The sequence below is a fragment of the Pleurodeles waltl genome, chromosome 7, assembly GCF_031143425.1.
Source record: "Pleurodeles waltl isolate 20211129_DDA chromosome 7, aPleWal1.hap1.20221129, whole genome shotgun sequence".
In the NCBI taxonomy this organism is placed as follows: domain Eukaryota; kingdom Metazoa; phylum Chordata; class Amphibia; order Caudata; family Salamandridae; genus Pleurodeles; species Pleurodeles waltl.
The window spans coordinates 271620740-271764918 of record NC_090446.1 but is presented as its reverse complement, the minus strand read 5'-3'; positions in this window follow the sequence as shown (position 1 = coordinate 271764918).

Genomic DNA, 144179 nt, shown 5'->3' with positions numbered 1-144179 from the left:
CGGTTGGATCTCAACTGCAAGCTTACCAGTCCGAGTACCACCAAATTCGCAATGAGGCCCATAGTCATTAATAAAACCATGTTGTGCTGCTTTGAAAGTGTCCCATAATAGAGGAGGAGGGGTGGAGGGAGAGTCATTAATGCAGAAGAATTCAGAAGCAAATGAGACAAAGAAAGTGGAGAATCCTTTAACAATAAATTATTAAATCTCCATCTGGGAGATATTGAGTGAGTGGGAACAAAATTCAAATCCGCGATAACTATGGCATGATCGGAGAGTACTATGGGACTGATTGACGATTGAACTATTTGTTATGATAAAGACTTAGAGACAAAATGTGATCTATTCTTGTAAGTGAACCATGTGTAGAGGAATGAAAAGTATAGTCTTTGGTAGTAGGGGTAGACAACCTCCAAGAATCAACCAAAGTACCATGAAAGACTGTGTTTCAGAATTGTTTATGCATTCTATGAGGGACGAATTGGACCTGGGTCTGTCCAAAAAGAGATCCATAATCTTGTCACTGTCACTTTCAGGATAAAGTATGTGTCATTATAATGCATACATTTAAGAGCAATAGTAGACCAAAAAGTATAATCAGGTTGTGTTGGGGCATGAAAAACAGTTACAGGAACTTTGTTGATTAAACGTTGAATAATAATCCATGTCCCCTTATTATCTTTTTCTTATGCGACAATTACAAGGCCTAAGGATTTTTTACATAGAATAATGACACCATTCTTTTTATTTATTTATTTAAAGTGAGAGATAGGAACACAAAGCCCACCAACCCCCCTTGGTTTTAAGGATTCAGATTTGTTTAGACGAGTTTATTGAAGTAAGACTAAATCTGGACACAACTTGGCCATATGGGATAAAACTCTCTGCCATTTCAAAGCATTAACAAATTATTTTATATTTCATGATATAACTATGAATTTTACAGTAAAATTAAATTAAATATACATTGAGGACTAAGCAATAGTGAACAATTCTGCAATAACGATATGAACAAATATATAAAAACAAGAAAAGATTAAAGATGGTATTTGAAAATGGAGGAGGGATAAGGAGAGAAGGGAAGCAGAGTGGTAAAAGGAGAAGGTAAGGATATAAAAATAGCCAAAGGAGACGGTACAAGCAAAAAAATAATGACGGAAAGCACATACCCGAAATTGATCAAAAATAAGTATGGGGTGATGACAACACATGTAGTGAAGGCACATCTAACAAAGCGAAGGATTGCAGCCACAACAGAAACATTGATAAATGCTTAAAGGATGAACTAGCCAAACAAACATCACAAATCTGTAGGGAAAGGAAGGAACAACAGCTTTAACAAATTTGTAATATATCTGTAAAAAACACTTTATCTAAGAGAAAGTGTTAAGGGAAAAACAAAGCACTGTGACTATTGCAGGAAAAAGAGGCAACAACAATACTAACAAATCCATAACATATCTAGGAAAAAACAACAGTGAAGACTTTTTGAAACCAATTAACATGTAGATGTTCCAGCTGTGTCCATAGAATCTGCCAGATAACAGTTTATAAACTTTCTGAGTTCAGTCGGCTCTTCATATGAGGTAGTCTTATTTTGGTAGGTGACCTTGAATAGACAGGGATGGAAAAGACAATTAAGACCACCCAAATTATGAAGCGTAGGTCGAAGGAAATTCATACCTCCTGGTGGCCGTAGCTTTAGAAACATCATGTGAAATTATAATCTTGCTGGACCACATGTCTTGCTTTTTGGATTTTGCAGCATTGAGGACCTTCAAAAGATCTGTAAACTCTAGAAATTAGAGAATGACTCCTCTTGGTTTAGTAGAATGCATGGAGGAGCAGAGCCAGAGACCAGGTCTATAAGCTCATGGCATATTTAGTGGTGGAAGGTGGCAAGTCCAATAATTGTGGAAGAAAGGAAACAAAAAAAGGATTTAGGATTATCCCCATCTGATCTTTCATGAAGTCCATGCATATACGGATTCCTGCATCTATTCTTGTTTTCCAAGGCTTCTGAGTGTATTTTAAATTGAAGGACCTCTTTCTCCAATATGGCAATCTTATTAATTTCACCGTGTAAATTACTGAGCTGTTGTTCCACTAAAGACATACGTGTCTCCATAAGGGAACATTTGTCATCAAGACTCTGAATACATGTTAGTTTCCTCAACAAAGGGACAAAGTGCACACATTTCTTCTAACAAGAGCTCCTTCAATATAGGAGATGATGTTTTTTCAGATTAAGGAGGATCTTGTTTAAGCCTTTTATTTGTAGAAGATTGAGACTGAGCCTTCATAGAAGAAGTAGAAGTAGATGCAGCATGAGGAGCAACAGATTGTGCCACGTCAATGAATGTAACCAGCTTATTCATTACAGAGCTCTTCGGAGAGAGTAGCGTGGGAGACTTAGAGGTTATAGAACTACTATGAATAAGCAGTTTCTTTAATCTACCCATCTACTAGCTGAGCAAAGAGTATTTAGTAACAGTGGACGTTAGTTAAAAGTATTTGCAGTCTTAGTGAGAGAGTACAAAATGTACACTTTTTGACAGTGTTTTATGCTCAGAGAGGAAATAGCATACAAGAAGAGCAGGGAAAATGACTGGCAATGCTGAATGATGTACTTCTCATATTATAGGCAGAAGAGTTAATTAATGAAGCACCTCCATAGGTGAGTAAAGACCAGTAACACAGCCTGTTAGAAATGGGGTCTTTGATTGGCAGTCAGGTTACCCCCTGTCCAAGCAAGGACCCTCACTCTAGTCAGGGTAAAAGAGAATCACCCTCAGCTAACCCCCGCTGACCCCCTTGGTAGCTTGGTATGCGCAGGCAGGCTTAACTTCAGGGTGCTTGGTGTGAAGTATTTGTACCAACACACACAGTAACTCAATGAAAACACTACAAAATGACACCACACAAGTTTAGAAAAATAGAAAATATTTAACTAAATAAAACAAGTTAGCGTGAAAATGTACCTGGGTCACGCAAAATAACCTGCACAGGTGAGTGTGCATTGAAAAAGGTAAGCAGTACGTTGATTACTCACCAGCAAGCCAGGTCGTGCTTCGTTTCTCCTTCTCTGGTCCAATCGTCATGCGTCGTTTCTTTCCCCGCGGGAGAGAGATGCATCAATCTGGACAACACACCTTGGGTCCGGGCAGGCTTGCATCGATTTTCCACACCCTGTGATGTTGCATCGTTGCAGCCTCCGTCAGCGATGCCAAGCATCATTTATCCAGCCGCTGGTGTCAATTTCACAGCCGTGCTGCAAGCCCTGCATCTATTTCAGCCACGGAGCTGGCGGCGTGTCGTTTCTTTAGCCGCTCGCGGAGGTTGCGTCAAAAATTTCCATGCACAGAGATTTGTCCATGGATTTCTAACCCTGGTCCACCAGCTTCACCTGTCAAGGCCCCAGGAACTGGATAGGGCACCACTTAGCAGGGCAGGTGTCTCAGCAGCAGCTCAAGGTGCTGGCAGAGAGAAGTCTTTGCTGTCCCTTAGACTTCGATAACAGGAGGCAAACTCAGTTTTAAGCCCTTGGAGAGCTCTTCACAAGCAGGAAGGCACACACAGTCCAGTCTTTGTCCTCTTGCACAGGCAGAAGCAGCAACTGCAGGATAGCTCCACAAAGCACAGTCACAGGCAGAGCAGCTCTTCTTCATCATCCCTTCAGCTCTTCTCCAGGCAGAGGTTCCTCTTTGTTTCAAGAAGTGATCTAAAGTCTGTGGTTTGGGGTGCCCTTCTTATACCATTTTTCCCTTTGAAGAAGGCTTACTTCAAAAAAATTCTCCCTTGTTTGTGAAATCCTGCATTGCCCAGGCCAAGCACCAGACACACACCAGGGGTTTGGTGACTGCATTGTGTGAGGGCAGGCACAGCCCTTTCAGGTGTGAGTGACCACTTCTCCCCTCCCTCCTAGCACTGATGGCTCATCAGGATATGCAGGCCACACCCCATCTCCCTTTGTGTCACTGTCTAGAGAGCGGTGCAAACAGCCCAACTGTCACACTGACCCAGACAGGGAATCCACAAACAGGCAGAGTCACAGAACGGTTTAAGCAAGAAAATCCTCACTTTCTAAAAGTGGCATTTTCAAACACACAATCTTAAAATCAACTTTACTAAAAGATGTATTTTTAAATTGTGAGCTCAGAGACCCCCAAACTCCACATGACTATCCGCTCGCAAAGGGAATCTATACTTTAATCATATTTAAAGGCAGCCCCCATGTTAACCTATGAGAAGGATAGGCTTTGCAACATTGAAAAACGAATTTAGAAGTATTTCACTGTTAGGACATGTAAAACACATTAGCATATGTCCTACCTTAAACATACACTGCACCCTGCCCATGGGGCTACCTTGAGCCTACCCTAGGGGTGCCTTACATGTCAGAATAGGGAAGGTTTAGGCCTGGCAAGTGGGTACACTTGCCAAGTTGAATTTGGCAGTTTAAAATTGCACCCACAGACACTCCAGTGGCAGGTCTGAGACATGATTATAGGGCTACTAATGTGGGTGGCACAACCAGTGCTCCAGGCCCACTAGTAGCATTTGACCTACAGGTCTTGGGCGCCTCTAGTGCACTGTACTAAGGACTTACCAGTAAATCAAATATGCCAATCATGAATGAACCAATCACATACACATTTTGCATAGGAGCACTTGCACTTTAACACTGGTTAGCAGAGGTAAAGTGACCAGAGTAACAAAAACAGCAAAAACAGAGTCCAGCACACATCAACAACCTGGAAACAGAGGCAAAAGTTAGTGGAGACCACGCCAAGAATGAAAAGTCTAACACAGCCAAACAGTTCTTAATTTATTTATAAGGAGCATCAATACTAGCAAGTGTGAGGAAATCACCAAAATGTAAAGAGCACTGGATATTTGGCATTCATATGATGAGTGCTCCACTTAAGGCAGCCCATGAGGGGTGCAAACAGTAGAAGATTCAAAGAATAATGCTTATGCAGTGGACCATAAGGGAAGAGCATTTCAAACATAAGTAGTGCAGAATAACAAACGACTTGTCTTACAGCCACGGCGCACAGCGGGAGTCGGATGAAGTGCAGGGGTACAAGATGGCGGCACAAATACCTCGGAGCAATCTGCTCACCGGAACAATGAAGCGAAGGTTCACCTGGGCATCCTAGGCAATAGGAATAGTCCCCTGGTGTTCAGACAGGTTTGAAGAGGGTCACCAATGGCATCGAAACCACGCTACCAGGATGCTATTTTTTTATGCAAAAACCTGTCTACATTTTTGTTAGTAAATATGGTTTTGCATCAAAAACCTTGGGTGGTTGTATGGGAATGCCCGTGCACCACCCACGGAAAGTCCCATTGGCACTAAGTAGTGCCAAATTGAGGTGTGCTCTGCTTTGCGTTACTTTTCAGTGATTTTCCAGCACAAAACAAGTTCTGAACTGGAAAGAAAATAGGTAAAAAAAGATTTTGCATCAATTTGTGTCACTTTTGAGGTGCAAACATGGAGCAAAATCTTAGTACATATACCCCTTAATGACTGACGCTGTAATTTGTACATGTTGAACTAATGTATGTTTGTGTGCTACAATATATGTCTGCACCTATCTTGATTTTAAAGAACCAAGATGGACCCTGAAAGCCAAATAAAATCAAATAATCTGTATTTGGATTATTCGAAAAAATCCATAAAAACATATGAGCAGGAATATAGTACATCACACAAAAGTAAAATTCAAATAGGTCTCCAAATAGAAAAAATTGTAAAGTGCCTAAAGTGCAAAATATAGAAAGTACAAATTGATTATATATACTAGCAAGTTTAGCATTTCAGATACGAGACAAAAGCTGTAGTCTTAATATAGCACTGAGGCCGAGATACCATTTTGTAAGTTCATATAGGACTCTGAAAGCTTATGGTAGGGTGGCAGACTACTTTAGTGATTTATTGATATATAATTAATATCTGATAATGCCTGTTAAGTCATAACGATATGTATTCAAATGACTCATTAAATGGGCATCTTTCAGTTTCTGTTTTTAACATTTTATCACTCCATTCGTGCAGCTAAATGCAGGTATTAATTGGGTAAAACACTTGCTAATGGACAGATTCTTTCTCAAATGTATGAAGACAATTTAATATATTTTTAAAGGAGTTAATAAGAATGCACATGTAATTCATAAGGCAGGAGGGTGGATCTACACCGTAATCATCATTACCCTTTTTATTTTCTCCCTTGCCTCAACACTTCAGTGGTTTACAGTAGGAGCTCTTTTGAGAGAGTAGTTCCAAAGCACTGCCACATTATTTCTTCAGCTATTTGCAACAGTGCACGCTGTGTTTAAATGTCAGGACATTCAGTTTATTGTTGAGGAGTGCCAGAAATGTTTGTGTGGCAAAGTACCAGTAATAATTTGTCACAGTTTCCAGTGTTGCATTATTTTATGTATGTTTTTTCTCCCACTGTGACAAATTACAGTATTTATGAGTTCCGCGGCTTACACATCTACAAACCGTAGTATTGTATGTAAGAATGCTCATAAACCAATACTTGCTTTCCTAACCCACCCACTGCATGTTATGTTTTTATTTGATTTTTAGGGCATGTCCTGAAACATTACACAGACACAGTATTTCTGAAGTGGAGTTAGACAGTAGACAGAAGCATTTGATAGAAATTGTTGTTGGTGGTGGTGGGGGTGGTGATATGTTTTTTTCCACGCTGTATTCTAGTATTCAGTGGCAGGGAACAGTAAAACACAGGAAACATCAAATGGGCTGTAAGGCAGAGCTAGAGTTTAAACACCTTGGCGTACACCAGGCAGCGCCGGCGTAGGGGAATATGGAGCTTGGGCGCCAAAAAATGGGGCAGGCTGAGGCAAAATTATCGCCTCAACCCGATTTGCGCCATTTTTTCCGACTCCCAACCCCCATTGAAATGACTCCTGTCTTAGCAAAGACAGGAGTCATGCCCCCTTGCCCAATGGCCATGCCCAGGGGACTTCTGTCCCCTGGGCATGGTCATTGGGCATAGTGGCATGTAGGGGGGCACAAATCAGGCCCACCTATGCCACAAAAAAAAAAAATTAATACTTGCCTGAACTTACCTTATGTTCCCTGGGATGGGTCCCTCCATCCTTGGGCGTCCTCCTGGGGTGGGCAAGGGTGACAGGGGGGGTCCCTGGGGGCATGGGAGGGCACCTCTGGGCTCCTTCCGAGCCCACAGGTCCCTTAACGCCTGCCCTGACCAGGCGCTAAAAAACGGTGCAAAAGCGGCTGGACGTCATTTTTTTTGACCCGCCCACTCCCGGGCGTGATTTTTGCCCGGGAGTGTAAATACAGCGCACATGCCTCGGAGTAAATTTTTTAGACGGGAACGCCTACCTTGCATATCATTAACGCAAAGTAGGTGTCCCCGCTAAACTCCATGGACTTTGGCGCTAGACGCGTCTAACGCCAAAGTATAAATATGGAGTTAGTTTTGCGTCGAATTTGCGTCACAAAAACGACGCAAATCCGGCGCAAACGGAGTATAAATATGGCCCCAAGTTATAAAGTCTCTATTTGCGGCACCTGAGCATGCGATCTCACATGGATACATTTTTTGTATCATAGGAATTCACAAACCTTTTCAACTTTGCCTCTAAAAATGTGACAGGCACATCTTTCTAGGAATGCTCCTGGAAAAGTTTGGTTAGTCTGTCAGGAGATGTACTTTAGAGATGTGCAAGAGCAAACTGATGGTAGAAATGTAAAATTATTTACAGGTAGTATTACATTATAGGAAATAAATATTTTACTAACTGAATCAAATTAAATCAATTTACCAAATCGTGTTTGAAACTTTAGCGTGTTCCCATCTGATGTTTCTTAAGACTAAATTTATAACCGTTTACAGGCAGGGAATGTGTCTAGAAATCGTGTTTATACTTACAAACTGAATGGTTGTCGGTGAAGGGCAGACTAGCGCTGGTGGTGCGACAAGAATTCCAATACCACCCTCCAACAGTGCCCCTCATCTCTTCATAGCTCCTCTTTCACATGCATTTCATCTGTTTTCTAGCTCTACTCTTACGAGTGTAGGGTCGCAGAACACTTAACATCACATACACATTACTCAGAGACAATGAATCAAACGTGTAAATCAGTCTATGGGAAATGTTACAAAGGGAATTACAAGATGTAGGAATCAAATTTCATCCATACGAGTAGGCATGATATTTTCAAAGTGATTGGTCTGGAGAAGCGCAAACTCTACATCTAAAACTTACCGCAGTGGTTGGAGTTGGCTTTACTACTAGGAGTGTATTTTTACACAAACTAACGATTTTGAGAAACATTAGGGTAATAAAGGAGTGGGGAAAACATAAGGTTCTAACCCTGCTCCTTGCAGCTTCCATGCAACTCTTGGATGGCAGTTCCTAGTTCACAATACTACATTAGGATTGTAACTATTGAACTTCAAGTAACAAAAAAGTCCCTGTGACAAAAGCAATAACCCAAGGATTTATCCATAATCCACTTGAAGTCAGTTATTTGATCTGTATGATATGTTCTTTGCAGCATGCATATTAACTTTCTGCACTACTTTATGATGAATCAGAACTGCCATTCCACAAGACTGATGTCTCTCCAGCAGGGAAAATAATCACCAGAGTTATCTTGACATTTTTATTGTTGCTAAAAAACTGTCCCACACGCAAAGACCTCTGCAGCAGGTGCTTTTAAACCCATAAGTTATTTCTAAAACAGGAGCCCCTTAGGTCAGCGCCAGGTGAGGCTACACAGATCGCAACTCCCTAGAGCCGGCCAAGTGTAGGTGTGCACAAACTTCCACAAGCATCTCTGCCTTGGAACACCCAAACCCCACTCTTGGAACTTCATTTTCACACACTTACCCTTGCATCGGTGTCAGGTAAGATCGCGCATGTGCAAATTCGTTTATAAGTGTGACTTCAGGTGTGGTGAATACCAAATCTATTGTGTTCGCTATTATTCCAAAACGTATGAACCTGGCCATCTGTGCTTTAAGTGTCGAACCTAAAACTAAAATTCATCCATCAGTTTATGCACAAACCTGCAACATCTGATCTGGCATCTGTCACTCTTAGTATAAGTAAAAAATGTAAACAAATACATTTCCATCTCATTAAAAAAAGAACTGATTTATACCTTGAAGAAAAAGTAGGTTCCTGAATTATACATGTAATAAGCCAATACATTGAAATACACACTTTGCATACTTAGGAAAGATAGAAAAGATTGTAGATGCTCATTTGGAAGAGAACGACTTGAGACTCTGACACACATTAATGCACTTCCATTGATTTGTTCCTATAGCAACTTTAATTTTAAGAGAAGCTGACAAAAGGCTACTAGTCTCTATGGAAACACACATTCTTCATCTAGCCATGTTTATTTGTACAAAACGTCTAATAATAGACTTTTAATGTTTCTAAATAACAATTCTGAATTAAATCCACCCTCAAACATATACAAGCTGCGAAAGAACAATCAGTGAAGCAACTTGTTCAAGAGCAAGCACATGCTTCAGCTGTGCTCGAGCCACGCACACATGTTGGCTATTATAAAATAATTTTGATGAAAATGTTTTAGCCTGAAATGGAGGGGATTGAGATGCTAAGGATTAAGTGAATGGGGTCCTCCATTGTGCTATAACAGAATAAGACCGTGCTGTGCTTATACTCTTAACATTGTTTGAGTACTGCAAAATATATATGTAAAGCTTTAAGGTGATGCCTTGCATATTATGGTTGTATTGTTTGTAATGTTCTCAGAAGTATTTATTAGTTGGCATTGGTGAGGACTGAACCTGCTTATATGCCCTGTTTCTGTTGTACTGAAAATGAACTCTGTTAGAAATGGGGTTTTTGGTTGGCAGTTAGGTTGCCCTCTGTCCAAGCAAGAACCCTCACTCTAGTCAGGGTAAGTCACACACAATCCAAAATCAGCCTGTGCTCACCCTCCGGTAGCTTGGCACGAGCAGTCAGGCTTAACTTAGAAGGCAATGTGTAAAGCATTTGTGCAATAAATCATACAACACCATAGTATAACACCACAAAAATACACCACACAGTGTTTAGAAAAATATAGAATATTTATTTGGGTACTTGTAGGTCAAAACGATCAAAGTTGCAATACGAATTTGTAAAGATATCACTGAAAAGTGATATTAAGTGTCTTTAAGTCTTTTAAAAAGCAATAAAGTGTCTTTCAAGCACAGAGTACCTGGTTTCTGGTGGGAAATCTCCTCAGAGGGCCACAGGAGAAGAGATGCGTGGAAAAAGGGGTGTGTGCGTCGATTTCTCCTCAGCACACACAGACTTGCGTCGTTCTTTTCCACGCGGGGAAGTCGGGCGTCGTTTTCCGGCGCGCAGACAGTCTCTTTTTGTGGATCGCGGGGATTACCAGATGTCCCGGGTCTGTGCGTGGATTCTCCTGCTTATTTTCCGGCTGCGCGTCGTTCTGCGGGGCTGCGCGTCGAAGTTTCGATCTTACGGTAGGCGTCGCGTCGATTTCTCCTTGGAAGTCGGGCGGCGTTGTCCTTGCGAGGCCGTGCGTCGAAATTTTGGTCTCACGGCAGGCGTCGCGTCGATTTCTCCTTGGAAGTCGGGCGGCGTTGTCCTTGCGAGGCCGTGCGTCAAAGTTTCGCACTCACGGTAGGCGTCGCGTCGATTTCTCCTTGGAAGTCGGGCGGCTTTGTCCTTGCGAGGTTGTGCGTCGAAGTCTCGATCGTCCCGAGGGCGTCGCGTTGATCAGCGTCGGTGTGCGGCGTTTTTCTCGCCGCGAAACAAGCTGTGCGTCGAAATTTTTGGCGCACGGAGCGTCCACGTGAAAGGCAGAAGTCTTTTTGGTCCTGAGACTTCAAGGAACAGGAGGCAAGCTCTATCCAAGCCCTTGGAGAGCACTTTCACAGCCAGACAAGAGTTCAGCAAGGCAGCAGGGCAACAGCAAGACAGCAGTCCTTTGGAGAAAGCAGACAGGTGAGTCCTTTGAGCAGCCAGGCAGTTCTTCTTGGCAGGATGTAGTTTCTGGTTCAGGTTTCTTCTCCAGCAAGTGTCTGATGAGGTAGGGCAGAGGCCCTGTTTTATACTAAGTTGTGCCTTTGAAGTGGGGGTGATTTCAAAGAGTCTCTAAGAAATGCACCAAGTTCCCTTTCAGCTCAATCCTGTCTGCCAGAGTCCCAGTAGGGGGTGTGGCAGTCCTTTGTGTGAGGGCAGGCCCTCCACCCTCCCAGCCCAGGAAGACCCATTCAAAATGCAGATGTATGCAAGTGAGGCTGAGTACCCTGTGTTTGGGGTGTGTCTGAGTGAATGCACAAGGAGCTGTCAACTAAACCTAGCCAGACGTGGATTGAAGGGCACAACAAGATTTTAGTGCAAAGAAATGCTCACTTTCTAAAAGTGGCATTTCTAGAATAGTAATATTAAATCCGACTTCACCAGTCAGCAGGATTTTATATTACCATTCTGGCCATACCAAATATGACCTTCCTGCTCCTTTCAGATCAGCAGCTGCCACTTCAACAGTGTATGAGGGCAGCCCCAATGTTAGCCTATGAGGGGAGCAGGCCTCACAGTAGTGTAAAAACGAATTTAGGAGTTTTACACTACCAGGACATATAACTACACAGGTACATGTCCTGCCTTTTACCTACACAGCACTCTGCTCTAGGGGTTACCTAGGGCACACATTAGGGATGACTTATATGTAGAAAAAGGGGAGTTCTAGGCTTGGCAAGTACTTTTAAATGCCAAGTCGAAGTGGCAGTGAAACTGCACACACAGGCCTGGCAATGGCAGGCCTGAGACAAGGTTAAGGGGCTACTGAGGTGGGTGGCACAACCAGTGCTGCAGGCCCACTAGTAGCATTTAATCTACATGCCCTAGGCACATGTAGTGCACTCTAATAGGGACTTACAGGTAAATTAAATAGTCAATCATGGATAAACCAATCAATAGTACAATTTACACAGAGAGCATATGCACTTTAGCACTGGTTAGCAGTGGTAAAGTGCTCAGAGGTCAAAAGCCAACAACAACAGGTCAGAAAAAAATAGGAGGAAGGAGGCAAAAAGTTTGGGGATGTCCCTGTCAAAAAGCCAGGTCCAACAAACTCCCTGTATTAATTTCTGTCATAGACCATGCCTCACTCATCTGTGTGCTTAATGATTGCTGAGCTGTTGGCACACTGGGCGAACCAGCTGATACCAGAAGGAAACACAATTTAAAGTGGGTTTTGACCTAAAATGCATGTAATTTGTCTTTGTGCTATTAAAGATCTTTGGTTACAGTACACCGTAAATGAAAGTAAATCCAGAGTTGAAAAAAATCATACAATTGCAGAAGTGACTGTTTAGCAAGAGCTATTGCAGAAGTATGTGCTTTAGTAATTAAGCTACTATCGAAACAGCTGTATCTCCCAGCTGAGGGAAGTCACAAACATATTGTAGGATGCCACAGAGGAAAACGTACAAAGAACAATTCCCACCCTGGGAGTGCTGTCAATTCATGCAATGAGGACACTCAGATAATAAAGGTCACGGTCAAAGTGACATGACAGAAAATAAATATATTGACGTTTATGAGAAAATGATGCCCTTACTGGGAATTCTGGCCATGTCAGCATGCACTTACAATTCCCAGTGAAGTCTGAGGAAGGACCAGGGCTCTCCTTACAAGTTGCCCGATGTTGGTGCTCATTGTAACGGACATCATACAATCTGACTCTGCTTGTTTGGAATTTATCGAGTGAGATAAAATGCTTACTCCTGAAAACGCTGGATAACGTGTAATTTGGTACTTACCACTCCAAAATATGTATTTCCTGGTAAATGGAGAGCATTATTCCACCAATAAATTCCTGTTTGGCCTGCTGAAGTTTATCCAGGGAAACTGTTTTGGTGTGCAGCATTCCTGTCCCCTTAATTTAAAGACATTTGTTCACAAAAACCCAGCATTTAGCGGTTGCAAACGGGTTTGTGAATCGCTAATTATATGTTCCTAGGGCCCATGCTCTCACATATCTAGAAACTCAACTTTGGACCTATTGCATCCTGATCTGATGAAATGCAGCAGTGTGAAGCTGCTTGACATTTAATTGAAAATATGTTTATATTCTGAGCCATTTGAAGACTATAGATACATAGGTATGCAACTTGCAGAAGAACATCTGTTTTTGGTAAAACAATATTCATTTGAATATTAAATGTATTGTGCCCGCAGAAAGTTTGCTGTTATAATCTGCTAAACTTGTAATGAATTCTGTGGACACCTCAATTGATCTCTGCTCTGCTCAGCCAGTGTATGATGTCATGGAAAGTTGGTGAGTAAATGGAGGAGTGTGACAGTTGAAAAGAGTGGGCTGAGTGGCTACCTGACTTCTACTATCAAAAGAAAGATCATTGATTACAACACTAGTGATGATCTGGAAACAAACATACACTTAAGGAAACTCATGAAACAAAGGAGTGAGGGAACATCGAAGGATCAGAAGAAAAGGGATGCAAGAAGACGAAAAGTAATGCCTGGAACCAAGCTGAGTCCAAACTGAGGTGGCTTGGTGGGCAAAAAACAATGGATTAAACCCAGATCTTTTTGACTGAGGGTGAATGTTTGCATTGTTCAGCATTCTGTTCATCATCTGTTCTCTATGCTTTTGTTGCCTCAAGTGGGAATGGTATGCCCAGACATGGGTCCCATGGTCTCTGCGCCAGTGGATTCAAGCTAATCTGGCTGATAAGGGGTAATACCATGACCCCGGTCCCAGGATGCATGTTTCCAGTCTATGGAGGACCTTGCCTGGCAGTTCGGGCTGGACTGTTCCTATGGGGAGCAGGGTCAAGACTAATTTGCATGTGGCTGAGTCCAAACTGGTGTGGAGTGGTGGGTAAAAGAACTATGGATTAAACTCATATCTTTGTGACTGGGGTGAATGTTTGCATTGTTCAGCATTTTGTCCATCATTTGTTCTTTTTGCTTTTGTCGCCCTTCATGGGAATGGTATGCCCAGACTGGTTCCATTCTCACTTTGCTACTGGATTCAAGCTAGCCTGGCTGAAGAGAGGTAATACTCTGAAACCATCCCCAGGATGCTTGTTTCCGGTCCAGGGAGAACCTAGCCTGGCAGTTCGGGCTGGGAAGTTCCTATGGGGAGCAGGGTCAAGATTGATTTGTATATGGCTAGGTCCAAACTGTGGTGGTGTGGTGGGCAAAAAAATGATGAATTAAACCCTGATCTATGTGACTGAGATTGAATGTTTGCATTGTTAAGCATTCCAGCCATCATCTGTTCTTTTTGCTTTTGTCACCCTTCGTGGGAAGAGTATGGCAGACTTGGGTCCCGTGCTCACTGCACCACTGGATTCCCGCTAGCCTGACCGATGAGTGATAATACCCTGCAACCAGTCCGAGAATGCTTGTTTCTGGTCCAGGAAGGACCTGGTCTGGCAGTTCTGGGCTGGACTGTTTCCATGGGGAGCAGGGTCAAGGCTGTTTTGCAAATGGCTAGGTCCAAACTGGCTTGGTGTGGTGCGCAAAAAAATATAGATTAAGCCCAGATCATTGTGACTGGGGGTGAATGTTTGCATTGTTCAGCATTCCGTCCATCATCTGCCTCCCTGAACCCCTTCAGTGTCTTAACCCATCCGACAGCCTGCAGAGTGAGACAATCGTGTACTTAACTGTACAAAGATGAGGAAAGATGCTGTTAAGCAGGCACTTTTTTTTTAGCCAGCCTGTTGTGCCTGTTAGGAACTGTTTTGTTTGTTATTAAACAGCTATGAGTACCAAAGAAGTGGCCTGCTGAACTTTGTATGCACACAGTTGGACAAAATACACAGTTGATCTAATCAATGGAGTTGAGTGGTTTGCAGTCAGCATTTCTGCTGGAATGGATGATCTAATCATCTGTGCCGTTCAACTGAGCACTTAAGGAACTGCAATCTTGCTTTAAGTATTGGATCTCAATACACTGTATTGTGTATAGTTCAGGTGAGATGTCGCTGACCAGAGTGGAGAACTTTGTGTTACCTGCCATGGTCATTTTTTGTTTCATGCTGATTTCGGTGCCACATAAACTGTTATGGGTTCTGTGTGGCATATTCGGGTGAGATATCGCCCTCCATTGTAGAGGACTTTGGGTTTGCCATTTTGTTTCTAAAACAAATGTCACTCTGATTTTACTGCCACAGTATATGTTTTCATTTGTGCGACTTTAAGAGGCGTTGTTAGGAGGATATTTTAAATATGTGTGGAATGCAATGTAATGCTGAATGATTACATATTAAGTTTAGTCGTATTCTGACAATTTTGTGGAATGATATGCTGAAGTTGTACTGATGATGTCAGTTGCCAAAACTATTTTTTAGTTTTGCGTTTGTGCTCCTGTAACATTGTGCAGGAGTTTTGGTAAGTGGAAGTAACTCTGGTTGAGTCCGTGTTTTGTGTCCCTGGTTCTGTGGATGGTTACATAGTAGAGGGTGAATGTCTGAAATGTGACCTTGGTCCTGCGGGAGTGTGCAGTAGAAGGTGTCCATGTTTTAAATGCGTATGACAAATGTATTTTATATTTTCTGGTTCTGTGAGAGTATGCAGTAAAGGGTGAGTGTTCCTAAGCCTGCAAGAATAGACAGTTTAGCGTGAATGTGTAGTGCTAGTCCATTGTCAAGTTCACAAGATGTCCTGTTGTTTTGTCAATGAGTGTGAGTTGAAAGAGACCCGTTGTTAAATTCATAAGATGTCCTGTTGTTTTGTGATGAGTGTGGGTGGAAAGAGACCCGTTGCTAAGTTCAGAAGATACTCACTGTTCTGGGTTGAGTGTGGGTTGAAAGAGACCCGTTCCTAAGTTCACAATATGCCCTTTTGGTTGGGATGAGTGTGGGTTGAAAAAGACTTGTTAATAAGGTCACAAGGTGCCCCCTGTTCTGGGTTGAGTGTAGGTTGAAGGAGACCCATTTGCTATATTCATGAGGTTCTCTATTGCCACAGATTGGATGAGGGTTGAAAGATACCCATTGCAAATTTCTAAGTTTCTGGTTAAAATACACTATTGTCTCCTACTACAGTGAGGTTTGAAGGACACCCATTGTGTTATGCACAATTTGTCCTCTTCTGAGTGAGTTAGTGTTTAAAGGTACCCATTTTCTGGTTTCGTGTTTCATTTGCTTTTTTCTGCTTCATTGAGTAATAGGTGGTGTTTTATGTGTCGAGTGGTCCTATATATAGATGTGCTTTTCGTTTTGTATGGATGGGGTAGGATGCAGCTACTGTGTGAATAATATTATAGGGCTAGATAATTTATAGGACTTCTCAAAGCTAGAGTCTCTTATGTTTTCTTCTTGTATTTGATTATTGTCTATGTAATGTTTCCTGTTTGCAATTTATTATTTTCCAAAGGAAGGAGAAGTGTTATAATCTGCTAAGCTTCTAATGCTTTCTGTGAGAGTCGGCTGAGCAGAGAGGCTGCTGCTCCTGGTGGAATTTCCTTAGTGACTTGTGACTTATCTTGTAACCTTTCCAATACATTTACTACCTCCTTCCAACATGAACTGGCAACCTGACTCCTGCTTACAAAGGAAGGATCACTGATTACAACATTAGCTCATGGTGAGGTTCTCCTGCTTGCAATGCCAGAGGACAGGGGTCTTTGAAGTCATTATAGAGTCAAGTTAATTCACCCTTCAGAGCTGTCCATCTATGCAAATTGTCAAAAAATTATAACTTGGAAAGGGTATGCACGTTGAAGGTAACCTGTGTGAAATACATATATAAATTGTCTGTGTTGACATTTGTTTGAGAATGAATGTCTAACTCATCTATTTTACATTTCGTGGAAGTAAATACATGGTTGCGGCTGTGCTGCTGCGGGGAACCCCTTGTGTGCGCGGGGCGTGGTGGCGGGCCGGCTTTGGGGCATCCTGTCTGGTGTGTCCAATTCCCGTCTCTGCGGCCCGTGTTGCGGGCCAGCGCCCGCTGCAGGTTCAGTGAGTGCGACATGGCTACGGAGTAGCGGCTAACCGCTCCGCGGACGTGGTCCTCCCTGCCTGCAGATTCCACTCCCCCTAGCTCGGAGGGTGCAGGGCCCCCAGCTGTCCCGTTGCTCGTAAATCTGCTGCTGTTTTTGGAGCTTCGCTGGTTTCCTCTTGCCCCCTGGGTGCCTGCTGCCAGCACACATGGGGAGCGGGGTTTGCTGTTTGCTCTGGGTTTGCAAGAGTGGGTGACTGAGGTCCAGCCAGACTGCCAGCAAGAAGCCATACAAAACACTGCCAACTCACCTTAGCACAAAACTGAACAGAATTGGAATTTTGCATTAAAAAGCTGTTCAGCACAGGTAACAAGCATTGGCCAAGTCAAAAGATCATCCAAATCCTTTCAAAGAAAAGAGCTGCTGAAAGCGCTGCGCAGCAAGCAGCTCGAGCTCGGCCGGCCCCGGAGAGCGGGGGAGACCCGGGGGAGCCCGGTGAGGAGAGCCCGACACACGGGGTGCTTGAGGAGCGGAGAGCCAGGCAGGAACAGTGAAAGGAACGGAGCCGTGAGAGGACAGACGGAGAGCAGGACTAGCACAGAAAGGAGAAATCGGTGGTGTGCATTCAAGGCAGGAATCGGGAGCCGAGTGGAGTCGAGGAGAAGTGCAGAGCAGCGTGGGACCATTTTGATCTGTGGAAGCCGAGTCGGCTACAACTACTGTGAGGAGTGATGACGCGCAACAGCCGGCCGTGTTCCAGGAGGAGCGCGGCCTTGCCGGTAGGTGCGAGCAGCGGAGTCGAGTGAGAACAAACCTGGGGAAGCGGTGGGACTTGGGGTGGGAAAGCGGGCAGTGAGTGGGTTAAAAAGCGCACTGGGGATCACCGTATTACTGCATATTATCATTGCCGTCACTTACTCACTTGACATAGTTCACAGCCATCCCCTCCTTGCATAACCAATCCTATTTAACCATAAGTACGGGAAGAGGAAAGAAGGAATAGAGAAAGACAGGGAATTAACCTTGTACGGCGGACTAAAAGAGGAAAAAAACCACCAAGAGTGATACAGAGACAGAGAGGAAACAGTTAAATTCATTTTTTTTTTAAAAAGGAATACTTACTAAAATCTGCCTTTTTCTCTGTTTTCTCCTCCCCCTCCATTGGACGAGTATGGTCGCGAGGAACCCCTGAAAGAAAAAGAGGAAAAGAGAGTAAATCTCCACTACTGATGAAGAGAGGACATATTCCATACATCCGCAATCCTGGGAAAATTAGATAAAGAAAGATATTCTAACTGACTATAAAATACCCTGACTTCAAGGAGGACTACAAGTCCCAGACTTGCTCTTGCTGCCTGCTGGTGGGGGCCGCCTTCGTATGGCGGGCGCTACAAAGCGCACTGCGCACCGCTGCTCATTGTTGCCCTGATTTAGAGGAGGAACCCCTGAAAGAAAAAGAGGAAACAAGAGTAAATCTCCGCTACTGATGAAGAGAGGACATATTCCATACATCCGCAATCCTGGGAAAATTAGAAAAAGAAAGATATTCTAACTGACTATAAAATACCCTGACTTCAAGGAGGACTACAAGTCCCAGACTTGCTCTTGCTGCCTGCTGGTGGGGGCCGCCTTCGTATCGCGTGCGCTACAAAGCGCACTGCGCACCGCTGCTCATTGTTGCCCTGATTTAGAGGTGGGACTACACGTCACAGGATTCTCTTTTGCTGCCTGCTGGTGGGGGGCCGCCTTCGTATCACGGGCATTACAAAGCGCGGGCCCGTCTGCGCCCGTCAGCGACTGTAAGAGGTCAGGCCGGGCCACCCCTCTTTAATTCGTGCCCAGAACCCCAGTGACTCGGGCCAACTAGCGAAGCTGTGCAGGGCGAAGACTTGAGATCATTGAAGGTGAAAATTAGAAAAAGAAAGATATTCTAACTGACTATAAAATACCCTGACTTCAAGGAGGACTACAAGTCCCAGACTTGCTCTTGCTGCCTGCTGGTGGGGGCCGCCTTCGTATCGCGTGCGCTACAAAGCGCACTGCGCACCGCTGCTCATTGTTGCCCTGATTTAGAGGTGGGACTACACGTCACAGGATTCTCTTTTGCTGCCTGCTGGTGGGGGGCCGCCTTCGTATCACGGGCATTACAAAGCGCGGGCCCGTCTGCGCCCGTCAGCGACTGTAAGAGGTCAGGCCGGGCCACCCCTCTTTAATTCGTGCCCAGAACCCCAGTGACTCGGGCCAACTAGCGAAGCTGTGCAGGGCGAAGACTTGAGATCATTGAAGGTGAGAAAAGTGCCTCTGTGAGCCCCTTGCATACACCCTAGAGGAGGCAGTTGAGTAGGGGAAGAGCAATCAGTGAGGAAAGTACACAGAAGGGAGAAGAGAAAAGGTAGTACATAAGGGTGAGAGATGGGCAGACGCAAGGGGGTGGTAACACAAGATAATTCTAGAATTAATAAAACTTTAGATGGTTTCCTACAAAAGGCAGTTGGTGCCTTGGACAAAGTGATAGAGCTGGTCAAGCGCTGCCTATCCATCTCAACATCTCCAGTCTCCACCCCCCAGCCTCCACTTTTATCACAAACTCATTCACAGTCCCCGCACCTCCAGCAGTCCTAAGATACGCATCCAGTTATGGCATCCCCTTCAGCTTCTCATATAAAAAATGTTCGGGAGACTACCTCAGTGAACATGGATAAGGCTATTATAGCAGAATCTGCCCAGTTGACTCTGGCTCTTTTAGCTGGAGCACCAGTATTCGATTCAGAGCCTAACCCAAAAGGGAAAAGAAAGCGGGTGAGGTCAATCTGAGGAACAAACGAGCCTGTACTATGAGTACCAACAATCCGCGTTCTGAAGTTGGGAATGACAGGTTTACAACATCACAAGAAAGTGGCGCCGGCCAATTGGCACTTGATCATATAATGGAGCACATAAGAGAGGAACTCATCAAGAGATTGTATCCTATTGAAATCCATCTCCAACCTATCGAGGAGGAATTAGGAGAGCTTACTAAGCTCCATATGCCTGATTCCTCTCTGCAAGGCGACACACAACCCCACTGTCATCCCCTTACTTTGGGTCACTCCTCTGGTGCTAACGACAGGACCTCTGTAAATTTAGGTGAGGGTTTTCTGTCACTCAAGGACCGTTGTGACTACCCTCACCGATTAGAGATGGGTTGGATTGCCAGGTCGCATACCAACTCAGATGATAATTGCATTAAGGCAACAGCTAACATTTCTAGGGGAAATGCAGGAGTAGCTCCAACTACTAATATAGTGACTAATTCCAGCCACGTTTTTAATCCTTGTGAGCATCATCAATACAGCGCCACAGAAATGGACTTGGAGCCTAGCGGGATCAGTATAGACAATCATGGGGGCCAGTCTAGAGTCTTACATCTGCCCCCAGAATCCTGTCCATATGTTCTTATAATCACTAATGTTCTCAGATCTTGATCAAATAGCGTGGAAACTTATATTGAATTGAAAAACAAGGTTACACACTGGTTGCATGTTACTGCTAATTTTGCCTTTAGTATGGTACCCTCTATATTAATGGTGTGGAGGGTGGGATGGGTGGGCCCGTTGAATAAGAATGGTACAGGGGATTGTATTGTTGTTAACTTTGACTCACCCGCCCTGGTCCAACAACGTTTTGCAAATTCATGTAGAACTGGCCGTTCAGTAGGAGGCGCCTCCTTATGTAGACTTACAGCCTTTTATCCCCCAGTAGCCAAACGTGCTCTAAGTGGGTCAATACCCGAACCTAGAGGCCCCCCTCACCCGCAAATGCAACATGCTCACCAGTTCGAACGTAGGCCTCTACCATCTATCCTTTCAGATGTCGACTGACATAAAGCCAATGTTATACAGGACACTTCAGAGATCCCGAGGTTAGGACCAACTATTAGGAAATGTACCATCTCCAGTGTCATTGAGCATGAAAGAAACAGAGTAGGAAACCTAGATCGAACTTTGACCTTAAATGCGGATTCTAGGGGCCCTACCCAAACCATAATGCTAACCCAGAATGACACAAGGTCTCTAGTAACTAGATGCAATACAACAGACCCTGAACTTACAGGGGCGAGGGATACTACTGGAGACAAAGATGCAGGGGGACGTATTGAGAGTTGTTCATCAACAGTTGCAAAGTGTAACACGAACCCTATGAGCAACCCATCTATCACTCCTCAAACTTCGACTGACACATTACAAGTCCGAGATGGTATTTAAAAAAAATATATTTGCTGGAATATAGCCGGGCTTGAGTATAAAATGTGAATCCCTGACTGGGGCCATTTTATAGATGAACACAAGATATGCTTATTTCAAGAGACATGGGCCTTGGAGCCCAAGTATAGATGTGGTTTTAAAAGTTATTGGGTCCCAGCCTGTAAGGTGACTTCTGGGAGACCTTTGGGTGGCTTACTTATATGGGTTAATTGTTCCCTTAAGTGCTGGGACGAAGAAATAGATATGGGCAGTGTAGATCTGCAAGGCTTAATACTATCGACCCATAAGGAAAAAACCCTATTATTAGTAAACAAATATAGCAGGAGTATGGATAGCAATTGTGAGTCTGATGTCTTGACTGTATTAGACAATACTTTAGCCAGCAAATCAACCACTCATCATATCATAATTGCAGGGGATTTTAATGTGACTTTCGAGCCTTACCCAGTGGCCCAAGAACTTTACGTAGAAGCGGATATTTATTGGGGTATTCCGCAATTAACACTGAATAAAAGTATTAGAATGAGCAGAACAGCCTACCAAATTGTTGACATCACACTTGCATACAGTCTTCGTGCCTGTAATGGCCGCTCTTGCTCAGATGTCAAACCCTGCCCCACTTTTAGGCGAGGAGTTTATAGGAGCCATATCGACTATTTTTTATTGGATATCTGTTTGTGGGGACATATGGCCGATATCCTGTTTTTTTGGCCCCTATATAAGAGTCCTAGGGGGAAATGGATTATTCCATTGTGTAAATCTTTGCTATTATATGACCGAGCTAACGCCTATAGAATTTGTAAATATGACTTGTCTACATTGGTTGTAAGCACGGTCACAAAATGTTTGACAGCAGCTTGGTCTATTCGTTATAGGGCCACTCTCAGTGTTAAACTTCCAATGTTGAGCTTTATAGCAGGTATAGCGGGGAACATTAGATGGTTATGATTTTTGGATGGTTTATCCCCTTTCTCCGGTTTCTGTTTAATGGGTTTAGAGATGACATTTTCTCATTAAATCTTATTATAACTTATAGTGACAATATTATGATAACAACAGCATTTGTTTTTACTATTTTTAGTTTTCATGGTCAATGGCTGAGATAAAGCACGTATCTGTCAATCTATTTACTGTATTATAGCACACTGCACTTTAGATTGTTACGATCAAAACAGTCTTTATGACTTACAGCTGAGATATTGCATCTATTCATAAATCTATTTACCGTATGCTAGTACATTGCACTTTTGACTGTTAGTATCTGAATTATTTTAATAAGAGTAGTTTTGGCTACAAAATGTGTTTTTCCTTATTAGGCTAATGGTATACAGAACCTTATATTAGTAGTCTCGAAATTATTTTTATACTGAAGTCTTGATTCTATGCATTTATACATGTATTAACAGTTAAAAGCACATCTCATTTCAAATAGCTGTGAATGGGAATCCAATATTTTCTAGCAGGAGTTGCTGAAACATGCTGACAATCGGTTTTTAAGTGGGCAAGGAGGTTTCCTGTTATTTATTTCTCTTAGACTATGAAGAAACCAAAGGTTGTTCCTGTTTTTAGTATTTATTAAGAGCTGTTTAATTATTTGTTCTTATTTTTCCTTTTTTATGTACTTATGTATGGTTGATTGTACTCTAATGATCTAAATTTTGACAGAATAAAGAGAATTGAATTGAAATTGAATCTATGACTATGCACTGACAACTCCAACCAAGATTATGAAATGCATGTAGGGATACTCTTTCAACATGATAACGTCTCATACATGTAGTTGTGTTACTTGATTGAACTAAGGTGCTGCTGAGCATTTCCATGTCCTGTGCTTTTTGGTGCTTGCACTAACACACTGAACTGAGTGGGCTCCCATGGTGGACTGATGTTACGTGTAGTTCACATGGAGCCAATGCACATGCAGAGGACACATGGAACAGTCCTGATCTGCAGCCCTTGTGACAGCGTAGGACTCTACAGGACAGAGCAAGCCGAGGGAGAAGCAAAGGGGCCACCTTGCAAGGGTGATGAACATTGTGGGAAGTGGCCAGCACTTTCTTCTGCCATGCCACACATTACAGAAAGTGCTGTAGACTACATTGGAGTCTACAGCCATACACTGACTGTGAAGTTGGAACAAAGAAGGGCAGGTTAATATTGCCAGCATTATGGAAAGCAAGCAGATGTGCTTATGACTGTTGCATCTTGGAAGTCCTGACCTTTGGAGGACCATTTAGGGAACATGCGTAAGTCTAAAGATAACTCAGTCAATTCACAGAAGGCTGAAAATCCTCCAGAGAAACTAGGATTTGATCTGGAACCATACTCAATGCATAGAGTGAGATTGAAAGATGGGATAGGAACGTGTCCCTGATCATGCTGGAGAAGATCTCCACCCCCCAGAGAGGCCCCTGACCTGAAAATCAAAGATATGGGTCACATGAGAGAAGATCAGAAAAAACTTTAAGAGCATGCAACACAAACTGAATGTGCACTCTCACTACATGCAACATACTACAGAAGTTTTGAAGAAGCAAGTTCAGGTTTTTAGAGAATGACTGCTCTTATTGAAGTACAGAGTGGAGGACTCCAAAGGCTGATCTTGATGTAACACTAAGGCCCAGATTTAAGAGGGCCCAGCGCCTTCTTGCACCACATTAGTGTAATTTATTTTATGCTAATATGGCCCAACGAGGCCAAAATTGCCACGCCAGATTTACAAAGTGGTGCAATGCATGCATTGTGCCACTTTGTAATCACTTGTCCCACATTGTGCCTGCGACAGGCATAATGTATGAAAGAGGGGCATTCCCCCAATAGGAGGGCTGGAAAAATGGTGCAAAGAAATCGAAAAGATTTCATTGCGCCATTTTTTGCTGCATTTGTAACGCCTGCACAGAGCAGGCATTAAAATGAGGCACGCCATTTTTTATAATGGACCACAATGTGCTTTGTAGGATTAGAGTCAACATTTTTTATCTAATCCTTCAAAGTGCCAAACTAGCATAAAAAATGTTGACGCTAGTTCCCTAACTATTGCCATGGTGCACCGTATCTTAAATACAGTGCATACATGGTAGCATTAGGGGGTGCTAAGGGGTGCAAGAAAAGTGGTGCCGAATTGGATGCAGAGACACTTTTCTTAATATATTGTGAGTCGCTCTAAATGGGCTGAGGGGTTGAATATGATACAGTACATTGGATATTTCATATTGTGGTCAAAGGTTCTATCCACATTTTACACAATCGAATGAGCTCATAGTGTACCTGTCAGGTTACCATCACATGACTCTGCTCCGAGGACAGTTTTGACAAGAATGCTTCCCTGCCAAGACCAGAACATAATTCCAAGAGGAAGCAGGATTAGTCAGACACTACACATTAGCTGTTCAACATCATGGCTCTTTTCTCAGCACTTCTTTTCCCAGTGAAACTACACGTCATGATAGAAGGCAAGATCCTCTTTATTGAGCTCGGTCTGTTGTTGTCTTCCATGCTGACCAATGGTTGGTGAATTCAGAAGATATTGTAAAGGATTATTCTAGATATCTGTCCACTTTGAATCCATTCAGGAATGAAAAGGAAGAACTGCAAAAGAGTATGCATTAAACTACTGATAAGTTAATATGACAGAACTGAAGAAGCTCCCTTAAAGCAGGGACCCCATGTGGAACATCAGATGACACATTGTTTATTTAGTCCTCTACACTAGGGTTTTGCGCTATGGTTATATGTCCTTATCATAATAAAGTTGTGACCAGAGAGGAAGCTGTCATAAGTGCTCTACCCACTTTTAAGTTTTCTAGCTAGTAGTTGAGGCTTTTGGAATATTTCATTCATGTTTCATTGAAGGCAGCCAGTTGCTTCTCAGTTTTGGGATGAAGAAGCTGGTTTCTGTACACTGTGGGCCAAAGATGGTCGACACTTAAGGAGCAGGAGTAATAGAGATGGGTCTGTTCCCCATTGCAAGGCAGCAAGGGTGATCCCCAACCATTTGCTGATGCCAAGATGCCAGTCAGTTTTAAGACATCCATATAACAACTCAATACCCATTTCTCATATGGAATGATCAGGATATTAGCACTATCACTAAGTGATTTAAAATTCACATGGTGATGCCTTGTCACTATTTTGTGTTTTGCATAATGTTTACATTAATATTCATTGCATACATTTATATATAAAGTGTGAATTGCATGATTGAAGTTGACCATTGTTAATGTAGGCCTCAGTTTAAATGATTTACATTAACATGAAGTGTTATTTTTTGCTGTTAGGCCCTTTTTTATCTCTCATTTCAGGAGCCACGCCTTAACTGCCAACTTTTAATGAAACGTATTCTCTTGTTTAAAGTTTTTATGGGAATGTTTATTTGTTTGGTTCAATGAAGAGTTGAATAATAAATTACTGCGCCTGTGCTGGGAACACGCCCACTGTAATGAATCTTCCTACTATGAGGTATCACTTAAAGGTCAAGCAGCAGAACTTTCCATTGTATGATAGCTGGGAAGAGGGCCATTGCCAAGATGCTGTTAAATGTTATTTCTTATTTCCTAGTTTTGAATCGATTTGAATTATGTAACTGCCATATTTGTGTACTGACCACTGACTTTTGGTAACCTTAAATGTTTTAAAATTGCAACTTTGCTAATCTGCTTATAAACCTTCATGGTTTGCAAATCTACCACATGGTTGCTTGAGTTTCCTTGTGTCGCCTTTCTTAGCCATGGGAAACGCAAATTGTAGGATTGAAGAATGTTACAAACAAATAATAGAACAAATGTGTTACAATATGTCTTTCTGTCCTGACTGGCTCTCCTAAATATGACTGAACAAGAATAAACAACAGCGGAAACAACACAATCCTATCTTAGACTGGCTCTTGACTAATGTGCCATGAGTTGTATGACAGAATGTCAAAAATATTGCCTACAAAAATATAGTTTGCAAACTTTCCATGTAAATTACAAAATAGTGTGTCATGAATATCATGAAACAGAATATCAGCAACAAAATGTAAGATTATACTTTATTATTACATATCCCATTATAAGTAGGCCTGAGCAGAAAACTCTGCTCCCCTCATGGAGTTTTCAGAATTTGGGGTACTCTGCGCTATGTGGAGTAGAGCAAAGTTCCCGAGTTTTGCCATCTGGCACAAAGCTGGGTTTTTCTATTTGCACATGCAATATATGATTTTGCCATGATATTCTCATGCCGCAAGCGAGAACGCACAAGATTTTGTGCCTGCTCGCATGGCTTCTGGCTGTGATGATGCCAATAGACTGCCACTTGCCAATGCAAATTGAGTAGGTTTTTTACTCGTGAAGCAGCTAAATCTACTCAAAAATACATTTCTTCAACGGACCATTCAAGTTGTTTTTTACTGTGAGAAGACTTTTTAAAAACTTTTTTTCCAACTGGAAGGATTGCCAAGACACTCCAACTTTCTGTTCCTTTCCAGCAGGCTCCTCCCAGTGCTTTGGCTTGGTCACTTTTCACTTTGAGTTCAAGGTAGACTGATCATTCTCTCTGTCTGCCTGCTGGATATATACCTTTGGATTTAAGGACTTTGTGCTGAATTTAAGGAAAGTGGCACTGCATTCAATGCAGTGCCACTTTTCTTGCAGCCCCTGATCCCTCCTAACACCACAATGTGTGCACTGTAGTTATGATATGACACACCATAATGGTATTAGGAATAATAGCATCAACATTTTTGATGCTTTTGTGGCGCTTTGCTGCACTAGCTTCAAAAATGTTGACACTGGTGGAACAAAGTGCAAGGAGGCCCATTGATTTCAATCAGTGCACCCTTTTAATGCCTGCTTTAAGCAGGTGTTAAAAATGACTACAAAATGGTGCAATGACATCTTGTAGATGTCATTGCACCATTTTTGCGGCCCTCCGTGTGCCGGGATGCCCCCTTTGCATACATTGGAGCAAAGGGTTACAAAGTGGCGCAATGCATACAGTGGGAAAAGGCCACCCTAGTGCTGCCGTAGCATTAAAAAAATGATGCTAAGGCAGCCCTTTTATTTCTGTGATATCACACAAGTGAGTTCAAAAACTATTGTGTAAGTGTGTTGTTTGTTTGATAGGGCATGAACCTGTATTCCTTTGTACTTTCATTTGATTTTTAAGTTTCACAGTGGTGGGTGGCCTGTAGTTTAAGTATGGGACTAGTTATTTTTTTGCATTTCATTTGTCATCTTTAGTAAAGGCTAAATGTACACAGTTCAATACCCTTTCTTCATGTTTGTTACATTTGCAATATATTTATTTATTTTACTATATGGCCCAGACTCCCAATGAGCCATCTAGCCAGTAAACCCAGTACTTGTGGTAGTTATCAGTGCATGAAAGAAATGTTTCTGTGGAATATGTTTTTAAAACTTAATTTAGGGCAGGGATGGCATTGGATTTAAATGGAAAGGTAGGCTATTGTTTGCATTTCATTTTTGTCTGCAAGAAGTATATATGTGGAGTATTATTTGATGCCATAGGAGGATGTGTGTTGTTGTAAAATGTTTGAGCTCAGTTTATTTTAGTGTTTTGCATTGCTGCAATAATGGTAGTATTTTTTTCAGTGTTACCACCATGCCTACTTTTTCTGGCCAGTGTCTGTATGTCATCGACCACCATTTGTCTTTGTTCTCCATGCCATATGGCCAGGGGCCATTTTTTTATAGTATGTGTCCATAAGCTTGCATGTGCTCTTTGTTCCCCATATCTCCTTGCTCACTATTGTTGTTTGACCATGTGGCTGGCAGCCATTTGGTGCATCCAGCCAGTGTGTCTTTGCTACAGGCTTACATGTGTTATTTGTTCACATGTCGCCTTGCTCACTGTTGTTCTTTGACCATATGGCTGGCAGCCATTTTGTACATTCAAACAGTGTGCATTTGCCACAGGCTTGCATGTGTCCCTTGTTTCCCATGGCTCCTTTCTCAATGTGACTGGCAGACATTTTCAGCATCCAGCCAGTGTGCCTTTGCCATAGGCTTACATGTGTTCTTTGTTTCCCATGCCTCTTTGATTGCTGTTGTTGTTTGACCATGTGATTGACAGCCATTTTTTGCATCCAGCCAGTGTGCCTTTGCCATGGGCTTGCATGTGTTCTTTCTGTCCCATGCCTCCTTGCTCACTGTTGTTGTTTGACCATGTGGCTAGCGGCCATTTTGTGCATCCAGTCTGTGTGCCTTTGCCATAGGCTTGCATGTTTTCTTTGTTCCCCATGTCTCCTTGCTCTCTGTTGTCGTTTGACCATGTGGCTGATGGCCATTTTGTCCATCGCGCCAGTGTGTCTTGGCCATAGGCTTGCATGGATGGATATGATATCAGTTTAATAAAAAGCTTGAGAATCATTGTAGTATATGTACTCTGTGAATATGATTTTGATGAACAGTGCTTATATAATGTGCATTTTTGTGAATTTTTTATTTTGCACCCTCTTGCATCAGTATAGTTTTCTTCACATTCTTCCATGCAAACATTATTTAGCATTTTTTTATTTTAATTTTCAATTTGCAGTTTTTTTTATTTTAATTTATTTTCATTTTTATTTCAGATGTTTAATTTGTTTTTATTTTTATTTTCTTTAATTTCTTTTGCATTTTGCCTTACACCGTTCATTCATCTATTCACCATAGGTGCACAGCTTCGTGGCAGCATTCCGTTTTTTTTTATCTACAATTCCATTTCCACCTGGACACCTTGGCTGCAGTGCACATCTTTTTAATGATCATTTCTTTCATTTTCCCCATGACCACATTGCTTGCTGTAGGCACACACTAACCTTAATTTTTTTTAGATTATTCCATTTACCCATGCACTTCCCTGGCTGCCACAGATGTCTCCTTTAGAATAGTTGTACTTACACCAAAGTGCTATATCTGTTTGTTGTGTTATCATGAATGGCAGTTACATTTTATGGTATGGAGGTGTAGTGTGACATTACATTGGTTGATTTATTATACCTAAGTAACCAACCACGGGAAACACCCACACTAATATTGCCTTTGTCTGTACTAATCAAAGCTGCAACAATGCCACATTTCACTAAATGTTTTTCTTGCTTTTTTGCTTTTAGGTGCACAGGAGAAGTAGAGACATCAACTGCAGGCCTGTACAATGATGTCAGTCCTTCAGTCTCTTCTGATTTGTAATGCCACTGCCAACTAAGAGCTTTAAGATGCCCCCAAAGCAAGTTGCCTCTAAGAAAGTGGTTAGTGAGAAGAAGCAGCTTTCCGCCAGTGGTGTACTAACCCAGCACTTTTTTGGGAGATGTGTGACTGCAGCACCGGAATCTTTGGAGGAACCTGGAAGCACCACTCCCTCATCAACAGCGCCACCTCAACCAATGGCAAGGACTATTCTGTCAGTGAGGCAGCCACTGCAGTCATGGCAATGGAATTGGATTTGTCCCTTACACAAAGTAGTACCAAATCATTTCAGTAAACAGCGTAAAGTGGACGGGGATGCCCAGCCAAAAGTACTAGATTTACCTGAATTTGGAGCAGAACAGGAAGTCGACATTCTGGTAAAGCAGGAACCTCCTCTTTTAGAATCATTGGCTCCCAGATCTCCAGCAAGGAAAAGGAAGGGTAGTACTTCACCATCTTCTCCAAGCACCTTTTCTGATGATGATGATAAAGACATGGAGTGGACCCCGGTGGTGTTTGGGATATGCCAGGAGAGGCAAAGGAAAATAAAAGTTCCTAAAAGCCTTAGAGTTATGGAAGGGGATCATGAGGAGGATAATGACAACAATTGAGTCACTGTGGCAAACTGGTGCAGAGGAGTCAGACATTACTATTCAACCTGCTCAGAGGGATGTGGAACAGGTAGCACTGCGCTTGCTCCCATATTTGTAAGCTCACAGCTGAGACCTGCACCAGCAGCTACCTCAGTAAAAGTAAGCACTGCAGAGAGGCAATCAACGACACACTCACCTACCACCTGTTCTTATTAAGGCATTGGCAGTTGCCCACTAAGTAAATACTCCTCCACAGTTTGGGATGTTTAGGAAACAGGAGGAGAACATTGCAATTTGCTCTGTTTGCCACTCAAGTGTTCATTGAGGTAAGACTGGTTCACATTATGGTACTTGATGTCAAACAACCCATATGAAAAAACACTATGCAATCCGGTGGGAGGAGCACCTTAAAAAAACGTAATGAATTTGGTTGTAGTGATGAAGGTGAGGAGAGCTGGGAAACATCAGGTACAAGTTCAAACACTGTGGGAGGTGATGATGAGGAAGAAGAGGGTGACAACATCATGCAAAGCAGTCCTGTCCACCAGAATCTGCACACTCCAACTCTTTTGCGGGGGTAAAGCAAAAGCTACCTACAGGTCTTATCCTGAAGAAAGTTTTGAGAGCCTTCCCTATCATGCAACAGTAGCCATGTTTGCCATGGAGAAATCACATGCAGCTACAAACATCTTGGACAAATTTAACAGCAATGGCAGTAACAAATCTAAGGCCATGGCATATAGTGGCTATTTCAGGGTCCTGTGTTTGGCGGACTGCATCAAGCTGGTTGTGCAAGACTTTCTTTTCTGTATTTAACTGAACTGTGTTACACTCATTCCTTAATTTCCTTCCACAACAGATTAATGATGATGATGTGCAGCTCATCACCCTGATGAGTATTGTTATTGTGTTGTGTTTGTCCTTGTCACACTTTTCCCCAAATTACCTTACCCATTCATTCATCAAACCCCTAACCCTCTTACCCAGGGATGTATTAATTTGTTTGGAGGTGTGTCTTAATTTACACCAAAAAAATTACACACTTGCAGAGGCTGATGTGGTTAAGTGTGATACCAACGCACTGTGGCATCTTCTATAACCTGAGGAATAGCCCACACCAGCTCCATTTATAAGAAAGTACGTCATTCCTCAACATCATCATTCAGGCATAGGTTATGTGCACATAAAATGCTTAAACTTGTTGGCTACAGAGTACAGACTGTGAGTACATTTTTCCTGACTTGAGAATTTGTTTGGTTTTCAAATTCCATGCTCACCATTGCTCAAAATAATTTACTGTTGATAGCTTCTGTAATAACATGTGATAATCTTTGATGTTTGATGGTGGTAGTAGTCTATACTCAGCTTCTCTAAAGCTATCGTATAAATGTATAGTTATAAGCTACTAAGGCGGTCATTCTGACCGCGGCGGTCGCCGCCCGCCATGCCGTCACCGCCGAATGACCTCACCGAGGTCATAAGACCGCGGTGGCCATTTCAACTTTGCCGCTGGGCCGGCGGGCGCCCTTCAAAAGAGCGCCCGCCGGCCCAGCGGGAAAGCCCCTGCAACAATGAAGCCGGCTCCGAATGGAGCCGGCGGAGTTGCAGGGGTGCGACGGGTGCAGTGGCACCCGTCGCGATTTTCACTGTCTGCTAAGCAGACAGTGAAAATCTTTGTGGGGCCCTGTTAGGGGGCCCCTGCCCATGCCAGTGGCATGGGCAGTGCAAGGGCCCCCAGGGGCCCCACGACACCCGTTCCCACCATCCTGGTTCTGGCGGTGAAAACCGCCAGAAACAGGGTGGCGGGAAGGGGGTCGGAATCCCCATGGCGGCGCTGCAAGCAGCGCCGCCATGGATGATTCCCTGGGCCAGGGGAAAACCGGCGGGAAACCGCTGGTTCCCCTTTTCTGACCGCGGTGGTCAGAATAGCCCTGGAAGCACCGCCAGCCTGTTGGCGGTGCTTCCGTGGTCCCCGGCCCTGGCGGTTTGAAACCGCCAGGGTCGGAATGACCACCTAAGTCTTGGTTTTTCTTTCAACTTAGTTGCCTGTGATTCTTTCGATTAATCCTGAAATACATCTAGGTGGTAGTGGAATCTCGTGATGCCTTATCTGCACACTACCACTACCATAAAGAAGGCACCTTGGGATACCCTCCAATGAGATGTTGGAAGATTGACAGAGGGAGAAGCTGCCAGTCATCAGTTGATCTATTCAGGTAAAAGTACTATGGGATAAAGTGAACTAGAGTACTTAGTACATAACGATTTTCTACTGCAGATGAGAATAAGATAAGTACTTGTTTATCTATGTTTCTGTAGGCAGTACAGTGAATTGCAGGGTACCTTCATAACTGGTATACACTTAGAGAAATAGTTTAAAAAAGACAGTCTGCATGAAAAGGCATCAGTGCAAGGTTAAAGTTAAACACAAAAATAATTCAGACATGAAATTAATTATAAAGATTTTCCCTTTGTTAGCATATAAATAATAAAATATAAAACCCACCGTCTCCACCAACAACAGGCCCTCCGATCTTCCACATCTTTCACGATCCCCAAACAATGTCTAAAACAAATATATGAATGCCCATATCCAAATTGTCCGGAAGGAATTAAATTGCCCATCCCAAATGCCCATCCTCTCCACCCACAACAACTCCCTCCCACCAAAAAATACATTTTAAAGGGCTAATGGAGGGCAAGATCTCTGAAGGTCTCCAAGTGTTGAATCTGGCCTCAAGGTGTGCCATTCTATGGCCAAAATGTGCCAGCTAACGCAGCATGCGGGGATCGTGAAGCCGGTCTGAAAGGGGGGGCAGTACAATGATGGGCTTGGCCTGGAGGCTGGAGGTGGAGGTGCTTGGCTGGACGAACTGGACCCAGGAGAAGGGGCATGTGCCGGGCCCTTCCCATCCACCAGCCACTCTGTGCTCTGGTGGCCCCAGGCCTCTGCCATTGGAGCTGGGCCAGGATCTGGTGGGCCAGAAGGAGTAGCTATCAAGAAAAAAAAAAGAAAAAAGACAAATTGTAAAGATTGCTCTGTGCAAACACTTGTGTTTTTTAAAATTGCATAGTGGCATGGTATAAGTACATTGCTGGTTCCCTAGGGTAATTGGAACTTTTGATGCGATTAGGAAAGTCAGTCACAGGGAAAAACATGATTTGAACAACTTGTGCCTCACATAAATCCACTGACTGGCAGAAATGAGGCAGCATAAGATTTAAAAAAGAGTGATTTTTATTCTGGTAAAGGATTTCCTAAAAAAGTTAAACTGCACAGACACTGTGTGGAAAAAAAATAACTCTACATAATAAATAAGACATTATCCACAATAGAGTACAAGTATTCCATTCTTGCTATGTTAAATGACTGTAAGAGTGCCAGCTAGCCTAATGCGTAGACATTTACAGTCTGTAATTTGGGTAGGTGTCATGAACAAAAAATATCTTTGATTCCAATGCGCTGCTCTTCTCCAAATGCCTTTCAATTCTACCTTGACTTCAAAGAGGCAGATGCGGATTGATATATCACGCAGATCATGTACATGTGGATAATAGATATCCTGTCTGCCAACACTAGGATAAATGGTGCACTGCAGTAGAGGGAGAGGAACAGGATAAATAGATGTCATTGGGTATGTTTGTCAGAGTGTATCCTATTCACAAAACAAAAAATCACAGACACTCTGTCTCACTGTACTTCCTGGCCTCACCCTCAAACATTTTTTTTTTTTTTATCAAAATCATTTGCTTGGCAGTAAGGGAAGGAAACCCAATTAGGAATTGATTTAGAGTTTGTTGGAGGGGTTCCTCCATCACAGGCATGACAGATATCCCATCCACCATACTCCGATTCATAATAAAAGCAGATGGGCTATCCGTCACTTTGTGATGGAGTAACCCCATCCCCCAAACTCTAAATCAGGCCCTTAGTCTGCTGCAAAAAAGTAAGGTACTGGGAAAAGGCTGGTTAGGTAAGGTAGAGGTTTGGCTATAGAATAGTGGGGGAGGGGCGGGTGGTTCATTGATGAGGTAGCTTAGGCTTAGTCAGTCCCTGTAGTTGGATCTGAAAGTTGATGAATGTCAAATCTGAACAGCCATAAATCCGTTATTGAGCCATTTGAACCACTTGTCCAGGTCGTAACATGTTATTTTTTCAATGTGGACAGAACTTAGGAACAAAAGAGGAGTTCGATACTAAGGGGTGACTGAGCGGGCACTGTCAGGGAAGAGAAAGACACCATGTTTTTATTATGGTTTACAATCCATTGAAGGATAGGTAAATGCTACATTAACAGAAGTGGATGCACATTGCACAGCCATTACTGCTGTGACGGATTGAACCATTCTGCAGTTGTGTGGGGTCATGGCTAATGGGTCACAACTCGCGAACTGCCATGGGCAGCTAGGTCATGGATGACGATGGGTGGGGTCTGCCTTACTTAGAAAAGACAGTGGGTATGCTAGTAATTGTCAATAACTGAGCAATGCAGCTTAGAATCTCCTGTTGTTGCCACCACAGACTCCTCCTTCAGGTGCTGCTGTGTCATCTGACACACTTATGCTGGCCCATTTAAAAAAATACAACCACAACACATGTCTACAGTTCAGTTTGCAGTATCTACTCTCCCATCCTATCATTTTGGGCATTTTGCTGGTTGACAATGTTAGAAAAGTCAGTAGTCAAGCCAGTCATAATAGAGGGGCAGAGATATGATGATGACTGTGAGTCATTTGAAGTGCAAGAAAGGGGTTGATTAAATTTGTCAAAGAAAGACACCTGGTTTAGGTTGGCAAATGCAATGGGACCATCCTCATGCTAGTTTTCTGCCATGATGCACTTTCATTGAAACTGCTGAGACATTAAATAATAATGCATACCCCACAGCATTGGTGGGGTGTCACCATAACCATGGCTATTATCTTGTCATTTGAGGATGAGCAAGGAATAGAATGCCCTATAAAAAAAAGTGCAGAAGAGCTTGCTTGGATCTGCAATGTTTGCAATCTGCACAGTAAACTACCTAATCTAAGCCCTGATTTATACTTTTTTTGCACCGCATAACCATCATTTTTGATGCAAAAGCGGCACAAAATTACAAAATCCAATTGTACTTTGTAAGTTTGAGCCGCTTCCTCGTCAATAAATGATGGTAATGCAGCGCAAAAAAAGTATAAATCAGGGCCCTAGTGTCTTAGTCTTACAGTACCAGTCCACAGGGTATAAAGATAGGGAAAAAGGATAGCATACCCGAGCAGAAGAAAGCTTAAGCTACAGATTAGTACAAACACAGGAGGAAATCAGCTACAGAAACAAGAAATATAGAAAAAATGATAATGCAGGGAGGAATAAAAAGAATAAACAATAAATAGAATGAAGTACATTTGGAAAAAGGTCACAGTATAAGAGAAAGGAGGAAAAATTAATTTAAGGGGAGTGGGGGAATTTCACCAGCTGTGGCACTGGTCGTGGCACCCTCTTCGGCCTGACCTTGTAATGCCCTTTTCTTGCCCTTGTGTGCTGATGTAAGAAATAAAGAGGATAACAAAAATAGATTAGTTATACAGTTCACCTCCTAAATAATATTTTGACAGGCAAACACAGTAACATATTGATATTGTACCTTTCTAAATCCGATTGCCAGTATTTTTAATTAGACCTATTCCTAATTTATTCCTAACTTCTGAAACCTTACCTAAACCCTATCCCAAATTTTCTAAACTACATTTGGAAATACTAATGCATTGCAACAGATGATCTTTGCTTCTCAAATCGCAACCCCCTTTGATGGGTCAGCTCAGTCATTTTTCCTTTTCAATGTATAGATGCATACTACACATCACTGGAAGATTGCTTGTCACTGTATGAGCTACGTAAAAAGATAGACACAGAGAATGCTAACTCAATGATATTACTGAAGCTATCACAGTAATACCACTATCTTAGTGACAGGAGGATGGAGGAGTCAGCATGACTTCTTAAATAATCAGCCCAAGCGACTGACTACAACAATGAGGAGAACTATGAAGCACTGAGCACCTGGCGTACACAAATTGGATCACAAAATATTCACAGCATGCTATTTGAAAAAAATAGTATTATAGGATAGGACACACCAAAATTAGTAATAGTTAATTCCTAGTGCTCACCAAGCCCCGCAACCAGGGTGCCCAGCAGGTCGAGTGAGTCCCTCTTCCAGTCCAGGATATCGATCGATTGGTGCAACAGCTGCTGCTGAGTGTGTCAAACCCCAGTACATCGGCAGACGCATTGGTGCTCTCTCCCCACCAGCAGCCAACTCTCCCACAGGCTGTACCCAACCCCTGACCTGCTGCTAGGATGGAGGAGAGGTTGCAATGCACACAACAAGTGCACCCACCTCCTCCTCGCTACAAATGGTACAAGTATAGATCCTCTGGCGGGGCTGGTGTCCACAAGGTGTGCTGTGGACTGCACTGGCACCACCTCATCTCCCACGTTCTGCCACACCACTGGGTGGAATATTAAAAAAAGCCAGAAGCAAGAGAAGGAATGGAGAGGGAGAAATTAAGAAGTTGGAGGAAGTTAGGGAAAACTAATAAAGGGACAAAAAAGTCAGAGAAATTTGTAAAAGACCCAAAATTGTAAAATATACCAACACAATACACTAAGGAAATAAATGTAAAAGAGGAGAGAATAAGTTGGATAACATAAGGATGGCTAAGATATAGTAGGGATTGAAAAGTAGGCTTAGCACCATGCACAGAATGGAAAAAACAAGATGGCAACACGCGCAGGCAACCACATGGTGCCGTCGTGCTCGCTTTGCAACACAGAGTTCGCTACTTGCAAAAATCAGCGTGAACAGGTGGCTTGAATAACTCAGCCCCAGTCACATGGAGTTAGGCGGAGTTCACACAGTTCTTTTCATTCAGTGAAATTCCGAGTGGAGAACTCCACGAATTCTGCCCTCCCCTAATTATAAGTCATATATTTAAAATATTGAAATAGTAAAAATATTACATAAATTCCATTGTTTAATAACCAATTTTAAAATGCTTATAAATAAATGTATAATTGTATATATATATATCACTTTAAAAAAACAAAGGTTACAGGGACATTATAGCTAGGCACACATTTTAAACATACAAAGCGTAGAAATTAATCTGTTATTGTTAGAGGTATTTCAAGTAAATATAACTCGGGCCCTAAGGTAACTAGAGCTCGTGGCCCTACCATGCACAGTTTTTTATGAATAATTTTACAACAAATGTTTCAGTGATATTAATGATGTTATAAAAGAGTCATGAGTGTTGTAATATCTGGGGTACTTAGCAGTGCATGGCAAGTTATAGTTACTTAGGGCATAGGTTATAGTGAATTTCTATAGTTCTGTATATTAAAATGTGAGCCTAACTATAACATCCCTGAATCCTTTGTTTTTTTCTGAGAATTTCTCTGTTTTCACATAAGGTAATTTTAGTTACTGTATGTTAATCCAACCACTGTGGCACATGCCTTTGTCCCTGAGGCTAATCCCCTTATACCTCACCCCCTCGCCACTCACGACCTTAGGCCATGTAGGGTGGAGGTTGTCTGCATGGCCTAGGCTGCCATGGCCTGTGGCCAACTCCCCATTACCACACCAGCCCTGTGCCACATACAACATTTGGCTGCGCATGGTGGAGGTTGGCCACAGGGCCTGACCTGAGGCCAGACCCTGTAGTCAACCCTTTTTAAGATTTCAAACAATACCACACATGGCCAAAGGGGTTCGGAGCTTAAAGGAGGCAACACTGTGTATACATATGGGGGGGGGTGCATGGTCCCCGCTGGGAGTCAGGGACAACCACCTCCCTGGGCCTACATAATAAAAACAATGGGGTGGGCTGCACAGACTACCCTGGACCCTTGGGACCACCACCTCCCCAGAGCTACATAATAAAAAAGCTTAGGGGTACCAGGGAACGTGACCTCCGTTAGAAAACATAAAATAATATATATGGGGAGCCACGTGGACACCCCTGGGTCTCGGAGACCATAACCTCCCTGGAACCACATAAAAAAAATATGGGGGGCTGTACAAACCCTCCCTATGCCCCAAGAACCACCACATCACCAGGGCAACATTTTTAAAATTATGTGGAGAGCTGTGAGACATCCCCTGCCACAAGACCACAAGGTCCCCTCAGAGGCCACCACCTCCCCAGGACAACATACAAAATATATGGGGTAATACACAGACCCCCCATGCCCCAGAGACCACCACCCCCCCCGGGCTACATTTTAAACAACATTCTGCAGCACAAAAGTAAAATGCCATTAATGACTGTTTATGTGCAGGAAGGTGTCTCTTCCTGCACATAAGCAATCATGCGTGCAATGCAGGCACCTTTGCACCATTGTGCAAGGGTGCCTGCATTGGCACTAGGCACCCATTGAAATTGGTGAATAATAACGCCATGAATAAAGAACATGCTTTTTAGTCATGGGGCGTCCTGGGCAACTCTGGATCAAGGATAGGAGGTTAGGGTAACAGAATCCTGCCCCTTTTCTTTTTTTGTTTTTGTTTTCAGTTGGCTGAAGCCAAGCCTCAAAATGTCTGCCAACACTTCCTGGTTGAAGTGTTGACAGCCAATCAGACCTCTGCACGAGATCTGCAGTATTTGTGAAATATACTGAACAGATTTGCACAAAATAAAAAAAGGTTCATATGTGAACCAAAAACTACCTTTCTTGCTAAATTTTGTGTAATCCCATCCGGCGGTTCAGGCTGCAGGTGTGTCTAAAGTGTCTATGGGAATTAACATAGGAAACACATTTATTTTGACCCCCCCCCCCTTTTTCTCAGCCCCTCTTGATGGACCACCACAAGACTTACCATGTACAACATGACCCTAGAGCAGTGGACTTCAAACTTTTTAATGCTGCGCCCACCAAGAGAAAAACAATCATCACCCCCCCCCCGAATTTTCACACTTATTGTATTAAATTGGCATTGCTTAAATATGTCTACCACTTATTTAAACATTGCATGGTAGCTCTGTTACTGTTTTAAAAATGCAATCAAATACATGATGCTAAACATACTATTCTGGTCTGCAAGCCTTACTACCATGTAAAAGTATCCACAATGTGATTATTAGAAATGGAGGTGGGAGGGTTTGAAACGTATTTGGAGTCTCTTCCCTTTTGACACATACCCACGACTTCAATACAAATGACAAAACATGTTAGTGATGGCCAGTTACTGATGCTCATTTTGGTCAGCATAAAAAAGCCCTGTTATTAGCATAATGCTTGTTTTGGCCAGACCCTGGCGCCATACCCCCCCCACCCCTCAGGAGAATCACCTGAGGCCCACCTTGGGGGGGCTTACCCTTTGAAGTCCACTACACTAGAGAGCACGTTTTTGGGAACATTTTGTGAAGATTCATTATATATATATATATATAATTATGTTCATATTTGAGTGTGTGTATGTGTATGCATGTATATGAATATATATATATATATAGCATATTAAAATATTTAAAAATGTAAACAATTTATTAGTATTTTTAACAGTAACTAATAAAGGTAAAATATACATTAAAAGCATATATTACAAATATTTAAATAAATAAATAAAAGTAACAGAAAAAATTACATTTGAAAGCAATAAAATAAAAATTGAAAAAATACAAAGTTTTATAAAAGTGACAAGAAGGAATAATGGAAGGAAGTCCTATGAAACTTCTCCTCTGAGTAAATGGAAGATGTCTGTATTGAAATGGAACAAATGTTTAGCATTGTGCTGAGAGTCAAAAAATGGTTTTAAGGAGATGAAAAAATCTGTATTTATGAGATGAGTTAAATCAATACGTTATTACACAAAAGAACAACAATGACATGTGAATAATTGGAATACTTGATGTCCTAGATCTAAGTGACATATTCTGACCTCAAAGGTCAACTAAGTGGTTGGAGGAAAACAGCAGCAGCAGATGCCAGACCAGAATGTGAGCTGGGTGACTAAACTAATCTTCAAAGGAGTGAAAGACAACTGGGGCAGAAACCGGACCTTCCTCATTTCAAGTACCCCGAACCAGATGGGAGCCCCTTTAATTAGCAGCCCCGGGGACATTGTGAATGCGGAGGGCTGCATGAGCCAACCCAGCTCGGAGACCGCCACTCCCCGGGATAACTCATGCCCTAAGGTAACTATACCATGCGCTCTTGCCATGCAGTGCTAATTACCCCACAAATTACAACATTCATGACATCTTTGATAGCATCATTGTTTATATCAATGTAATATTTGCAGTAACATTTTCAACAAAAAAGCATGCATGGCAGGGGCGCCATTTATAGTTACCTTAGGGCATGAGTTATGGTTACTTGAGATAACTGTAACTATAACAGGTGAATTTCTATGGTTTTGTATGTTAAAAACCGGCGGCTATCTATAAAGTCCCTATAACCTTTGATTTTCAAGTGAATTTCTATGTTTTTGTGTATTCAATTTCCTAGCTGTAATATCCCTGTAACGTTTGGTATGAATGTATATTGATATATAGATACTAGTAGATGAAGGATCACAAAAAAAGAACAGCCAGCCAGGGCAAATATCTGGATCCCAAAGTATACAACGAGTCACAAAAATATATATATATATATATATATGCCTTTCTCTCCTATCACTGAAGAGAATCACGTGAAACACACTCAAGGTGGTGTGCGGGGTAAATTTTATTTCATCAAAGAACAAAAGAAAACACAATGCATTTTGGCATTACAAACAGATGAGACAGTAGAAATTAAACCAGCAGACAAGGGGAGTAACATGGTTGTTCTATATACAACTGATTATGAGAAGGAAGCATGGAAACAACTGTTGGATACCACATGCTATAAAAATTGGAATCCAATCCTATTGAATCACATAAAGAATTTCAGCTTCTAGGTTAAGTGTGGAAGCAGACCTGATCAGTGTAGATGAAATTAAACAAATGGTGTTTGGGAAACCAAAAATTCCCACAATTTACTTTTTGTCAAAAATACATAAACATCTTTAAAACCTACCAAGAAGACCAATAATTTTGGCAAATGGAACCTTTTTCAAACCAGACTTCAATTATGTGGATATTTTTCTGCCACTATTAGTAAGGGACCTAAGGTCCTTTTTAAAACACACAGGAGATATGCGTCAACATCTACATAACATTCAATGGCAGGACACATTCAAAATGATAACTATGGATATAGGGGGTCATTCTTACTTTGGCGGGCGGCGGAGGCCGCCCGCCAAAGTAACCCCGTCAGAACACCGCACCGCGGTCGAAAGACCGCTGCGGTGATTCTGAGATTTGCCCTGGGCTGGCGGGCGGCCGCCAAAAGGCCGCCCGCCAGCCCAGGGCAAATCAACCTTCCCACGAGGACGCCGGCTCAGAATTGAGCCGCGTAGTGGGAAGGTGCGACGGGTGCAGTGGCACCCGTCGCGTATTTCAGTGTCTGCATAGCAGACACTGAAATACTTTGCGGGGCACTCTTACGGGGGCCCCTGCGGCACCCCCTACCGCCATCCTGTTCATGGCGGGTTTCCCGCCATGAACAGGATGGCGGTAGGGGGTGTCTGAATCCCGATGGCGGCGGAGCGCGCTCCGCCGCCATGGAGGATTCAGAAGGGCAGAGGTAAACCGGCGGGTGCCGCCGGTTTACCCATTCTGACCGCGGCTGAACCGCCGCGGTCAGAATGCCCTTCGGAGCACCGCCGGTCTGTCGGCGGTGCTCCCGTGGCCGGTGACCCTGGCGATCACCGGCCGCCAGGGTCAGAATCAGGCCCATAGTCTCGCTTTACAACAGTATTGAACATCAAGTGGGATTAGAAGCTTGTTGATACTTCCTGATGAAAAGAAACATACAATTCTATGATCTCACAAACATGTTATTAAAAATTATTCAACTTTGGTTAGAAAATAATATCTTTTTGTTCAACAAACAGATATTCCAACAAACTAAAGGAACCACCATGGGTTTTTCATTTTCTCCAAATTTTGCCAACCTTAAAACGGCATGGTGAGAACGCCATCATGCTTGGTCACCCAGGAATGATGGATATGTAACCAAAATAGTGATATGGTTAAGTTCTATTGATGATCTATTTATACTGAGGGATGGCACAAAGGAAGAGTTTGGTGAATATTTTGTAATCTTGACTCACAGCTCAGCAAAATTGAAATTGACATATGAAATCAGTGAGACGCAAGTGACATTTCAGGAATATAAAGATTTATATAGAAGATGGAATGATACAAACAACACAGCATAGAAAGGATATGGCAACAAATGCAGTTCTACAATGAAAAAGTTTCCATCAGCCATGTTTAAAGCAGAGTATCCTGTATGGTAAACTTGTAAGAATTAGGAGAAATTCATCTCATGATAAGGAAGAACTAAAACATTCAAACCATTCAGTAGAATGCTTCAGAAGCCAGAGGTACCCCAGTAAAGTAATAAAAATATATTTTTGAGAAAGCAAAAAACAAAAACATGACACATCTTTTGCTGGAAAAAAACAGAAAAATCCTGGGCATTCTATCAAATAGACAGGAAAGCAGTGAAGTATGTAAAATTCTTGAGAAGCATTGGGGTTATTAAAAATGGGCACAAAATTGAATGCCATGATTTGAGATCATCATGCAATAACATACAGGCAAGCCCCTAATATACAGGAAAGATTAGTGCGTAGTCACTGCACTGCAAACAAAAAACATTGGCTTCAGAAACCTGGGTTTTATAAATGCCACCAATGCAAAGTCTATAAAATAGCAATTAACAAACAGGAATTTGACACCACCAATGGTCACAAAAGAAAAATCATGCCACATCTCACATGCAAGAGTAGATTTACCATCTACATAATTGAATGTCTTTGTTCATTAAAATATGTGGGAAGTACCATTTACGTAACTAAAAAAATAATTTTGGAACACATAATGACCACAAATTAGAAAGATCACAGTAATGCAGTAGCTAAACACATGGAAGAGATGCATGACAGTGACTGGATGAGATTGCAATATTATTCTATAGATCAGGTGGAAAAATCAGTAAGAGGTGGCGACAGAGAAAAACACTTAGGGGGTGATTCTGACTTTGGCGGGCGGCGGAGGCCGCACACCAAAGTCCCGCCACGGTAATTCTGAGTTTCCCACTGGGCTGGCAGGCAACAGCCAGAAGGCCGCCCGCCAGCCCAGCAGGAAACACCCTTCCATGAGGATGCCGGCTCCGAATGGAGCCGGCGGAGTGGAAGGGGTGCGACGGGTGCAGTTGCACCTGTCGCGATTTTCAGTGTCTGCTTGGCAGACACTGAAAATCTTGGTGGGGCCCTGTTAGGGGGCCCCTGCAGTGCCCATGCCATTAGCATGGGCACTGCAAGGGCCCCCAGGGGCCCCACGACACCCGTTACCGCCAGCCAGGTTCTGGCGGTCAAAACCACCAGAACCAGGCTGGCGGTAAGGGGGTCGGAATCCCAGCGCCGCCATGGAGGATTCCCCTGGGCAGCGGGAAACTGGCGGGACACCGCCGGTTTCCCGTATCTGACCGCGGCTGTACCGCCGCGGTCAGAATGCCCATGGGAGCACCGCCAGCCTGTTGCCGGTGCTCCCGCGGTCGTTGGCCCTGGCGGTAGTCTACCGCCAGGGTCAGAATGACCCCCTAAGACAAAAGGAATCCAGAGTTATACTATCACTTTGAACATTAAATCCTGGAGGATTGCATCAGGATGAAGATTTACACATACATCTGCGACTCTATAGAAATAGGGTTCCATTGAGGGCTAAGAAAGATCTTGGTAACCTCCAAAATTAAAAAAGATGTGTTAAGTTATTGGAACTAATGCATGCTACTCTTGGAAACAATCAAGCATACTTGAAGTGCTGGCCCCGAATGATCACTAATTCAAATAAAATTTAAAAGACAAAGGTGATCATTATGAGTTTGGCAGTACTGGACCACCCCGCTGACCGTGGAGATGCAACCGCCGACAGGGACCGCTGTATTATGATTCAGGTGAAAAATGTGAGCAGACCAGCCACTTCACCGCTGTTACCGCCAGAGTGGGAGAGCCACTGGCGACGGCAGGGGCCATTTTCAGGCAGCAAAAAGGCCCTTCCGACCACCGTATTACAAAACACCACACAGCCAAGATATCCGGGGTGGAACCACCACCACACAGAGCCTGGCAGAAGTGAGCCATACATAAGGAAACACTCACCGTAGGGACACAGACGACGCCGACATGGAGCGTGAACTGGAAATCTTCCCAGTGCTGAGCCTTGCAACATTCCTCCAGGACTGTGACTGCTGACAAAGCCGACAATGGTGAGTACAGCCACCTAGCACATAAGGGAGGGAAAGGGATATTATACACCCACACGCCACACGTATCCCTCACACACACCACCATGCCCACACACATGCACACCGACACCCTTAAACACCCTCACCACCAACACCCTAACGGACACCGTCCCCCAAACTAGGTACACAGTCTGTACAGGTAGACACGTACCTGACACATGCACAGAAAGAAAATAAGAAGCACATACCTGTGTACACGACCCTCCCACATTAAAACGCAGGACTACGGAAGAACATTGCATCAACATGTCTGTTGGCCAGATATATTGGTCCAGAGACTAGAGGCAGAAAAATAAGTACAGACAAGGCCATGGGCCAGCCCACTCAAATAGTCCCATTAGGCCTACAAGGCCTGACTCCTGCCACTACCATGGCCTCCACAGGGAAGGGGCATCAATAGGGGCAGGCAGGCACCTCAGGGAGCAGGGGTAGGTGGTGGCAGGGTGGGGACTCAGGCTTGGGAGTAGGTTTTCCTGGCTTAGAGTTCAGAGTGGGTGGGGTTTTGGGCTTTCTCTGTGAAGGAGTGGGAATGGGCTCGAACCGGGGAGAGTGAGTGGAATCATACCTCCTACATGTTAATTTCCTCCCTGGGGAAGGGGCACGGGACTGCGAAGGGAGGACTGGGGAGGATTCTGACGAGGAAGGAGTGGATTTGGTGAGGTCAAGGGAGCGTTTAGGGATGGGGTGGGTTTGAAAAGGTTGACACGGGAAAGGAAAAACTTCTTAGGTGCAGATGGAGGGGTTTTGGAGGCAGGTTTGTGAGTGGAGGTTAAGGAAGTGGAGGTATGTGGTGTAGGCGTACTGTCAGTGGATGCAGGTGCTTGCTTCGTCTGCTCATGTTTGGTGGATGGCTGTTGCGTGGACATGTGGGTACGTCTGCGTGTACTGGGAGGAGAGGCAGAAACAGTGGGAGTAGAAAGGTAGCAAGTGTAGATGGACTTTGAGCAGGTGTCTGCAGGTCTGCTGACTGTGCAGCAAGTGTCTGTGACAGTTGCCGTGGTGAGTGCGGGTGTGGTGCCGGGGGTGCACGAGTGGATTTCAGCAGCTGTGACTGTGAGAATGGTGGCTAGACAAGTGACTGAAGTTGCAAAGAATGTGGGTGTCCAATGTGAGGTGACAGACAGGGAAGAGGGGGTGGGCGACACAGTGGGGGAAGTGGCGGTTGTGGTGTGTGCACTTGGATGTTGGGTTTGTGCCTCCCAGTGGTAGGACGTGTGGTGCCTGTGTTCCTCTTTGAGTTTCTTGTGTTTTGTCTTGGGTGCATGCTTGTCTGTATGTGTGCTTGGGATGGGTGAAGTGAGTGGGACACTGGATAGGGAAGAGAAGGTGGGAGGGGTGACGGAAGAGCCAGGGACACTGGCTGTCATCAAAGAGGTGGCCAGAACCTGAAAAGATCTCTGTAGGCCAAACATGGCACAGTGAATGCCTTCCAGGTAGACATTGCATTGCTGCATCTTGGATGCCAGCCCCTTGATGACATTCATGATGGTTGTCTGCCCTACAGAGATGGTTCTCAGGAGGCCAATAGCCTTCTCATTGAGGGCAGCAGGACTGACCGGGGCAGGGTCAGACATGTCTGTGGCGAAGGAGACGCCCACCCTTCTGGGTGATCGGACATGAGCAACTCGGAGGGTAGCTACTGGGAGGGCGGTGCTGGTACAGGGGGTGGTGGAAGATGTTGTAGATCCAATGGTCCCAGAAGTGTCCGCCACCACCAGGGAGCTGCCATCGAAGGAGCTGTCAGAGTCACTACCTGCAGTGGTAGTTGCCTCCCCCATGGTGCTACCCTCGCCCTCCATCCCACTTGTCCCCTCTGCATCAGTGGTTTGATCCTCCCGGGTCCTGTGGGCAGCAGCATCCCCACTCACTGGTGCCTCTGCTCCTAATGCACACATGAACCCAAGAACACAGAGAGGGACGGTTGGGAACAAGAGGGATGTAGGCTGTCAATACCTGATTGAATGGCATGTTGGACAAATGCACTCCCACCCATCCCATCCCATCCCAGACACTATCCCTCAACATCACCCACTACATCAAGGTAGGTACCTCTGATTGGTGCTACCTACACTTCTCTGGCCAAATATATCACCATCCATTCTCCACATTTCCAAATAGGTTGAGTTTGAACAAGGGAGAGAAATGATGTCCCACCACAATGTGTCCAGTCTCAGAAGACATACATCAGACCCACTAGCCCACCCCTGGGACCTGTTACATGGCAAAATACCCACCCCTTATAAGCAGAAATCACAATCCCACTGAAGGAAAGGGGGATGCCAGCATGGACATACCTGAGTACAATCCTGCCACTACTTGCTAACCACCCTCTTGCACCCAACTATACTTCGCAATGAGCAATCTGAACAGTGGTGGTACTCACCCACTTGTGGCTGCTGTGTTGCCCTCAAGTGCCCATCCAACTCAGGATTGGTCACTGCCAGATTGGGAGCCATTAGGGGGATCATGGTCCGATGGGAACCCCGTCCTCGTTGGGAAGCCGTCCCCAGCTGGGCCTCTTTGGTCTTCTATGCCCAGCGTCTCAGGTCCATCCCACTGCTTCCTGCAGTGGGTGCTCCTCCGGCTGTATACCCCCAGGGTCAGCACTACTTTGACAATGGCTTGCCAGTATCCCTTCTTCTGATAGACACTAACTTGCATGTAACACACAGAGGAAAACGTACCGGTGAGTGGAGGTGCACATGGGATACAAAAACACCTACAAATTTACCATTCAAACTTATTGTCATTCATGAGCCAACACACATACGCCCTTGCACCTGCAGCTATCCATGCCCACATTCTCCAGTCACACGCACAAACCTCCCATGCATTGGCACACATTCCTAGGACACATAAATACCACTCACCTGGTCCTCTGGTCTCCCATACAGCTTTGCATACAGTGGTAGGACCCTCTCCACCAGCTTCTTCAACTCTAACGATGTGAAGGCCGGGGCCCGTTCCCCTGTAGCCCGCACCATTTCCAGGACCGGAGTCAGGACACAGGAGCACGCGCAGTGGAGTAGTGGCCGTCTTGAGGTGCAGGAGTCAAGTGGCATAGGAAATCAAATTGGTGGTGTGGACCGCGGCGGTGAGCACCGTCACCGCCGACTGTGATCTTGATTGTCCCCTGTTTCCCATAGACAACAATGTTAACCAATGACCATTTGCATGGCGGTGAACACTGCCTACCACCATGACAACATACGCCAGCGGTATGATGTTACTTCCTACACTCCACAACCTGTATGACTGGAGGTTGCCATTTTATGAAAAAAACGTGTACCCAAATAGGACAGGGGCAGTGTATACTGCACCATTTCGTCTACCGTCAGGGAGCTAGAGGCGACATGACAAATGCCTATACCCATATCATGGTTGCAAGTATCCCTACACTGTTGAATGTCTCTTCCATAGCAATCACAACACATTGCCCATTCAGGGTTTGATCCTGCTTCGGAACTGTGACTGTGTAGTGTGTGTGAAATACACATGCAATGAATGTGAGAGGTGAATGGAGAGTAATTAGTCCTACACAACATCTACCTACCATTTTTTTCCAATAGCTTCCAACCCATGTCGAGAGAGAGGGCTCCATCTATCTACAGTCCCCTAGTGGATCTTGCTACCATGGAGGAGCTCCACATAATCATCACTTATCGCTTGAACTGTAACACAATCTGTGAGCTGTGTTCCCAACTGGAGCAAGAACTCGTGCCTGCAAAATGAAACCCATATGCCATCTCTCCAACATTGCAGGTATTATCAGTCCTACATTTCTTAGCAACTGGGTCATTTCAGGTGACAGTGGGCATGGCATCCGGTGTGCCAATGTTCAGCAACATCCTTACTAAATTCCTGCGTGGCTTCATACGACACATGCAGAGCTACATCCATTTCCCCCAAAGCCCTGTTCTCACTACTGCCAAATCTAATTTTTATGCCATTGCCAACATACCACATGTGCTTGGTGCCATAGATGGCACCCACATACCCCAAATTCCCCCCCGAGCCTATGAGCAGGTGTACAGGAATCACAAAAACTACCACTCACTGAATGTGCAGTTGGTCTGTCTTGCAGATCAGTATAGCTCCCATGTGGCTGCACAACTCCTTGGATCTTTCCATGATGCCTACATACTGAGGAACAGCAGTGTGCCACACATGATGACACTACTACAGGTGGAGAGAGCCTAGCTAATAGGTGGGTGTGTGTGACACAGATATGCAGTCATACATTCCTGTCAGCTTGTTTGCATTGCCGCAAAGTGTGTTTTTGAAGTAACTTTTAGCTCTCTTCCCAGGTGATCCAGGATATCCAAACATGCAGTGTCTCCTGACACCTGTGAGAAATCCTAGGACAGATGCAGAAAACCGTACAATGATGCCCATGGTTGCACAAGAAGGGTGATTAAGAGGACCATTGGGCTCCTGAAGGCCAAGTTCCACTGCCTGCACATGTCCGGTGGATCTCTGCGCTATGCCCCTGTCAAGGTGTGTCAGATTGTAGTGGCCTGCTGCATGCTCCATAATTTGGCTCTGAGGAAACATGTTCCACTACTGGAAGAGGAGGATGTTGCACTGCCACCTGTGGGATCTCTTGGGATGGATGATAGTGATGGAGAAGATGCTTGGGATGAAGTTGACTCCAGGACCCATCTAATAAAGCTCTACTTCCAGTGACTCTCAGGTATATGTTGCACTATGGTGTTAGCGAGACTGGGCTGGATGTCAGTAGCAGATGGTGACTGTACCTCTACAGTGCCTTGTGGTTAGGAGTATGTGCTTGTGTGGATGTTTGGGGGTCCACTTTTAGCCACCTGCAGAGCGTTGAACAGAGTGGTCACAGTAGTTTTACACATCATCATTACCTGCATGGCACTGTGATGGTATTTTTCTCCACATACCTCTACAAAGGGCTGTTGTCTGGAGCTCATCTGGATAATTTTCATGGATGTGACACTTGTGGTGGTGCAAGGGCTGATAGTTGTCCTGGCAGGGTGGCATTCCTAGACACTATGGTGGGTGATGTAATGTTCTGTTTTCATCTGCCACTCTACATACATATCCATATACAAAGGTGTTTTTACACATGTCTGAGCAGTGCATAGGCCACATTTGTTAGATGTGCTACCTTTAACCTAGTTCCCTATGCTGTAATGTGGAGGGTGCATGTCTGGCAATAAATGCAGCTACGGTTGTATTGGTACAGAAGAGTTAAAATTGGGTTACATTTCTCTTGCTGACAGATGCTGCTATGGTGTCCTACCCTTGAACTATGGCTACATCATGGATGTTGAATGGATGTATTTAACACTCCTGGAGTGTACAGTGTCACGTACTTACCATCCACCTCTCTGTACAATGTGTTCCTGTAGGATGTGTGTACTTGGGTTCATGTTTGATGATGTTGGTTACATTTAAATCTGAAACATTGGTATGAAATAATTACAATATTTGGTGTGATCAGTTACTGTTTATTGATGTTGTGCATGACAATAGGGATGGGAATGTGAAAGGGATTGGGCACATGGTGAACAAAATACTCTGTTAAATTTCCACACCACAGGGGCAGAATCAATGGGGCCAATGTGAAATGACCAAATAGCAGTGGATAGTGAACAAGAGGGCTCAGTGGCACACAAGGGAGTCAGTTCAGGGCACAGTCACTTCTTGGCGGTGGGATTGGTCTTGGATACAGAGTCACTGGGTTGTCTGGCTCTCCGGCCACATTTGAGAGGCACTTCCTGGGCTACAGGGGAAGTGGTACTTGTGTCCTGTGAGTCCTCTGGCAGGGCCATCATCCACTGGCTACTGCAGATGTTGATGACTGAGCTGTGTCCTGGGTAGTAGAAGGGGCCCGCTGGTGGGTGGTGGACTTTGGAAAGATGTAAGGCAACCTCTGCAGCACCCCTGCAATGGAGGCCATGGTATCATTTAGTTGTTTCCATTGCTCCATGGCCTCTTGGTGGTGTGACACATACAGCCTCTAGTTGTTCTGCAATGTAGCAAGGATCTGGCACATCCTGTCCTGGGAATGTTGATATCTTGGGTTTGGTATCAGAATAATTGTTATAATAAATCCCACATCTTATCATTGTTGGATTTAATATAACTAGTTCAGGAAAATAGTTTTAAAACTCTATCTGAAAGTTGCCATCTTCAGCTCTGTAGCACCCTTCTCTGATTGGCCAGCCTCTGCCCTGATGAGGTCTGAAGTGGCCTGGGCTGAACACAAAGGATATGCCTGGGGGAGGAGATCTGCCTCAGCAGATGATGAAACAGGATAGGGGGAGAGCATCCAAACTGGTATTCAAAGGCAAGGGAGAACATTTGGAGCAGCTCAGGACCTCCCCCATTTCCTGCAACCCCAGCCAATTAGGTGCCCTCTTCATTAGATTAGGAGAGGGAGTGCAGGAGAGGGGTGTGTTTAGGAGTTTTAGCCACACCAGTGGGTGGGCTCAGCTATATCTAATCTCCTAAAATTAGTTTCAGCCATGTTGGATTTTTGAGGAATGTTGCTCCCTGTGATTGATTTTTGCCACACTCCCCAGAACCATCCAAGGGGGAAGTGGCTTGTCTGTAAATTCACAGACAGGCCCCCCTGCTTTTCAACCCAGGAGAAAGGATAACTGCAACAGAGCTGCACCCATACCTCAGATCCCTGCTGGAAGAAGATACTAGAGAATAAGGACTGCCCTGCTAGACCCCTGGCCTGCACCTGGATACTGCACTCACAAGGACTGCACCAGCTGTACACTTTGGGGTTCAACAAGAAAAAGACTTTGCCTTGATTCTTCAACTCCAGGAGTGGACACCCTCTAAGCTACAGGTACAAAGGAGCTGCCCAGAGTCCCCTAAATCAAGTCCTGGAAGAAGAGCCCAGCTGACCAGCTTCCAGTGGCAATTTGAGGATTCTGACCAGGTGCATTCTGGTCATCGTAGTCCCAACTACCAAGAAGCAACTCAGAGCTTCTGGAAACTTGGATCAAGTTGTGGACACTTCAAGGACTCAAAATGGACCTCTGGAAGAAGATCCAGAAGTTTGGAGACATTTGGAACAACTGCTCCATAAGGTGAAGATGTGCATTGTGGGAGTTGTAGTCCCAGACCCTAAGAGGTAAACCAGAGACTCTTTACCCTTGGATGATGAAGTGGACCACTTTCCTGTATCAAGAAACACTTCTGAAAGTAAGTGTAACAGTATTACATTGTGGGCGGACTGAACATTGAACTTTGTCCCTGTACCTGTGCTTTTTTAACCCTTTGAGCGCTATTTGCTTCTAAGTGCTAGAATTACTTGTAATCTTTAAAAAAATCACATCTCTGGGTCCCTACATTGGATTTTTGTCATATTAGTATCATTCAAAGATAAAAATATAATCTAGTTTTATAAATTAGTGTTGGAATTTTATTGTGTTTTGTGTTTTACTTATTTACCGTTTTGTGATATTTTAATGCTTTACACACTTGTCTCCTATGTTAAGCCTTGTCGCTCATTGCCAAGCTACCAAGGGTTGAGCGAGGATTAATTTATTGAGACCTGACTGGACCTAGTGGGGGTTAGTGGCTGATTGCTAAGTGTAGGTACTTACCTGTCCTTACCAGTAATCCACTCTTTAACAAGTACATTGTGCTCAAGTGGGCTGAACTGAAACTCAAGATACCGTAGTTGTTTTGCTGACTCCTTGGACAGGCGATTGGGAAATCGTGATTGATTGCCTAATAGACCAAGAATGCCAGTGCTTACTCGAACCACATCTGCCTGCACTGTAGTGGAAACATAAAACACACATTTATATGAAATTTAAAATCTTAGAGAATGAAGCCAGACTACTGAGTGGATTAAGTGTAGAAACCATGATTATCACATGTGATCAAAGTTACAACATATGACAACCTGCATCAATGTGCCAAACCCTGTTCTGCAAATTACACGGCTGGCACCACTGGGTTCTGTTATTCTCCTAAATTAATGTGCATTTCCTCATCTACATTGAGTCCCTTAGGTGCTGTCCCACTCCAAATTGTACCTTGATGTTAGCTGTCTTAATCTGCACACTCAATCTATGCCCCTGGCAAGGATAGGTACCCTGTCCAAAGCAAAGTAACATAACAAATCCCTATTACCATCATGTATTTTCTCATATGCCTTGCCACCGGGTACTGTCTGTTTTTGTTTTGTATGACACACAAATGCTCCAGTATTCCCTTTCTACAGGGAAAGTTATTCTCTCTATGTAACGTTTTTTACAGAGGCACACTAAAGCAGATATGCAGAAATCAGAGTGACATGTGAAATGTTTGTCAATGCATTTTCCTTTATCATTCAAGGGGGATCAATAATGTCTAACATTATGGCAACTAGACGTTCACTGAGAAAACCAAAGGTTACAGGTATAATATAGTTAGGTTGATGTTTTAACTATAAAAAAAAAAACATTGAAATACAACAGCTGTAGTAATATTTATACTTATCTGAAGAAACTGTATTTCATGCTGTTAAGTAACTTTAGGCTATGAGTTATAGTTTCTTAACATATGTAAAACTATGACTATAACTGCTGAATTTCTATGGTTTTGTGTGGGTAAAAAGTCAAACTAACTTCACTGGTTTTGTCAGTGAATATATATATATGTGTGCGTGTGTGTCTGATTTTACTGTTGTTAGTGTAAAGATATGATGTTGTTTACTATTGATTTTCTTCCTCCGTGTTGCTTTGTATTGTATTTATTGTGTTGTTCAGTGCGGTTGTCTGTTATGGAGTTGTGTTGTATGAATGTGTTGTGTTTTTATGCTGTTGTTTTACTCTGCTGTTATGTTGCTGTGATGTTTCCTTTTGTGTTGATGTTGGTTGGATTCAAATGTGTTTCTGTTGCCATTACTAAATATGTATATGTACGGCATTTAGGGCCTGATTAAAAGTTTGGAAAGCTTGTCTGTCAAACTCCCCATAGGGTGGCTGCCATTTTTGTGGCGACCACCCTGTTGGAGGTATTAAGAGCTTCCCGCTAGGTCGGCGGGCAGAAACTTCAGTTTCCGCCCACCATCCTAGCAGGAAACAGGCTACACCATTGTCTCCGGCTTGTAATCAAGCCGGCGGCAATGCTGCTGGGCGGGGGGGGGGCCTGCACTGCCCATACCCAGTGTACCATTAAAAGGCTAGTGGAGAACAATGTCCTAATCCGCAGGGCAGAGCTGCATGCAGTGCTGCCCTGATGGACTACAATCTCCGCCACCGCCAGGCTGCCAGGATCATGGATCCTGGCAGTGCAGGCAGTTACCTAGTGGTCTGACTGTCAGGGTTTTAATGTGGTGATTGGAACTCACCAACTGCGTTGGTCTTGACCACCACCACAAGTGTGGCGGTCTTTAGACCACCACAGTCATAATGAGGGCCATAGTGTATGTTTTTGGTGCCTTGGTGAGATACAGGGGGTCATTATGACCCCGGCGGTGAGCATTATTGTGGCTGTATTACCGCCAACAGGTTGGCAGTACATGCCCCCACATTATGAGAATGGCGGGTTGGCTGCAGCCAAACCGACACTTCTCTACTCATATCACCAAGGCGGTATCAGCCGCAGGGCCGGAGCTATCAATCTCCTACCGAAAACCATAGTGGGAGGCCCTACTGATGAGAGGGTGACCTGTCACTGGTAGGTGGCTCCCCAACACACACCTGACACCTCCCTCCAACCAAAGCCCCCCATTGCCCATACACACACTAACCCCCACCCGGACTCAAACACACACACTCCCACCCCCTCCAATCATCACACACCCCCCCACCCCCTCTGATCATCACATATACCCCCAATACATGCACAAACCCGTAGACACACACCACTCATACACCCAATAACTCACACTGGCATACTTCCAGATATGCTCACACACATTCTTACACACAATCACACTGACATGCAGACACACACTCACTTCACCATTCTAAAGCGCATTCATTCACAGGCATACAACCACGCAAACAACACAACACACGCAGATGCATTCATACAATCACTCACATATTCATGCACATTCTCAGAAACACACACACAACACCCCCCACACTCCCACCCCGTCCTCTGTCGGAAGCCCGACTTACCTTAAGCGAGGAGGTCTTCCTGCAGGAAACAAGAAGGGGTGCTGCTTCTGCCAGCTGTGTTACTTGTCATAATATGGCTGGCGGCGTTCTACTGGCGTGGCGGTGCTGGTGTTAGCAGTGCCACCTCACCACTGTCTGCCACCATGAACACTGCCGGATTTCCGCCCTTCTTGTGCCGGAAGTCTGGAAGTGCTCATAATATGGAGGACGGATAGTAGCCACTGTGGTGGTATTTCAGCGGCCGTCACAGCAGCGGTAGACATTTTTTACAGCAAATGTGAAAATGACCATCATAATGTTTTTATGGCCTGTGGTTGCAGGCAATGGTATATAGGAAAATTGTGACTTCTATAGGACTCTATGGGAGTGCACTATGTATCAGAAAAGTGATGGTGATGTCTTAATATGTGAAACCTCAAAATGTATACATTTTAAGTAAAAAATATCTCCCTGTACATACTGTAATGAAGGCTTAGCAGGGTAAAAATCTAGTCGGTGGTTGAGTGGATTAATGGTATTTTGGACAGGTGTGCTTAGGAATTAATACACAACCTGATATGCTCTTTGGATGCAGACAAGTAGGAATGACCATGTGAAAACAGCAGAAACACATACATCAAATTCAATACAATTATAATGCAATTAAATTGATAACTATCACTAATTCACTGGATGGTGGCATCATTGTAAAAGCATAGGTGATCTTCCATAATAGTCACATGAATTTAAAGTATTAACATGACAGTAAAGACAGTACAATTAACGTTTTTTATTTCCCTCTGAACCAACGCTGGAGATAGCTCACTGGCTTTCAAAGACCAGTATAGCAGAAGAAAGAGAGTTCGAGGCACTTGCAGAAGTATGCACTAAACTGTTTTAAAGTCTTACAGATGTCAGGTTATAAAGTCTTTTACAACAAATAAGTTGGCAATCAATATCATTGATCCAATCAGTAGACTTTGTAATGTAGTTATTATTCCACGTGAAGCAAATGTTTGATATCGGTTTATTACTAATTAATTTCCTGTGTTTGAGCTTGTTTAGCAGTTTTTCTAGATGAACAAAAGTATCACAGATCATTTCTGTGAAGTAAAACATACAGCACACACATTTTAATGTGATTCATGGTTCATCAGTAATAAAAATAAAAAGACACATTAACTGTGAATTCCCACCCTGCCAAGCATAATCTAGTAACAAACTACCCCCTATAAATGACGGTACCATGTCTGAGCATATCAAGAAGCTTAGCTTCTTCAACCCAAAATGTTGACACTTGGCTTTTAGTGGCTCATATAACAGCAGTCAATCAACCCAAATATGCATCCCAAAAATATTCAAACATTTTTAGATGATCAATTTATAGATCATACTTTCATACGAGGCACTTTCTATGATTGCTTTGACAATTCTGACAGGGCCTGTGGTATTGCTGTCTTCCAGTATCATAGTAAGCATAGTTCACCAGCAACCAGAGCCAAGCCCAGCCATTTTTTAGGTTGGTGTTGCCAACAAAGTCCTGTGTATCATGAGGAAGGGCCAGTTGCAGTGGTGATTGCAATTCATTCAAACTTTGCAGCTTGCACAAAATGGTATTCCAGTGGGATTGCAACACTGGGCAAAGCCACATAATGCACAGCATATTTTCGGTGGTTTGGTCACACCTGCAACACTTCATGTTGGGGCGAATGTCACACTAAAGAGTTTGCATTGAGACCAATGCCAGTCATGTATTTGTTTGCTTTTTGAAAAGCTGCATTTCAATCAAGCCTTCAAGAGGCCTCTGTTATGCTCATATATTAAGTCAGACCAATAAGCCTCATTGAAAGGTTCCTGAATAAATTGCCTCCATCTATTGTAGAGGAGTTTCACAGTAGAATTACAGTACACCAATCAATGTTTGTTAAAGGCTGAAAACCAGCTTTTTGTAGCGTCCCTATTTTTCCAAATAGTCCTGCACAGTAGATAGGTCTACAACAGATAGATGGACATTTAGGTGGTCATTATGACAATGGCGGTGACTTTTAAAGTGTTGGTCCACTGCCAACAGGCTGGTTGTAATTACCGCCAAATTATTACCATGGTTGTGATAACTCCCATAGACAGCCAATATGCCATGCCAACCGCCAGGATGTAAACACCACTGACCATGGCGGTAGCCATCAACAGCCAGCCGAAAGTCAGGGTACCACCCACCATATTATGACAAAGCAAACCACCATGATTTCCGGGGCGGAACCAACGCCATCTAAAGCCTGGTGGAAACAGAACACAGAAGAAAAAGACTCACTATCAGAGACACAGAGAAGAACAACGCTGCAATGGAACCAGAACTTCAAGTCTTCCCAATTCTCATCTACACCATGCTCCACCTGGAACACCAATGCGGATAAAGGCGACAACTGTGAGTACAGCTGCCTAGCACACAAGGGAGGGAGGGAGGAAAAGGAGAATGACATGCACAACACAGATCATACACACGCACACCAGACACAACCAGCTGCAGAGGAAAACCAGTCTCACAGGACACACGTCATACTAATGCAAGGACATCATTTAGTGTAATTTGATGCCAACAGCAACCTAATTGTCCATGTGACAAGAGATATATGATTCACTGTTCAGAAAGGGCCAATGGCCAGTCCAAAGTACAAAAGGCCCACATGGCCACAGGGCACAGTCCAAGACCCAATTGGTTCCCTGACGAAATCCGCAAAACACAGTGCATAGACATCATGTTGGAAATGGCCAGGCACCTCAGAGGGAAGGGGGGCTGGGGTACCGCAGCTGAGGTGGGGAACTTGCCCACTGGTTCTGGAGGGGGCTCCATGCCCATTTCTCTTGGCTAGGGAGTGCAAGGTCACAGTCCCTGAGTTGGGGAACTTGCCCACTGGTTCTGGAAGGGGCTCCGTGCCCATTTCAATTTGATGGGGAGTGCAAGGTTACAGTCCCTGAGTTGGGGAACTTTCCCACTGGTTCTGGAGGGGGCTCCTTGTACAATAGTCCCTGGAGGTTGGCCTACATGCCCTCTGCTGGAGGTAAAGGCTGCTGTGTCCCAGCTGGAGATGAGGACTGCTGTGTCCCAGCTGAAGGTGAGGGCTCCTTACTCACTGCTGTTGGAGGTGAAACTTTGCAGCCCCTGCTGAAGGTGGGGGCTCCTTGCCCACTGCTGTTGGAGGAGGCCTTTTGCCTCTCTTAGTTGGAGGAGTGGGAATCTTCCCTTTCTTGGGTGGTGGAGTGGGATCCTTCCCTCTCTTTAGAGGTGGAGTGGGAACGTTCCTTCTCTAGGGTGGTGGTGTGGGATCCTTTCCTTTCTTGTCTCCAAGACTAGGAGGTGCCTCCACTGTCCCATGGACTGTTTGGATGAGGTACTGGACTGGGTCGTTGTGACCCTGCTCTTACAGGCAGGATGAGGGGGCGGAGGGGGAGGGAAAGAGGTCAAGTTGAGCAAGGAAAGGCTTCTTAGGCATTGTGGGGTGGGATGAGGGAAGAGGGATGGGAGTGGAGGTTGAGGGAGTGGTTGTTGAGGTTGTATGTCTGCTGGACCTAGGTGCAGGTGCATGGGCAGTGTCCTGATGTCAGGTGGATGGCTGTTGGGTGTCTGAGTGCATACGTTTGAGTCTCTTAGCAGCGGGGAGCAGACAGGGTGGGAGAGGACACAGAGGACGCGTGGATGGATGTTGTGGAGTTGTCTGCAAGTGAGGTGTGTGTGCTGCTAGGTGTGGTGATGGTGGTGGTGGCTATTGATGCAGTGCATGCAGGTGTGAGTGCGGATGTGACAGTGAGGGAGGTGGAGGAGGAGGGGGAGACCGTAGAGGCAGTGGATGTTATTGTGTGTGCAACTGTCTGTTGTTTTTGTGAGTGCTTGGTTGTGGACTTGGCTACACTGGAGGACAGGTACATAATGCTCACCTATAGACTGGACAGGGCCACAATCACAGAACTGGGTGCCCAATTGGAGCCTGATCTGATATCAGCTATCTGTCATCCCACTGGGATCCCCCTCTTGTGCAGGTTCTATCTTTCCAAGTGACAGTGGACTTGGCAGCAGGAATGTCACAGTGATTAATGGTACACATGTTGCAGTTGTCCCCCCCGCCAGAATGAACAGGTGTTCAGAAATTGGAAAAGTTTCCACTCACTCAATGTGCAAATGGTGTACCTGGAAGACCAGTACATCTCCCACATCACTGCCAAGTATCCTGGGTCGGTGCATGACGCCTTTGTTGTGAGGAATAGCAGCATCCCAAATGTGATGGCACAACTACATAGGCACAGGGTGTGGCTAATTGGTGAGCCTGACTCCCCACCGAATGTATGTCAGTCTTCTGGTGTTAACCCCACACCGTTGTGTAAGGCTAATGTTTGTCCCTCAATACTTGCAGGTTACTCTGGCTATCCAAACCTATCATGGCTCCTGACCCCTGTGAGGAATGCCAGGACAGGGGCTGAAAATTGTTTTGATGATGTACATGGGCAAACCAGGTGAGCTATTGAAAGGACCTTTGGCCTCCTGAAGGGCAGGTTCAGATGCCTCCATCTAACAGGTGGATCCCTGTGCTACTCACTCGAGAAGGTCTGCCAGATAGTAGTTGCATGCTGCATGTTGCACAACCTGGCCCTCAGATGACATGTGCCTTATCTGCAGGAGGAGGAGACTGGAAATTCCCCTGTGGCAGCAGTGGACCCTGAGGATAGTGAGGATAAGGAGGCAGAGGACGAAGATGTGGACAACAGAACATCAGTTATACGTCAATACTTCCAACGACACACAGGTGAGACAGTGTAACTGGCCATTCCTCTGATTATTGATGTTTTCTGTGTGGCTGTAGCAGGATGGCATTCACTTCCTTTGCATCTCTACTTACTGTCACCGATGGCTTCTCATTTTGCAGATATTGGTGATATAACAACTGTGTACTGATGTGCTGACTACAGACAGCTACAGGTTATTAAATGTATGCTATCACAGTGTTCAGATCATTTGCACATGATGTACCTGTTTCCATAAATGAGCATTTTCATCATATAAAACACTTTGACTCAAGTTGTGTTCTAGGGTGTTTATGTAGTGCAAATAATTGACGGAAAAGTGCAAAGGAATGGAGTGATGGTTGAGGAAAGTCCAGGGTATTGTACCAGGCTGTTTGTAGCACAGGTTCAGTGTCCAAGGGGCCATAGCAAGGGAAGCAAAGGCAGTTCAAAGAGGACAAGGTGACAGGGTGGGACACAAGGAGGGTCTAATTTCCTGGTGGTAGTCTTGGTCTTGGTAAGTGTCTCCGGCTTCGTTCTGGGTCGCATGGAACGTTTGCGGGGTGGTTCACCTTCTATATGGGGAGGGGTGCTGGTGGCCAGTGGGTGCTGTGGCAGGGCCCCCTGCCCACTAGCTGCAAAGGAGGTGGTGGGCTGGTCAGTAGACTCATATACCTCCTCTGATGAGAGCTCCCTGGTGGTGGCGGACACTTCTGTGGCCGCCCCAGCTACAGGTACAGCCACCACCCCCATAGCAGCACCGCCTTCCCAACAGCCTCTCCGCAAGTTTCCTGTTCCTGCTCACCCAGGAGGGTGGGCATCTCCTTCGCCCCAGACAGAAGCCAGAGACACTTGGCAGCCCAGATGCAGCAATCTAATGCATTCCTGGAGGGCATTCACAGTAGATTGGCTGCCCAACAGAGATCGATCCAGGCTCTGGCCTCCTCTCTGGTGGCAGCCATTGTCACTGTTTCAACAGTCCACCCTCCTACTTCCACTTCCCAGTCCCAGTCTCCTCAACCCCAACCCATCCAAGCACACAAACAGACGTGTATGCACACAAGCCAACACACAAGAGTGGCACAGCAAACACTAGCACCACACTTCATTCCACAGGCACTCACACAAACACCATACCGTTGTAGACACAACAACATCCACTGCCTCCACTGTCTCCCCCTCCTCCTTCTCCTCCACCTCCCTCCCAGTTACGTCCACACTCACACCTGCATGCACAACATCATCATCATCCACAACCTGCATCTTCACCACACCAAGCAGAACACTCACCTCACTGGCAGACACCTCCATAACATCCATGCACACGTCCCTGTGTCTTCTCCCACTGTGTCTGTCCCCCCTCCTAAAGTACACAAACGTGAGAACTCAGACACCCAACAGCCATCAACCTCCCAACCGCATACAACCCATGAACCTGCACCCAAATAAAGCAGCCAAACACCTCCAACAACCACTCCCACATCCTCCACACATTAAGGGGCATATTTATACTCCGTTTGCGCCGAAATTGCGTCGTTTTTTTTGACGCAATTTCGACGCAAAACTAACGCAAACTAACGCCATATTTATACTATGGCGTTAGAGGCGAATAGCGCCAAAGTTCCCGGAATGTGCGTCATTTTTTAGCGTGAACCCCTTCCTTGCGTTAATGATATGCAAGGGAGGCGTTCCCGTCTAAAAAATGACTCCCAGGCCTTTACGTGGTATTTATACTCCCGGGCAAAAGAGACGCCCGGGAGTGGGCGTTGCTAAAAACGGCGCATTTGCGCCGCTTTTTAACGCCTGGGTCAGGCATGGCGTTAAGGGACAAGTGGGCTCAAAATGAGCCCAGAGTGCCCTCCCCTGCCCCCAGGGACCCCCCCTGCCACCCTTGCCCACCCCAGGAGGACACCCAAGGCTGGAGGGACCCACCCCAGGTAAGTTCAGGTAAGTATTTTTTTTTTTTATTTTAATAATTTTTTGTGGCATAGGGGGGCCTGATTTGTGCCCCCCTACATGCCACTATGCCCAATGACCATGCCCAGGGGACAGAAGTCCCCTGGGCATGGCCATTGGGCAAGGGGGCATGACTCCTATCTTTACAATGATAGGAGTCATGTTGATGGGGGATGGGCGTCGAAAATAAATGGCGCAAGTCGGGTTAAGACGATTTTTTCGACGTAACCTGACTTGCCCCATTTTAAGACGCCCATGCGCCATTTTCCCCCTACGCCGGCGCTGTCTGGTCTACGTGGTTTTTTCCCACGCAAACCAGGCAGCGCCGGTCTGATTGCGCCGTCTAACGCCATTCCATAAATACGGCGCCCGCATGGCGCTTCAGAATGGCGTTAGACGGCGCAAAACTTTTTGACGCTAAACTGCGTTAGCGCAGTTTAGCGTCAAAAAGTATAAATATGGGCCTAATTCTCCCACCCCAATGTCCGTAAAAAGCTTTCCCTTTCCCAGATTGACCTCCTCCCTACCCCTTCCCCATCCTGCTTGTATGACCAGGGTATCAAGTTCCCAGCCAAACACCTTACCAAATTAATCAATCAATCAATCAACAAATGTATAGAGAGCGCTACACACCCGTAAGGGTCTCAAGGTGCTGGGGGTTGGGGGGGTAAAGAGGGGGAGGCTGATTGCTATTCGAAAAGCCATGTCTTGAGGTGTTTTCTGAAGAGCAGGAGGTTTTGAGTCTTGTTGAGGCTGGTGGGGAGGGAATTCCAGGTTTTGGGGGGGAGGTAGGAAAAGGTTCTGCCTCTGGTGGTAGCGCGTTGGATGCGGGGGACTGTGGTGAGTGCGAGGTCAGCGGAGGTGGCGAATGGGGTGTGGAAGTTCACTGTTTCGTTGAGGTAGGTAGGTCCAGTGTTGTGGAAGGATTTGTGTGGGTGGATGAGTTTTTTGAAGGTGATCCTCCTGTCGATTGGACGCCAGTGAAGGGTTCTGAGGTGTGAGGAGATGTGTTCATGGCATGGGAGGTCCAGGATGAGGCGGGCGGCTGTGTTCTGGATCCTCTGGAATTTTCACTTGAGTATAAGTGTGGTGCCGGCGTAGAGGGTGTTTCCGTAGTCTAGCCTGCTGCTGATGAGTACATGGGTGACGGTCTTTCTGGTCTCTGTGGGAATCCATTTGAAGGTTTTTCATAGAATGCGGAGGGTGTTGAAACTGGAGGCGGTGATGGCATTGATTTGCTGGGTCATGGAGAGGGAAGGGTTTAGAATTATGCCGAGGTTGAGTGCAAAGGTTTGCGGGCGTTGGTGGGGATCCTAGGGTGGTGGGCCACTAGGAGTCATCCCATATAGTTTTGTTGGGGCCAAAGTTGATGATTTAGGTTTTGTTGGAGTTTAGCTCGAGGTGGTTTGCTGTCATCCATTTAGCGGTGTCAAGGAGTCCAACGTGGAGGTTGTTTTTGGCGGTGGTAGGGTTTCGGGTGAGGGAGATGACGAGCTGGGTGTCGTCTGCCTAGGATATGATTCCGTGTGGTCAGAGGATGTTGGCGAGCGGGCCATGTAAATGTTGAAAAGAGTGGGGCTGAGGGTGGACCCTTGGGGGACTCCGCAGATGATCTTGGTGGCTGTGGAGTGGAAGGGAGGGAGGCAGACTTTCTGGTTCTTTCGGTGAGGAAACAGGCCACTGGCCCAATTTCAGTAGCACCTAGTCGAGGTGGAAAGGATTCCAGGCCACAAAAACAGAAGGGGAAGGAGCCTGCACCAGCTAGTCAGAAGGGGAAGGAGCCTGCACTGCCCAGCAAAAAGGGGAAGGTGCTTGCACCAGCCAGCAAGAAGGGGAAGGAGCCTGCACCAGCCAGCCAGAAGGGAAATGAGCCTGCAACAGCTAGCAAGAAGGGGAAGGAGTCTGCACCAGCCAGCAAGAAGGGGAAGAAGCTTGCACCAACAGATGTCACAGAGACCACACCGCCAGCTGTGGTTGTGCAGCCATCAGAAAATGCAGGGGCTAAGCAGGAGCCTCCAACAACCACCACAGTGCAGCCATCGGAGGGTGCAGAGGCTAGACAGCAGCCTACCACAACAACAACAGTGCAGCTGTCACAGCAGGCGAATGCCATATGATCCCGCCTCCAGGGGCTGCAGTGCGGCCTGCCCCCTCCAGAACCAGTGGGCAAGTCACCCACTTGAGAGACTGTGGCCTTGCACTCCCCAGGACCAAGCACAGGGCATGCTGCCCCTCTAAACCCAGTGGGGTATTCACCCACTTGAGAGACTGTGGCCTTGCAGTCCCCAGGACCAAGCCCAGGGCATGTTGCTCCCTCCAGAACCAGTGGGGTATTCACCTACCTGAGGGACTGTGGCTGTGCACTCCCCAGGACTAAGCATAGGGCATGTTGCCCCCTCCAGAACCAGTGGTCTTGTTTTCGCATCCGGCTGAGGTGCCCCCCTCCTACTGAGGTGCCTGCCTATTTGTCAACTGATGCCTCTGCAGTGTTCTCTCCGTATTGGTGCAGGGATCGAGTGGGGTCTTCGAGTTTGCCCTGTGGCCATGTGGCCCCTGTGAATTGTGGACTGGGCAGTGTCCCTTTTTGTACATTTGTACATATCTGTTGCATTGCCATATTGACTTATTATTTTTGATGTTGATCTTATTACAATTACTGTTGTCAATTCCTGTTGTCCTTGCATTATTCAGACAATTATCGTGGACAAGTGAGTTATCTTGTGCAGCTGGTTGTGTGTATGGTGTGTGTGTGTGTGCGGTGTGTATCACTGTCGTTTTCCTCCCCCCTCCCTTGTGTGCACAGTGGTTGTACTCACAGCCGTCATCTTCGACGGCATTGGTGTTCGTGGTGAAGCATGACGTAGAAGATCATCGGAAGGACTTGGGGGCATATTTATACTCCGTTTGCGCCGAATTTGCGTCGTTTTTTTCGACTCAAATTCGACGCAAAACTAACTCCATATTTATACTTTGGCGTTAGATGCGTCTAGCGCCAAAGTTCATGGAGTTAGCGTCATTTTTTTGCGTGAACACCTTCCTTGCGTTAATGATATGCAAGGTAGGCGTTCCTGTCTTAAAAAATGACTCCGATGCATATGCGTCGTATTTATACTCCCGGGCAAAAATGACGCCCGGGAGTGGGCGGGTCTAAAAAACCCGCATTAGTGCCGGATTTTAACGCCTGGGTCAGGGCAGGCGTTAAGGGACCCTCCCCTGCCCCCAGGAACACCCCCTGCCACCTTTACCCACCCCAGGAGGACACCCAAGGATGGAGGGACCCACCCCAGGGACATTAAGGTAAGTTCAGGTAAGTATTTTTTTTAAAAATGTTGTGGCATAGGGGGGCCTGATTTGTGCCCCCCTACATGCCACTATGGCCAATGACCATGCCCAGGGGACATAAGTCCCCTGGGCATGGCCATTGGGCAAGGGGGCATGACTCCTGTCTTTGCTAAGACAGGAGTCATTTTTATGGGGGTTGGGCATCGTAAAAAAATGGCGCAAATCGGGTTGAGGCGATTTTTTTGCCTCAGCCTGACTTGCACCATTTTTGGATGCCCATACTCCATTTTCCTCCTACGCCAGCGCTGCCTGGTGTACGTCGTTTTTTTTCACGCACACCAGGCAGCGCCGGCGGCTAACGCCGGCTAACGTCATTGAATAAATACGGCGCCCGCATGGCGCTTCAGAATGGCGTTAGCCGGCGCAAATTTTTTTGATGCGTCAAAAAGTATAAATATGGCCCTTGGAGTTCTGGTTCCATGGCAGCGTGGTTCTTCCCTGTGTCTCCAATGGTGAGTCCTTTCACTTCTGAGCTTTATTTCTGCCTGGCTTTTGATGGTGTTGGTACCGCTGCGGAAAAGGTGGTGGTTTGCAATGTCATTGTTTGGCGGGCGGAAGTTTGTCTTTCACCTGGCTGTAGGCAGCTACCGCTATGGTGACTGTTGTTTCCGTCCTGGCGGTCGGTGTGGTACATTGGCTGTCTTTCAGAGATATCACCGCCATGGTCATAATTTGGCAGTAGTTACCGCCAGCCTGTTGGCCGTATTACCGCCACTTTATCACCAACCGCCAGGGTCATAATGAGGGCCTTTGTTCTTTACCTAAGTCGTTTTACATACAAAGATAGTTTGCAGACTACGGAACTCTTTTTCACTAAATGTAAAGCTATCCTTTTTGAGTGAAGAACTTAAGAATCAGAAATGAAAAACATGAAATGGATGGGCCCAGACTCTGCAACATTTGATGCAGATTTGTCTAACAGAACCTCAGTTAACTGTTAGCCAAAAACACTATGGCCCTCATTACAACCCTGGCGGTCGGTGTTAAAGCGGCAGTAAAAAAAATGGAACAATGACCGTGGCGGAAACCGCCAGCATAGACAGCCACTTTAACACTCCGACTGCCACGACGGTAGAAACAAACAGAATGGCGGTCACCGCCAACAGACAGGCGAAAGACAATGTACCGCCCACACCATCATGAGAGGCCAATCCGCCACCTTTTCCGGGGCGGATTCAACGCGAACAAAAACACGGCTGAATCAAGACTTGGAGGGGAAAACGCTCACCTCTACACACCCCACGAGGAACCAGGACGCCATGGAGCCGGAACTCCAAATTTTACCTGCCATTCTCTTCCTGCTCCTCTACCAGGAGCACGACTGACGCCGGCAACCACCACGATGAGTACTGCACCTACAACACGGGGGGAAGAGAGTGACACACACATGCAACACCCAACACCCCCACCCCCACCCTCACACACAACAACATACACACAAATACATGTTGAAACATTACATTTACAACCTCCAACCCCCCTGGAAGAACGCAAGGACAAAAGGAAATGATATGAACGATTGTAATGAGTAAAAATCCAGTAGTCAAAAATATATATATACACTATTAACAAATATGTACACCAAGATTTCAAGTCAATGTACTGCACCTACATAGTCCGTGGACCACTGGGCCCAAAATGCATGGGAGAGGCCCACACAAGATTCCCGATCCAAACAAGAGAACACTGCTGGGGCATCAGATCGAAATAAAACAGGCACCTCAGGGGGAAGGGAAGGGGGGGCACCTCAGCCGGATGAGTGCACGATGCCAGCTCTACGAGGGGCTCCATCCTGGGGAGTGCAAAGCCACAGTCTCACAAGTCTCTCCAGTGGGTGGTTTGCCCACTGCATTATCCAGGGGAGTGCAAAGCCACAGTCTCACAAGTCTCTCCAGTGGGTGGTTTGCCCACGGCATTATCCAGGGGAGTGCAAAGCCACAGTTTCTCAAGTGTCTCAAGTGGGTGGTGTGCCCACTTATCGTGGGGAGTTCAAAGCCACAGTCCCTCAAGTGTCTCAAGTGGGTGGTTAGCCCACTCTTTATCCTGGGGAGTGCAAAGCCACAGTCTCTCAAGTCTCTCCAGTGGGTGGTTTGCCCACAGCTTCATCCCGGGGAGTGCAAAGTCACAGTCTCTCAAGTGTCTCAAGTGGGTGGTTTGCCCACTGCTTTATCCTGGGGAGTGCAAAGCCACAGTCTCTCAAGTCTCTCCAGTGGGTGGTTTGCCCACTGCTTCATCCTGGGGAGTGCAAAGCCAAAGTCTCTCAAGTGGATGTCATTCTCCACTGGTTCTGGAGGGGGTTTTGTGCCCAGAGTGCTTCATCCTGCCAAGGACAGAAGTAGTGGATGTCATTCTCCACTGGTTCTGGAGGGGGCTTTGTGACCAGAGTGCTTCATCCTGCCAAGGACAGAGGTAGTGGATGTAGTTCTACACTGGTTCTGGAGGGGGCTTTGTGCCCAGAGTGCTTCATCCTGCCAAGGACAGAGGTAGTAGATGTCATTCTCCACTGACGGTGGGCCAACATGGAAGCTGTCCAGGCCCCTGGAACTGACCACCAGCCACGTACGACTGACCCCTGGGGATGGCAGCCATGTCTGAGGTGGTGCCACTGACACAGGATGTGGCGTGGCTGCTGGCGGTGCTGGTGGCGGCCTCAGTGGCGGCGGTGCTTACGCTGCTCATTGAGCAGCAGTGCTGGGGGGTGGCTCAGTGAACGTGCTGCTGGCGGCGGTGTCCTGAGCGGTGGTGCTGGTGGCTGGCTCTGTGAGCGTGCTACTGGCGGCGGTGTCCTGGGCAGCGGTGCTGGTGGGTGGCTCAGTGAGTGTGCTTCTGGAAGCGGTGTCCTGGGTGACTTCCCTTTCTTCCTCTGACCCTTCCCCACCCTGGATGGTGGCACAGCTGTCTTGCAACTCACAACTGTAGTCCTGGGAGAGCCCTTGGTGGCAGGTGTTTTGGCCTTCTCCCGCTGGGCTGTGGCCAACTTCTTTACTTTCTGAGGTGGGGGAATGTCCTTGTGCTGGCTTCTTGGCACACTGGCTGCCCTGCTGCTTGGTGCACTCCAGAGGCCGGTTACTGCTGGCACCACTGATCTCGGTGAGGTGCTGGGTCGGGACCTGGACAGGCGGGCCCTAGGGGACGGAAGGGGTGGAGGAGGTGTAGGTAAGAGGTCAAGGTTTGACAGGAAACGTTTTTTAGACACACTGGGACGGGTAGATGGAGGGGGTTTGGGAGTGGAAGAAGAGGTAGTGGTTGTAGGAGGTGTACATTTGCTGACTTTGGGTGAAGGTGCATGGCCTGGAGGCTGTCGTGAGGTGGATGGCTGTTGGGTGGGTGTGTGACTGCGTTTGTGTGGTTTGGGAGGAGGGCTCACAGGGAGAGTACACAGGGGATGTGTGAATGGTAGTGGGGTGGTGAGTGCACGTGAGCGGTGTGTGGTGATGGGCGTGCTGGTGATGGACGTTGTGGCTGAAGATGTAGTGCATGCAGGTGTGAGTGGAGACGTGACAGGGAGGGAGGAGGTAGATGTGGGGGAGGGGAAACAGTGGAGGCAGTAGATGTTGGCATGTCTGCATGGGTATGATGCTTGTGTGAGTGCCTGTGGGATGTGTGGTGCTTATGTTTTCCAGATCTACCCTTGTGTTTTGAGGTGTGTGTATGCTGGTCTGATGGTGTGCTTGGGATAGGCTGAGGTTCTGGGGATTGGGTCTGGATGGAGGAAGTTGGAGGGGGGAGGCTGGACACAGAGACAATGGCTACCATCAGTGCTGAGGCCAGAGTCTGAAAAGCTCCCTGTTGGGCTGCCTGACCAGAATGAATGCCCTCCAGGTATGCATTGGCCTGTTGCAACTGCCTCTCTACACCCTGGATGGCATTCAGAATGGTAGACTGCCCAACAGTGAGGGATCTGAAGAGGTCAATGGCCTCCTCACTGAGGGCAGCAGGGCTGACAGGAGAAGGGGCTGAGGTGCCTGGGGCAAAGGAGATACCCACCCTCCTGGGTGAGCAGCCACCACGGGATAAACGCTGAGGGGCTGCTGGGAGGGCGGTGCTGGTAAGGGGGGTGCGGCTGTACCTGTAGATGCGGTGGGCACAGAGTGGCCCGCAACCACAAGGGAGCTCCCATCAGAGGAGGAATCGCTGTCGCTGGTCTCAGCTCCTGTCCCCGCCATGGAGCTCCCCTCGCCCTCCATCCCACTGGTGAATTTGTAGTCCGTAGTCTCGCCCTCCAGGGCCATGTGGGATGCAGCTCCCTGCTGCTCCGGTGGCACTGCTCCTCCACCTGATGATGCTAATGTACACAAGAACAGGGAGACCACAAAAAGGGGGGGGAAGAAAGTAGAAAGACATGTTCAGTGCATGCAATACCACTACCGTTGGAGGGGACTACAGACACAGCATGCCCGATTGCTGCACACATGGAAGTCACAGGAGCCTGACTAAGGGTAGATGGCTCTTACCACTGGTGGGGATGGGGTGCCACTGAGCCTACTTCACAAAGGGTCCTTGCCTGCAAAACTCACCCTGGCCTAGGGTTACCCACTGCCCACCTCACCCACCCAGACACCTCCCATGAGCGCTGAATCAGCTGAATGAGAGTGTACTCACCCCCTTGTGGCTGCCGTGATGACCTCAAGTGCCCATCCAACTCCGGATACGCCGCCGCCAGGATCCGGAACATCAGGGGGTCATGGTGCGATAAGCACCCCTCCCACGTTGGGAGGCCATCCCCAGCTGGGCCTCTGCCATCTTCTTGCTGCAGCGGCGAATGTCCTCCCATCTTTTACGGCAGTGGGTGCTCCTTCTGTGGTGGACACCCAGGGTCCGGACTTCCTTGGTGATGGCACGCCAAATATCCTACTTCTGGTGGCTGCTGACCTAGAGGAATAGTACAGGGGAAAAGGAGAATATCTAACCATCCGGACCGTCACTGTCATTGGCCCACATTCCCACTCTTGCCCTGACACACATACACTCACTGTTGTTTCTTGAACGCCTCATTCCCCCCCCATTCTCCCATCCACACCACTCCAAACAGGCATTGCCCATTCAGCATGCTCACAGTGTACTCACCTTTTTGTCTGGATGATCGTAGAGTAGCGTGTACTGGGGGAGGACCCCATCCACTAGTTTGTCCAACTCCTCCGAAGTGAAGGCAGGGGCCCTTTCCCCAGACACTGTAGGCATTGTCACTTCCAGACTGAGGTCACAGCTGCACTTTCAGTGTAGGTCTTCTCCTGTCGAAGATCAGGTATCAAGTGAGTGAACAGACAGAAAATGGCAGTCACGTCCGCGGCGGGGCATGCCGTCTCAGCCGTTGTACATCGTCATTGGCTCCTGGGACCCATAGGGTCCAATGTTAACCAATGCAGGATTGCGCCGCGGTCTTCTACCGCCTATCGCGACGGTGTACAACGACAGCGCAGTTACCTCATATCCCATTGTCCCACCTTACAGGTCAGGTAGCCGCATTAATTTTAAATGTGTCACACATATTTAGGCCTTGCATACACACTAAGACAGGCACATAGCGGATTGACAAATGTGTGGAATAAAGTTGTGTTTTCATACCTCAGTGTTGGCTGACCCTTTGCTCGCTGTTCTCATCCATAGAGCACGTCCGCTTGGGCAGGTGAGGAGATGGAGGCATCCTCCAGTGTACAGACTGCTGGTGGACCTGTCGACAATGGAAGAGCGACATGTAATTGTCACCTACAGACTTGACCGTGCCACAATTCATGATCTGTGTGCCCAGTTGGAGACAGACATGATGTCAGCTATCCGCCATCCCACAGGTATCCCCCCTCTAGTGCAGGTCCTGACAGAACTCCATTTCCTGACAAGTGGGTCTTTTCAAACGACAGTGGCCATAGCATCAGGGATGTCCCAGCCTATGTTTTCTAACTAGTTGTCCAGAGTGTTGTCTGTCCTGCTGAAACACATGCGCAGCTACATCGTTTTCCCTCAGGTGGAGGATTTGCCTACAGTGAAAGGTGACTTCTATGCTTTGGGACATATCGCCAACATCATAGGTGCCATTGATGGGACACATGTGGCCTTGGTCCCCTCCCGCAGGAGTGAACAGGTGTACAGAAACCGGAAGAGTTACCATTCAACGAATGTGCAGATGGTGTGTTTGGCCGACCAGTACATCTCCCATGTGAATGCCAAGTTTCCTGGCTCAGTGCATGACGCTTACATTCTGAGGAATAGCAGCATCCCTTATGTGATGGGGCAGCTCCGGAGGCACCGTGTGTGGCTATTAGGTGAGGACATGGACCCTATACAGTGTGAATATTTGTCTAGCTCTGGGGTTGTCCCTTAGGGTTAGTGGGTGTCTAACAGTTGTCCCTCGACATTTGCAGGTGACTCTGGCTACCCCAACCTGTCATGGCTACTGACCCCAGTGAGGAATCCCAGGAAAAGGGCAGAGGAACGCTACAATGAGGCATATGGGCGAACTAGGAGGGTTATAGAGAGGACCTTCGGCCTCCTGAAGACCAGGTTCAGGTGCCTCCATATGACAGGTGGTTCCCTATTCTACTCACCAGAGAAGGTGTGCCAGATCATCGTGGCCTGCTGTATGCTGCACAACTTGGCTTTGAGACGACAGGTGCCTTTTCTGCAGGAGGATGGATCCTGATGGAGGTGTTGTGGCAGCTGTGGAGCCTGTGGACAGTGAAGAAGAGGAGGCAGAAGAAGAGGATATCGACAACAAAAACAAAGTGATTCATCAATACTTCCAGTGAGATACAGGTAAGAAGACATCACTGCCTCCTACATGTGATACACTTGCTCTACCTCTCATCTGTCTGTCACTTTCACCCAGTGTATGGACACTGATTTCTCACTTTCCCTTTCGATTTCACAGATGTGGGTCCCACTGTGTGATCTCTGCAATGTTTCCTCATGGACTAGAGCTGTGTGACATAGGTATGTTGACAATACAATGGCCATTGCTATTTCCCTCAGTTATTGCAAATACACATTTGTGAAAGCACAGCCTGACTCCAGATAGATTTGTGATTTATGGGTGTTTATTTAAATGCTAAATAGTGGAGGGGGTTGTAAAATGTTCAGGGGTGATGGTGGAGGAATGTCCATTGCAGAGTCCAGTCTATTAGTCTCACAGGTGCATTGTCCCAAGGGGCATAGGAAGTGGAGCTGGGGCAGTTTAAGGATAAACAGGGTGACAAAGTGGGACTGAAGGATGACAATCAGGGTGGTCTCATTTCTTGGCGGGGGTCTTGGCATTGTTCTCTGTCTTTGTCCTGGATCTCAGGGACTGCTTGCGGGGTGGTTCTCCATCTGCAGGGGGTGGGGTGCTGGTGATGTGGTCCTGTGGCGGTGCCTCCTGTCCACTAGTGCCGGCGGAGGTGGTGGGCAGTTCATCGTCCAGGCTAGTGTCAGGGGCCCCTTGTTGTGCCAAAGTGTCCCTCCTGGTGTTCACGAGTTCCTTCAGCACCCCTACAATGGTAGTGATGGATTTGAGTTTCTCCCTGAACCCCAAATACTTCTCCTCCTGCAGCCGATGGGTCTCCTGAAACTTGGCCACTACCGTTGCCATAGTCTCCTGGGAATGGTAGTAGGCTCCCATGATGTTAGAGAGGGCCTTATGGGGAGTGGGTTCCCTGGGATTGTCCTCCCCCTGTCGCACAGCAGCCCTCCCAATTCCCCTGTGTTTCTGGGCCTCTGTCCCCTGAACCGTGTGCCCACTACCACTGCCCCCATGTACCTGCTGTTCTTAGGGTGGTGGGTTAGCCTGGGTTCCCTGTAGTGGTGGACACACTGCTGCTTGACGTGTCATGGGGACAGAGGTATGGGCACGCTGGGTGGGTGCTGTGCAGGTGTTTCCAGAGAGGGGAGGCTCTGTTGTGGTTTGTGCCAGTGTCAGGGGAACCGACTGTCCGAGGTCCCAGATGGGCCAGGCTGGTCATCTAGATCCATTTGGACAGAGCTGCTGTCATCACTGTGGGCCTCTTCTGTGGGTGGAGTGGACATGTCTGGAAACTCCTGTCCGGTGACGTTGGGTAGGGGTCCTGCAGGGGTGTAAAGGCATGATTATTGCATCTGTGTGTGCCACGGTTTGCCTGTACCCCAGTGCTTGCATTCCTGTGTAAGACCTTGTGTGCTAATTGTTTAGGGGTCTGTGTGGGTATGTGTAGTGGCCATGCATTAGTGATGGGTGTCCATGCTTTGTTGTTGCATGCAGGGCTTGGTGTTGGGATGGGTGGTTTGTGATAGTGGGACATATGTGAGGAGTTGGAGTGATGGGGGTGAGGATGAGGGTGGGGGTATGTGATAGCATGCAGGTAGGGTGGGGGATGTAATAGTTAAGATTTGACTTACCAGAGTCCATTCCTCCTGCTACTCCTGCGAGGCCCTCAGGATGCAGTATAGCCAAGACCTGCTCCTCCCATGTTGTTAGTTGTGGGGGAGGAGGTGGGGGTCTGCCGCCAACTCCTCTGAACCTCGATGTGGTGTCTTGAGACCACAGAACTCACATTCCCCCGTAGGTCGTTCCACCTCTTCCTGATGTCATCCCGTGTTCTTGGGTGCTGACCCACTGCGTTGACCCTGTCTATGATTCTGCGCCATAGCTCTATCTTTCTAGCTATGGTGGTGTGCTGCACCTGTGACCGAATAGCTGTGGCTCTACCCGGATGATTTCCTCCACCATGACCATGAGCTCCTCCTCAGAAAACCTGGGGTGTCTTTGCGGTGCCATGGGGTGGTGTGGGTGATGTGTGAGGTGGTGTGTGTTGTGATGTGTGGGGTGATGTTTAGGGGTGTGTGGTGTTTTGTGCATGGATGTGTATGTGTGATGGTGTTGTGTTGCTCTGTATGCTGGTGTTGTCTTTGCTGTGCTGTCTCTCTGGCCTTCGTCTAACTGTTTGGTAGTAAGGTTTTATGGGTGATGTGGGTGGGTGTTTTATATTGTATTGGGTGTGTGGGGGTGGTGTGTGTATGTGTATCAGGTGTGTGTATTTGGAATTGTCCAATGTAGTGTTTTGTAAATGTGTGTGTATTTTGAGCGCAGCGATGTGTACCGCCAATGGTTTACCGTGGTTGAAAGACCGCCGCGTGGATTTGAGGGTTGTGATAGTGTGGGGGTATTCCTGTTGGCGTGACAGGAGAGGTTTTGTTATCGTCAGTTTATCACTGAACTTTGGTGTGGCGGACTTGTGTGGGTGTCTAGTTTTTTGCGGATTCCGAGCTGTGGGTCGTAATAGCTGTGGCGGAATTCCGCATCCGCGGCGGTGTGTTGGCGGTCTTCTGCACGGCGGTAAGTGGCATTTACTGCCAATGTTGTAATGAGGGCCTATATCCTACTGAAGTCGGATCTCAACCACATTTAGAGTCACTGTCGCAGACTATTTAAAAAGGCTGTATTTCCCATGGTTAGGGACATTGACAGGGGTTAACGTCCTCTGCATTGGACATTAACTGCTGGTAATTGGCTGCCCTGCAGGTATGGGTCTGAGGCTAATTGGTAGGCAATTAGCAGCAGTTAACCTTCCATCAGCAGGTGTGATATACGAACCCATCCACCGAAGTTCGTCCAACACAAGCTGACAAATGAATTATTCCTGTCATGCTCCATTCTCTCACTGAACTCAGTGCAAGCAAACAACAAAGTTTAGTGCTAACCTTTCAAGAATTGTGATTGGATTACCCAACCTCAACATTCCATTCAAGGTATTAATATGTAATATGGAGTCAGCAATAATGACTCCAGAGGTATTGTTAGGTTGGTCCCACCATGATAAATGTGATTTTTAAATATTACATAACTTTGGAATAATTAAAAAAAAAACTGTTGTTGTTTAGTTTCACCAGTGTGAACTGCACCCCTCAAATCTATTTTAGACGGATACACAACGATATGATGGGTCTAAAAAGTGTTGAGCAATCATATAAATTTCAGTTATGGGTAAATTCTATTGCATGTACAACAATAATGATCGATTGATTTGCACAAAACATCAATGAGATTAAGCTATTGTAATAGTTTAAAAAAAGTCAAACAAACCAAGAAATGTACAGATATTCAAACACCTTTGCAATTTTGAAACTGTATTTTTGTTGCTGAGATTGCATTTTAATGAATTTTATGTTTTTATTACTTTATAAAAAGTGCTTTCGGTGGTTAATTCTCATTTTGGTGCTACAAATGAAAAATGTATAGAAAAATCAGCTCTTGACATAAAGCCGCTCAACTGATTCTCATAACATGACATGGATTTCTCACATGGCATATATAATGACAAACCACAATCTCAGGTGACTGACAACAAATTATTGCGGCGGTTACTCTGTGTTCCCCAGAGCACCCCTTTCATTGGGTGTTCGTGAAGAGTTGGGGTAGGTTATCTCAGTGATAGTTGAGCTCTGCGCCCTTTTTTGGGCTGGATCAGTCTACGGTCTAATGATGCCCTTTCCTTGAATTGGCTAATAGTGAACGACTGCCTGACACTTGATGGGGCTTCAAACATACCCTGGTTTAAATACATCAAAGAATCCTTTAAGCAATTGAGTAGGGGGAGCTTTTTTTTTAACCCAGAGGTCATCTGTAAATCGGATACGTCGTGGACGAAAACCAACTTTTTAGAAAGAAGAGCTATGACGAGAGAGGAGTCAGGCTCCGGAAACCTTCGGTTGGTAGGTATGTTTTGCTGACCATGTCAGGTGATGAAGCCATATCTTTTTATGTTAAAAATAACAGAGACTGCTCTCTGATCAGCAGATTTAGATTCACCTGCTGCATTTGTTAATAGCCTCCCCCAGAGGTTGTTATGACCCGGGTCTATAGGGGCCTGTGGCTGCGACGGACCCTGATAATCAGGGGACCCCTGACTTAACTTTTCATTTAGCCAATAAGGAGGGGGTCCCCTATCCCTCAACCGCCTCTAGGGATCCAGGGCTCTATTGTTCAGATACTCCATTAGATATGATTTTATCGGGCCCTGCACCCTGTGAAGTGTACACTACACAAGACAATACAGATACAGGCAACTATATTCCTCCAAAGGAAGCTAGACATACCAAATCCAGTGACTTTGCCAAAGTTCTCAGTTGGAATATAGCAGGGCTGGAAAGTAAATTGCAAAATCTGGAATGGAGTCAATTCATTGACGATCATTTATTATGTCTATTTCAAGAAACTTGGGCGACGGATCCCAAACACAGATTAGGTTTTAGAAGTGATTGGGTTCCAGCTAGAAAGTCATCCTCTGGGAGATCTTCTGGAGGGCTACTTATATGGTTCAGTAGTTCCCTCAGAAGTAAAGTTGTAGTAATAGACACGGGTTGCCCTGATCTACAGGCCCTATTGCTAACGATTCCCGAGGAGAAATCCTTACTAATAATCAATGTTTATGACAGGAGTGTGGGTTCCCTCGCAGATTGCAACGCTCTACTTTTATTGGATAGCTTACTTAAAAACAATATTTCTCACTCTTTTCTGATCAGAGGGGATTTTAATGTTACATTTGAGCCCAATCCCCTGGTTCAAGAGATATATCAGGAAGAGGACGCCTATTGGGGGATTCCACAGTTAGGGGGTCATTCCGACCCTGGCGATCATAGACCGCCAGGGTCGGGGACCGCGGATGCACCGCCAACAGGCTGGCGGTGCATCCAGGCCAATTCTGACCGCAGCGGTAAAGCCGCGGTCAGAAAAGGGAAACTGGCGGTTTCCCGCCGGTTTTCCCCTGGCCTGAGGAATCCTCCATGGCGGCGCTGCAGGCAGCGCCGCCATGGGGAATCCGACCCCCTTCCCGCCAGCCTGGTTCAGCCTGCATAGCAGACACTGAAAATCGCGACGGGTACAACTGCACCCGTCGCACCCTTTCCACTCCGCCGGCTCCATTCGGAGCCGGCATCCTCGTGGAAGGGGGTTTCCCGCTGGGCGGGCAGGCGGCCTTCTGGCGGTCACCCGCCGTCCCAGCGGGAAACTCAGAATTACCGCGGCGGTCTTTTGACCGCGCTGCGGTATTCTGTCGGGGGAACTTTGGCGGGCGGCCTCCGCCGCCCGCCGAAGTCAGAATGACCCCTTTAGTCTCCAACAAACGGCCGAGATTGAGCAAAACAGGCCGTTTAGTGGCTGATATTACAATAAGTTATGGCCTTCGAGCCTGTAATGGTCGCTCTGATGCAAATTTGCATCCCACTTTCAAACGAGGAAGGACTAGAACCCAGATTGATTATATACTCCTCGACATCAGACTGTGGGGCCATATGGTTGATATGAGAGTACAAGAGCATGAAGAGAATGACCATGACCCATTGATTTTATCGACTAGAGGCTTATTTCCTTTACTTGAGATACCCCATTCTAAGCTTTATGCTCATCAGCTAGGTTTATCAAAGAATAGACTGAATTTAAAATGGGAGTTTGTTACTACATCCCCCGAGCACCTTTCATCAATCTACAATTTGCTTGCCGATCAAATGGAGTGCATGCTGCATTTCAAAGAAGACGATGAGGGTGATAGGCTTTTAGCAGCCCATAGTAAACTGTTTGATTCCCTAAAACACCTCTTCACAAAAGAGGTCCCTAGCAATACCAAGAAAAAGTGCCGGGCCCGGTGATTTAACAATTCATGCAAGGAAGCACCGCTCACTCTTCTGAAAGTTTTAAAAACTGGCCAAGTTGAATTTGTAAGAACTGCTAGAAAAGATTATAAGATCGAATGTATTAAGGCACGTAGAAGCTGGGAAGAGGCTAGATGGGTAGCTATCTTGGAAACCGCTAAATCAAAAGATACCTCCAGGTTTTGGAAATTAATAGCAGAAAACTGTGGAGACTCTGCCTCTGTACCTGCCACATCAATTCTTCCTGCAACCTGGGTTGAGCATTTTGGACAATTATGCGCAGGTTCTCCTGAGGTATCTTTTAGGTCCCTCGATGTCCCATTATCCCAAGCCGCTACCCCGATCTCATTCACTTTAGCTGAAACTAGCGTCGCTACAGATTCACTAAATTGGGGAAAGGCTCCAGGTCCTGATAAGATTCCGGGCGATCTATACAAGACAAGACCTGACATATGGGTTCCTTATCTCAACCGAATCTCACAGACACAGGGAGAGTACACAGGGGATGTGTGAATGGTAGTGGGGTGGTGAGTGCACGTGAGCGGTGTGTGGTGATGGGCGTTCTGGTGATGGACGTAGTGGCTGAAGATGTAGTGCATGCAGGTGTGAGTGGAGACGTGACAGGGAGGGAGGAGGTAGATGGGGGGGAGGGGGAAACAGTGGAGGCAGTAGATGTTGGCATGTCTGCATGGGTTTGATGCTTGTGTGAGTGCCTGTGGGATGTGTGGTGCTTATGTTTGCCAGATCTACCCTTGTGTGTTGAGGTGTGTGCATGCTGGTCTGATGGTGTGCTTGGGATAGGCTGAGGTACTGGGGATTGGGTCTGGGTGGAGGAAGTTGGAGGGGGGAGGCTGGACACAGGGACAATGGCTACCATCAGTGCTGAGGCCAGAGTCTGAAAAGCTCCCTGTTGGGCTGCCTGACCAGAATGAATGCCCTCCGGGTATGCATTGGCCTGTTGCAACTGCCTTTCTACACCCTGGATGGCATTCAGAATGGTAGACTGCCCAACAGTGAGGGATCTGAGGAGGTCAATGGCCTCCTCACTGAGGGCAGCAGGGCTGACAGGGGAAGGGGCTGAGGTGCCTGGGGCGAAGGAGATACCCACCCTCCTGGGTGAGCAGCCACCACGGGATACACGCTGAGGGGCTGCTGGGAGGGCGGTGCTGGTAAGGGGGGGGGGCGGCTGTACCTGTAGATGCAGTGGGCACAGAGGGGCCCGCCACCACAAGGGAGCTCTCATCAGAGGAGGAGTCGCTGTCGCTGGTCTCAGCTCCTGCCCCCGCCGTGGAGCTCCCCTCGCCCTCCATCCCACTGGTGAATTGGTAGTCCGTAGTCTCGCCCTCCAGGGCCATGTGGGATGCAGCTCCCTGCTGCTCCGGTGGCACTGCTCCTCCACCTGATGATGCTAATGTACACAAGAACAGGGAGACCACAAAAAGGGGGGGGAGAAAGTAGAAAGACATGTTCAGTGCATGCAATACCACTACCGTTGGAGGGGACTACAGACACGGCAGCCCTGTGCACTACGCCATGCACTAAGAGTTCCCTAATTAATATCATACCCATGGGGTACAAGGCCTATGCCCGATTGCTGCACACATGGAAGTCACAGGAGCCTGACTAGGGGTAGATGGCTCTTACCACTGGTGGGGATGGGGTGCCACTGAGCCTACTTCACAAAGGGTCCTTGCCTGCAAAACTCACCCTGGCCTAGGGTTACCCACTGCCCACCTCACCCACCCAGACACCTCCCATGAGCGCTGAATCAGCTGAATGAGAGTGTACTCACCCCCTTGTGGCTGCCGTGATGACCTCAAGCGCCCATCCAACTCCGGATACGCCGCCGCCAGGATCCGGAACATCAGGGGGTCATGGTGCGAAGAGCACCCCTCCCACGTTGGGAGGCCATCCCCAGCTGGGCCTCTGCCATCTTCTTGCTGCAGCGGCGAATGTCCTCCCATCTTTTACGGCAGTGGGTGCTCCGTGTGTGGTGGACACCCAGGGTCCGGACTTCCTTGGCGATGGAACGCCAAATATCCTTCTTCTGGTGGCTGCTGACCTAGAGGAATAGTACAGGGGAAAAGGAGAATATCTAACCATCCGGACCGTCACTGTCATTGGCCCACGTTCCCACTCTTGCCCTGACACACATACACTCACCGTTGTTTCTTGAACGCCTCATTCCCCCCCCATTCTCCCATCCACACCACTCCAAACAGGCATTGCCCATTCAGCATGCTCCCATTGTACTTACCTTTTTGTCTGGAGGATCGTAGAGTAGCGTGTACTGGGGGAGGACCCCATCCACTAGTTTGTCCAACTCCTCCGAAGTGAAGGCAGGGGCCCTTTCCCCAGACACTGTAGGCATTGTCACTTCCAGACTGAGGTCACGGCAGCACTTGCAGTGTAGGTCTTCTCCCGTCGAAGATCAGGTATCAAGTGAGTGAACAGACAGAAAATGGCGGTCACGTCCGTGGCGGGGCATACCGTCTCCGCCGGTGTACATCGTCATTGGCTCCTGGGACCCATAGGGTCCGATGTTAACCAATGCAGGATTGCGCCGCAGTCTTCTACCGCCTATCGCGACGGTGTACAACGACAGCGCAGTTACCTCATATCCCATTGTCCCACCTTACAGGTCAGGTAGCCGCATTAATTTTAAATGCGTCACACATATTTAGGCCTTGCATACACACTAAGACAGGCACATAGCGGATTGACAAATGTGTGGAATAAAGTTGTGTTTTCATACCTCAGTGTTGGCTGACCCTTTGCTCGCTGTTCTCATCCATAGAGCACGTCCGCTTGGGCAGGTGAGGAGATGGCGGCATCCTCCAGTGTACAGACTGCTGGTGGACCTGTCGACAATGGAAGAGCGACATGTAATTGTCACCTACAGACTTGACCGTGCCACAATCCATGAACTGTGTGCCCAGTTGGAGACAGACATGATGTCAGCTATCCGCCATCACACAGGTGTCCCCCCTCTAGTGCAGGTCCTGACAGTACTCCATTTCCTGACAAGTGGGTCTTTTCAAACGACAGTGGCTATAGCATCAGGGATGTCCCAGCCTATGTTCTCCAACTAGTTGTCCAGAGTGTTGTCTGTCCTGCTGAAACACATGCGCAGCTACATCGTTTTCCCTCAGGTGGAGGATTTGCCTACAGTGAAAGGTGACTTCTATGCTTTGGGACATATCCCCAACATCATAGGTGCCATTGATGGGACACATATGGCCTTGGTCCCCTCCCGCAGGAGTGAACAGGTGTACAGAAACCGGAAGAGTTACCATTCAACGAATGTGCAGATGGTATGTTTGGCCGACAAGTACATCTCCCATGTGAATGCCAAGTTTCCTGGCTCAGTGCATGACGCTTACATTCTGAGGAATAGCAGCATCCCTTATGTGATGGGGCAGCTCCGGAGGCACCGTGTATGGCTATTAGGTGAGGACATGGACCATATACAGTGTGAATATTTGTCTAGCTCTGGGGTTGTCCCTTAGGGTTAGTGGGTGTCTAACAGTTGTCCCTCGACATTTGCAGGTGACTCTGGCTACCCCAACCTGTCATGGCTACTGACCCCAGTGAGGAATCCCAGGACAAGGGCAGAGGAACGCTACAATGAGGCACATGGGCGAACTAGGAGGGTTATAGAGGGGACCCTCGGCCTCCTGAAGACCAGGTTCAGGTGCCTCCATATGACAGGTGGTTCCCTATTCTACTCACCAGAGAAGGTGTGCCAGATCATCGTGGCCTGCTGTATGCTGCACAACTTGGCTTTGAGATGACGTGTGCCTTTTCTGCAGGAGGATGGTCCTGATGGAGGTGTTGTGGCAGCTGTGGAGCCTGTGGACAGTGAAGAAGAGGAGGCAGAAGAAGAGGATATCGACAACAAAAACAAAGTGATTCATCAATACTTCCAGTGAGACACAGGTAAGAAGACATCACTGCCTCCTACATGTGATACACTTGCTCTACCTCTCATCTGTCTGTCACTTTCACCCAGTGTATGGACCCTGATTTCTCACATTCCCTTTCGATTTCACAGATGTGGGTCCCACTGTGTGATCTCTGCTATGTTTCCTCATGGACTAGAGCTGTGTGACATAGGTATGTTGACAATACAATGGCCATTGCTATTTCCCTCAGTTATTGCAAATACACATTTGTGAAAGCACAGCCTGACTCCAGATAGTTTTGTGATTTATGGAGGTTTATTTAAATGCTAAATAGTGGAGGGGGTTGTAAAATGTTCAGGGGTGATGGTGGAGGAATGTCCATGGCAGAGTCCAGTCTATTAGTCTCACAGGTGCATTGTCCCAAGGGGCAATGGAAGTGGAGCTGGGGCAGTTTAAGGATGAACAGGGTGACAAAGTGGGACTGAAGGATGACAATCAGGGTGGTCTAATTTCTTGGCGGGGGTCTTGGCATTGTTCTCTGTCTTTGGCCTGGATCTCAGGGACCGCTTGCGGGGTGGTTCTCCATCTGCAGGGGGTGGGGTGCTGGTGTTGTGGTCCTGTGGCGGTGCCTCCTGTCCACTAGTGCCGGCGGAGGTGGTGGGCAGTTCATCGTCCAGGCTAGTGTCAGGGGCCCCTTGTTGTGCCACAGTGTCCCTCCTGGTGTTCACGAGTTCCTTCAGCACCCCTACAATGGTATTGATGGATTTGAGTTTCTCCCTGAACCCCAAATACTTCTCCTCCTGCAGCTGATGGGTCTCCTGAAACTTGGCCACTACCGTTGCCATAGTCTCCTGGGAATGGTAGTAGGCTCCCATGATGTTAGAGAGGGCCTTATGGAGAGTGGGTTCCCTGGGCTTGTCCTCCCCCTGTCGCACAGCAGCCCTCCCAGTTCCCCTGTGTTTCTGGGCCTCTGTTCCCTGAACCGTGTGCCCACTACCACTGCCCCCATGTACCTGCTGTTCTTAGGGTGGAGGGTTAGCCTGGGTTCCCTGTAGTGGTGGACACACTGCTGCTTGACGTGTCATGGGGACAGAGGTATGGGCCCGCTGGGTGGGTGCTGTGCAGGTGTTTCCAGAGGGGGGAGGCTCTGTTGTGGTTTGTGCCAGTGTCAGGGGAACCGACTGTCCGAGGTCCCAGATGGGCCAGGCTGGTCATCTAGATCCATTTGGACAGAGCTGCTGTCATCACTGTGGGCCTCTTCTGTGGGTGGAGTGGACATGTCTGGAACCTCCTGTCCGGTGACGTTGGGTAGGGGTCCTGCAGGGGTGTAAAGGCATGATTATTGCATCTGTGTGTGCCATGGTTTGCCTGTACCCCAGTGCTTGCATTCCTGTGTAAGACATTGTGTGCTAATTGTTTAGGGGTCTGTGTGGGTATGTGTAGTGGCCATACATTAGTGATGGGTGTCCATGCTTTGTTGTTGCATGCAGGGCTTGGTGTTGGGATGGGTGGTTTGTGATAGTGGGACATATGTGAGGAGTTGGAGTGATGGGGGTGAGGATGAGGGTGGGGGTATGTGATAGCATGCAGGTAGGGTGGGGGATGTAATAGTTAAGATTTGACTTACCAGAGTCCATTCCTCCTGCTACTCCTGCGAGGCCCTCAGGATGCAGTATAGCCAAGACCTGCTCCTCCCATGTTGTTAGTTGTGGGGGAGGAGGTGGGGGTCTGCCGCCAACTCCTCTGAACCTCGATGTGGTGTCTTGAGACCACAGAACTCACATTTTCCCGTAGGTCATTCCACCTCTTCCTGATGTCATCCTGTGTCCTTGGGTGCTGTCCCACTGCGTTGACCCTGTCCATGATTCTGCGCCATAGCTCTATCTTTCTAGCTATGGTGGTGTGCTGCACCTGTGATCGAATAGCTGTGGCTCTACCCGGATGATTTCCTCCACCATGACCATGAGCTCCTCCTCAGAAAACCTGGGGTGTCTTTGCGGTGCCATGGGGTGGTGTGGGTGATGTGTGAGGTGGTGTGTGTTGTGATGTGTGGGGTGATGTTTAGGGGTGTGTGGTGTTTTGTGCATGGATGTGTATGTGTGATGGTGTTGTGTTGCTCTGTATGCTGGTGTTGTCTTTGCTGTGCTGTCTCTCTGGCATTTGTCTAACTGTTTGGTAGTAAGGTTTTATGGGTGATGTGGGTGGGTGTTTTATATTGTATTGGGTGTGTGGGGGTGGTGTGTGTATGTGTATCAGGTGTGTGTATTTGGAATTGTCCAATGTAGTGTTTTGTAAATGTGTGTGTATTTTGAGCGCAGCGATGTGTACCGCCAATGGTTTACCGTGGTTGAAAGACCGCCGCGTGGATTTGAGGGTCGTGATAGTGTGGGGGTATTCCTGTTGCCGTGACAGGAGAGGTTTTGTTATTGTCAGTTTATCACTGACCTTTGGTGTGGCGGACTTGTGTGGGTGTCTAGTTTTTTGCAGATTCCGAGCTGTGGGTCGTAATAGCTGTGGTGGAATTCCGCGTCCGCGGCGGTGTGTTGGCGGTCTTCTGCACGGCGGTGAGTGGCCTTTACTGCCAATGTTGTAATGAGGGCCTATATCCTACTGAAGTCGGATCTCAACCACAATTAGAGTCACTGTCGTAGACTATTTAAAAAGGCTGTATTTCCCACGGTTAAGGACATTGACAGGGGTTAACATCCTCTGCATTGGACATTAACTGCTGGTAATTGGCTGCCCTGCAGGTATGGGTCTGAGGCTAATTGGTAGGCAATTAGCAGCAGTTAACCTTCCATCAGCAGGTGTGATATACGAACCCATCCACTGATGTTCATCCAACACAAGCTGACAAATGAATTATTCCTGTCATGCTCCATTCTCTCACTGAACTCAGTGCAAGCAAACAACAAAGTTTAGTGCTAACCTTTCAAGAATTGTGATTGGCTTACCCAACCTCAACATTCCATTCAAGGTATTAATATGTAATATGGAGTCAGCAATAATGACTCCAGAGGTATTGTTAGGTTGGTACCCCCATGATAAATGTGATTTTTAAATATTACATAACTTTGGAATAATTTTTAAAAAAACTGTTGTTCTTTAGTTTCACCAGTGTGAACTGCACCCCTCAAATCTATTTTAGACGGATACACGACGATATGATGGGTCTAAAAAGTATTGAGCAATCATATAAATTTCAGCTATGGGTAAATTCTATTGCATGTACAACAATAATGATCGATTGATTTGCACAAAACATCGATGAGATTAAGCTATTGTTAATAGTTTTAAAAAAGTCAAACAAACCAAGAAATGTACAGATATTCAAACACCTTTGCAATTTTGAAACTGTGTTTCTGTTGCTGAGATTGCATTTTTATGAATTTTATGTTTTTATTACTTTATAAAAAGTGCTTTCGGTGGTTAATTCTCATTTTGGTGCTACAAATGAAAAACTTATAGAAAAATCAGCTTAGACATAAAGCCGCTCAACTGATTCTCATAACGTGACATGGATTTCTCACATGGCATATATAATGACAAACCACAATCTCAGGTGACTGACAACAAATTATTGCGGCGGTTACTCTGTGTTCCCCAGAGCACCCCTTTCATTGGGTGTTCGTGAAGAGTTGGGGTAGGTTATCTCAGTGATAGTTGAGCTTTGCGCCCTTTGTTGGGCTGGATCAGTCTACGGTCTAATGATGCCCTTTCCTTGAATTGGCTAATAGTGAACGACTGCCTGACACTTGATGGGGCTTCAAACATTCCCTGGTTTAAATACATCAAAGAATCCTTTAAGCAATTGGGTAGGGGGAGCTTTTTTTTTTAAACCAGAGGTCATCTGTAAATCGGATACGTCGTGGACGAAAACCAACTTTTAAGAAAGAAGAGCTATGGCGAGAGAGGAGTCAGGCCTCCGGAAACCTTCGGTTGGTAGGTATGTGTTGCTGACCATGTCAGGTGATGAAGCCATATCTTTTTATGTTAAAAATAACAGAGACTGCTCTCTGATCAGCAGATTTAGATTCACCTGCTGCATTTGTTAATAGCCTCCCCCAGAGGTTGTTATGACCCGGGTCTATAGGGGCCTGTGGCTGCGACAAAGTGTCTCCGCAGAACACCCTTCATTTGTCATGTTTTGTAAATATTTTATTGCCCCAAAAGATCTTTTATTATTCCACTTTGAAGGGTAAGGGTGCTTTTCAAATTCGTCCTGCCCTTGTATTATTTACAGATGTTGATGGGAAGCGCGTACTGTTTCGGGAGGAGGCTAAAGGGCAGGAGCCCTTTAAATTTCATTTTGCGCTTCTGCTGCCGTGGGAAGCGCGCCCTGTTTCTGGAGAAGGCTAAAGGGCAGGAGCCCTTTAAATTTAATTTTGCGCTCACGCTGCCGCGGGAAGAGCGCCCTGTTTCTGGAGGAGGTGCCGCTGGGAGGCTAAAGGGCAGCAGCCCTTTAAATTTCATTTTGCGCTCCAGCGGGAAGCGCGCCCTGTTTCTGGAGGAGGCTAACGGGCAGGAGCCCTTTAAATTTCATCTTGCGCTCCCGCTGCCGCGGGACGCGCGCGGGCGGCGCCCGTGCAAAGCACGGGCCAATGGCGGACTCATCCTGCGCCCGTCAGTGCCTGACAGAGGCTGGGCTGGGCCACCACCCTGACGCCCCATTCACGAAGGGCTGTAAGGAGAGGTTTGTTCCCTGCTGCTGAGCCGGTTCTGTGGACAGAGGATCCTGCTGACTTTTTGTGAGGTAAGGGCAGGAACCAGCCCCCCTCGCTCACTGGCCCTTGGTGTCTGGGGCAGGGACAGCCCCATTATGACTTTTCTGCAGTGACTATTGGTGTCCTGGCCGGGCCATCCCCCTTTCTTCCTGCACTTGGGGGTTCCTCTGTTTGCCCGCCATCCGCAGCTGTGGTTGTGGCGTGTACAAACCATCGTATGGTGTGGGGTTCTTAACAGTATTAAGAGGGTCTCGTTTGTTTCCCTATAGTTTGGGTCTAACCTCAAGGCTCTTAGACTTTAGCAAGAACGATGGGTTGTCGGCGGGGGGGGGCGAAGAGAAGCCTGGATCTAATAAAACCCTAGACGGCTTCTTACAATAGGCCGTCGGTGCTCTAGAGAAAGAAATAGAGCTGGTGCAGCGTCGTCTAGCAGTTCCACCTTCCCCAGCTATTTCTGTAGCCCATGACGACCACTCTATACAGTCCATCTCGCACTTAGGATCTCTACCTATAGTTTCGCCCCCTTCCCCAGTAAGTACTTTCCTGAAGTCTCAGGGTGAAGTGCCAAATGACCCTATTCCACCTGCCTTGCTGATTTCGCCAACTAGGTGCCCTCCAAAGAGTGAGCTCCCCACTACCATTGCTTCCAATCCCAACGGCAAAAGGAAACGTAGGGAGCCCGCCATTTTAAATAAACGTACCAGGATTCTGAGTCCCCTCCATCCGACTCAGCTCCCCATTAAGGTCACGGATCTATCCTCACCTCTTACCAGCGATCAACAGTCTAATGAGTCCATTAGGGTTCTCATAAGAGAAGAGATCTCTAAGTTGCTTCTTCCAATCGCAACCCGCCTTCAAGCAATAGAGGAGAAACTTGAAGTTTTTATTAAGACCCAGAAGCCTGCACCTCTACTACTTCAGATACCTAACCTTCCTCGCTCCATTCTTACCCCACCTATGAGCCGGTTAGTGTTAATGGACGACCTGCCCTAACGAGCAAGAGCCTTTCTTTTTTGAACCAACCATCCAGTTCTGCCAGAGTATCAAATACCCCGATTATTTCTCAGCTGATGGCTCCAGTCCATCCCCCAGAAAGGATATCCCTTCTGTTAAACCCAGCTCCTAGCACTGGCACTTTTACTTCTACCTGTGATCATGTCCCCTCGGGTTCCTGGCAGAGGACCCAGTCCACCGGCCCAGCTGAAATAAGAGCATTGCAATTCCCCCCGGAGTCATGCCCATACGTTTTGGTTATTTCTAATGTGCCCGTACTCAAAACCAAATCCCCGGAATCTTTCACTGAGCTCAAAAATAAGGTTATCCATTGGTTGCATCTTAATGCGGGGTTTGCATTCTCCATGTCATCCTCGATCCTAATGGTGAGAAGGGTTGGGTGGGTGGGTTTTCTAGAAAAGATCGGCACTGTGCAGACTTCAAGCATTCTATCCATTAGCACGGCCACCCATGAATAGGCATCCATTATTGTTTCTGAAAGTTCCCCGTGACACTGAGACACTGTCCATCCCTGCTCTTGGTTTTAGACATCCATCACTGTCACTCTTGGAGATAGATTGACTATGCGATGGTCCGTGGGAAGAAGATTCCAACACTCTAGTTTCTGAGCATACTAATTATACTGTTTTTGATGTTCCTATTCTAGCAATCTCATTGCCTTTGACGGACTCTGATTATCAGGGGACCCCTGACATTACTTTTCATTTAGCCAATAAGGAGGGGGTCCCGTATCCCTCAACCGCCTCTAGGGATCCAGGGCTCTATTGTTCAGATACTCCATTAGATATGATTTTATCGGGCCCTGCACCCTGTGAAGTGTACACTACACAAGACAATACAGATACAGGCAACTATATTCCTCCAAAGGAAGCTAGACATACCAAATCCAGTGACTTTGTCAAAGTTCTCAGTTGGAATATAGCAGGGCTGGAAAGTAAAATGCAGAATCTGGAATGGGGTCAATTCATTGACGATCCTCTATTATGTCTATTTCAAGAAACTTGGGCGACGGATCCCAAACACAAATTAGGTTTTAGAAGTTATTGGGTTCCAGCTAGAAAGTCATCCTCTGGGAGATCTTCTGGAGGGCTACTTATATGGTTCAGTAGTTCCCTCAGAAGTAAAGTTGTAGTAATAGACACGGGTTGCCCTGATCTACAGGCCCTATTGCTAACGATTCCCGAGGAGAAATCCTTACTAATAATCAATGTTTATAACAGGAGTGTGGGTTCCCTCGCAGATTGCAACGCTCTACTTTAATTGGATAGCTTACTTAAAAACAATAGTTCTCACTTTTTTCTGATCGGAGGGGACTTTAACGTTACATTTAAGCCCAATCCCCTGGTTCAAGAGATATATCAGGAAGAGGACGCCTATTGGGGATTTCCACAGTTAGGGGGTCATTCCAACGACCGCGGAAGCACCGCCAACAGGCTGGCTGTGCTTCCGGGGGCATTCTGGCCGCAGCGGTAAAGCTGCGGTCAGAAAAGTGAAGCCGGCGGTTTCCTGACGGCTTCCCGCTGCCCCAGGGAATCCTCCATGGCGGCGCTGCAAGCAGCGCCGCCATGGGGATTCCGACCCCCTTCCCGCCAGCCTGGTTCTGGCGGTTTTCACTGCCAGAACCTGGCTGGCGGGAACGGGTGTCGTGGGGCCCCTGGGGGCCACTGCAGTGCCCATGCCACTGGCATGGGCACTGCAGGGGCCCCCTAACAGGGCCCCACATAGATTTTCAGTGTCTGAGTGGCAGACACTGAAAATCGCGACGGGTGCAACTGCACCCGTCGCACACCTTCCACTCCGCCGGCTCCATTCGGAGCCGGCATCCTCGTGGAAGGGGGTTTCCCGCTGGGCAGGCGGGCGGCCTTCTGGCGGTCGCCCGCCAGGCCAGCGGGAAACTCAGAATGACCGCTGCGGTCATTTGACCGCGGTGTGGTCATTCGGCGGCTCCCACCGGGCGTGCGGTTACCGCCGCCGGCGGGAGTCGGAATGACCCCCTTAATGTTTTCCATATAGTTCTAAAGTTGTGAATTTTCTGGGCCTGATTGACAAAAATATTTTCAATCATTAACAGAAGTTAAGAGGAAAGCTTGCAAATAATCCAAACAACTAGCAATAATTTAGAGTCGCACTGCAATCCATTGCTTTTCACCCACTGTACTGCTCTAGCTAGAAGCCACCCTTATGTATATATGTACCGACTCTGCTCCTCATAGGAACTGTATATCACATTTAGACAACTGGCAGTCTCTAAGCGTAGAATGGGAAAAGTCTATCCCGGATGACAAAGCCTATAAGGCTGCTGTGGAATGCTAGTCCACTTGTCAGAAAAGTCTCAATGACTTTTTCCTTCCAATTCACCCTGCCCCTTACAAGGTCGTGTTCCTTTAATTCAAGCTTTTTGTGACCCCACCAAAGGATCTAGATTTCTAGATTCTGGATTTCCTTATTGGATGTTTTGTTATTGCACTTGGCAGTTCCCCATGTAAAATTGTTTGTGAAACATGTTTTTATCCAGTCTTGTCATAACAAATTATTAAATTTATGACAAGGCACAAGGACTTCCTTACCTACATTACTACTTTCAATTGATTTATTACGGAGACTAGCTGTCCTGAAGAAAAATGTACCACACTTTTTACAGAGGCCTGAGGGACGCTTTAAAAGATAGTTTTTCCCATATTGTTGAATTACCAGCAGATTTTGCTGACTTAATTAATTTAGTAGTGAAGTATAATGAAGTGTACACGCCTGGGGGATGATATATACCAAGTGCACGAAGTACACTACTACTACCAAGGCCAGGAGGCTCTGTCTCCCCAAATTCTAACACAAGCCCAGTGTGCATGTGTCCAAATATCCTTGTTCATTAACTTGCAATGGAAGGGTACTTACCTGAGAGGATTATCTATGTATAACTGTGTGTAGTACTTGGTGTAACATGACTAGATCCCAGGAGAGTCAGTCCCTGTAACTCCAATGGCAAGACCAGTGTCCATATGACATTGCTCATCTGTCTATGAACTCACAAGTGAAGTTTACCCACCTGGGAGGGACCATGATACAGATCATGGTACTCTCTGTGATGTGGCTAACCACCTGGATCCATGTTCAGCAGCTAAGCCAAGATTAGACTATTGTGGACCGAAAGGACAACTCAACCTGTGGGCAAAAAAAAAGAAAAATCAAAGGCCTCAAGATGCATCACCTGAATGGTATTGGCAGAAGACACATTCACAATGCACTAACTACCTGATGACAACAATCACATATACAACAAAGTTCTGGTTCAGCCTGTATAACAGTCAACTAGGCCTTAAAATGACCTAAACAACATCCTGCCCAGCCACTATTTTGGGAGCACTGCTGGCAAGATGTAAGTCTATGATCATCCTCCCAAGCACTGATTAACTCATGCATTCTGCATCTGATTGACTGAAATGGAATTTGTAGGTTGCTCAAATGTCAGGTCAATACAATTGATAGCATATGTACCTGTCACATAAGGAAAACCTGCACATTCAATGTGTACATGGCCTTTGCTAAATGTCACCGTAAACTATTGGAGGTAGATGTCACAATACAACCTATAACATTGTATCTCTCACATCAACAGGTCTAGCTGCCACTGGGAACACTGACCCCACTCAAGAGACTGCCACTAACCCCATGGATGAAGCCCTCAGTGAGGACTACACTCCTACACATCTGGACATTGAGGGCGGTTCTGGCCCATCAGGGCAACCTGGTTAGACGACACCAGTGAGCCTCACCATGACCACATTGACTCCTCCCAGCCCGGTTGCATCTATATCGCAGGCACCCATTCTCTCCCCAACCTGTGTCCCGAGGACAGCGACAATCATCTTGTGCCCCCCGGTCAGGGACCATGAGCAAGACCACACCTCTTCCTTTGGCCAAGCAAAACCAGTCCCTTCAACATCTGTGGCAGGGACGCCCTGTCAGGGGAAGGACCAGCCTCAGACACCCAGGTCTCTATAGCAGCAGCACCCCCTGCAAGTGGGGTCGTCCACCCAAGCATCCAGGATGTGCGGATGGCAAGACACCAACCACTGCCAGCAAGATTTCTTCCTGAAGGAACTTCTTTGTGTGCCACGTAGTCACTCTGTTGACTGTCCTTCAACCACCTTCCATTTTCTATGGTATTAGGACACTGGACTTTGAACTTCAAATGTTGTGGCATCCACTAATATGATTACATACACAATGACTGATTCCTCCACTTTACCTTTCTGTTGCATCTCTCAATTATTTCCTGCACCTATGTCAATAAACCCACATATCACAAAATTATTGCCTGCTACCTTCTTTTTCATATTTTGAAATGTTGAAATGTAAGCCCATGTGATGCACATGCGGAAGACACAAGATGGTAATGGAAGGAGGGATATATCTCAGGCAGTGTCATGCTGAGGATTACTAGCAACACATCCATACAAGTATCTGTTCAGATCAAACATTTTATTGCACTGTACAGCACATAGGCTGTCTAAATGTCTGTAATCTCATAGTCAGTAATAGCTGAACCATATTGTCAGGCTATATATCCCCCGGACCACAGAAGAACGAGCTTTGTCAGACCTTGTACCGAAGACTAGGCTAACAGATTGGTAGAAGTTGTCACCAGCATGAGCTTTATCACATACCAAAACCAGGTGTGGCAACATAACATATGCCATGGCACAGACAGAGGGCAGTACAACAGTCTCTGCTCATAGGGATATTCTATAACAATGACCAAGCATCTGATGGTATGATACAAACCTATGTGGCCTGCAGGATAAACACATCTACAGGTAAAAACAGGTCATACAGGATAATTGTCAACACAATGTGAAGGGAGAATACATGGATTGCACTTGATGAGAACATATTTAAAGGCCATATCATCACACGCATGAGACAATTGGACCAACACACCATATCAAACCCATGTAGTGTGCACCTCAGACTTCCACCCACCCACTTTCTAAGCTGCTTTGGCACGGGGCTCATACACCCTGAATCTGTGACTAACATTACCTGGCTTAATCCATGTCCACCTCATATGTCAGAACAATCAGATACCTACCAATGTCACTACTCTGAAATGCCCACTAGAGGATGGCATGGTCAAGGTACCTGGTCAAAAACAATACAAGGAGTTTAGGCTGAAAAATGTATACCTATGACCAAAACCCCATATCAAACATCAGTAGAGCCACTCACATTGAAGTGAGACTGACATAAACAAATGAGATAATCAAGATAGTAAAATGATCAAGTCTGACTTAGCAAGCAAACCTTGGCTGTATATTGCACAACAGAAGATCCTCTGTCTTTTATTTATTTTTTAAACCTCCTCAACACATCCTGACAATTACAATTCCTCATACAGTCACAGTAATCACATAACGTTACATAATTACACTCAAGTAAAGGAGTGATTGATGAAATCTGCCCGCAAGTTTTCACCTTTCTCTTCATCCCTGGCATCCTCACTTGGCATTTCAGGATTCTCACCTGGTGGCAATTCAAGCTCCCCCTCATCTGGAAAGTATAGGATATCCGTCTACAGGGCACTGTTACTGAGCATGCAGCAGGCCACAATGATCATACATACTTTTTTGGGTGAGTAGAGGAGGGCTCCACCTGTCTTGTCCAGACACCTAAACTGGTCTTCAGAAGCCAAAAAGCCCGCTTCACAACATGCCATGTTCTTCCATGGGCATCATTCAAGCAGACTTCCTCTGACATAGCTGGACTTCTCACCGGCGTCAACAACCATATTTGATTTAGGTATGCGGAGTCCCCTGTTATGACATGGGACCTATGTGCAACTATGGCCCTCATTCTGACCCTGGCGGTCGGTGATAAAGCGGCGGCCAACCCGCCAACAGGCCGGCGGTCCAAAATATGCAATTCTGACCCTGGCGGGAACCGCCAACACAGCCCGCCGCATTAACACTCCGCCCGCCACGGCGGAACAAACAAACAGCGCGGCGGTCCCCGCCAACAGCCAGGCTGCAGACAATGTACCGCCCACCCTATCACGACCCACCAATCCGCCACCTTTTCCGGGGCGGGAGCACCGCCGATAAAAACACGGCGGAAACAGACTACGAACGGGAAAACGCTCACCTCCACATACACCACGCGAGATTCCGGCAGTATGGAACCCGAGTTGCAGGTCATCCCCGCACTCCTATACCTGCTCCTGTACCAGGAGCACGCCCGGCGGCGCGGAAGACATCGGTGAGTACTGCACCTACGACACAGGGGAGGGAAAAGATTACCGGCACACACCCACCCACCCACACCCACTACAACACACACATCAATGCATTCCCACAGATCACTGTCACAACCCACAAACCCCCCCCTTCCGAAATAATGCAAAGACCAAAAGAAGAGATCTCAAACTGGCAGATATATTGAAAAATGGACAGCAGTAATCCAAATAAATAAATAAACTATGTACAAAATATATACAGCTACTAAATGTAGTCCAACCACTGTCAGTGGACCACAGGGGTCCTGAGCAAAGGGGCAAGGCCCAGTCCCACGACAAGAACTCCACGGAGAGAACACTGCAGGGGCATCAGAAAGAAAAAAGGACAGGCACCTCAGGGGGAAGGGAAGGGGGGGCACCTCAGCCACTTGAGTACACGACGCCAGATCCACGAGGGGACTCCATGACCACTGGCCCATCCTGGGGAGAGCAAAGCCACAGTCCAAACAGTCCATACAGTGGGTGGCCTGCCCACTGGGCCATCCTGGGGAGAGCAAAGCCACAGTCCAAACAGTCCATACAGTGGGTGGCCTGCCCACTGGGCCATCCTGGGGAGAGCAAAGCCACAGTCCAAACAGTCCATACAGTGGGTGGCCTGCCCACTGGGCCATCCTGGGGAGAGCAAAGCCACAGTCCAAACAGTCCATACAGTGGGTGGCCTGCCCACTGGGCCATCCTGGGGAGAGCAAAGCCACAGTCCAAACAGTCCATACAGTGGGTGGCCTGCCCACTGGGCCATCCTGGGAGAGCAAAGCCACAGTCCATACAGTCCATACAGTGGGTGGCCTGCCCACTGGGCCATCCTGGGGAGAGCAAAGCCACAGTCCAAACAGTCCATACAGTGGGTGGCCTGCCCACTGGGCCATCCTGGGGAGAGCAAAGCCACAGTCCAAACAGTCCATACAGTGGGTGGCCTGCCCACTGGGCCATCCTGGGGAGAGCAAAGCCACAGTCCAAACAGTCCATACAGTGGGTGGCCTGCCCACTGGGCCATCCTGGGGAGAGCAAAGCCACAGTCCAAACAGTCCATAACAGACTCCACTGCCACTGGAGGAGGCATGTTGGCCAGAGGACATCCTGCAGCCCTGCCCGAGACAGATCCTGCCCTGCCACGTCTGCCAAAGGGCCAGCGGTTCCTGCCTGGAAGGGCCCAGTTCAGCGGTTCTTGCCTTGAAGGGCCCAGTTCAGCGGTTCTTGAGACGGCGGTCCCCAGCGGAGCGGTGCTGGAGACGGCGGGGCCCAGTTCAGCGGTTCTTGCCTTGAAGGGCCCAGTTCAGCGGTTCTTGAGACGGCGGTCCCCAGCGGAGCGGTGCTGGAGACGGCGGGGCCCAGTTCAGCGGTTCTTGCCTTGAAGGGCCCAGTTCAGCGGTTCTTGCCTTGAAGGGCCCGGTTCAGCGGTTCTTGAGACGGCGGTCCCCAGCGGAGCGGTGCTGGAGACGGCGGGGCCCAGTTCAGCGGTTCTTGCCTTGAAGGGCCCAGTTCAGCGGTTCTTGAGACGGCGGTCCCCAGCGGAGCGGTGCTGGAGACGGCGGCCATTCTATGGCCAACTGCTCATTGCCTAGTGGTGCCCTCCTGGGCAGCGAGGATGGTGCTCCTTCAATGCCCACCTGGGCTGTGGGTGGTGGGGCCCTCCTGGCCAGCTGGGCTGGGTCCTCCCTGGGCAGCGGCTATGGGGGTTGCGGGCTCCTCCTGGGCAGCTGTGACGGGTCCTCCATGGGCAGCAGGCCTGCTGCCTGACTTCTCCGCCTTGCTGCCCTTGCCCTCCTTAGTCGGGAGTCTGTGGCCCTTTCCTCCCTTTGGAGCTGTGGCTGTTGACGGTGGCTGGCTAGTGTCCTGGGGGGATATCGAATCCGGGCTCCGGCGGCGGCCCTTCCGCCTTCTGCTCCTCTTCCCAGGGGGTGGGCTGGCTGTCCCCTTGCTGCTGGGCGAAGATCCAGACCTGCGGGCTGGTGGGCTCCAATACCCCTGCACCCTTGTCAAGGGGGCTGCAGGGCTGGTGGTGGCTGAGGTGCTCTTTTTACCCCGACGAGAAGGAGGGGGGGGCTCACGGTCAGGAAAGAAGGTAGCAGGAGAGAGATAGATTTTCTTGGGACAATGGAGAGTGGTAGGTACAGTGGGTATGGGAGTGGAGGGAGAGGATGTGGTTGTAGGCGAGACAAGTTTGCTGTCTTTGGGTGCAGGTGCAGGAGCGGGAGGCTGTCGTGAGGTGGATGGCTGTTGGGTGGGTGGGTGGCTGCGTTTGTGTGGTGTGGAAGAGGGGGTGACAGACACAGTGGGAGAGGACACAGGGGACGTGTAAATGGCAGTGGGGGTGGTGACTGCACGTGTGCGGACTGGAGTGGAGGGTATGCTGGTGATGGAAACACTGGCTGATGGTGAGGTGAATGAAGGTGTGAGTGTAGACGTCACAGGGAGGGAGGAGGGAGACGAGGAGGTGGGGGTCACAGAGGTGGTAGTGACTGTTGGCATGTCTGCATCGGAATGTTGCTTGTGTGAATGTCTGCGTGATCTGTGGTGCTTATGTTTGGATGAGCTGCTCTTGGGTGTTGAGGTGTGTGCAGGCTGGTCTGATGGTGTGGGTGGGACAGGCAGAGGAACAGGAGACTGGGAGGAGGGAGTTAGTAGAGGGAGGCAGGAGACAGGGACAATGGCTGCCGTCAGTGCTAAGGCCAGAGCCTGGAACGATCGCTGATGGGCAGCCTGACCCGAATGAATGCCCTCCAGGTACGCATTGCTGCGATGAACCTCCCTCTCCACCCCCTGGATGGCATTCAAAAGGGTAGTCTGCCCAACAATGAGCGTTCGGAGGAGGTCAATTACCTCCTCACTGAGGGCAGCGGGGGTAATAAGGCAGGGCCTGAGGTGCCTGGGGCGAAGGAGATGCCCGGCTTCCTGGTAGAGCGGGCACGGGGCGAACGCTGAGGGGCTGCTGGGAGGGCGGAGATGGTGCGCTGGGTGGCGGCTGTACCTGTAATGGCGGGGGGCACGGATGGTGCCACCCCCGCAAGGGAGCTCCCTTCCGAGGACGTGTCTGTGTCGCTGCAGGGTCCAGTCGTCCCCGTTGTGGAGCTCCCCTCGCCCTCCGTCTCACTGGTCCAGTCAGACTCTGTGGCATGGCCCTCCTGGGCCATGTGAGATGCAGCTCCCTCCTGCCCCGATGCCACTTCTCCTCCGCCTGATGATGCTGATGCACACAAGCACAGAAAGACAAACAAAAAGGGGGGGGGAGAGAGAAATAAAGAGATTTTGAGTACATGGATCACCGGTACAGTTAGCGGACATGACAGACACAGATGCCCCCTGCACTAAGTTGCGCACTTGGGGTCCGCTACGCATTCCGTGGAACATGCCCTACACGCCTAGAGTTGACAACTGCACCCATGGATGACACGGCCCAGGGATGGCTGTACTGACACACTACTGAGGGTGGTGGCTGGGGACACAGGGGCTTACGGGGGTGCCCAGCCTACAGATATCGCCCTGGCCTAGGGGGACCCCCAGCCCTCCTCCCCCACCCAGACACCTCCACTGCGCGACAACAGAGTAGATAATGCTTGTACTCACCCCCTTGTGTCTGCTGTGCTGCCCTCACGCGCCATCCAAATCAGGGTAGGCCACCGCCAGGATCCGGAACATCAGGGGGGTCAGTTGACGGCAGGCACCCCGCCTACGTTGGGAGGCCATCCCCAGCAGAGACTCAGCGGTCTTCTTGGTCCCGCGGCGGATGTCCTCCCACCTCTTGCGGCAGTGGGTGCCCCGTCGATGGTGGACCCCCAGGGTCCGGACTTCCTTGGCGATGGCACGCCAAATCCCGATCTTCTCATGGGCGCGGACCTATGTGACACGTACAGGGAGGGAGAAATACCACGTACAAGTTTGTCTGCATTTTCGTTGCCAGTGGCCCAACGCCCCCCATCCCCGCCAGGCCCCCCGCCAGGCCCCCCGCCAGGCCCAACATGCCCCCCATCCCCGCCAGGCCCCCCGCCAGGCCCAACATGCCCCCCATCCCCGCCAGGCCCCCCGCCAGGCCCCCCGCCAGGCCCAACATGCCCCCCATCCCCGCCAGGCCCCCCGCCAGGCCCAACATGCCCCCCATCCCCGCCAGGCCCCCCGCCAGGCCCAACATGCCCCCCATCCCCGCCAGGCCCCCCGCCAGGCCCAACATGCCCCCCATCCCCACCAGGCCCCCCGCCAGCCCCAACATGCCCCCCATCCCCGCCAGGCCCCCCGCCAGGCCCCCAAGCCAGCCAGTGGCCCCAAATCCATATTGAATTAAACTCACTTGTTGGTCTGGAGGACCGTAGAGTAGCGCATACTGGGGGAGGACCCCATCCACAAGTTTCTCCAACTCCTCTCCAGTGAAGACAGGGGCCCTTTCCCCAGTCGCAGCAGCCATTGTCCCTTCCAGACCGAGGTCACAGCAACACTTGCAGTATAGGTCCTCTCCTGTGAAAGTTCAAGTCGCAAGTGGATAAGTAGATAGGAAATGGCGGTCACGTCCACGGCGGTGCGTACCGCGGCGGTGCGTACCGCCACCGCCGGCGCCCTTCGCCATTGGCTCCTGAAACCCATAGGCTTCAATGTTAACCAATGCGGCTTCGCGCCGCGGTCTTCGACCGCCGACCGCCGCGGTGTGCCACGCCAGCGCATTGACCTCACATCCCATTGTCACACTTCACAGGTCAGGCAGCCGCCATTTCGAGGGTCCACATGGCTCAATTTCAACTGCGTCACACAGGCCTAGGCCTTGCATAGCCACTCAGACACGCCATTCACTGCATAGAGAATCGTTTACTGTGCAAGCTGTGAGTACGTACCTGTGGGTTGCTTGACTCTGTGCTCCATGTTGTCCTTCCTAGGCACCGTCCGCTGGGTTTGGCGAGGAGACGGATGAATCCTCGCGTGTACCGACCGCTGGTGGACCTGTCGACAATGGAAGAACGCCACATTATCCTGACCTACCGGCTTGACCGTGCCACTATACATGAACTGTGTGCCCAGCTGGAGCCCGACCTGATGTCCCCCATCCGCCAACCCACAGGGATTCCCCCTCTGGTGCAGGTCCTGTCAGTACTCCATTTCCTGGCAAGTGGGTCATTTCAGACAACAGTGGGAATTGCTTCTGGGATGTCTCAGCCCATGTTTTCGAAGGTGTTATCCAGAGTGTTGTCTGCCCTGATGAAATACGTGAGGAGCTACATCATTTTCCCTGAGGTGGGCGAATTGGCTACAGTGAAGGGTGATTTCTACACCCTTGGACATATTCCCAACGTCATTGGTGCCATTGATGGGACCCATGTGGCTTTGGTTCCCCCAAGAGACAGGGAGCAGGTGTACAGGAACAGAAAAAGTTACCATTCCATGAACATCCAGGTGGTGTGTTTGGCTGACCAGTACATCTCGCATGTAAATGCCAAATTCCCAGGGTCAGTGCATGACGCCTACATCCTGAGGAATAGCAGCATCCCTTACGTGATGGAACAGCTAGAGAGACACCGTGTATGGCTATTGGGGGACTCTGGGTACCCCAACCTGTCGTGGCTACTGACCCCAGTAAGGAATGCCCGGACCAGGGCAGAGGAACGGTACAATGAGGCCCATGGGCGTACTAGGAGGGTGATCGAACGCACCTTTGGCCTCCTAAAGGCCAGGTTTCGGTGCCTGCATATGACAGGTGGATCCCTAATGTACTCACCTAAGAAGGTGTGTCACATCATCGTGGCCTGCTGCATGCTTCACAACCTGGCTTTGCGCCGCCAGGTGCCTTTCCTGCAGGAGGATGGTCGAGACGGTGGTGTTGTGGCAGCTGTGGAACCTGTGGAGAGTGACGAGGAGGAAGACGACGGGGATGAAACAGACAACAGGGACAGAATCATTGAACAGTACTTCCAATAGGACACAGGTAACAATTCAAACATAATTTAGTAAATGTGAACTACTCTCCTGCATCTCTGCTGCCTGTCTATTTTCCCCAGTGAATGATGACTGAGTTGTGGCTTTTCCCTCCCTATTTCAGATCTGGGGTGCCCACTACGAGTCCTGTGCTTCGTTTCCCCATGGACTACAGCTTTGTGGCAGCTGTTTGTTGACTTCACTATGTACAAGGACATATTTGCACTGTCATGTCAATTACAATATTTTGAAATCACAGCCAGACTCCAGATAGTTTTGTGCAAAATAGGTGTTTATTTCAGTGCTCAAAATGGGATGGGTGGTTTCAAGTGGGTGGGGGCTATGGTGAAGGAATGTCCATGGCAGAGTCCAGAGTAACAGTCACACAGGTGCATTGTCCAGAGGCCTGTGGAGAGATGGAGCATGGGCAGTTCAAGGATGGACAGGGTGACAATGTGGGACAGTGGGATGACATCAGGTGGTATCCTTTGCTGGCCGGGGTCTTGACATCCTACTCTGTCTTCTTGCGAGATCTCAGGGCCCTCTTGCGGGGTGGTTCTTCTCCTGCAGGAGGTGGGGGTCTGGTGGGCTGCTGTTGTGCGGGGGCCTCCTGTCAACTAGCGCCGGCGGAGGTGGTTGGCTGTTCTTGGTCCAGGCTAGTGGCAGGGGCCCTTTGTTGTTGTTGAGTGTCCGTCCTGGTGTTGATGAGGTCCTGCAGCAGCCCTACCATGGTAACCAGGGTGGAGGTGAGGGCTCTGATGTCCTCCCTGTACCCCCGATAGTGTTCCTCCTGCAGTACCTGGATCTCCTGGAACCGGGCCAGTACCGTCGCCATCGTCTCCTGGGAGCGGTTGTATGCTCCCATGATGGTGGTGAGGGCCTCGTGGAGAGTGGGTTCCCTGGGCCCGTCCCCCCCCTGTCGCACAGCTGCCCTCCGAGTTGCCCTGTTTCCCTGGGCCTCTGCCCCCTGGCCGGTGTGCCCACTACCACTGCCCCCAGGTTCCTGTTGTTGTTGGGGTGGTGGGTTATCCTGGGTGCCCTGTAGTGGTAGACACACCGCAGATTGACGCGCCCTGGAGACAGAGGCATGGGCCCGCTGGGTGGGAGCTGTGCTGGTGTTCCCAGAGGGGTTTGGGTCTGTAGTGGCCTGTGCCTGTGTGAGGGGAACCGACTGTCCAGAGGTCCCCGATGGTCCGGGCTGGTCATCAGTGTCCAGGTCGACAGAGCTGCTGTCATCGCTGACGGCCTCTTGGGTGGGGGGTGTGGAGAATTCTGGGCCCTCCGTGGCGGTGTGTTGACGGTCGGGTCCTGCAGGGGTATAGAGGTATGGTTATAGTTTCAATGTGTGGCATATGGGTGTATCTGTGGGTTCCCGTGTCCCCAAGTGCTGGCATTCGTGTGTGGGGGCTTTGGTGAGGGTGGCTTGTGGGGGGGATGTGTATATGCATTGGGCATGCTTTGGTGATGGGTGTCCATGCTTAGTGGACGCATGCAGGCCTAGGTTTTGGGATGTGTGGGTTGTGATGGTGAGACATTGGCAGGGAATAGGTGTGCTGGGGGTGGGGGTGAGGATGGTGGTGGGGGTGAGGATGGTGGTGGGGGTGAGGATGGTGGTGGGGGTGAGGGTGGGGGTGAGGATGGGGGTGGGGGTGAGGGTGGGGTTCGAGGATGGGGGTGAGGGTTGGGGTATGATTTGGCATGCAGGTGGGGGGGAAGCAGTAGTGAAGCTTCAACTTACCAGTGTCCATTCCCCCGCCGACTCCTGCGAGGCCGTCAGGATGCAGGATGTTCAAGACTTCCTCCTCCCATGTTGTAAATTGTGGGGGTTGAGGTGGGGGTCCTCCGCCAGTCTTCTGCACGGCGATGTTGTGCCTGGATACCATGGAACGCACCTTCCCCCGTAGGTCGTTCCATCGCTTCCTGATGTCTTCCCGATTTCTGGGGTGCTGTCCCACAGCGTTGACCCTGTTGACAATCCTCTGCCATAGCTCCGTCCTCCGGGCAATGCTGGTGTATTGGACCTGTGTGCCGAAGAGCTGGGGCTCTACCCGAACGATTTCCTCCACCATGACCCTGAGTTCTTCGTCTGAGAAGCGGGGGTGTCTTTGGGGTGCCATGGAGTGGTGTGTATGATGTGTGGGGTGGAGTATGTGTAGTTAAGTGTGTTGAGTGTGGTGGTGTGTGTTGTTTTGTGTGTGGATATTGTGTGGGTGATGGTGTAGTGTGCCTCTGTGTGATGGTATTCTGTGATCGCTGATGTGTCTCTCAGTGCTTCTTTCTGAATTTTTTGTCGTAGGGGTTTGTGGGTGATGTGGGTGTGTGTTTTATATTGTATTGTGTGTGTGGGAGTGGTGTGTGTATGTGTATCAGGTGTGTGGAATTCAAATCGGCCAATGTGGCTGAGTTTTGTTCGTTTGTGTGTATTCTGACCGCAGCGGTGTGTACCGCCAATGGAAAACCGCGTTTGAAAGACCGCCGCGTGGATTCGTGGGTCGTAATGGCATGGGCGTATTTCTGTTGGCGTGACGGTGGAGGTTTGGTCACCTCCACTTTTCCGCCGACCGCTGGTCTGGCGGTCTGTTGTGGCTGTCGGATTTTCGGAGGTTTGGCTGCTGCGGGTCAGAATGACCGTGGCGGGTTACCGCGACCGCGGCGGAATTATGTAGGATTTCTGACCGGCGGTAGGCGCCTTTTACCGCCGAGGTCAGAATGACCACCTATGAGTCCCTCTCAATGGAATTTTTTCCAGCAGACATTACACACAAACAAATATGCCATATGTGACTCACCAACCAGTCAGGCCCTCTCTGGGTACAGTTGTGGCATCAGTTTGGGGATCACGCTGTTCCACATAATGAAGGCATGACGGACTGAACCTGGATAATGGGCACAGACCTGTGAAATGCAGAAATCCACCAACATACAACTTGGACAATGATGGAATGGAAGTTCTTTTGGGTGTGGTACACTTGTGCATTGCCATGCAGTGGGACAAAGGCAACATATGTACCATCAATGGCTCCCACCACATGTGGGATGTGTACCAAATCATAAAACTCAGCCTTCAAATGGACAAAATTCTCATGTCGAGGCAACCGAATGCAGCTGTCCAGGTGTTTTAACATTGCGGACAGTACATCCTTCCAAAGAAGACTGAAAATAGGCTGGGGTATCCCAGCAGACAGGGCCACTGTATTTTGGAAGGGCCCTGTGGTCAGGAAGTGCAACACTGCCATAACTTGTGAAATGGGTGGTGTGCTATTTGGATGATGAATGGCAGGCATCAGATGTGGCTCCAAATTACGACATAGATCCACAATTGTTTTCTGAAGCAGACAGTAGGTCTGGATGATGAGGCATTAGTCCATGGCCTGAAGATCCTGCAGTGGATGATAGATTATTTTTGCAAATTCAATGTGTCCCTTGCCACATACATGATGCATGTCGATGACAAACTGTGACAAGGCATTTGTATGTTCAGGACACAAGACACAGTACAGATCCCAACAGTTACTCACACAGAAGGAACGTTACCCCTTTGCTTTGCAACACATGTGTACACATCATCTATCTGGTCATCAACAATTTGTGCATGAAACTTGTCACTCGGACTGTGACTTGATGTCCCAAGCTTTAAAATTATCTTTGTTAGGGGGGACTGTGCCTCTAAGCAAATTGCCATATGGGCCTCATAATATACAAAAATGGTGTCTGAGTAGTAGGACCTATAAGTCAGGACACAACAGGCACTTATCACTGGAAAAAGTGACTTTTTCAGAGTTGTGAAGCCTTTTTTCAGAGGCATATAACGGATTTACTATCTACTCCACTGGATATTAGGAACTACCCACGACCGTTGGTAGAAATTGTAATGGCGGTAGGAAGCTGCAACTGTGGCAGAGGCAGCCATAGGCTAACATTGTTGCCAGTGGAGGTAGCAGGCCAATGGCTGTGTCAACTGGCGGTGACAGACGCATACATGGCAGACTTGACCGCCATGTTCATCAAAATCCCTCACTTGACTCCTGACACTGCTGAACGCAAGACCTCCACTAGTTGAGCTGCTGTATACTACCTCTGGGAGCAATCAAGCCATGACGAGCAGGTGATAGGTACCCTGCCTTCTCACAGGAGGAGCTGGAGAGGATAGTCACAGCGGTCGTACCCCTGTATGAAGAGTTTTATGGTGCACCAGAGGAGCAGGTAAGTGCCTCATGTCCACATTTATTTCTCTGTACTTCACCATATATTCTCGCCTCATGGGCTAGCTTGTGCCCATGTGTGTCAGAATGTGAAGTCAAGGTCATAGAGGTGCAGTCAGTGTGGAATCAATGGAAGAGTCAATTTGTATGTATCTGTGTTCAGTGCCAGATGTTGAGTCCTAATACATTGTTGTGTGTGTGTTTTGAGTGTACTCTGATCTACCCTATGTTGGAGGCACAAAACTAGGTGAGGTGACATCACAGCCGTCCTCATACATCTCTTACCACGTAGATGTTGTCAATGTGAGACAAAATGCATTTGTGTGACAGCATGAGATGTGTATGTATGTTGTATGTGTGAGGTGTGTGTAAAGTGAGCTGTGTGTATGTTGCCATTGAGATTTCAAACCACAGTTAGGCTTGTTAAACTGTTGCTTTGAAGGCATATCCTGACTCACTCTGCCCTTAAGGTTGCCACATACAGACCACATACCAAATTGTTGTTAGCTGTACTTTCATGCATGGAAGTAAGAGGAATGGAGTTTCATGTAGTTATGTCTGCTCAGCCTGCAGATACTAGGGCCTGTGAAATGTACCTCCCAGTATGGGTCCAGGTCTAGGCTAGTGTTGAGTCACTTTTGCTATCCAACTGTGGCACTTTGCCCACTCCCTGTATCCCAGTTGATCCTGTTATGTGGCCAAATCCAGGCTCTGTAATAATGTGCAGCTTATGGAGGCTCTTTTCCCTGATGAATATTTACATAGTTTTAGGGGATACTTAATTATCTGTAACCAATGTGTACTTGGCATCATTGACAATGTGTGTCTCTATACCCTGACAGGTCCCTTACTCACAGAGCTATATTGCCATCTTCACACAGGTCAAATGTCTTCTTTGCAGGTTTGTTGCATAAATGATAGTCCCACAGTGCAGACAGTGTGTTGATTCCTGGGAACCCATTATATCTGACTCAGTAGCTTGGTCACATGGCAGAAAATGGACAATGCATGCCTTTTTTTGTTGGATGTCATCTCTGTAGGAAGGAAACATATGTCCAAAAGCATGTTATTTGGCACAGGTACATCATACAGAACCCCACCCCATGAGGTGGCATGAGTATGCATTTGTTAGTCCACACGTCCGCACCAGGACAGGGTAGACACTTTCTGTACCTACCATGCCAGTCCCTTCATTGTTACCCACGGGTAATGTTTGAGTTTGTACTCTGGAACTAGCCTGCAGGAACTATATGAAGGGGATCATTCCTGCAGAGTGTGAGTGTTTTAATGCAGTCATGCCTAAGAAGTCTACCTTTCAGAAGCCACAGAGGTGTGATGTGCCCCATAGTTCCTCAGATCTCATTCAGATTAGAGCATGTCCCCCAAGATGTCAGTTGACCTACCTAGTCGTTGGAGGGCCTGAGCAGTGTGGTGGGTTGGTCTGCAGATTGGGAAGTGTTTTAGTCATGTCCCTGTACTCCATGGCTAGTATGTGCCACACTTGGGCAGTTTGGGCCAAACAGAATGATCTTAGCTTTGTTTTGATTGTATGTGATTCAGCCATTTTGGATAGGACTTGTGGACATCATTTCTTGTGTTGTCTTTTGCATCCATGCAGGTCAACGCCAGTCAAAGGGATATGGAGAGCCATCACCAAGAAGGTGAGGACCCTAGGGATCTACAGCCAGCAGAGTGCCCACTTTTGCAAGAGGTGGGAGGACCTCAGAAGCTGGGCCTGGAAAACAGTGGAGGCCCAGTTGTCCTCCCAATGTGGGCGGGTGCCATTGGACTATGACCCCCCATAATGGTTTAATTCTGGTGGCTGTCTACCCAGAGCTTGATGGGTGTTTGAGGGCAGTACAGCAGCCACAAGGGGGTGAGTACACAGCAAATTCCTTCCCCTTATTGAGGTACTGACTGCTCCCCCAGACAATATGGGATGAGCCATGTGTCACACAGTAGATGGAAGATTGTCTGTGTTGACATGTCATTTGTATCAAACTGATGTGCCTTGCCTTTTGAACCTGTGTCCTAGTACAAAACTGGGGGGGGATGGGGCAATCCTAAAAGCATGTGCTCTACATGGACCATAAATGGCTGTGTACAGTGATCATTCATGTATTGTTTGTGTCAGCGAGATCAAATCCTTAGGGTACATGCGTTGTTGTCAATAGGCCCACCTCCTGGCAGCTCCAACTCTACAAGCCTTAACAGCAAAGTTTCTTAGAGTGGTCAAGTGGGGGGTAGGGAGTTAAGGAAGGGTACAGTGGGGAAGGATACCTGCGGAAACAAGAATCACAGATACTACAGAGAAATATCAATCACAGAACTCTTCGGAATCTGTCAACTATAAATCCAGCAGTCGCTTGGAACAATAGTAAATCATAGCGCCTTTCATAAGTTTCAGGAAATGAAAGGTTACCACGGTATTCACTCAAAGAAATGTTACTTTACATTTCAAAAACTTTCCAAGATACACGATTTCAGTTTGTGTTTATTCATAACCATTGAAGCCCTCTTCTGAATAACCGCGCATATACAACGAATCTCTGTCGCTACCGAGCAACTCCACAAGTATGCAGCTGAAATTGAAAAGTGACTGCGAGATAGCAGTAACGCTGTAAAAGCAAAACATTCGCTTAGTTTGTTATCAATTTAAATATTTACAGCTGATTGCCAAAGATTACTACTTTCTTCCCAAAAAAAGAATATCAACCTTTAAACAGTTTTATCAAATAAGAAAACAGATGATGGAAGCTAGAAACCACCATCCGTCTTACCGCCCTGAGTGTCTGCTACTCGCTGCTTCAAATGCCTCAACCTGGGGAAATCCCTGGTGAACAAGCGGGAACATGGAAACACCCGACTTCAAACAGAAAAGCTCCAGTCCACACGAGATCCTCAGAATAGTGAGCAGTGAGAACTGGGCGGGGCCACTTAAATAGACTTGTGCCCCGCCCCATGTGCCACACCCAAAGTGCACCGCCCCAAGTGCCACACCAAAAGTGCCCCGCCCAGTGTGCCCCGCTCAAGATGGCTGTTATAAAGATACTTGGGACCAATATCATGAATAAAAGATAATGCGCGTATAGCGCACTGCAGCAGCTACTAGATTCTGCAAATGGCAGTTTCTGGACTAAGACTGTGTCGTGGAAACAGCAATGCACGGATTATGGCATCAGGCGGGCCCTAGAGCGCGTGCGCAGCCATGGTGTTGACAGTTTGTTGTTGTAGTGGGTGTAATTTCTAATCTACAGATCACTCCCCCTAAAAGGTACAGGCCAAAGTTAAGTAGGTTATGGATCACTGTCCTCTGCCATGTGTCTGGGTATATGTGTATGTACACATCTGCCACCCAGAAACTAGTTATCTTCAATATATTGTTGCAGCTGGTGCCTCATTGCAGTCTGTGATGGTTAGGTGTCCATTAAACTTGTGGCATAGCTTACATGGCTAATTGTTTGCAGATGTAGCAAACTACTTTCCCCATGTTAGTGTGGAATGTCCATTTACATTAATTATGTCTCATTCCTGTTGCCAACATTCCTTGTGCCTACTTGTCAGCATGTGTCCTTTTCTCTTTATGAAACATACTTAATCAGCAATTTCATGCATGTTCTACCAATGTTGATGAGATGATGTCTGTATTCCCTCACATATGTAAGCATGGAAAACTTTTTATGGAATAGTACAGTTACAATGGTGGTACATTCCATGTTGTGCCACAGACATGAGTGTGTTGTTTATTGTCTGACAGATGCCTTCATGTGTCATAATATGTAATTTGGCATATAGAACTTCAGTAGCAATGAAGGACATGACAGTTAGGCCCAGATTACGGAACCACGATGTGTTTTTCTATGCCCTTGATGTAGAACCATGTGGAAAAGTGCACTGCACATGTGTAATGTTTGAAAATGGTGCCCTGACTGTTGGCATGCATCATGGAGTGACCTGCATTGATATTGACATCACATGTGTTTGGGTATAGGCATTCATCCACAGACAGACACCAGGTTTGGCATGTCCAAGATGTGGATAGTGATGTTGCTTCTCATTGGAGAATAGGTTGAGGTCCTTATATTAGTCATTGAAAATTCTGTCTCTCCAACATGCAAAGGACAGATGCTTACTACAGAAACACTCAGATGATCTTATTGCAATGGGTGTCAGACATCAGTGGTGATAATCCGGGGGCTTACTGAGACAAGCCAAGTGGGGAAGCATTTGGCCACAGGACCTTGGGTGAAGACACAACCGACACAGAGGGACCCCGTGGCCCGGAGGGCAAGGGGAGTGCCACGGGAGAGACTGGGATATCATCATCATTGGCTTCCTCCTCAAGTGGCCCCTCCCTAGTGGTGGTGGACTCATCGGGGAATCCCCCATTGCTATCCTTGTCCACCCCTCTTCTATTCCCACCCTACCTGTTATTCCCTACCCAGTTGGCCATGACCACCCTCCCTGTTTCTCCCCACCCAGTTGGCCGTGCCCACACACCCAGGGTGATGGGCGTCTTCTTTGCATCAGGCGCCTCCGCCCCAGCCCCAGTTGCCCCTGCTGCCCTCAGTGAAGAGGCTATTGGACTCCTGAGAAGTATCTTTGTGGGTCCGACAGTTATTGTGAATGCCATCAAGGAATTAGCAAATCAGCTCCAACAGCCTAAGGAATTCATGGAAGGCATTCATGGTACAATAGCTAGCCTACAGAGATCTTCTCAGTCTCTGCCCTCCACACTGATGGCAGCCAGTCACACTCCACCTTCTCTCCCCCTCCAACTCTCTCTTCCCAGTACAAATCCCCCTTCCCCTACCAACCCAAAGCACACATACAGATCCTCATGTATCCATCTCAACAGACAAACAGAGCACACACAAACAGAGGTACCACAAGACACACCAGCATGCACACGACAACAGCCAGACACAGCAACACTCACAACTTCCACTGACACCCCCACCACCCCCATCATCACACATATGACATTAAGCAAACCTACAGACACCACCACAATAGACACTGACACAGCCACCATACCCATCCTACCCACAGACACCAATCCAGCAGATCCCAAGACATCCACCACAACCCCCACACCTGCAAACACTACAACCACAGATACACACACATCCACCATACTTGCAGTCAACTCCCAACAGACACTCACCCACCACAGCATCCCTCAGCACCTCCACCCCTGAAGCCCAAGTCACATAAACCCCCTCACTCACCCACCCAACAGACACCCACCACACACAAGCATACTTCCCAGAAGCACGCACCCACGACATCCATACCTGCACATCAAACAACCAGTCCCTAAGCCTCCCAATCCCGACCCCTTTTGATTGCTGTCCCCATGTGTCCAAAAACCTTTTTGTTTTCCCTTAACCTTTGCCCTCTTCCCCCTATCCCAGACCCAGAAGGACCCCACCCAGCTCCCATGGTATCCCTTCTACCTCCAAGGCCTCCCCTGCCCCCACTGCAAGTAGCAATACCTCTTTCTCCCTTGAAGAAGCCCGCACCACCCAAGAAGAAGCCCACCCCTCTGAAGCACAAGCCTCCTCCCAAATCCGATCCTCCAACCCCCACCCATGAATAATGCCTGAGGTGCCTGCCTGCCCCCTTGATGCCCCTTCCTGTGGTGGTTACATGGCAGTTGGGAGTCAAGTTTGGGCATAACCCTGTGCCATTATTGGGCTTTAATATGGACTGGCCAATGGCCTTTGGATTTTAAGACTATTCTATTTATTAAACCTAAACAGTTGTTTTTTTAGGTATACATTTGTCCTGCAATTCCTTTTCTAGCTTTATGTGACTTTGGTTGTATGCGTCGAGTTGTGTGTGTTTCACTCTGCTTGCTGCTCCATGTGGTGTGGTTTGAAGTATGTGAGTTTGTGTGCAGTGCTGTTGTCCCCCAAGAGAAGGGTACATGTTGTGTATAGGTATGTGTTAGAAATGGGGTTTCTGGTTGGCTAGGGTATGCACATAAGCCAGGCTGAACCCAGCCACTCTAATCAGGGCAATGGAGTTACACGTCCAAAATAACCCCGGCTCACCCCTTGGTAGCTTGGCATGAGCAGTTACGCCTAACCCGGAGGCAATGTGTAAAGCGCTTGCCCAACAAACACAACACATGTGAGGCAAAATGTACACCACAAAGTAAACACAACACTGAGCTATGTCAAAATAAACTGTATTGCACAAAACATAATTAGATCAACATTACACATTAGTAATACCCTGCTACCTTAGCAGTTGTCAGAATGTTACACAAGTTACTAATACTCTGCAAGAACACGCAGTTGTCACATTAGGACACGCAAGTACTCAGGATTCTGCAACATAAGCAGTAGTCAGGAATTACAGTACGAATGTTATGCCCTTGTCATGAATACCTCATAAGTACCCATAAAAGGAATATTAGAGAACATATCACAAGTCACAAAAATACATATCAGCATGTCATGCCCATAAAAGGAACATTAGCACATATATGTAATGGCAGGAAAAGCAGGCAAAACATATAGGCCCTCATTACAACATTGGCAGTAAATCCCGCTTACTGCCGTGCAGAAGACCGCCAACACACCGCTGCAGCGGCGGAATTCCGCTACAGCTATTACGACCCACAGCTCGGAATCCACCAGAATCCAGACAGCCACACAAGTCCACCACACCAAAGGTCAGTGATAAACTAACGATAACAAAACCTCCACCGTCACGACAACAGGAATACGCCCACACTATCACGACCCAGGAATCCACGCGGCGGTCTTTCAACTGCGGTATTCCATTGGCGGTACACATCGCAACGCTCAAAATACACACACATTTCCAAAACACAACCACATTGGACAATTCCAAATACACACACCTGATACACATACACACACCACTCCCACACACCCAATCCAATATAAAACACACACCCACATCACCCACAAACCCTTACGACTAAATTGAGAAAGAAGGCCAGAGAGAGACACCACCAGAAACAACGCTAGCATCCACAGGCACACAACACCATCCCTCACACACCATCCACGCACCTCAGACAACACACACAAACACATCCCCTCACACATCACAACCGACACCACCTCACACATCACCCACACCACATCATGCACCTCAACGACACCCCAGGTTCTCTGAAGGAGGAGCTCAGGGTCATGGTGGAGGAAATCATCCGGGAAGAGCCACAGCTATTCGGATCACAGGTGCAGCACACCTCCATTGCAAGGAAGATAGAGCTATGGCGCAGAATCGTCGACAGGGTCAACGCAGTAGAACAGCATCCAAGAACATGGGATGACATCAGGAAGAGGTAGAATGACCTACGGGGAAGGTGAGTTCCGTGGTCTCAAGACACCAGATTGCAGTACAGAGGACTGGCGGCAGATCCCCACCTCCTCCCCCACAACTAACAACATGGGAGGAGCAAGACTTGGCTATACTGCATCCTGAGGGTAGCAGGAGTAGCGGGAGGAATGGACTCTGGTAAGTCAACTCTTAACTATTACATCCCCCACCCTACCTGCATGCTATCACATACCCCCACCCTCACCCCCATCACTCCAACACCTCACAAATGTCCCACTATCACAACCCACCCATCCCAACACCAAGCCCGGCATGCAACACCAAAGCATGGACACCCATCACCAAAGCATGTCCACAACAGATAGCGACACAGACCCCAAACCAATTATCACACAAGGTCCTAGACAAGAATGCAAGTACTGGAGTACAGGGTCACTCACCAATTGCACACGATGACACACACAGATGCAAAAATCATGACTTTACACCCCTGCAGGACCCCTACCCAACGTCACTGGACAGGAGGTTCCAGACATGTCCACTTCCCCCACAGAAGAGGCCCACAGTGATGACAGCTGCTCTGTTCAACTGGATCAAGATGACCAGCCCGGGCCATCTGGGACCTCGGGACAGTCGGTTCCCCTGACACTGGCACATGCCACTACAGAGCCTTCCCCCTCAGGAAACACCAGCACAGCACCCACCCAGTGGGCCTATCCCTCTGACCCCAGGCATGTCAAGCAGCAGTGTGTCCACCACTACAGGGAACCCAGGCAAACCCACCACCCCAAGAAAATCAGGGACCTGGGGGCCGTGGCTGTGGGCACACAGTTCAGGGGACAGAGGCACAGGAGAACAGGGGAACTGGGAGGACAGCTGTGTGACAGGCGGAGGACAGGCCCAGGGAATCCACTCCCCACGAGGCCCTCTCCAACATCATGGAAGTGTACCATCATTCCCAGGAGACGATGGCAATGGTACTGGCCAACTTTCAGGAGACCCAACGGCTGCAGGAGGAACACTATCTGGGGTCAGCAAGGAACTGAAGTCCATCAACACCACCCTGGTCACCATTGTAGGGGTTCTGAAGGACCTTGTCAACACCAGGAGGGACACTGTGGCACAACAAGGGGCCCGTGACACTAGCCTGGGTGATGAACAGCCCACCACCTCCACCGGTGTTAGTGGACGGAGGTACCGTCACAGGACCACGACACCAGCACCCCACCTCCTGCAGATGGAGAACCACCCCGCAAACGGTCCCTGAGATCCAGGAACAAGACAGAGAACAATGCCAAGACCCCCCTGAATGTCATCCTTCTGTCCCACTTTGGCACCCTGTCCATCCATCAACTGCCCTAGCTCCACTTCCTATGCCCCTTTGGACTATGCACCTCTGAAACAAATAGACTGGACTCTGCCATGGACATTCCTCCACCATCACCCCTGCCCATTTTACAACCCCCTCCACTTATTTGCACAGAAATAAACACCCTTGAATCACAAAACAATCTGGAGTCAGTCAGTGCTTTCACAAATGTGTAGATACAATATGGAATATAGCAAAGCCAATTTTATTGTCAACATACCGATGTAACAGAGCTCTAGTTCATGAGGAAAGGCAAAGTGACAAGTCAGGGTCCATACACTGGGTAAAAGTGACAGACTTATGGTCAAACAATTGAATGAGATGTGTGAGGCAGTGATATCTTCTTACATGTGTCTCCCTGGAAGTACTGCTGGATAACGTTGTTTCTGTTGTTGATATCCTCTTCTTCTGCCTCCTCTTCTTCACTGTCCAGAGGCTCCACAGCTGCCACAAGACCTCCAGCTGGACCATCCTCCTGCAGAAAAGGCACCTGTCGTCGCAAAGCCAGGTTTTGCAGCATACATCAGGTCACGATTATCTGGCATTCCTAGTTTGGTAAGTAGTATAGAGAACCACCTGTCATATGGAGGCACCAGAACCAGGCCTTCAGGAGGCCGAAGGTTCTTTATATAATCCTCCTAGTTCACCCATGTGCCTCATTGTAGCGTTCCTCTGCCCTTGTCCTGGGATTCCTCACTGGGGTCAGTAGCCATGACAGGTTGGGGTACCCAGAGTCACCTGCAAATGTCGAGGGACAACTGTTAGACACACACTAACCCATAGGGACAACCCGAGACCCAGACAACTATTCACAGGGTATAGGGTCCTTGTCCTCACCTATTAGCCTTGCCTCTGGAGTTGCCCCATCACATAAGGGATGCTGCTATTCCTCAGAATGTAAGTGCCATGCACTGAGCAAGGAAATTTGGCATTCACATGGGAGATGTACTGGTCAGCCAAACACACCATCTACACATTCATAGAAAGGTAGCTCTTCCGGTTTCTGTACACCTGTTCACTCCTGCGGGGGAGTACCAAGGCCACATGTGTCCCATCAATGGCACCTAAGATGTTGGGGATATGCCCCAGGGCATAGAAGTCACCTTTCACTGTAGGCAAATCCTCCACCTGAGGGAAAACGATGTAGCTGCGCATGTTTTTCAGCAGGGCAGACAACACTCTGGACAACACGTTAGAGAACATTGGCTGGGACATCCCTGATGCAATGGCCACTGTAGTCTGAAAAGACCCACTTGCCAGGAAATGGAGTACTGACAGGACCTGCACTTGAGGGGGTATTCCTGTGGGATGGAGGATAGCTGACATCAGGTCTGGCTCCAACTGGGCACACAGTTCATGGATTGTTGCACAATCAGATCTATTAGTGACTATTACGTGTCTCCATTGTTGACAGGTCCACCAGTGGTCTGTACACCCGAGGATGCCGCCATCTCCACACCTGCCCCAGCGGACGTGCCCTGTGGAGGAGAACAGCGAGCAGAGAGTCAGCCAACACTGAGGTATCACAAACTGTCATTTACACACATTTGTTAATCGCCAACGTGCCTGTTACTGTGTGTATGCAAGGCCTAGATAGGTGTGACGCAGTTATCATTAATGCCATGGGGCCCCCTGAAATGGCGGCTGCCTGACCTGTGAGGTGGGACAAGGGGATATGAGGTTACTGCGCTGGCGTTCTACACCGTTGCGGTAGGAGGTTGAAGACCGCGGCGCAATCCTGCATTGGTTAACATTGGACCCTATGGGCTCTTAGGAGCCAATGACGATGTACGCCAGCGGTGACGGTGCACCGCCGCAGACGTGACCGCCATTTTCTATCTGGACACTTGTTGTGACCTCAGTCTGGAAGCGACGATGGCTCATGTTTCTGGGGAAAGGGCCCCAGCCTTCACTTCGGAGGAGTTGGAGAAGTTAGTGGATGGGATCCTCCCCCAGTACACGCTACTCTATGGTCCCCCAGACAAACAGGTGAGTACACTGTGAGCATGCTGCATGGGCCCCTGATGTTCCGGATCCTGTAGGTGGCGTATCCGGAGTTGGATGGGCGCTTGAGGGCGTCACAGCAGCCACAAGGGGGTGAGTACAGTCACATCCATCTGACTCTGCATGCATTACGAGGTTTCTGGGTGGGGGAGGTGGGCAGTCGGTTACCCTAGGCCAGGACGAGCTTTGTAGGCAAGGTCCCTTTGTGAGGCAGGCTATGTGGCACCCCAACCCCACCAGTGGTAAGAGCCATCTACACCTAGTCAGGCCATGTGTGCAGCAATCGGGCATAGGCCTTGTACCCCATGGCCCTGTGAATAATCTAGGAACTATAAGTGCATGGCGTAGTGCAGAGGGCTGGTGTGTCTGTAGTGTCCGCCCACGGTAGTGGTATTGCATGCACTGAACATGTCTTTCTTCTGTCTTCCTTCCTCCTGGAGGGCAAGACAACGGAGTCTGAAGCCACCAGTGGGACAGAGGGCAAGGGGAGCTCCACAGCAGGGACAGGAGGTGACAGCAGGGACAGCGACTCCTCCTTTGATGGGAGCTCCCTTGCAGTGGCAGGCCCCTCTGTGTCCCCCGCATCAACAGGTACAGCTGCCATCCCCCCTACCGGCACCGCCCTCCCAGCAGCCCCTCAGCGTGTGTCCCGTGGCTGCTCACCCAGGAGGGTGGGCATCGCCTTCGCCCCAGGCACCTCAGGCCCTGCCCCAGTCACCCCTGCAACCCTCAGTGAGGAGGCCATTGAGCTCCTGAGATCCCTCACTGTTGGGCAATCTACCATTGTGAATGCCATCCAGGGTGTTGAGAGGCATTTGCAACAAACAAATGCATACCTGAAGGGCATTCATTCTGGGCAGGCAGCCCAACAGAGAGCATTTCAGGCTCTGGCCTCAGCACTGATGGCAGCCATTGTCCCTGTGTCCAGCCTCCCCCCTCCAACTTCTTCCACCCAGATCCAATCCCCTGTACCTCAGCCTATCCCAACCACACCATCAGACACGCAGGCACACACCTCAACACACAAGGGTGGCTCAGGCAAACATAAGCACCACACATCCCACAGGCACTCACACAAGCATCATACCCATGCAGACATACCACATTTGGCGCTTTGAAACCAGAAACGCAGAGCAGCAACTTGGATAATTTCTTTTCGATAGTGTCACCCTAAATTTGACTGTTAGGTATGATGCATTGGAGTGTATTATTTAGGGTTAAGGTTATTCATGACACCAGTGTTTTGGGTGATCCTCCGGTTTACCTGTAACTCGGGTTACACTTGGCTGTTTAACTTATGGTGGTGAATATTTTTCTTAGACACATGATAGATTATGGGTGTCGCTCTAGGACTCTCTTTCTCCTCATCTATTAGATCGTATATGATTTCCATTTCTACATGTTTAAGTTTGAGATCTGTCGGATGGCAGCACCTCAGTCTTTAGCTCCATCTAATTGTTTCATTACTGACTTTTCAATTTCAGCATGGGGTTGATCATCTTTTGGTACTTACTGTTCATCCTTATCATATAGTGGCACCTTGGGTGATGAATTTAGCAATCTGTTCAGGAAGTTTGTTATTTATTGTTCCAATTTTATTTATTATTAATAGAGACTTACAAAGAATTGTATCATATGCCCTGAAGAAGACGTTGCGATCATTTTCGCTTGACGAAACACGTGTTGACGGAGCTATTCTCAAGACTGGTATTTTTGGTTCTGGACCAGGAAAACAATTGGCTGTGTTTTGAAGACTTGTTAATTTGGAATTTGTGAATAAAGGAACAATTGGACTTCAGCTGCTGGATACTTTATGGACACTCGTGATATGGACACTATTATCACTAATCACACGTAGTGCCTTGGAATATTTGTGTTAGTTATTTATACCAGTTCGGACCACTGATGCTCGGAGCTATCCCGATGGGGCACATCCTTTAATACAAGGAGGGTAAGGATATATCCTCTGAATTTAGAGGAATACATGTTTTTCAGTGTGTATGTCACCGTATGATACACTTCACACTAGAGAATATTCACCTGAGTGAGCTCACTGTGCACATGGTTTTATTTGAAATATAAGTTTAGACATTTCTTTTTTTCTTTATAGGTTCCTGTGAAATGAGTAGATTACCAATTAGGTTATAACATGTTGATTAGGTACATTTTGGTCCTGACGAATCGCACCAATCTTAAATGACTTTATTTGCGAGAAACATGTTGACCTTTATAGTAGTAGTATAGAGATTTCTGTACTGACACTCCTCACATTCCCTGAATCAAGGGACTGTTGACTTAACTTTAATTTTTGTTCTTTGAGGGTGGATTAGATATTACTACTAATCCCTCCCTACATGACGGTTTTTAATCATGACAGAGGTTTGAGTTTGATTAAAAATGAATTTTGCAGACCTCTAGCCATTTTTACTTTCACACGCTCCTATACCAATCCCATATTCCAGCACTCAACAACCGGCATTTCTATATCCAAAAGATCTCTGGCAAAGAGCCCCCATGAGTGGCCCGTCAGGCATTGTAGTGCCGGCCTGACAAGGAGCAAAAGCCTGATGATGAAGCATGTCACCAATTGGTGAGTAAGGGCTCTTCTTCTAAAGAAAGCAGATTCACAGGATCCACTATTTACTCTATGAATCTGTAGAGAACTCACTGTTTGGAACTGTGTACCTTTGGATTTTTGAAGTTTGATGGGAGTACAGTACACAGGACCAACTACCTTCTAAATACTCCTGATGTATTAGCCCTCTCTTGTTTGTTTTCGATGTTAGCACACCCACATGGGTTAAAGCAGGGTGTTCATTAGCTTCACTTCTGTTTCATTTGTTTATCTAAGATCCACTGCCGTTCCTTGCCAAATTGGTGTTGCATGCACCAAACCTTGGTGGCCAACAGCTGTGCAACATTTTATATGCTGATGCTACTATTTAGTAACTCCTGAGTAGGTCTACAAAGACTGATTAACAAGCTTAATTTAAAAAAGACCAAAGTTATACCATTAAACAGCAAGATTTCAAAACATGGGTCCACGATCAATGGAACAACTACATATATGCGCCTAGGGTTCAAACTAGACTTAAAGGTGTCCTTTGCCGCACAGAAAAGGCCATTACGGCTACATCTGATGCTTTAAGGTTTGCCTTCTCCAACCTAAAGAAAAACCTGTGGTGGCACAATCTAAAGGCATTGATCATGGTGATAAAATCAAAATTGATCCCCACCATATCCTATCGAAGTGAGATAATGTTAGGGGAGGGCAACGCCATCTTGGCGAAGCTCATTTCATGAACTTATAAATGTTTTTATTTCAGCTAGCAAAGTCTGCCTCCCCTACCAAGTAAGAATTGAGTTCTCCCTGGTAAAACAGACATGGGACTTTTCTCAGATGCTGTCATTGTTTAGGGAGCGTACCCGAGGATACACTAGCCTATCTTGCCTGGGTGGAAATCAACCTTCAAAAGGGAAAAAGTCATTTTGTCAAGTATTTACAGAACAGTATAGAGAAACTTGGCCTTTCAGACCTATGGATATTGAACACAAGTGATTCAATCTTTATGAAAGCTCTGAGCAAGTACATCCACCTAAAAAGCCACCTAGAGGACAAAACGTCATTAGCCAAACAAGCAAATGGGTAGCTAGTGATAAACTTGTATGAAACCAGAAAATGCTATTTGGTCTCCATCCATCTTAGGATTTTACACCCAAATGGAAGAGGAAGCGGCAATTGGAGGACAATCTGTGCAGTTTGTGTCAAGAGTTGAATGAAATATTCACACATATAATTTATTTATGCCCTAGGTTAATAACACCTTAAAGGGCTCTGTTGCACAAGGAGTTTCTAGCACTGGGAGCAAGAACCCGCAGGTTGGCAATTGAGGCCCTAAACCCAAAGCCTCAGACTGCATGTTTGTCTGGTGCAGTTTCTAGTGTTCCTTAACAGCCACAATAAAGCAGTACTAATAGCGGAACGTAGAGCTTATGTGAATTTAATTTTTATGGGGTCTTATCTTTTATCCTCTTGCTGCTATGGGATGAATAAGAAATCACCATCCCTTACCCTAACATTGTGGGGTAACCTCAAATTCCGATCTCTTCAGACTGTTTAGTTCTGGTCATCTTCATCCATGATTCTTTTTTCCTAGAGCATGCTACATGGCCCCCATCACCCTAGGGGGCGACTAAGAGAATTACTGATCCCCATTCCAATGTTACTGTGAACCACCCAAGTGGTCGGGCTGCTACAGATAGGGCACGAGAAATACTGACCTCTATCCCAACTGCTCAGGTTGTTTAGCTTTGGTCATTGGAGTAGTCTACATGGCCCTGTTGAACTGAGGTATATGCTGGTTTAAATATACTGCATGCTCAGCTCCCCATCTTTGCACAATGCACTTTTTTTTCGTATGACCAGTTTGAGTTGGTTATCTTTAGTCATTGGAGTATGCTATAGGGCAACATTAACCTGGGCTGATGTGGGTATGAAACTACTGCATGCTTTGCTCCGCACCTCTGCATCATGCACTTGCCATATGGCCGTCTGTGTTTATCCAGGTTGAAATAGGATTGGCTCACGGAGCTTATATTGTTTAATTTTGCTACCTTTTAGTTTTCAGTCGAGAGTATTAGGTAACGATTTCTGAATATGTCTGCCTGGCTCCTTAAATTTTCAGTCCTCTAAATGAATGTAATTTTTAAGACTGCTGAATCATAGATGTTTAAGGTTGTAATTAACCAATACTGACCTGGACTAGCTTCTGGTCTATAACTACTGCAAGCTTTGTTCTCTATGTTGGCACATTGCACTTACTGTATGACCCGCTGTGTCTAGCCAGGTTGAAATAGGATTGGCTCACTGATCTTATATTGTTTAACTTTGGTATTTTTAAGTCTTCAGATGAGAGTATAACTTAACGGTTGCTGAATGCTCAAGTCTACCTTTGCAAGTTTTTAGTTTCTGTTCTGTAAATGAATGTGAGTGTTGAAGAATGCTGAATTGAACACGTTTATGGTTTTAATGAACTAATAAAGTGCATTTGCTTTTGCTACTCCTATCCTTAGTCAGTTGATTTGATTTGTTATCACATTAGCTTCTAAGTCAATGGGGCTTGCTTGCCAGGATCAGTTTAGACATATTCAATCAGTTGCTTACCAGTAAATCTTATTGCTCGAAGTCCTAGTTTTCTTTGTCCCTGTCCTTAGTCTGTTACTGCAAACAATTATGCTATTTTTCATTGAAAGTTTAACTTTTCAATTAGTCATTTCACATTTTAGAAATCTTACATTTTATAAATGTATATCCAAAAGTTAAAATTATCTTTGTTGTTTTTGATAATACTTTAACTTTTAAAATGTATTTAAGTTATAAGTTTACATTTTAAATTTAGTTTCAATTTTTTTAAATGTAGTGTTCTTTATTTTATGTCCCTGGTAGGTTATTTTTGTATAGTTTGGGTTAATGTTTAATAACATTTCAACATTTTATAAATGTGTTTATTTATTATTGCCATATTTATTTATGATACATTTTATTTTAGATTATACATTAATTCCAGGTTATTTAGTTATTTATTTGTACTTTTTATAAGCTTTAATTTCTTTAAAGTTGTTTTGTTATTTAAAAAACACCTTCTCCATAATGTTTTTTATTGGAGTGCGAGCAGTAAGATTTACCACTATAGCTTCCAACACCTCCCACAAATTGCGAGTGAGAATAGTAAATCTTGCGCCTTTAGGCCCATATTTATACTTTTTCAGCGCCGTATTTGCACCGCTTTTTGACGCAAAATCGGCGCAAACTTACTAAATACAATTGTATTTTGGAAGTTTGCGCCATTTTTGCATCAAATAACGTATAAATATGGGCCTTAGTGTGTAACACCTTCCCCAAAAAGGGTCTAGTTCATAATCGTGTATAATCATGTATAGTATGTGTTGTTTTGAGAATGATAATCAATACATGTTAATGTTTGGCCATTGTTTTGTATTTATTTTATTACATACATGTTTAATTTTTATTTTTGTTACATATATTTTTTCATAGAAATAAAACTAGTAATTTTCATTTGTATAGTATCACATGTACTGTATTTTTACCACCCGTTTAAGGCATGTATATTTTTAATCATTTGTACATAAATGGTACATAATTATTTTTTCATACTTGTATTTATTTATACAAAGTACATTGTGTTGTTACATTTTTATAATGCATATCAGGATACATTTATTAGTACTATTTAATATAGAATGATATCTTGGAGTACTATTTAATGTACACATATACATTTGTATTTGTTCAATACATTGTTTGACATTTTTTAAACATTTGAACATATTTTTGCATATACCTTAACATTGTTTAACATTTTTTCTAACATTCTATTGGTTTCTATAGGGAAGTAGACTTTTTAAAATTTTAGTTTAGCTGGAATTGTTTTCTTGCTACCTGTATTTTGTGCTCTGTTGATGTAATTTTGAGGTGGATTTCATCCATGTCAGTTCCCTCTTGCCTCTTTCGACAGAGAAGGAAAGAGCTATTTTAACTTTTTGTTTAGATTTTTTGGGGTAGAGTGATGTGGATAGGTGTAGTTAGTGTGGGGTATGAGTTAGCTTTATTCAGTAATGCGTTTTAGTGGTAGTTTGTGTTTTGTTGCTGTGTAGTGGGGTAAGCCCAAACATACTTTGTTAGTAGTAATATGTTATTGTAGATATAGGACCTTATTACGAGGGTGGCAGTCCAAAGACCACCAGCCTCGCGGTGGCGGACGGACCTCCGCTGCTGTGGCGTTTTGACTGCCACATTGCGAGGTTGGTGGGCAGACACCACCAGGATCAGTGTTCCTGATGTGCTGACTGCAGTCTTGGTGGTAATCAGCCAGGGCAGCCCTGAACTCAGCCCCACCCTGCTGACTACAGTCTTTTTCTCTGCCAGGCTTTTCTTGGCAGTCTGACAGACATGAAAAGGCTGGTGGAGAACAAGTGCAGGGGTCCCCCTGACCCGCACCCTCAAAATGTGCTCTGTCTGCTGTGTAGACAGTATGGCGGTCATTCTGACCTTGGCGGACGGCGGAGGCCGTCCGCCAAGGTACCGCCGTCAGAACACCGCACCGCAGTCAAAAGACCGCAGCGGTGATTCTGAGATTTGCCCTGGGCTGGCGGGCGGCCGCCAAAAGACCGCCCGCCAGCCCAGGGCAAATCAACCTTCCCACTAGGATGCCGGCTCAGAATTGTGCCGGCGGAGTGGGAAGGTGCGACGGGTGCAGTTGCACCCGTCGCGTATTTCAGTGTCTGCTAGGCAGACACTGAAATACTTTGTGGGGCCCTCTTACGGGGGCCCCTGCCGTGCCCATGCCATTGGCATGGGCACGGCAGGGGCCCCCAGGGGCCCCGCGGCACCCCCTACCGCCATCCTGTTCCTGGCGGGAGAACCGCCATGAACAGGATGGCGGTAGGGGGTGTCAGAATCCCCATGGCGGCGGAGCGCGCTCCGCCGCCATGGAGGATTCTGACGGGCAGCGGAAAGTCGGCGGTACACCGCCGGCTTTCCGCTTCTGTCCGCGGCTGTACCGCCGCGGTCAGAATGCCCGGCGGAGCACCGCCGGCCTGTTGGCGGTGCTACCGCCAACCGCCGCCATGGCGGTAATTACCGCCGGGGTCAGAATGACCCCCTATGCGTTTTGAGGATGCTGGTTCCCCCTGCGTGCAGCGGCATTGCCGCTGGCTTTATTATGAGCCAGTGTCAATCCTGTTGCACCTTTCCCACTGGGCTGACTGGCGCAAACCTTAGTTTCTGCAGGTTCAGCCTAGTGGGAAAGTCGAAATGGGGCCGGCGGGGAGGTCACCAGCCCTGAAACAACCACCCCATTGAGAGTTTGGCACACGGATGTTTCCGTCCGCCAAACTCATTATCAGCCCCATAGTCATGTTTTGTACTATATATATATATTTTTTATTTGGACTGTATGTATTATGAGGGAGGGTATGTTGTGTTTTTGTACAGATTAGGAAATTGGAGTGGAACATTTGCAGCAATTTTTAATGCAGATTTTAAGAGAGAATTATTTTGGTTTGATTTAAACCAACATTATTATTTAATTTCCTTTGAGATTTCAGTTCTCCTGAAGCAGTTTTTACTTTTTTATTCTAAGCTTTTATTTTTAACTTTTTTGTGGATTGGATTTTTTGGACGAAGACATGGATTAAGGATATAAGCTAAGCAACTGTTAGACCAATATTTTTATTTATTTTGGGAGGGAAATATTATATTTTGAGATTCATATATATTTTTGTGAAGCAGGCACTGGCTGTGAAATCTGCAGTCTGTTCTCTTCAATGTATTCCCAATAGGAACCATTTTCTTTAAAAAGCAGTAACTGTCCTTTTAATGGGGTCCTTTTAAAAATGTATTCCCATTTGGGTAAGTAAATGCATGGTTGGGGTTCTGCATCCTTTTAAGGACTGGGTCCAAACGGTACCGGCATGGCGAGAAAAAAACAATGGATTTAAGCCCAGATCTGTGACTGGAGGTGAATATTTGAAATTGTTTAACATTCCATCCATCATCTGTTCTTTTTTGCATTTGTTGTCCCTTTAAGGGCACCATCCTGTCATTCATGCCATAGCAAATGGGGTGCAAATTGTGTACCTTCCTTATAAATATTCATTAGACAGGTTGTTTTGCAACTCCTTATGAATGTGCAATTAGTTATGCAGCCTATTAGTACATAGGTTGTATCACAAATTACACATTCTGATTTGAAAACCAGAGTTGTAAATCAGGCATTACGTTTGCTTTCTGATGCTATCATCCACTGGGAGTTCTAGTTGGATAATCATTAGTGATTGCCTCTTTTATCACTTGAGGTTGTTTTTCAGAGAGTTAAGTTCTACTAATTATTAGAAATCCTCTACACAGTTTACAGTTGGTGGCAATTGTTCAATTTAATTGCAGGTTTGTTATGGAAGCAGGGACTTCTAGTAAGCTGCCTTCCAGGTTGAAATGAATTCTTCGGCGATGTCTAATGATTTCTTACTAATAAAAATAAACAAAACACTTCTTAACAGTGTAATGCCAGGTCCATTCACTGAGTGCCTCTCTGTAGAGCTTCTTGTAAGCTTTCAAAATAATCTTCTTAGACCAGTGTCAACATTGCCTATCCTACACAAGGATGGCACCAGCTACTGACAAGCATTCTTTTATTACATCCTGTAGGAGAGGAAGGCTGGAGAAAAAAACTAAAACTCTATGCCACCTTCCTTCTTCCACAGAGTGTACAGAAAGCTATGGAGGTGGTGGAATAGGAGTAGGTCATAATCAGTACTTATGGCCAACAGATATTTTGAAGTAGACCAAATAATTTCAAAGTATTCCCCAACTTAAAAAAAAAAAAAAAAAAAACATTTTCTAAAGGCATCTTCTGCTTGACTCCAAAACAAATGTGTCATAGAAACACTTAGGGGCTCATTAAGAGTTTGGCAGTCCCACCACGGGACTGCCAAACTAACAGGGAGGATGCCACTGCCATGGCAGTGGCGCCGCCCCTGTCCTATTATAATCTACCTGCCGGTCTGACTGGCAGGAACATTGCAATAGAGCATTCCTGCTGGTCAGAATGGCAGGAACAGTGCTACGAGATAGAACTTGGCTCCCTTATAAGAGTCAAGTGCTATCTCGCAGCACTGCGGGGGCTGACCAGCACCATCAAAATTCACACTGTCTGCTAAGCAAACACTGCGCATTCTGATGGTGCTGGGTAGGGGGCCTTGCATGGGCAGTGCAGGGACTCCTCTGTGGCCCCCAGCACACCTTCATCGCCAGCTTTTCCATGCTGGTCGGACTACCATGGAAAGGCTGGCAGTGATCGGAGTTGTAATCAGCCTGGTGGCGCTGAGTTCAGCGCTAACCTGGTTGAGTACAACTGTGACTGCCATCATGCCATCAGGAACCATACTCACGGCAGAGACAGCGGTCACCTGGCGGGTCCGCCTCCCAGGGTTTAATTGGGTGGTTGGACCATCAGGAGTGACTCAGTCCGACTGTCAACACGAGTGTGGCGGTCCTCGGACTGCCACACTCAGAATGAGACCCTAGAAGTCCATTAAAAATCTTTAGTCAAAGTTATGTTCTTGTTGTGAGCCAAAATCTACAAACCGCTGAAATGAATACAATGGCAACTATGCTTTGGAACCCAATTACTGTTGGTAAATTATCTAAATATTGTTGGAGACACTTGCACATGTTGATTCTGTAGAAGATCACATATGTCCAATTGACTTTGGGGTGCTAAATGAAGTGTGCATCCTTTCAGTGCTGTGTGCAGGTTCCAGTTAAATTTTAACCAGATGTGTATCTATGACTTTGTTTCCTGAGTTTCTCCTGAATAACATCTTTCTCCCTTCACATTTGCACAGAAACCAGCATTTGAATCAAAGCTGAGAAGCTTAGTCATGCTTCTAGTTTAAGTTTTAGTTTTGGCTCTCCACTAACATTTTCAGGGACATTTTGACTTTAGGGGCCTCATTAAGATGGCACTGGTGCCTGTTAAACTTTGTTTGCTCCAGCATTACTGATACCACGGGGTACCAAGAAATCCAGAGGGCAGAGTTTACATGAATTAGATGTGGAATCATGAGGTTACTTTCAGTAATAAGAAATAACTTGGCAATCTGTAATTCTGAGTCTAAATCCCTCTGTAATCTTTCCTTTCATTTGATTACCAGCCTCATGTTCAGCTCTGTTGATTATTTAATGTGCTTTAAGAAGCTATACATCAGCATGAATTTAGGATTCAATTTAGTGAGGCTTGATCAATTTGGGTACCTCCCAGCTCTGTGGACCACCAAAGCAGTATAAGTGATCAATTTGGAGTTTCACGGGTAGATTTAAACTCTCAGTGTGATGAACACAACATATCTGCCATGATGGTGAATAAAAGTTACCATATTTCTTGAATTATATTTTGTGTATGGTTATTTCTCCTCTTAAACTGGATACCTTCCTCATGGGAAGAATACTGCAAGACTGTGAGAAACCTATTGTCAAATGTCTACAGTAATCAAAAGGTATGATGGTGTTTTCATTACCATACATGTGCTTCCCAAGTTGGCAGGCTGGTCCACCACAATTTTGGTAGTGTGGGCCCTGCCCATTACAGTCCCAGTAGTGGAGTTGGAGAATTCTCCTCCTTTTGAGACTCCACCATCCAGTGCACTCTAAATAGGCAGGGCAGACAATAGGAGGAGCTTGTTGTCCTACAATTTGTTTGACAGAATTCCTGCTACAACTCTCCTCTAAAACTCACCTTGTCTCTAGACAGCATACACACCTTCTCTGGGTCTGATGCTTAATGCACTATTTTCATTCATACAAACTATTGCTTTGTACTTCCCACAAGTGTCTTGTTTGAGTAGCTGACCAATAGAAGGAGCTGAAGCAGGGAAAAGTAACTGTGAAGCAGGAGAGGATCTGTAGAACACGCAAGTTATGGCAATCCACTGCAGGAAACGTTTAATAACATGCCACTTGATGGAGTGTTAAGTATCAAGCATGGAGACATGCAGGAGCTCTGGAGATAGGAAAGTCTTTCAGGGATGGACGACTCTTGCCAGTAATGGGTTTCTCAAGGGTAAAAAGGCAGCATGGTCTGAGAATGTGTTCAGGCTTGTGCATTGAAACCCTGGGGAGATTATAACAATAAAGAGGAAGGGAAGAAATGGACTGATAGGCAGTGAGCATTGTGGTGAGCTCATGTAAACATCGTGGTAGGCTGGTAAGAAGGTGGAGTGGAGATAGCTGAGCCTGGTAATGGGCCATCAGGAGGTGACACACCTCAGCTCCCTTTGCATGTGACTGTCTAGAGGGAATGCACAAAGTCCAAAAGTCACCTAACCCAGACATGTATTCAGAGACGCGCAGAAGGCTCAGAATGGCTGAAGGAAGAAAGTGCCAACTTTCTAAAAGTGGTATTTTCAAATTTACAACTTAAAATCTGACTTGACCATAATTGTGAGTCTAGAGACACCAAACACAAAGTATCTATCTGGTCCCAATTGAAAATTAAATGTAAAAATGTAATCTAATGTTAACCTATTGGACAGTAGTGAAACATGAGTTTTCCACTACCTGGATATGTAAAACTTAAAAGTAAAAGTCTAACATTTTCAGTGCATTGAATTCTGCCCTTGGGAGTGTCCAGGGCCTTCCTTAGGGGGGGCCTATATATAGTAAAAGGGAAGGTTTGGGCCTTGCAAGTAGGTTAATTTGCCAGGTCAACATGGCAGTTTAAAACTGCACACACAGGATCTTCAATGGCAGGCCTGAGCCATGTTTGAAGGGCTATGGAAGAAGGTGGCATCATCAGTGCTTCAGGCCCATTACTAGCATTTAATTCACAGTCTCTGGGCACATATAATGCACTTTACTAGGGACTTACAATTAAATTAAATATGCCAACTGTGGACATTCCCCAATGTTACCATGTTTTTGGGCAAGAGCACATGCACTTTAGTACTGGTCAGCAGTGATAAAGTGCCCAGAATCCTAAAGCTAGCAAAATGAAGTCAGCAAAACAAGAGGTTAGAAGGCAAAAAGTCAGGGGAAACCATGCCAAGGATGCCAGGTCTAACAATGTGGTGCAACCATTCATGGTAAGCTTAAGGAACTGTTGTCTGCAAGAACAAATGTGCACACTTGCCCTACCATACCCGCCTACACAAATCACCTTTTTCCCTATGGCTACACAGCTCTTGCAGCAGGTGACACATCCTAAGTGGGAACATATTATAAAAACTAGACCACAGTTACTTAATGCACTTTTGACATTGCAACCCGTAGACCGTGGACATATTAGGTGCATCTTCCTAAAATGTTGAACATGCTCAAACATTGAAAGGTTTCACCATAGGTAACATGGCTCCTTTTAGGATGTGCAAACAATTACATAACAGCAGTTCATTTGTTGAAAAGATTTACTGAACCATCCAAAGATTTCAATCCCATGACGTGCTGATCCAATAATAAGAAAGTGATTCCAGGAATTTATGACAAGTGATGTTAGATGGCATGACCTAAACTTCTCTTTTATAAATATTCAGGCTACTTATCCAGAGGATTCTGAGGTTTTTACATCAATCTTAATCACACTATTTTCTGTGTCCACAAAACAAATGATCTGAGTGTTGTACAAAGCAATTCTGTGAAATCTAGTATTGCATGCCTCCAAAAATGTCTTCATAGCAGCAGAATACATTTCACAATATTAACCGTCTGATCAGTCCCCACTAAAGGTAAACCAGCTAAAAGATAGCCAATACACACAGTAGGGATAGGAAGAGGGTAGCGGGCTGACAGGGGTACATAGATAATATGCCACGTAGGACCATGAGCTACAGTCACAATCAGCAATTGATACACGCAGTGGGATTCCATGGCCCCCCCTAATGGTTTCCAGAGTAGCAGGATAGCAAGTCAATTATGTGTGCATGTGTTTGTGCATACACTGGCAGTATGTAAAGAGTGTTGCAGAGAATGCAGTAAATTGCATTGGAATGGCTGGGTGTGAAGGTAGGACGAGGTCAGTTGCCAATTACTTTCCAAATTGAACTGCATTGGGTAGTCTGCCAGCAGGAGACTACCCTGTAATGTGCTTCTGATAATACGTTTGATTAGTTTAGTTGGGACAGCTTTCATGGACCACAGGCTGATCGAGTTCTGAAATATGGCCATATTTATGACCAGGTTTGCGTCCCTCCTGCACCACTCATTTCCCATGGTTTTTTACGCATTTCAAGATTTATCAAACCTGCTAAAACCGGGATGCGCCAAAAAGATATGCCTTCCCAGGAGAGGCTTGAAGAGGAAAAATATCTTTATTTCTCCTTATTTTTCCTCTTTCTATGTGTGCTGCAAACCAAAAAGATATGCCTTCCCAGGAGAGGCTTAACGAGAAGAAATATCGTTATTTCTCCTTATTTTTCCTCTTTCTATGTGTGCTGCAAACCAAAAAGATATGCCTTCCCAGGAGAGGTTTAACGAGGAGAAATATCTTTATTTCTCCTCATTTTTCCTCTTTCTAAGCGTGCTGCATTCTGCATTACACCAGGTTCAAGGGTGCCTGCATTGGTGCTAGGCAGCTCATTGTGCACCAGCATAGGGGGAAAGGACAGGGATGCACAGTATGCCTTAAATATGGTGCATTCCTGCCATTTCCCTGTCACGCAGTGCAGTGCAGCACGGTGACTTGCACTTAAATATGGCCCATAATGTAAAGAGGTGTAGTGATGATCTGGAAGTTGGATTTGCGGGGATGCACCTTGGCAAAATGTGTGACCAATATTATAAATCACCGTATTCTAAAGCAATCTCTCCCAAACATTTTCTCAAGGGTGTGGAGATGACAATAAACATAGCGTGCTAACAAAACCAACATAGCCGTTTGAGAGGTTACCCATTAGTACCATCATGTACTTCGCCTAATCTCGCAAAGTGGACTTTGGGCCTAAAAATACATAATCATGACATTTTCAGAGGCAGCTCAAAATTGCAGAAAAATGTATTCCGTATTTCCTATGATATTCTGTGCGCTCTATATTATTCCACACAAATATCCACATAGATCTGTATAAGGGCTCCAATAATAATCTTTGTAGCTATTCCTACATTTAAAATACCTATCCAGAGATCCACTGTCCTGATTCTAAAATCCATGGTCGGTCAGAATCTGTAGCTTTGCTGGATCACCTGTCAGGTGCCCCCCTGGAATCTCCAGGGCTGAGTCAAGGTGTTGGAGTCCCCTTGAAGCACTTTTGTACTATATACTTGGTTTGGACACAGTGCAGTCCTCTCCTGCCTTTCAGCTCTGTTTTCGATATACAAATACTTCATACGTTCAACATAGTGCATTCTGGGAGTTTTAGTACAATTTCACTTCAGTTGCTCTAATTGAACGATTGCAACTGTAAACACCGGATCGTAAAAGAAGACCTCAGGCCTGGAGCACTGCATGTTTCGTTCCATGGAGTTAGTTGATTACCTTTTTGTCTCAGGAATGGCGAGTAGAAACCTCTGAGAGCTTCACAGGACAGCGGTCAGCCTTCACCGACAAAAGAACCAACACAGTCAACCTAATGCGCCGTTTTTAATATATGTAACTTCACTTGCAGTGAATGTATGTATATAGCTCCTTAAAACTGTATAAATTATTTCGCAGGCATGTTAACAATGGAAATTTGGGATATTTCTATATGATCAACTATGAAGCGAAATTACAGACTTCCACAGTATTCAACCATCCCTTGCATACATATCACTTTGGAAGTAAGAGAGAACTAATATACCTATAAAAATTTATATTTTTTCATTTCCAGTGTATTGTCCAAGCTAAAATGTGTTCCCTTTTGAAAAACATCTATTTGTCTTGATGTGATCTGAAGCCTTAATTAGGCTACTGCTGGTAGTTACCTTGGTGACACTCAAAAATCCATTCCACTACTTAGTTCTCAGTACTTCATAGCACAGCACGTTGAATACACTAAAATAAGTCAACACATCGCCCAGGAAACCGTTTCTATGACAACTCTGGGGACGGGAGTGATGGAAGCAGTTCACAACTTCCTGACAAACATCCACGTCAGTGAAAATAGGTGTCTGATGCTGTTGACTTGAATTTTAAATTTCGTCTGCATGGTTTCCTAGTTATACTAAAGCTTTCTGTTTTGTAGCTTGTAGACTGCAGCTTCATGTGTCACTTTGCTCAGTCATTAGCATGTAAGCATACTGCATGAATCTCCTGCAGAGAGAACATAAAAAAGACAAACTGGCTTTTTCAGATTCCCACATTGTTGTTCTTCGACGTGGCCTTCCGTCTTCCGATTGCTTTAGGTCGTGAAGACTTTGTGTACTTGAGCTATGGCAACAGATCTCTATACACAGATGTTTTTCCAAACCTATGATTTAACATACTTTTTCTACTGTTTGCCTCCAGGCTGATTGTTGTCCCCATTATCTGGTTAGTCTTCAAATTGTCATCAAATGCCCGCTGTTAATGCTGATTTTACTAACGAATATTCATTTCCGAGTGTTGAATTTGTTCAGAAAATGTAATAACTTAGAGGAAAATAATGCATACATTTGAAGATGCATCCATTAGAGTGGCCACCAATGTTCAGGAAATATACTTATTAATGGTGTATTAATATGAAATATTGCGCTTATTTTTTACTAATGTAGTGATATGTCATATTAAGGGTTATGCATTACGTATTAGCTTTATTCATTGTACACCTTAAGTTAGCAGAGGTCTTGGCCTAGTTGACTTTCCCAGGTGACGACAATGGAGACTGACTGGAGTATAAGCTGCAATAATATTGTTACCTGATGAGCATGATGATCAGAACAGTACGAAAGGAGCCAACCATTGACATGTGAACCATGTACTAGTAGAAATGTAGATTTGGAGTTTTAGTTTTATTGGACAACGTGTGAACATGAGATCCCTTGGCCGATAGGGGCTTGGGAAGTAGTTTCAGGAAATCTAACTTAGCCAGACTGCAAAGAGGGGACATACCGCCATTATTTTCGTGACTGTCTTGAGGAGAGACTTGCTTAACTTTACTGCTTAAAGACTTTGCCTTTTATGAACTTTGATGCTGAATCTTGATGCCTAGCTTACCGACTGATGTCCTGAGGACGAAAACTGTCACAACTTGCTGATTCAAACTCAGAATATGTTTATTGACTATGATATAGTTTGCTATGTCTATTTGCTTTTGTTTCAAGGTACCAACCGCTATTTGGTAGAGCCATAGTTAGATGTTTTCCAAATTTGTGTTGACAACATTTTTTGCATGAAGCCCAAACATGCTATTCTAATCTGGTGTTAGTTAGGGTCCTCATTAATGAAGTTCAATACATAGAATAACATTTGATGTATTTTCTTTGCTGAATCTAAATGTATGTAATATTGTTTGCACAGTTTTTCTAGTTATTAATTTGCACTGTTATTTTAGAATGTGTAGTAGTTCACGCTTTGATTCTTTTGTCATTTCGGTCAGCCAGTGTTGTTTCGGTATGTTTACCAATTGATTTTGAGATTAACCTACATTACATTAGCGTTGTTAATATAGGGAAATGAATATTCTAACTTTTACATAAAGGTGTGGTTTTTCATGACTTCAAGGTTATGGTGTGTGACAATTACTGATTCCTATTGATTACTATTGTTATTGATTGTTATTGAATATTGATCTGCATGTACAGGTTATATGGTGGGAAAATTTTGAAGCGAGTCAAAAGGTTCATCGACCTATTCGTGTCTCCCTTGTAAGTTTAATTATTAAGGTCAGACAGACTAGCACCTCCCACCAGTTGAGAGCTGTCATTCAAACTTTTATCGACAAGGATTTCTTGGGTTCTTCTTCTCTATATGTTAGATTCTCTCCTTTTGGGTCCTTTGTCTAGGTATTGCCAATTTGCCCAAAACAAGATTCTTCTACCAGACACAGCACACTAGAACTCATGTTGTTTATAACTTCCCTCATCGCTTGATGTGCCCTTCAACTGATTCTTGGTACAGCCCACTCCACAAAACTCACACACTCCATGCATTCTACAAGACCGAGTGGTACCATCACAAAACATGTACAGAAGTCCTAACAAAGAAAAGGGCAGGACACAATGCCTTACATTTTCCACTGAAAGAAACATTACAGAACACCAAAACTGATTCAAGATGTCACCTGCACAACACTATAATAAAGGAATCCCCACTTTTAACACCACATATCAAACCATACATCAAATCAAAAACAATAAGCAAAACACATTAATTGCCAATCTTGGCTTATCACTCATACTTATTAGGTGTAATCCATTGCACTTAGATCTACAATGGCCATCATACATGGCATGTGGTGTAAACTAATCAACGCATTGCACATTTTTATGTTTTGCCTGCACGCACTTATGCACTGAGCTTGCAAAATCTTTTGTGGATAAAAAAAAAATATTAAAAGGGGCTTAAAACCTGTTCCTTACTTACCTGAACTTAATCCAATGTTGCTCTTAAATACATGCTTCTGATTTGCTCGAACGTTGTCTACTTCGTCTACTTTCACTTCCTGCCCTCTCCTTTGCCGTGCATGCCGTCGGACCAAGTATTCCTTCAGGTCGCTGCATACTAACTTTTGCCCAATGTCCTTCCAGTGACCACATGCTTCGCAGGGTACTTTAAAAAAAAACCTTTATAAATGCATTCTCTAGGAATGCCTGTGTCTGCAGTCCATCTCCTATGGTATTAACTTCCTTGCTCGCCCTCCCCTCCCATTGTACACCACTCAGCACACTCCCTCTGGCTCTTCTGTCTGCCAAACCTGTTTTGTAGTTTCATACAGCACGAACTGGACCCAACAGTATCGGAGACCTTACATGAACACCAGTTACATTACACATGGCACTTTCATTTACATTAAGTCATTTAATCAGAATCCCAGGCTTATGAGCCTCTGTCGAGACTCAAATCAGTCACCAGCTTCACAGTTGGCCACTCTAATAGTTTTGCCATATCCTCTCTCCTATGTGTTCCACTGTGTTGGACTTCCGTGAAAGAGGGCCCACTAATTCCTCTTGGACCACAAAGTCACACAAATGGCAAAAGCGAAATGCTAATATGGGTTTGTTAGCATACATAGTACAGAACAGTAGTGCACATCGACAAACGGATGTAAAAAAACTCACATTTGTAACATAGATTGAAAAGCGTTCTGATATTGAAATAGTTGTCTATTGTGAACTTTAAGATTTAGCTAGCGCTATTAGTGCATTGGGCTGTGCTAGGCATTTTGCATTTTATACAATTACTATTAACGCCCCCCGCCCCGCCTCTGACTCTTTTGTCTGCCAAACTTGTTTTGCAGTTTGATATATAGCACAAACTGGACCTGCCAATATATATCTAGCACAAACTGGACCTGACGGTATCGGAGCGCTTTACATAAACACAGATGGGCACATCATTTACATTGAACCAGAATCCCAGGATGTTGAGCCTCTGCCGAGACTCGAGTCGGTCTCCCGCTTCAGATTCAGCCATTATGCCACATACTCTTCCTTGTGTGTTCCACTGTGTTGGACTTCCATTACCAAGACCCCACTAAATACTCTCGAGTCTCTAGCACCACTAGGTCACACGAATGGCAAGAGCGCTATGCTAATATGTGTTTGCTAGAATACACAGTACTGCACAGTAATGCAGATCCTATAACTTTGACAAATGAATGTGAAACATACTCACATTTTTTAAATAGATTGAAACACATTCCTATATTAAAATAGTTGTCTAATGTGAACTTTAAGATTTAGCTAGTGCTATTAGCATACCGTCCTATATTAGGCATTGTGTGTTTTATTGAATTACTATTAATGCCATCCCACACTACCCCTCTGGCTCTTCCATCTGCCAAACTTGTTTTACAGCTTTACATAGCGCGAAGTGGATCTCACGGTATCGGATTGCTTTCCAGGCTCACCAGTTACCTTACAGATTGGCACATTCATTTACATTATGTCATTTAACCAGAATCCCAAGATGTTGAACCTCCACCGAGACTTGAATTGGTGTCTAGCTTCAAAGTCGGCCACCCTAGTCATTATGCCACATCCTCTCCTCTGTGTGTTCCACTGTGTTGCAGGCTCAACCTAAAAAAATGTGATCACATAGTTAAAGCTAGCCACGTAGTTAAAGCTGACCACCTGATACACTTTTTTTTTTTACTTTAAGCCATGTTACACACAGATCAACTACTGGACTTTGTTCCGTATGCAGGGTCATCCCCAATCTTTTTGCATCCTGCCTCATATTTTTTCTGACCTGTTTTTGTTGGCTTTTGAACTCTGAGCACTTTATCACTGCTAACCAGTGCTAAAGTGCATATGCTCTCTTTGTAAATTGTATTGTTGATTGGCTTATCCATGATTAGCATATTTGATTTACTAGTAAGTCCCTAGTAAAGTGCACTAGAGGTGCCCAGGGCCTCTAAATCAAATGCTACTAGTGCGCCTGCAGCACTGGTTGTGCCACCCACATTAGTAGCCCTGTAATCATGTCTCACACCTGCCACTGCAGTGTCTGTGTATGCAGTTTTAAACTGCCAATTCGACTAGGCAAGTTTACCCACTTGCCAGGGCTAAACCTTCCTTTTGCTTACATGTAAGACACCCCTAAGGTAGGTCCTAAGTAGCCCCATGGGCAGGGTGCAGTGTATGTTTAAGGTAGGACATATAATAGTGTGTTTTATATGTCCTGACAGTGAAATACTGCTAAATTCGTTTTTCACTGTTGCAGGGCTTATCTCTCTCATAGGTTAAAATGGGGCTGCGTTTAACTAGTATTAAAGCATAGATTCTCTTTGGAAGCAGAGAGACATGTGGAGTTTGGGGTCTCTGAGCTCACAATTTAAAAATACATATTTTAGTAAAGTTTGTTTTGAGGTTGTGTGTTTGAAAATGCCACTTTTAGAAAGTGGGCATTTTCTTGCTTAAACTTCTGTTACTCTGCCTATTTGTGGATTCCCTGTCTGGGTCAGTTTGACAGTTGGGCTGTTTGCACCTCTCTCTAGACAGTGACACAAAGGGAGCTGGGGTGTAACCTACATATTCTGATGAGCCAACTGTGATAAGACTTCTCCCGCCAGCACCTGGACTCTCTGCTGAGGCTCCTGCATTTGCTAAGTGGTGCCCTATTCAGTTCCTGGGACCTTGACAGGTGAAGCTGGCAGACCAAGATTGAAAATCCACGCACAGACCGCTGTGCAGGGAAAATATCAACGCACCTTCCTAGATGCGGTTGGAAAATGACGTGCTGCCGGCTTCACAGCAGATATCGATGCTCCACCGGCATCGCGGCTAGAAGATCGACGTACGCAGCTGGATAAACGATGCACAACACCCGCTGACGGAAGCTGATAATTTTGCAACCCACATTGCACGTTTTGTTGATACTGTGTGGCAGGATTTTTGAGGCAAACCTTGCAGGGGCGTTGAAAAATGATGCAACGTCTGCCTGGACCCGAGTGCTTGCCTAGATTGATGAATCGCTCTCCTTCGGAAAGGAAAAACGATGCACGACGACCCAACCGGAGAAGGAGAAACGACTCATGGTCTCGCTTGTGGGTGAGAAATCAATGTATTGCTGACTTTATTCAACGCACACTCGCCCGTGCGTGTTATTTTGACACTACCCTGGTACTTATCAACGCTAACAGTGTTTTTACTATTTACAAAGGGATTTAAGGCTCTTTTGCTTTTTTAAATTAATAACTAGACCTGTGTATGTTGGATTTTTGTCGTTTTGGTCTTGTTTGGTTGAGATAAATATTTCCTATTTTTCTAAACCTGTGTTGTGTCATTTTTTAGTGCTTTTACGGAGTTAGATTGTTGGTACAAATACTTTTCACCTAGACTCTGAAGTTAAGCCTGCCTGGTCGTACCGGGGGTTAGCTGAGGGTGATTCTCCTTTACTCTGACTAGAGTGAGGGTCCTTGCTTGGACGAGGGGTAACCTGACTGCCAACCAAAGACTCCATTTCTAACATCCACCATGTAAAAAACAATTGACAAAGACAATAGATTTTGCTAAAGGTGAAACCTATTGGCTTTGCCAATGCTTGTTATGCTGGTAAGCACAATGACCATCTAATGTGGTAAATGACACACTATCTACACTAAGTGGTGCCTAACATAGAAACTAGCAACTATGAAACAGAGAATACAGGGAGATGGGAACAGCAGAATGCGGGAACATGACGGCTGGCTAACAGTCAGTCAAAGACACCTGTCCGAGAAGAAACCCCACCACGTGTGAAATCCATTGCACTGCTCGCACCGCTTTATGAGTGGTGCAGTGGCATAGGGGTCTCCCACTCCTCCAAACTCACAGTTGGTTTAGGAGGACAAGAGCGATGGTGCAGATCGCGGATGGTGGCTGCAGGAGTTCCATGTTGGGCTGAGGCTGCTGGAGAGCTGTGGGAGCAGCGAGCTACGCGATGGAGGCTGCAGAGCAGAAGGTCACATCAAGGGAGATGGTGGCAGAGCCAGTACAAGGCAGAATTGCCAGATCAAAAGGGAGATAAGTGATGGGACAGAGGAGAAGAATTGAAGCAGGGCGTGGCGACTGACAAAGCTTGCAGGCAACTTTGTTTGTTAATGGAGAAGGATGACCAACATCTAGATGGTGAGATGGGCCCAGGTACAAGGGGTGGCTTAAATTTCAAGCATGCTAAAAGCATACCTTACAAGAGGCAGGGAAGAAATAAATCCTTACAAGGTTTTGTGGACAGATATATTCTAAGGTCTCTAAGATCTCGTAACATTCAGGCGGGTGGCTGAAAAAATAGTGCTGGCCTAGAACAAATGAAAGTAAGAGTGCCTGTTACAGTAACTAAATCCTGGCCAAGGAGCCCTTCAGTTAAGGCACTCCACTCAAAAGATTCTTCAGCAAAAACTGCACCTGGGGCTCTCTCAGTTGAGAAACAGGCTCTTTGAGCTTAAAGCTCTCAGAGAATTACTCCCTCTTTAAAAACATATTTTAAAATTCAAACTGATATGAGTGGCCGCATCAGTGAGGACAGGGCGAAGCAGAAGGAAAAAACAGAGCACAGTCACGAAACGAGAGAATTTGGGAGAACCTACTCTGTGGAGTCATCTACCCCTGTGGACCTTCCAGTGATTACAATGTTAACAACATATAATAAATTTGCAGATTTGTCTGTCGATGTTTCTGATTCTGCCGAAAGGGAGGTTTTCATGGGAGAGAATAGTACCCAGCGTGAGCATTTGGAAGAGGAAAATGCAGATAGACAGAATGGTGAGCCCACCGGGTGTAGTTCAGCAGACGCTCGTCCAACCAACTCACGAGATTAAAGAGCGTTATGCTAACTCGGAGATAAAGCAGAAAGGTATTCATGCTACATGCTTCAGCCTAGAAGCTAAAATAGAGAAGTTAACTCAGTGCACTCAGGTTTCGCGCCTTCGAAATGAAGTGCAAGAAAATGCCCTGGAGGTGGAGGTTACACATTTGAAGTCAAGATTGGAAAGAATAGAAAATAATGCTGGAAGAAATAATGTCAGAGTCCTGGGGGTGAAAGAAGGGATGGAAGGGGTGGATATTAAAACATTTGTAGTTAACTTGCTGAAGAATTCTTGACCACAAGACAGTTTGATAGATAACCTTGAGGCAGAGGTTCTGTGAATGCATAGAGACCCTTTCAAACAACACACTGGGCAGAACACTTTTTGGAAGATTCTTGTGATTTTTCTCTCATATTCTGTGAAAGAGAAAATTCTGGGGCTAGCCCTGAAATCAGGCTCACTACAAGCAATAGGGGTAATTTTCAGGATTAGATCTGACATCTCTAAAGAGATGGCTGACAGACAGTGGGAGATGGAAAAGTTATTGGAGGATCTAAAAAATCTGGGAGATACAGCACATCTGAGGTTCCCAGCTATCTTAAAGGTCATGTGGCAAAATAGGATGGATACCTACTCTGACCCAGCGGATGTAAATGATTTTATAGCTCAGATAAAGAGGGGGGCACTTGAGTGGAAATTAAAAATGTGAATGTGAATGTGAATATGTGGTGGTGAGTTTTCCTTAGGAAATAGGCATCAGGAAATGCCTAGCAACTTATTTGGGAGGGTTCCTATGGGGGGACACTTGTGGTTGGGAGCAGCGGGAGAATATACAAAAATTGATGTCCTCAATCTTAGTTAGATGATTAGTACCCAGAGTGAAGCACCAACTATATATATAGGCTATGGTTGTGGAAGGAACTACAACGGAGGGAATGGGTTCAGGTGAGATAAATAGTTGAAAACTTGGGCCATCCTCAGTTAGCAGTAAACGGGTTACGTGTTGCTAAATGGTGGCAAATAGTTTTATAGTATTTAAAAGAAAGCAATGCCCATATAATTATGCTTCAAAAGACGCATCTTCTGAGACAGGAATGTAAGGATCTGTTCTTGAAGCAGAGATGGGTGAGAGCTTAGTAACAACAGATCAAGTACATTGTACTGAAGGAATTGTCCTGGTACTAAAAGTAAAATCAGGGGTGAGTTTAGCTCAGTATAAGGCGGATGAAAGAGGGTGATAGATAATTGCAGAAATAAAAGTTTATGGCTCCTTGTACACTTTGCTAAGTTACTATAGACCAAATGTTGATGATGTGACCTCATTATCTCATCTCTTTGCAAACCTTCTTAATTTCAAGGCCCCTATTATCTTAGGAGAGGACTTTAATGTCTTACTAGATAATGTCCTAGATAGGTCATGAGAGAGGAAACAAATTAGCTCCCCAAAGATGAGAGCTTAATTGCTGAATACAATGGAACATTTAGATTTATGTGATGTTCTACGGAGAATGAAGGGAACTGTAGGGAATACCCTTTCCACAGTAAAAAGAACAGACATTATTCAAGGTTAGATTATTTCTTAATGGAAAGAAAGGAGGTGAAGAGAGTTATTGGATTGGGCCACCTCCCAATACATCTATCAGACTGTTGGGCCTTTTTTGTAAAAAATTGAAGAGAAGACTGTATGGATAGAAAAGAGGTGGACAATCAATTTACAGGCAGAGTTAGTTGATAAGATAGTACAACAATCCCAGGAGTTTTTTTCCTGGAGTCAGTCCACTGCTCCAAAACATGTGATAATGGATGCGTACAAGGCTTGGTTAAGGGGGGCGACGAAAAAAGTAAAAGCATCAGGGACCAATGTACTTTATTGCACGATGGAGGAGGCTATTGTTTGAGTCTGGGTACTTTTGTTTAATACCATTTTGCTGGGTGATCCAATCCCGAGGTCTTGGAATGAGGCTGTAATCTAATTAATATTGAGGTCCGGTAAGAATCCCCTACAATGTCAATGTTATCACCCAATATTATTACTTAACTGCGATGATAAAGTATTTACTGGCATTATAGCAGCTCATCTAAATAAAGTTGTGGGCAATTTGGTACACCAATGTCAGAGGGGGTTCTTGCCCGGTAGGAATATGAGAGATCTTAATCACACTTTAATCTGCTCCATTGATCTGGCCACAACTCTGGATTGACCACTAGCAGTTGTGACGGTGGATGCTGCCAAAGCGTTTGACCATGTGAATTCGCAATATCTTATGGTGGTAATAGCCCATTTTGGAAGAGGCAAACCTCTAACAAATCTGTTGGCAATGATTTGCAGCACACCAACTGCAAAAATGTTGGTGAATGGTAGGCTATCTTCAGAAGTGAAAATAGAAAGAGGGACTAGACAAGGCTGCCCCTTTTCATCTGTTCTTTTTGACCTTTATATTGAGCCTTCTCGCAGAGAGTTTGTGATTAAATGAGCAGATAAAGCTTTTTGTGGTAGGTGATTTCTCTAGGAAAATCGCTTTATATGCAGACGATTTGATGGTATATGCCTCCGGTGTTACCTCTGCCCTCCCGAATCTTACTAGAGAAGTTAGTTTTTTTTTAAAGCTTGCCGGCTATGAGGTAAATGAAGAAAAAAACAGAAATAATGACATGGAATCATAATAGTGGGGATCCTAGAAGGGTTTCCGAGATTAAGTATTTAGGCATAACAATAAACAGGATTTGGGAAAAATGGCAGATATAAACTTCGAGAAGGTGGCCAGCGAGGTCGGGGCTTTGTTTTAAAAAAAGGTGGCAATTGTACACTTAACATATATCTGGGCAGATCAATTTAGTGAAGGTGTCTATCCTGCCAAAATGTACCTTTTTGTTCGATAATATCCCGCTAACACTTGATAAAAAAGCTATTTTAAAACTGCAAGGGAAGATAACCTCTTTCATCTGGGCTAGTAAAGGTATTTGCTTTTCTTGGAAAAAATTGAGGTGGAAGGTTGGTGTAGGTGGATTTGCCCTTCCGGATTTGCATCTTTAATGTTGGGCCCACCAGCTGAAGAAATATGATGCTGTTAATGAATCGAGATGAGTCGCCACTGGGAGTTATGTTTAGGCCAATGATTGCAGGTTTGCCAAAGGAAGGTTTCTCCTATAAATTTGGTGCACCAAAGTTTTTCAAGAAAGTTAGGCTGAAATATTTACGAGCATCAGCTACCATCTGGTGTGAGATTGGATCCCTCCTAGGTATCGGGTATTATAGTAGGTTATGCCCCATCTGGGACTCACCGGGGACCCCTAAGTGTTTACTGGACAGTTTAAATTTGCTTTTAAAACAAAGTGGGCTTATTAGATGGGGACAGTTAGTTAACGATTGACAAAGGTAGGCGTGGGAGTTTTGGAGTAGTGGGACAGAGGTGAATATTTGTAGATTCAAGATTGATCAGGTGAAAGGGAGGCTTAAGAATCAGGGGGTGTGGGCCCCGAACCAAGTCAAATGGGATTAGACCTCCAGACACCGGGGCCAAGGAGAAGGAAGCAGCACAATGGCACCAGTATCTTCTAATGGGAGTAGAAAATTTGATGCAACCATTGTATGCCGGGTCAAGTGGATACTTGCCAGATCAAGAGATGGAGAAGTTAAGGCAGGTATCCTTTGTGTTAGACTTGGCATCACTGGCATGGTCTACCTTAACTTCTTGGCTCTACTTTTCAGATTGCTTCTGTCTGTTGGACTCTTTTTTTGCTGTTGTTGATTGCTCTAGACACTTTACCACTGCTGACTAGTGTTAAAGTGTAAGTGTTCCCTGTATAAATTCTATGTGTACATTGGCTTATCCATGATTGGGATATTTACTAGTAAGTCCTTAATAAAGTGCACTTGAGGTGCCCAGGGCCTGTAACTCAAATGATTCTAGTGGGCCTGCAGCAATGGTTGTGCAGCCCACATTAGTAGCCCTGTAAACATGGCTCGGACCTGCCACTGCAGTGTCTGTGTGTGCAGTTTTAAACTGCCAATTCAACTTGGCAAGTGTACCCACTTGCCAAGCCTAAACCTTACCTTTTTAGGGACGAGCCTGCGTTGCATGCGCTCGCGCATGCGTATCGCAGCGAGACGCTTTGGTATTTAGAAAAGGGCTCGGAGCCCTGTCAACTTCACGTCAGTGTTTTTTATTGGTTCGTGGGCTTGCCTAATAAAATCTGCTTGCTTTCATTAGTCGAAGGCATGCATACGTCATGCCTTTTCCAGTGGCTAGCCCTCCTCGAGCACAGCGACCAAGTACAGAAAACATGCGAGGCTCGCTGTTTTCCATCGGGCTCGTGGACTTCTTTTTCTCTAATTTACGAGCGCGATCTCGCTTGGCAGAAGTCGAGCGCTTTACATAGTTAATTTAACTTTTTCAGGTTACGTACATAAATGCACTTTTGCCCCATAGGTGAAAAGTCGGGTTAGGAGTTTACAACGCGATCAGCTCTAACATGAGCAAACGTGAGACCCGTTGCATTGTAAATGCTTGTTATACACGTAAGCCCCACCTAAGTTAGGCCCTAGGTAGCCACATAGGCAGGGTGCAGTGTATATTAAAGGTAGGGCATGTACTTATGTGTTTTACATGTCCTGACAGCGAAATACTGCTAAATTTGTTTTTCACTGTTGCAAGGCCTATCTCTCTCATAGGTTAAGATGGGGGCTTGCAGTTACATGGTTGGATGTTCACATAGTTTTCAAAAAATTTTTTTGACATTGCTTAGAAGTGTGTTGGCATCCAACAAGGAATTGATAAGCTGTCAGATGAGTTCAAGCATTAAGGTTAGCTGTGAATGGAGTATTTGAAGGTTCTGAAGGTTTGTTAAGTTTGGTTTGAGCATGGTTTGCTGATAAGATGCTCAGTAGGTAGATAGGGATGACAAAGTAGTCTGTCGACTACAGGCGTATTACTGACTTTCAATGGATTGTTGGTGATGTTGAGAAGACAAGGTTGAGAATGTAGCCTTTAGAAAGTGTTGGCTGTGTGACATGTAGTACTGCTTTAAATGTGTTGATGAGTTTGAAGATCTTGTCCCTTATGTTGTCTGGGAGGTTGAAGTCACCTAAGAAGGTGGAGTGGGTTAGTCAGACGGATGAGGCAGCGTGGAAAAGCAAATTTTCAATGAAGGTATTATTCTGCCAAGGAGGCCTGTAGTATATATTCCCTACTGGTGGTCGCCAGTAGGTAGCTTTAGTTATGACCTAGTTTCCATAGGAAGAGCATGTTTTGTTTTGCCAATAACTTTAGTCCCGCTTGACAAATCTTCACAAAAGTTTCAAAACGTATATGTCAGTGGGTTCAGCATGTGTGTTAAAGGTTTTGGGGTGAACTGTCAAGCGTGGTCTGAGAAAAAGGGGGGACAAAACACATTTTCTCTGTGCATTTTCCCATAAGGATTTTGGACATGACTACAGCATGACCCACCTGACGGAATTACACCAGATTTGGCAGAATGACCCAGAAAGCAGACTTTTTGTGATTTGGTGTAAATCTATTCAGCAGTTTTTTAGGTATTAGAGTGATGTGGATCTACGCAGATCCAACTGTCCTAGTGCTGATATCTTGAAAGGCTGCCAACACTTCACCCAGGAAGTGTTGGCAGACATTTTGGGACTCAGCTTCAGCTGAGTCTTATAAAAAAAGTTAGAAAAAAAGAAAATGGGTCAGTGTAGGGTCCGAGGACATGAGTTTTAGTTACTTGAAATAACTCTCTCTATAACAGCTGAATCTCTATGGTTTTCGATGTGTAAAATCTGGACCTAACTATAATGTTTGTGTATCCTTTGTTTTTTTTAGTTAATACATATATATGGATTTTAGGGCATTTTTTGGGAGTGGGGTAGTTAAAGGTTTTTGGGTGACAAGGTTAGGTTTGGGCGGGTATCGATTTTTGGATAGTAAAGGTGTTTTGGGGTTTTAGGGTAAGTAAGGATATTTGGATCGCAAGTAAATTTTTAGGTTTTATGGTGGGTATGGGTTTTTAGGCGGCAAGAGCATTTTTAGGGTGTAGGTTCAGCATGTTTTTTTTGGGTGGAAGGGGTATTTTTAGGGTTCAGGATGGGTAAGGGCTTTTGCGTGGCAAAATAATTTTTTAGGGTTTTTAGTGTGGGTAAGGCTTGGTGTGTGGCAAGGGTAATTTTAGGGTGTGGGGTGGGTATGGGGTTTTGGTAGCAAATGTGTTTTAGGGTTGAGGGTGGGTAATGATTTTTGGGTGCAAGGGTATTGTTAGGTTTTAGGGTGAGCATTAGATTTTAGTAACAAGGGCATTTTTAGAGTGGAGAGTGGGTATAGGTTTTGGGGGGCAAGGGTATTTTTAGGATTTAGGGTAGATAAGTGTTTTGGGTGACAAGGGTTATTTTAGGGTTGAGGGTGGGTAAGGGCATTTGGGTGGCAAGGGTGTTTTACGGGGTTAGGGTGTGTATGGGCTTTTGAGCGGAAAGGGTATTTTTAGGGTGGGTAAAGGGTTGAGGGTTTTGGGTTCAAAAGGCAGTATATATATATATATATATATATATATATATATATATATATATCTATGTACATATATATATGTATACACATTGCAACAAGATCCCACAATAGTCATTAAGCACTCAGCTAAAGGTGGCAATGTGGTGGGAATGGATGTTGCAATGTATGAGCAAAAGGTAATGAGACAGCTGTACCAGGTGGAATGCCATGATGCCTTCACCTTTGAGATGTACAAAACTGTTATAAATATCTTTCAGAATTGTTTTATGTAGTGGAGGGACCGTAATGTCCTTGATCATGACGAGTATAGCTTTCTTATGAAAGGTCATCCAAGGGTACCAGCATTTTCTGTGCTATCTAAAGCACATAAAAGTACCGCAAATCAAGAAGGTGACTGACTGTTTCCCCAAATTAAGTTTTTTTGGAGAATGCTGCAATCTATATTGATTTTTTCCTGTCCCCACTAGTGAAGGACTTACCCGTCAACAGAAGCCCTACGCACCCCAGTACTTACTCAATGCAGGCTGCAGCACAACCGCGTTGCTGGTGCATCAAAGGTAAGCCCGTCTGCACTCATCCATGCCTGGACCACACCCAGTGACACAACTCCTGGCCCTTCCTGCCCCTGAAGATATACCATCGCCAAGCTCTACATTCTCGATCCCGGACGCCGCAACAAATACTGCCATTGCCCTGACCCACGCTTCACGTTAGAACCCTTTATTTGCACCCACTGCCTTTTCACCTGCCAGGGCACACACACCAGCCCACTGACCAGCTCTACCCCGAACACACCTGGGACACCACCTGAGTGAAAACACCAACTCACATGCATCATTTTCATCACACGCTCACTATGCAAGCATTCCACTGAATTATGGGATCTCAACACGACCTTTCCACCCAACATCATCTTCCTCACCA